Source organism: Callionymus lyra, chromosome 2 (genome assembly GCF_982586985.1).
Source record: "Callionymus lyra chromosome 2, fCalLyr1.hap1.1, whole genome shotgun sequence".
NCBI classification, from domain to species: Eukaryota; Metazoa; Chordata; class Actinopteri; order Syngnathiformes; family Callionymidae; genus Callionymus; species Callionymus lyra.
The window spans coordinates 8449799-8582117 of record NC_141819.1 but is presented as its reverse complement, the minus strand read 5'-3'; the positions used below and the strand labels follow the sequence as shown (position 1 = coordinate 8582117).

At 37.9% G+C, this 132319-nt stretch overlaps 3 protein-coding genes across 11 annotated transcripts; 1 reads left to right on the top strand and 2 right to left on the bottom strand.

The window, feature by feature from the left end:
- Window positions 1–12431: 12431 nt before the first annotated feature.
- LOC148085245 (vesicular glutamate transporter 1-like) lies at window positions 12432–31028 on the bottom strand. The gene is made up of 13 exons (XM_087783399.1): window positions 30816–31028; window positions 20109–20361; window positions 17863–17981; window positions 17670–17784; window positions 17506–17593; window positions 17352–17438; window positions 17142–17278; window positions 15642–15791; window positions 15435–15567; window positions 15002–15112; window positions 14061–14188; window positions 12790–12859; window positions 12432–12715 (listed from the first exon to the last, which is right to left on the bottom strand). The coding sequence occupies exons 1-13, from the start codon at window positions 30875–30877 to the stop codon at window positions 12432–12434; spliced, it is 1737 nt and encodes a 578-aa protein (XP_087639525.1). The 5' UTR covers window positions 30878–31028.
- An 8042-nt stretch (window positions 31029–39070) lies between these two features.
- On the bottom strand, window positions 39071–49927 carry LOC148085244 (sodium-dependent neutral amino acid transporter B(0)AT2-like). Its single transcript, XM_087783398.1, has 12 exons — window positions 49260–49927; window positions 47761–47971; window positions 46226–46383; window positions 46031–46151; window positions 45788–45963; window positions 44424–44534; window positions 44119–44360; window positions 43858–44041; window positions 43572–43773; window positions 42665–42824; window positions 42433–42595; window positions 39071–40894 (listed from the first exon to the last, which is right to left on the bottom strand). The coding sequence occupies exons 1-12, from the start codon at window positions 49293–49295 to the stop codon at window positions 40697–40699; spliced, it is 1962 nt and encodes a 653-aa protein (XP_087639524.1). The 5' UTR covers window positions 49296–49927; the 3' UTR covers window positions 39071–40696.
- An 8038-nt stretch (window positions 49928–57965) lies between these two features.
- LOC148085243 (protein NLRC3-like) lies at window positions 57966–130538 on the top strand. 9 transcript variants are annotated; one of them, XR_015710493.1, is made up of 21 exons: window positions 57966–58072; window positions 59815–59905; window positions 59974–60108; window positions 60797–60931; window positions 61400–61469; window positions 61619–61811; window positions 61929–63732; window positions 65695–65868; window positions 66480–66653; window positions 69251–69424; window positions 72197–72370; window positions 81434–81607; window positions 99837–100010; window positions 100622–100795; window positions 103609–103782; window positions 103845–104018; window positions 104316–104361; window positions 104964–105095; window positions 108156–108191; window positions 108264–108302; window positions 108836–109559. XR_015710493.1 is itself a non-coding variant. In XM_087783379.1 (21 exons), exons 1-20 carry the CDS (start codon window positions 58033–58035, stop codon window positions 129174–129176), a joined length of 4266 nt encoding a protein of 1421 aa, XP_087639505.1. In that variant the 5' UTR covers window positions 57966–58032; the 3' UTR covers window positions 129177–129179; window positions 129782–130538. The 9 variants fall into 9 exon arrangements, 5 of the variants coding, with proteins under 5 accessions (XP_087639505.1, XP_087639506.1, XP_087639508.1 ...); XR_015710492.1 differs by having other exon boundaries at window positions 108264–108696; XM_087783379.1 differs by lacking the exons at window positions 61929–63732; window positions 65695–65868; window positions 66480–66653; ... (10 more) ...; window positions 108264–108302; window positions 108836–109559 and adding exons at window positions 93945–94035; window positions 94104–94238; window positions 94935–95069; ... (10 more) ...; window positions 129134–129179; window positions 129782–130538.
- Window positions 130539–132319: the final 1781 nt, after the last annotated feature.

Here is a 132319-nt window from a genome sequence, read left to right as displayed (position 1 = left end):
TGACCTGCAAAAGACCTTTTAGCGCATAAAAATACATGTCAACATAACACTGAGTCAGCGCGAGCCCCCGGCCGGGTTACTCTACAATAAAATACTATGAAGAGTTTGTGTTTTTTTTTGAGTAGAAGTGACTGAAATATTATCTTGACATGTCAAGAGTCACATGTTAATATGACTTTGAAGTAATGCTTGTTTACCAAATTGAAGAATAATAATGTTTAAAAAGATTAATCCATACTAAATAAATGTAATAATTTGAGTACTTTTGTTGGGAGTAAATCAGTGCTTTGTTCGCACCACCAAAGGGAGTTGATGAATCTCCCCCCCCCCCCCCCACCCACCACCAATAATTCAACATACATAATCAAACCAGAATGATGTCATGACGACCATGTTAGTCTGTGTTTAATGTGTATAAATAAACATTTTAATTATCAGTGAAAAGATCAAAAGTTCTGCTCATTGTTTGGCCTCGAGGACGTTGTGTGTATCTGTATTCAAAGTGATGCAGAATCATTTGAGCGTCTGATTCATTTCTCTTACACACTGGAAAGACTTTCTTTTTTTTTTCCCGCAGCCACCGGGACGCCTTAAAGACATTTCCCTTGCATGTCCTTCAACGTTAAAATGATAATTTCTCTGAATATACATAATTATGAAGAAGTATGCAAAACAAGAAGCATGAGTCACAGAAATAAAGGAGGGAAAGTCACTTTAATGAAACTTTTAGCAGCGACATTAGCATAAGCAGCAATAACTCGTGAGGATGTTTGATAGAGAATATGAATGTGTGACACACTTTGCAAACGACTCAAACTGAAATGAAATGTTGAAGTCTTCAAGACACAGTAAGTTCCTCATCATGACCATGTTTTCAACTTATTACTTTATAAAGTTGCTCTGAAATCTGGGCGAACGAGAGGTTACGAGAGTCCATTATGACGTAATAATGTCTTCACTCCTCCTCCAGCCAGCTGTAATCACGCCCTGCTTTGTTTATACAACGAGTCCCTTGGAGGTGGAGACTTCCGGGATTGATGATGAGCGGTGACACACCTCCATGTTTGACAAATAACAGCAGAGTGGGTGTGGCTTAGTCTTGTCTTTTAGACTATTTTTGATATGGTTTCTTAACAAGAAGCATCTGCAGTTCATACAAAACTCTGCAGCCAGAATTCTGAGCCGCTCTAGTAGAAGAACTCACATTTCTACGATCCTTAAAACTCTTCACTGGCAGCCAGTTTCTTTCAGGATCAACTTTAAAATTCTGGTTCTTACTTTCAGATCTATTCATGGTCAGACCTTCCATCAGTGATCTGATCCAGCCTTACACCCCAGCTCGGGCTCTGAGGTCTGTGGATCAGAATCTACTGATGGTTCCTGAACACGCTTCAGGACCAGAGGAGAGAAATCCTTCGAGGCAGAAATCATGTTATTGATCCAAACTAACCTGAAAGAGAAAACGTGTTTATAATTTTTTCACTTCATTATCTTTTCATACTGAACTGTTCGCATAAATTACCATTTTTAAAATCTAATGTTAAGGATGTATTATTGTGTTACGTCTGTCAATATTTGAACAATGTCATAATTGACCTTTATTTTATTCAACACTTGTTAAATTAACAACATATTTTATCACGCTTTACTTCTGTCCGATCGGTTAAATTATTGTTAGCAGTATAAGTGACAACGACAAGAGTTGGGCAAAAGTTAGTTTTTCTTACACACAAGACACACTTAGAAACCTGTGATGGCTGTTTGTAATAACCTCTGATCTCTATCTGTTAACACATTTTAAAAAGGAGCAGGTTTTATTTTTTATGTGTTTTGTGTCTAGGAAGGATTTAAAGGATTGATTTATAGTAAAAGTATTTGTTTTCTGGGTACTTGGCGGACAAGTACAAGTTAAAAGTGATTAATTGAGGATTAACAGTTAATATATATACCAAAAAAATGGTAGTTTAAGTTAATTTAAACATGTTAAAATGTCAGTGTGTGATTTCAGGTACATGTGAAAGTTATTAGGCTTTCCACGTTGTAAAAGTACATTACTAGATTACTAAATATTTTTACATTTTAAGATCAGCTAAAGTAGATGTAACTTGTGATGTGTCGATGAAGCTTCATGAAACAGTGTCATTATCTCCTGAGTCCACTAGATGTCACTCTTTGTTCTATAATCTATTGCTTTGTAAATCTATTCTATTGTAACCTCACATCATTTTTAAGCTGAGGGCGCCCCCTACTGTCCTCTGAAAAATATGACACTGCTTCATGCAGCTTCGTCGACATATCACTAGCAAAAAGTATAAAATCAATCTAAATATGATGAAGATATGATTTAATTTTTTTTTTTTTATCTGGAAAAAAAAACCTTTTCACCCAAATATTGTTTAATTTTATCTTAAATATTTAACTTGAACAATAAATACTCAATAATGACAAAAACCTCATATTTAGAGACTAGTAATTAATAATTAAAATAATAATAAAATACAAAATAAAATAGTTTTTTATTTAAACATGACCTTTGATGAGGGCTATATATGTAATAAAAAAAAATGATTTTAATGACAAGTAGAGTCAAATAAGAACACCGTAAAAAGTGTGTTAATTCTTAAATGCTAAACCTGTGTTGTGTCGATGAAGCTTCATGAAAAAGTGTTATTATTTCCTGAGTCCACTAGATGTCACTCTTTGCTCTATAATCTATTGCTTTGAAAAGTTATCCTATTAAAACCTAACATAATTTTTAAGATGAGGGAGCCCCCTACTGTCCTCTGAAAATATGACTCTGCTTCATGAAGCTTCATCGACACATCAATACTATAAGATCTTGGCCTTCTTTCAAACAGTCTTTTGTTTCTCTGCTGAAATGTCCTATGAAAGTAGAAAACACTATTTTCCAAAAGCCAATTTCTTCTCCATTATTTCCTTGTGCTTCCTGCTGTAGCGTCTCGGCTCTCGCTCGCCTTCCCTGGAAAACACATTTGTGTTTCTGTCTCCGCCGTTCATTTGATCGCCTCCGTGTCCCGCTGATTGTTCGCTTATTTTCCTGATCAGTCCCTCGCTCGGTGCTCGCCGAGCATTTAGGGAAGGAAGTGAGGAAACCAAAACATAAATCATTAAGAGACACCGCGAGGAATAATGGATCACTGTCAGAGCTGCTGTGAAAAGAACAACATGCAGGAGGAAGAAGACGGGTCCAGAGAAGAAGAAGAAGAATAACAGGAGGTTCTTTAAGTGTCTGCGGATCAGACTGGATTCAGACCAAGTGTGTAAACAAGTGATAAATTATTTGGGCTGGATATGATGAATCTATGGAGGAGAGAGAGTTTGGAATAGTTTATTAATGAAGAAACAATAAACTGAAGTTTATCCATTTTTATCATCCTTTACACTAGTGATGTGTCGATGACGCTTCATGAAACAGTGTCCTTATTTCCTGAGTCCACTAGATGTCACTCTTTGCTCTATAATCTATTGCTTTGAAAAGCTATTCTATTGAAATATCACATCATGTTTAAGCTGAAGGCGCCCCCTAATGTCCTCTGAAGAACATGACACTGTTTCATGAAGCGTCATCGACACATCACTAGTTTTTCGACAACATATGTTTATGTTGCTGCATGTTCTTGTATGCCGATACATCATCTAAAAAGTGCTTGAATACCATTTTAATATATGTTGTTTCGAGGATTCCAAAATAAAATGTTACTTTTGTTTAATTATCTAGAGTTGTTGTTAAAGTGATCAGTTCCAGCTACAGTTCCATCCTCTTTCAATCACATTGCAAGTATCCGAGCTCAAGGTTTACACTGATAGCCTGGGAACCTCTGCTAAAAATATATACTTTTAACTAAAAGTAGTATTGAGGTATTTGAATGTTTTTAAGTGTCTTTTTGGGCGAAGATGAAGACGAAGACAACTGAGCTCCAGTCGCTACATTAAAATGAACAAACATTTTGTCTATAACTCTAAAAAGAAGACTCTGAAAATAATCACATTAGTTGACGTGAGGTTGAGTAGAACATGAGCTCCGATTTAGACAATAACTTATTTTATAAAATAATTACGTTTTGTTAGAATTTCTAGAATTGTACCTTTATTTTTTCCGAAATCCTCCGACATTTTCTTTCTACTATGTACTTTGACATTTTTCCTATATAATGAGGATTAGAATTTAGAGTTTTGAGCGAGAATTTTGTTTTATTTATTATTACCCTTATTTATCAACACCGAACGCTTCCAACCTTCGATTTATTGTCGATGTTTTGCTACCATCTAGTGGTGAACTGCAACAGATGCGGATTTCTATTCCTTTATATATTATTTATTTATTTATTTCCCAGCACAGTCGTTCACTGCTTTAGCTAAATCAGCGTCCTTAGTCAAATTTATTATCATTATCATTATATTATCATTATATTATCATCATAATCATCATTATATTATCATTATATTATCATTATATTATCATTATATCATCATCATCATCATCATCATTATTACTATTATTATCATCATCCTCATCATTATTACTATTATTATAATCATCATCATAATTATTACTATTATTATCATCATCATCATCATCATAATTATTACTATTATCATCATCATCATCATCATAATTATTACTATTATTATCATTATAATCATCATCATCATCCTAATTATTACTATTATTATCATTATAATCATCATCATCATCATAATTATTACTATTATTATCATTATAATCATCATCATAATTATTACTATTATTATCATTATAATCATCATCATCCTAATTATTACTATTATTATCATTATATCATCATCATAATCATCATTATTACTATTATTATCATCATCATCATAATTATTACTATTATTGTCATTATAATCATCATCATCATCCTCATTAGTACTATTATTATCAACATCACCATCATCATAATTATTACTATTATTATCATCATCTACATCATTATTACTATTATTATAGATATCATCATCATCATCATCATCATCATCATCATCATCATCATCATCATCATCATCATTATTACAATTATTATCATCATCATCATAATTATTAATATTATTATCATTAAAATCATGATCATCATCATTATTACGATCATTATTGTTATTATCATCATCATAATCATCATCATAATTATAACTATTATTATAGTTATAATCGTCATCATCATCATAATTATTAGTATTATTATCACCATCATTTTCATTATAACTCTCATTATTGTTATCATCATCATCATCATCATAATTATTATTATCACCATCATTATCATAATACTCTCATTATTGTTATCATCATCATCATCATCATCATCATAATTATTAGTATTATTATCACCATCATTATCATTATTACTCTCATTATTGTTATCATCATCATCATAATTATTAGTATTATTATCACCATCATTATCATTATTACTCTCATTATTGTTATCATCATCATCATCATCATCATCATCATCATCGTCATCATCATCATCATCATCATCATCGTCATCATCATCATCATCATAATTATTAGTTTTATTATCACCATCATTATCATTATTACTCTCATTATTGTTATCATCATCATCATCATCGTCATCATCATCATCATCGTCATCATCATCATCATCATAATTATTAGTATTATTATCACCATCATTATCATTATTACTCTCATTATTGTTATCATCATCATCATAATCAACATCATTATCATTTTTTTTTATTCACTCACTTTTCACCTGTTTTATTTTTCCATAATTTAATTTCATAAACTATATATACAATGTATTCCTTTGTTTCTGGTAATAGACGTTCCTGAAAAATAAACATGCATTTAAACAGTGTTTGTCACAATAATAACATTTTTTAACAGAAAACAAAAACTCATGTTCGTTACACTTTAGAACAAAGACTTAGTTTCACAGATATAATTGTGCATCTCTTGACATTCTTTATCCATCCAGCTCTTGTACCCCTTCTCCTGCGGAACCACCGCCACACAGTCCCGGGTGTTGGTTATGTTCTCCTCCTCCGGGTATCCGTCCCAGAACCTGTACCTGGACATGACCCTGGTGTTGACGTTCATGAACATGTTCTCCGACACCATGTCGTTCACGCCGATCCAGACCACGGCGGTGTCCAGCGAGTGCTTCTTCCCGTACGCGCGAACCAAATCCGTGATGAAAACGTGGTCGGACTGAGCGTTGTCCTTGATGCTGGCCAGGTGACCTCCGGCGACGTGGCAGCGGCCGTTGGCCGACGTCCAGTTGGCCTTGGTGTTGAAGGTCCTGAAACAACGGAGCTTGTACTCGTTCCAGAAGCGAGGGCAGCTCTTGAACTCCAGCGTCTTCTCGTCCCAGTAGGCCTTCAGGTAGGACAGCGAGTCCGACAGGAAGATGCCCTTGATCTCCCCGGACGAGCTGTCCAGGTTGGACACCTGGTGGTTGAGTCTCCGGTTCTCGGTCAACAGCAGCGTGATGTGTCGGTTCACGAAGAAGAGCAGGACTAACAGGAAGACCAGCTTCGAGAATTGGAAGGCAAAGTAAAATTTGCAGTTTTCATCGTCATCTTCATTCGCATGTCGATGTGAACATGGCGACATCCTGATGTAGCCTGGATGGAGAAGAGAGACAATGAATCGACTCGCTCGTGAGAGTAGAATACTGTCTTCACAAGACACAACACATGCATTGTGTCATTATTGTTATTATCAAGTATTCAAAGTAAAGCAGTATTTGTTTCACCGCTGAGTAGTGATGGGTTGATGAGGCCTCATGAAACACCTTTGTAGTGATGATACAGTACCACATGATGATACAGTATCATGATAAAGTATCATGTGGTACTGTATCATGAAACAGTACCACATGATGATACAGTATCATGATAAAGTATCATGTGGTACTGTATCATGAAAAAAATACCACATGATGATACAGTATCATGATAAAGTATCATGTGGTACTGTATCATGAAACAGTACCACATGATGATAAAGTATCATGTGATACTGTATCATGAAACAGTACCACATGATGATACAGTATCATGAAGCAGTACTACATGATGATAAAGTATCATGATGGTACTGTATCATGATACTGTATCATCATGATACAGTATCATGATACAGTACCACATGGTGATAAAGTATAATGATACAGTACCAAATGATGATACATTATCATGATACAGTACCATCATGATACTGTATAATGATACTTGATCATCATGTGGTACTTTTTCATGATACAGTATCATGATGATACAGTATCATGATACAGTACCATCATGATACTTTATCATCATGTAGTACTGTTTCATGATACAGTATCATGATGCTGTATCTGTAAAATATTGAGCTAGGCAAAACGATTGTATCATGATACAGTGTCTTAATTTTAAAATGTTACTAGATAAGTTAGTGAGTAAGCTTTATACTCTTAAGGGTGATAATGATGCCAGGTTTCATTGAATTAGTACATTAGAGAAAAATATTAAAAAGCAGAGAGCGCCATCTAGAGGTCTTTCAAACGGAAGACACTGTATCACGATACAGTGTCTTCATTTTAAAATGTTACTAGATAAGTTAGTGAGAAAGCTTTATACTCTTAAGGGTGATAATGATGCCAGGTTTCATTGAATTAGTACATTAGAGAAAAATATTAAAAGGAGAGAGCGCCATCTAGAGGTCGGAAGACACTGTATGATACAGTGTCTTCCGTTTTAAAGGCCATCTGATGGCAGTCTAAGTTTGAAAATGATGTCCGATTGCATTGATTTAGTATATTACAGTAGATCAAAAGTTTATGACGCAGAGATTGACATCTAGTGGCCTCTCAAAATGAAGACACTGTATCACGATACAGTGTCTTCATTTTATATTTTAGTGTGTTGAAAATTATTCTAGGTTTTATTGAATGAAATAGATTCAAGATATAGACTATAGAATAGATTCAGAATGAAGACACTGTATGAAGACTATTAATGTGTCGATGAAGCTCCATGAAACAGCGTCTTAGTTTTCAGAGGACAGTAGGGGGCGCCCTCAGCTTAAAAATGATGTGAGGTTAAAATTGAATAGCTATTCAAACAATAGATTATAGAGCAAAGTAAAACAGCTAGTGGACTCAGGAGATAAAAACACTGTTTCATGAAGCTTCATCGATACATCACTACTCATCAATCCATCCCTAACCATAAGTATTAAAGCACAAATGATCTCTAAGTTGACCACAAGTCTGCTGATATACCTAATCAAAGTCGTGTGCATCTTTTCAGCCTTTTCTTTTTTATCTTGCCTTCATAGGTAAGTAAATAAGTATTTTTTATTTATATAGCGCTTTTCCAGACCAGGGTCACAAAGCGCTTAAACAATCAAAACAAAATTCAATAAAGTATATACAGTACTCTTTGTCTGTACACATTAAATGCTATTTTTATATTTTGTTTGAAAAAAATAACTCTTCTTGATGATACTGATGAAGCTTCATGGAGCAGTGTTCTATTTTTTCAGAGGTCAGTAGGTGGCGCCCTTATTTGAAAGATAATTCAAGGCTTCCATAGATTAGCAGTTAAAAGCAAACCCTTGTAGAGAAGAGAGTGTTCTATCAAGCGCTCAATAAGGCTTCATGATGCTTCATCAGTGTGTCTTTACTTAGCAAAGGTTCAATATTCTCATCACTTTCCTTTTATCTGCTGCACTTCCTGGCCTGTGTTTCCGTTTATGTGTCATTCTTTTGGTGAACAGCAGAGACTGCATTAATCCTCACAAGTTTTCTGTAACTTCAATCTTTTTGTCGGCCTTTAATTTCTTCGGGGATTCTTGAATGGATTTTTATTCCTTCCACGGACGCGGCGTTGTTTATTGTGTTAGCCGACAACAGCTGTCGGTCTTTGTTACCTTTCATGCGTCGTCGCTTTGATTTGCACTTTAATCATAAGTAGGAAACAACAGAAAAGGACGAGGTGTTTGTGAAGACGTCTGTATTTGAGGAAGAAGTTATTTAATGGACCGACAGGCTCAGGATACGAGGATTCCTGAGTAAGAAGGTGGATTTTTTTATTTGCTGTGTGGAGTCATTTGGATCAACACAGCATAAGACGTACTGTTACTGTAGTTAATATGATCAGTGAAGATATTTAAATGGTTGTAAAAAACACGAAAACTTTAAAGTCACTAATGCTGGAGCCTCAACTGACTTATATTAACTTTATGTGTGTTTTAGATCACTAGATCTTTAGATCATTCATTTTGCGTATTTTAATATATATATATATATATATATTAAAAATTGCTTCTGATATTGTACACATTAAACATATAAATTGCCTTTAACTTTAATTTTCCACACCGTGAACATCGTAATCGCACAAAGTATTATTGACAAATAGTGTAATGACTTGATAATATTCGAAATTCCACTGCCATATTTTCAGCTGGTCATTTTCTTCATTTTTTCTAATTTTATTTTTTGCTTCTTTATTTGATTGTATGCACAAGAATCAAACCATAATTGTCTGATATTTGTATTTCATCATATTCTGTGAGGTTTCCTTCATATTTCAGTGTCTCGTTTTTCTTGAAATTAAATCTTCTTTATCATAACCACACCTATGATTGGTGTGATTGGTCAAACATGGAGGTTTGTCACCGTGTGTCATCAATCCAAGAAGTCTCCACCTCCAAGGGACTCGTTGTATAAACAAAGCAAGCATGATTACAGCTGGCTGGAGGAGTGAAGCCATTATTACATCATTATAGACTCTTGTAACCTCTCGTTCGCCCAGATTTCAGACGATTTCCGTAATACATTCAAAACATGGTCATGATGAGGAACTTACTGCATCTTGGAGAGGAAGACTTTGACACTTACAACATGTCAGGAGTGGGTTCTGGGTCAAGGTGACCCTGAGGTAACACAAGGGGTAAGTGGTAAACAAGTGAAAAAAAAATTGAACTGAAATGAGTTTCTACATTGACAAGTAACATGGCATTAACTATGGTTTAGCACAAAGTAGTGATTTTTGATGAGTTCATGTTACTCAATACCGACATCTGCTGGATAACTACTGCTGTTGCATGCAATGACACAAACACACGTAAATATAAAGTATACGTTTTACTCCAAGTTCAAAAAAAAAAAATGTTATCATTGAAATAAAAGGGTGATTGCGAATTGCTTGAGACATGGAACTGAGTTTATCATTTGCGATCAGTTCCCAGAAGCCTTCGCTCTCGGTTTGTCACTTCTTGGTCCAGTATTTCCTTCAATTGTTTAAAGTGACACAACAACATATTTAAATATAACATACTTAACCTTAAACTGACCCATACACGCCTTCCTCTCTCTTTGCGCTTGATGTATCTACTGACTCCTTCAAGAAACATCTAAAGACATTTTTATTTGTTCAGGCTTTTCCTTTATTTTCTGAGACTCCTGTGTTGTTCTCAGTGTTAATTTTGACTTTTAAGTATATATTTTATTGAGTATTGTTTTGATTGTTTAAGCGCTTTGTGACCCTGGTCTGGAAAAGCGCCTATATAAATATAGTGACTATTTTAAAGTATTTGCAACACTTCAGGTCGGTACGGGAGTCGGGGTCCGATCCTGGATGGGTTCTTCTTGGCAGACAGATGGACTCAGAAGAAGCTTGTTTATTCAAAAAGACAAGCCAGGACAGGAGTATAAATGTCTAAACCATTTTCTTTTACACTATTTAAATAATTTTACCCAGTCATTTAATTGTACTTTCTCATTAATTCATTATTAATCCATCTCTAGCAACACCACAAAGAACAACACACGCCAGAGTTAAAAAAAAGAATAAAGAGTCGGGCCTCTAAATTGTATGTACAATATTATTTATAGTTGCATTTTTGCAGTTTCAAACAAAATAAACAGACGAGGAAACAAAAGTCAAGGGGAAAATAAACATAAAAACCGTTACACTTGAACGTATGGTGCACTTTCATCCTTTGTTCCTTGATTTTAATCGTCTCTTGGCGTTAAATACAAACTACAGTATCTTCTACTAACAACAACTAGTTCACAGTCAAAAAGTCGGATATTTTATTTCTTACCCACCTTTTTTTTTTTTTTTCAGGTTATGTCGCCAAGGATCACAATGTCATCTTCGAACATCATGGTTCCTCTAGAGAGTCGTATTCAAACACGACTCGTGAGCGTTCAACAAAGGCAAAGATACTATTGACGAGCAGCTAATGTAAAAAGATGTGACTTGAGTTCAACAGAAGTGCACATATTTATGGTTTTATTATCAGAGAAATAGGAGGTTGATGATTGAGTCTATTGGTGACTAGTGATGTGTCGATGAAACTTCATGAAACAGTGTCATTATCTCCACTAGATGTCACTCTTTGTTCTACAATCTATTGCTTTGAAAGGTTCTTCTATTGAATCCTCACATAATTTTTAAGCTGAGGGCGCCCCCTACTATCCTCTGAAGAATATGACACTGTTTCATGAAGCGTCATCGACACATCACTATCATATTCTCTTGTTTGAATGTTTGTGGAAACGGAAAAGTGAGTTGGCAAAAAAAATTGCTTTCAGTTTTGTGCGCTGTTCGAAGTTCTCCATGTATTGTGAGTCTGTGTATTTGTGACCCTAGAACTCGATTAAAGGTGTGAAAAAATACATTTTAAGATACAGAAAAATGATGAATGAAAATTATATATTTGTTATCTTGAAATTTGAAGTCACTGAAATAAGTTCAAACAAAACAAAGTTCAATTGAGTTGATCAACTTTAATTGTATAGAAGATCAAACTCATTATATTTTTTAATCTTAAGATAAAGTAGCTAAATGGCCACAAAGTAGTCCGACCACCGGAATGTTTTTGGTACTGATGTGTCGATGAAGCTTCATGAAACAGTGTCATTATCTCCACTAGATGTCACTCTTTTCTCTATAATCTATTTCTTTGAAAAGCTTTTCTATTGAAACCTCACATCATTTTTAAGCTGAGGGCGCCCCCTACTGTCCTCTGAAGAATATGACACTGTTTCATGAAGCTTCATCGACACATCACTAGTATTTGGTGCAACTGTGGCGTGAACAAACACGTCGTTCACATTTCAAATACAAATCATATAAAATCAAACGTGTTCTCTACGGGAGTCTACAACGATCAACACCAGTTTCCAGACGCACGAGATCCAAGGAAGGCCATCGAGTCCCTAAAAACACTCACACAAGTCGTCATCAAACACACAAACACACGTGAACATCGACTAAACTCTTCGCCGCCGCCTTGAAGTCTCTCTGTGCAGTTTCAGTTAACACAACGTGATTGAAAATGAAGGGGAAACAACTTCCTGTCCATGTGCGCTCACATGTCCTCAGGAGAAGGCATCGTGCAGACGGTCTGCAGGTGGTCTTCAGTCTTCTCCTCGGTACATGTTGGACCCGGCGGGCTGGACGTACTCTTCCCGTTTGTCCCAGTCTGAGACCCAGCCTCCTCCTCCACCTCCACCTCCACCTCCACCCATGCTGCCGTTAGGATCCGCTCCCTGGCTGGTGGCGCCGTAGCCTCCGCCGCCGCTGGTGCGATACAGCTCCTCCGTCTCGTTGGCCAGCTCGTCCTCGTCCAGGATGCCACACTTCTCGTCGCTCAGCTGCTCCGGCTCGGCCCAGACTTGTTTCTCCCCGGAGGCGAAAAGACCTGCAGCAGCAACACATTGATTTTTTTGACATGTGAAATAATGGTTTTAAATGGAAGTCGGAATAAATGCTCACCGTAGAAGATGACGCCGCCATAATGAACGAGTGAGGCGATGAGGAACACACCCTGCCACTCCTCTCTCGTCTGTCGAAAGAACAGGTGATGATCAGAATCACTTGGAGGACAAAAAAGGGATGAAATAACTGAATCATGAAGCTTCATGAAGCAGCGTCTTCTATTCTTCTATAGTTCACCCGAAATTAAAACTTCTTCACTGAGTTTCTACTCACGACTAAGAGTTGGGATTATTTTCAGAGTAATCTGTTCTTTTTTTAGAGTTAAAGAGAAAAATGTTTGTTCATTTTAATGTAGCGACTGGAGCTCAGCTGTCTTCGTCTTCATCTTCGTCCAAAAATACACTTAGAAACATCCAAATACCTTCATACTGCTCGTCTGTAACTCTTGGATTGAAGCCTCGACATGAGGTGTCGTTTGGAAAAAACTTAATCAAGTTTGTATTTTTAAATAGTTTGTAGCAGAAGCTAAAAGGCTAACATGCTAGACAGACAGGAAACACTCCAGGTTAATATCGCGACAGGTTCCAGAGACTACTTGCTGTGTCTTAAATCGTGCACTTCTCTAAGTGCACTGCTTTACTGTACACTGTAAGATAGTGCACTTACATGCGCAGTGTAAAAATTTCCACAGATAGTATGTCTCAAATCAAACTCCGCTGCTACACACTTACAGGAAATGAGTCGACAGCTTCTTCTTCTACTACTATTTAACACTGATCAACCAGTCGTTGAAACACTATCACTGACACTTGACAACACTTTTCTACAATTGAAACAAGTTATTAAGTTGTGTTTCATTGTGTTATTATTGTTGTTGTGTTGTTTTGTGGTATGGTATGGTTTTATTGGGATCATCTTCCAGAGTTTTAAAGCCCCAATAGTAAAGCTACCGGCTTGAAATACAAAGTTTAAATAGCCAATAATGATACGTCACTATAGTCAAGAAAAGGTATTTAGTTGAATAGAATTTATTCTTCTAGATCATTGGAATTTACAGCCTCTTTATCATCGGCTTCCCAACAACGCTCTGAACAAGCTGATGATTCTGTTAGTCTCTAGCTTACACTAAATAAATTAAAATATATACTTCTTTATTTTTTTAAGAACAATTCTTCTCATGTCGAGGCTTCAATCCAAGATGGACGTTACAGACGAGCAGTATGGAGGTATTTGGATGTTTTTAAGTGTCTTTCTGGACGAAGATGAAGAAGAAGACAACTGAGCTCCAGTCGCTATATTAAAATAAAACAAATAGACAAGACTCTCACCTTGTGCTTAGTCATAGCGCCGACTATAAGTGGGCACACCATTCCAGACAGAGTGCCCACACCGTTGGAGATGCCCATGAGGATACTGGCGTAGCGAGGAGCGATGTCGAGGTGGTTGACATTGAATCCTGTGTGGGAAGAACTGCAGCGTTAACAGTTTGATAAACTGCACTGTTGCTTAGACTTGTTCTTTTCACATTTATTATTTTAATAAGGCAACTGATGTGTAGATTTAAGTGTGTGTTAAATAGATGTGTGACTCTATTGTATCATCAGTGTGTGTTTGTACAAAACTCTCTTTTCATTGAAATATTGACATTAGAAAAACACTTTTTCTAGAGATTAATTCTTGATGACCGTAACCACACCCACTCTGCTGTGATTGGTCAAATATGGAGGTTTGTCACTGCGCATCATCAATCCCAGAAGTCTCCACCTCCAAGGGACTCGTTGTATAAACAAAGCGGGCATGATTACAGCTGGCTGGAGGAGGAGTGAAGACATGATCACGTCACAATGGACTCTCGTAACCTCTTGTTCGCCCAGATTTCAGAGCAACTTTATAAAGTAATAAGTTGAAAACATGGTCATGATGAGGAACTTACTGAATCTTGGTGAGGAAGACCATTTACTACATGTCAGGAGCGTTGGAGTCTGACATTAGTTGACCTTTAAATTTGGCCAAAACTGTTTCCTCAATAGACATTTGAGACATGGTCAATGATGAAGAGATATTGCAAGAGATATTGCAAGCGATATTGCATTTCCATGCATTTACAGACAATATGTACAGTGTATCCAATCATAACAGAGTTGGTAAATATATACAATATATACTGTATATGTATGTTTAGTTGTGTATCTTGTCTAGAACCACCTAAAAGAAACAAAGCAATTTATCTCTATCCTCAACTGACAGGATACCTGAGATATAAGATTACCTGAAATTGCGAATCCAGAAAACCCAACAGCCAGAACCAGAAATGATATGGCGACACCCTTCGTGTGTGAGAAGCCCACCACCAGCAGTAAAGTGGCTTCCATTCCAAATCCTGGCAGAAAGAGAAAAATGCATTAAGAACTTTCAGACAATTGGATACAAATAAAAAAGCATCCTTTTTTCGTCTTATTGTCTATGGAATATTACCGGAGCAGGGCGATGACCTTATTGAAAGTGACAGTAACATTGTGCCGTTCTCTATTTCAGCGCTATTGATTTCTGTCTGCAGTTCAAAAATAGTACTGAGAGCAGCAGCACTTCTTCTTCCATACCGTGACTCATCAATGTTTTAGTGCGGAGACGGCTGACGGGAGTGCAATTATGCTGTTAAATAATAGAAAGTGTAGCACAAGCCTCACGGTTGTTTATCTCACCTCCACAGTTCATTAGTTTCCTGACATTTGTCGTGGTCATGATTTGGTTGGAGCGCAGGTAGTCGGCGAGTTGGCCTCCGATCGGAACAATGATGGTCATGACCAGGTGAGGGAGGGCGGAAACGATGCCGACCTAAACCAAGAGAAGGATAGAAAGGTGGGACTGATGGCTTTTTGTTGTCGTGATATTTTAGTGTTTGTCTTTACCTTGCTGATCTCGAAGCCAAAGACTTCTTCAAAGTACGCTGGCTGGCTGATGAGAAGCAGGTAGAAGGTCCAGCTCCTGCAGAAGTTGGCCACGATGATGGCGTAGACCGGCATGGATGTGAAGAAGGCCCGCCATGGTGTGTTGAATTTCTGGAAGAAACCAATACACAATTGTAATTCACAATATTCTGATATTTAGTCTTCTTTTCAATTTAACAACGTTTTTTGGTGATTCTTTGGTAAAGTTTGGTAGCCATGGTGGTCTTTTGAGCATGTCTTGGCTCTTGCTTTAAACATCTAGACCAGGGGTGGGCTATTAAATTCTTCAAGGGCCACATTCAATTCCGTGAATGTCGCTAGGGGCCGTAGAGCAAAAAGGAAGACGAGAAAATCCCCCCAAAAAAAGGACATTCGTCATCAGGCCGTGACATTTATTAAACTACATGAGCTGTGATTTTATTCTTGTATATATGCGCATATAAACATTTCGTCAACTAACTTTAAAAATATGTTTTGAGGGACTAAAATATTACACACAAAAAGGAGGGGAAAAGAAAATAAGTGTTATTTGAAAATGTAAATGAATAATAAATACAAAATACATTTTTTAATGCATTAATGCCGCACTTTGCCCAGGTCTGATCTAGACCAAGAAGGCGTTCAAGCTTTCTCAACCGTCTCAATGCGATGGGACCTCTCACATCTGGTACTACTTCTTGCCCTCTCTAAGGGAGAAAACTCATTATGACGAATTGTGCCAGTGATCTTGTTCTTAAGGTCACTACCAACAGTTTGTGACCATAGGTGAGGGAAACGGTGTAGTATAAAGAAGGCTTTGACCTTTGGCTTAGCTCTTTTTTTTGGTCACCAAACCAGTGAGGTTTGGACCATTGGACAGACGGATGGATGGATGGACGGATGGACACGTGGCTGATTAGATGGATGGATGGATGTATGGATGGATGGATGGATGGATGGATGGATGGATGGACGGACGGATGGATGGACTGATGGACTGATGGACTTATGGACTGATGGACAGACTGAGGGATGTATGGATGGATGGATGGATGGATGGATGGATGGACGGACGGACGGATAGACTGATGGACTGATGGACTTATGGACTGATGGACAGACTGAGGGATGGATGGATGGACGGATGGATGGTTGGATGGATGGATTAACATAGAATATCATCTTTTAATTCTATTCCTGGCCCCAAACTCAGAATTAAACAATCTGATAGCACGAGGAATGAATGACTTCCTGAGTCTATTGGTGTTGCATCATGGGAAGGAGCATCAGTGCTTCATCTGCGTTACTGCTCACTGATGACAGTGTTTCTTTAATTTTCATTGTAATTAAAGTTAGATTTAAGGTCTAGCCCTAGTTTCAATTATATCTTTTTAAAAAAGAAAGGAATTATTTGAGTCGTCACAAAGTAACCGTCAAATTAAAAGGAACATTAACTATTATCATCGCACACTCGATACCGACCGTGACGGTGTGCTGAGCCGTCTCGCCGATGCTTTGCTCAATGTACGTCCTCTCCTCCTCAGTGATGGTAGGATGAGCCGCCGGACTTTCGTAGGAAACCAAGATCCAGAAGCAGTACCACATGATTCCAAAAGTCCCTGATGCGTAAAAAAGGACAAAGTGTTACATCAAAAAAAACTGCCTGACATCTGTCAATCATTCTGATCTCACCGTAGACGTAGAAGACTGACGACCAGCCAGAATACTGGACCAATATTCCCGCTAAAGGCATCGCGATGACAGCGCCAGCGTAGGAACCTTTCGAAGTCATAGCGAGGCCATTAAGTACAACCTTTATCGTCCATTTTTAGAAATCAAACCTCACCGCAAAAGGCTGTCGTAGCGAGACGACTTCTTTCCAAAGGCGGGGCCCACTTCGCCCAAATACCGTGGCAGGCTGGATATGAAACGCCCTTCAAGAGAAATTGTGCAAAAGTCACCTCGATAAACGTCAAACAAACGTGTTTCATTGAGAAGGTGTTTAATCACCTCCACCAGCCCCTGACAGATCCTCACGAGGATGACACAACCAAAGTGCATCCGAGCAGCTGCAGGGATGAGCATGTTCAGGAACGACGTGGCCACGATGGCGAAGCCGAACACTCTGGAAGGATTAAGAAAAAAAACAGACATCAGCAGAAACAATGGAAACCGTTACTTGTCGAAGAGCTGATCTACAAACCTGTTCGCTGCAAACTTTTGACAGATGAACCCTCCGGGAATTTGAGTGACTATGTATCCCCAGAAGAAAGATCCGTGGATCATTCCCACCGTCTCAGGGTCCCAGTCAAATTGAGCTTTCTATGAGAAAAATAAATCAATAAAAATTAAAAATAAAGTCTCTAGTGTGTACTTCTGAACAACAAGAGCAGGATTGACCTCCTGACCCAGGATCAAGAGAAAATTCTTAACTGTGTAACTTCCATAAATCTGTCCATCAACACTTGTATATATGCTGCAAATGTGACGTCAAAATAGATATAAGAAAAGAAATGGACGACACGATCATTTACAACATGACTCTGTAGCCATGGTGAGGACTTCAGGGTTCCCTGAGGCAGGACAGTTATACTGTTACGACACTGCGATTGTTTAAATGGGTACGCATTTATATTTATATATTTTTCTTCTCTCCAACTCTACAGTGTAGTACTGTCTCAAATCAAACTCTGCTGCTACACACTAACAGGAAATGACTCGACAGCTTCTTCTTCTACTACTTTTTAACACTGATCAGGATTAGGATCAGGACTGATCCCAGACCCTTTAGACCTTTTGGGACGTAACAGATGCCATTTTTTTTAACGTGTCATTTCCTGGAGTGAATTTTCTCAAAGTGAATTTTAAAATTTCACTCATTTTCTACTCACCCTCATGTCGACTAAGAGTTGGGATTATTTTCAGAGTAATCTATACTTTTTAAAGTTATAGACGACAATGTCTACATGATAGTCGCGATTTGTGCTCAGTTTTCTTCCTCTTCCTCTTCCCATAAAAAACGTTTTCTGTGTCTCAAATCACACACTTCTCTTAGTGCACTGGTTAGTATGCATCAGGATAGTGTACGTACTAACTAGTAACTAATTCTCCACAGATAGTATGTCTCAAATCAAACACTGCTGCTAAAAATGCACCTGTAAGTATATCCATATATATATATATATATATATATATATATATGACTTAACTTCCACTAACAACGTCAACGTCACTATAAAGTATAAAGTGTCCATCGATCCATACTCAGTTTTGTGGAAGTTTTAGTGACAATTTAGTGTGTATGGAGCACTACATTTCACATACTAAGAATTGAGACGCACTTATGCACTAAAAATACTAAGTTCAAGTACGCAAGTATGTGATTTGAGACACAGCTACTGTCTCGGAGAGTTGAGCCAAGTTACTGTGGCTGTGTCCCAAATCACGCACTTCTGCGAGTGCACTGGTTTATAGTACACATAGATCTTTAGACATTTACGTTGCTATCTGCTCCGAAGACGTGTCGTCAGTGACGTAGCTTCAGTTTAGCTTCAGTTTAGCTTCATCTTCGTCACTAAAATGGAGGTCGTTGAGGGTGGAAAGTGTTCATCGATCCACACTCAACTTTCTAGTGCGCCGATTGAGTGCCCATTGCACACTACGTTTTCACACACTGCTAATTGGGAAGCACTTGTGTACTCAAAAATACTAAGTGTAAATGCAGAATTGCGCGATTTGGTACACAGCCTTTGTTGCTGTGTTTGCTATCTTAGTTTTTGACGATTTGGGTTTGTTTAAACGTATCTTCTTTTTTTTAAACCTTTCTGAGAAATCTGCCTTGTTTTGAAGCATTTAAAAATAAACTCTTAATCCTTCTGGGTGGTGAGAGAGCTGCCACTGTTCCAAACCCTTGAGACCTTTCGGGACATAACAGATGCCATTTGTTTTAACGTGTCATTTCTAAGAGAAAATTAACTGTTTTTTCCTGTCTGTGTAGCATATTAGCCTTTTAGCTTCTGCTACAAACTATTTTAAAATACAGACTCGATTAAGTTTTTCCAAACAATTCCTCATGTTGAGGCTTCAATCCAAGATGGACGTTACAGACGAGCAGTATGGAGGTATTTGGATGTTTTTAAGTGTCTTTTTGGACGAAGATGAAGACGAAGACAACTGAGCTCCAGTCGCTACATTAAAATAAACAAACATTTTTGTCTAGAACTCTAAAAAGAACAGATTACTCTGAAAATAATCCCAATTCTTAGTCGACTTTGTGGTGAGTAGAAAATGAGTAAAGTTTGACTTAAAGCCTTCAAAACATCATTTAAAGAGACGGAGAAAGTAAGTGTTAGTTTCCATAAAAGTAAGTTTAAAAATTCTTGTTCAGTTCAAGCCACAAAACTCACCAATACCAGCAACTTTCACTGGTTGAACGGGTTAGAAACTCACCACAATAACTGCCTTGTTGTCCTTGTAGACCGTGTGGCTGTTGACCATGCTGACGATGGCCACGCCCAGGTTACACCGGATGCCGAAGGAGATGCAGAAGCCGATCCCCGACAGGATCGCGATGATGTATCGACGGGGCAACCCGAAGCATGTGCAGTCGACGACGGGCATTTCCTTCTCCTGCACCATCTCTGGCCGTCCCTCTGCAGACAGCTCGATGGTCTCTCCATTCTCCTGCTTCTTCTCAAGAGCTCTGTGGAGACACAGACCAACATACTTTACCGATGCATCGAGCTTCTACATGTATCTCTGATATTTACATGAGATATAGTGAGAAAATAATTATTGTTTTTTGGCAACTTCATCCATCTTTCCTCTTTACATGTGAACATGTGTCGATGAAGCTTCATGAAACAGCGTCATATTCTTCAGTAGGGGGCGCCCTCAGCTTAAAAATGATGCAAGGTTTCAATAGAATAGATTTTCAAAGCAATAGATTATAGAGCAAAGAGTGACATCTAGTGGACTCAGGAGATAATGTCACTGTTTCATGAAGCTTCATCGACACATCACTACTGTACATATAAGTATGACAAAAATAAACAAGGTTGCAATAACGTAAACCAAAATAGGACAGCGAGAAACAGGAGAAAAAGTACAGAAAACATGTAAAAAATATATAATAAATGTACTTCTTTTTAACTATATGTGATGGGAACTGGACACGATCTTAGTAGAGAACCACATAAAGAAAACATTTATTGTTCACACAAATTAAGGATGAAAGGTTGTTCCATTTTTACTTCATGAAAACAGACCATGAATCCACTTTTGTTTTGCTTCTTTTACAACATACAAAGTTAAATCGTTCTTATTAAATCCATCGTGATTGTTTCTAATTGTGATACTACAAACTAAAACATGTATAACTCCCATCACCAGGCGAGTTCTGTTTGTGTTCCGAGCTATTTCGAGGCGTTCCTAGTGGACAGATCTTCATTATTCATGATCGAGAACCGAAGTAATAAATAAACACCTGAGACTAACTTCGGTCAAGATGACAATGAACAACATATTTTCTTCACTCCTGGACCAAATATATTTGCTGCTTTTTCTTCATTTCAACAGCTTTTTTCTTTATTTCACCAGCATTAATGCATCTGTGTGGACGGAAGAGAGATTTTTCTCTGTCAGCATCCAGTCCTGAAGGCATGAAATATGCATTCAAATCCCTCCGGGTCATCTATAAATGATGGCTGGTGAAGTGGTCGGCACGAGGATCTGCAGTTTACTGATGGTGGTTTGAGGCTCCGGGAGGTACAGCCTTGAGGAACGAGTTCATATATAGCTCGGAGATGATGGTGTTAATGCTCATATTCACGTTGTAACGTTCATTTTAGACTGATTGGAAATGAGCTGAGCCAGAAGCTACTTCTCTAATTCATTTTAATGATGGATTCAACTCTAGGTCACCAAAGGAATATGTTTAATCAGCACGTTTGAAGAAGAACATGATCCACATCAGTCAAATCACATGACAGGATGTTAAGGTTAGTGATGTGTCGATGAAGCTTCATGAAACAGTGTCATATTCTTCGACGGAGGGTTCATCTGTCAAAAGTTTGCAGCGAACAGGTTTGTACGAGCAAAGAGTGACATCTAGTGGACTATGAAAATAATGACACTGTTTCATGATGCTTCATTGACACATCACTAGTAACTGTGGTATAAATGATCATATACTTAGAAGTAACATTTCCAACTACACACCAGATGAATACAAAGTCAGAATATCTTTAATTAAAGCCACTACAGGTCCCGAAATGTACTGCAACACACCATCTATTCAATATCAATGGACTGATGAAGCTTCATGAAGCAGTGTGCAATTTTTAGCTCAGTAGGGGACGCCACTAGTTTAAAAATTATGAAAGGTTTCATTAAGTGGACTTAATAAATACATTGTTTAGTGAAACTTTATCAGTATTTTCAACTAATTCATATATAATTGAACATGTTGGTTTCAGGAAATTCAGAAAAATGATGAATATTAAGAAAATCTTTACTTGTACAATTATTCATGGAACATTAAATCAAAAAAAATAAAACTGAGCTGCAACAATATCTTAACCCTTCTGTTGTGTCAGGGTCAAGGTGACCCGAAGGCCTGAATAATAACGACCTCCACTAGTGCATGTATTTATGGAGGACCTTTACCCAGAAGCTACACAAGGGATACTACAAACACATTTGTTTTCGGCTGATTTCAAGATAAATATTTAAATTCTAGGAAAGGTAAAGATAAGGGGGATTCGGTGAGTTGTTTGTGATGTTCTTACAGTAAATATTGAAGGTAAAATAGGTGTAGTGGATTGAAGAAGTACAAATATATTTGTGGAAAAACCAGAATGGAGCAACAATCTGCTCATTAGATTTAAATAAATGTTCTTGCAAAATGAACTTTTTTCTAAGTAGGAACCTGGATGTGGTTGAGTTTACAGAAGTGAAACATGTCTTTCCTGGTATAGTTTATAGTTTAAATAAAGAAGAAGAAGAAGAAAGAAGAAGTGGTTGGTCTGGTTGTGTTGTGGCATTGCCAGGATTGAGTCATTTAACAAAAAAACTATAAACTATAAAAACGTATTTAACCGACGACTCGTTGAACCTGGAACTAAGACATTAGCAACGTCACATCAAAATGATCTGATCAAGCGCACGGGGGCGCAGTGGTTCCTCACAGCAAAGAGGTTGCTGGTTCGCTTCCACTTCTGTGTGGAGTTTGTATGTTCTCCCCCTGTTGCGATGGTTTACTCCGGGCACTCAGGTTTCCTCCCACAGTCCAAAAACATACAGAGGTCGATTGAGAACTTGGGGAAATTGTCAGTAGATACGAATGTGTGTGTATTGTGTGTGTCTTTGTGTGCCCCGTGACAGACTGGCGACCCTTCCAGAGTGTCCCCCGCCTCTGGCCTGAAGACACTGGGATAGACTCCGGCCCCCTCACAGCCCCCCCAGCTAAGGGATTAAGCGGCAAATGAACTACCTGAATTTATTTGACAAGCTTTAAAACTTCTTTGCTTCTATTTATGTCGATACATATGTTTAATTTAAAATAAAAGTTAAAAAGTACATTTATTTTAAACATTTGTGATTTCAAAGGGTCAATGTGACCCGAAACCCCAAAACAAACATGTTTGTGGTATCCCTTGTGTCATTTGACCTTGACCCTGAGACAACACAAGGGATACCACAAACATGTTTGTTTTAGGCCTTCCGGTCACCTTGACCCTGAGATAACACAAGAAAAATGTGAAAGTTTTTCAGATATTTTGTGGAGCATCACCTTATATATCTCAGTGTAGTAAGTCAAATTATTTAATTGTAATACTCAAATACACTTGGAGTGTAACCATTAAAAATACTTTAATACATGAATTACCCAAAAAGTGTTTGTTTTTTTTAATGTAAAAACGTTTTAGATTCCGCAATGCATGCTGGGAGGCTCAGTTTTCCAAAACGGATAAATAAAACAATTTAATAAATCTACAATATTGTTTATATATCAAATATAATCATGAACATTTTCAAAATAATGTGTAAAATGCTGCAATTCAAAAACTATTATCTTTCATGGTTATTGATGAATTATTGTGTATATCTGTAACTGACTTTTAAAATAAAGATCTAAAAATACATTTAAACTCAGAAGCACAATAGCTACACAAGGGGTATCTAAGTGTTAGCATTAATGAAGATATGTGTTGACATCCATGTGTTCCTCTTGCTTCTCCTGCCTGTCAACGTCTGCCTCCACTGATCCTTCCTGACACATTTCTGAGACGTGTTTTGCTGCTTTTATCGCGTTAGACGTTGACTTGCCTCGGAAAAGTGCTTTCACATCGATTTTCCTTCTGTTTGTTGCACTTTCTTCAAAGTAATTTTTCTCGTTTGAATCTCTCGTTTTATCAATTTAATCTTTGTCTATTTTGCATCAGAATGTTTTTCAATGAGCAGACTTTGGTTTGACCTGAGAAAGAAGACTCAAGAAACTTCTTTCGTACACAACAAGTCAATAGACTACTACTGAATAGTGATTAGTAGTGATGTGTCGATGAAGCTTCATGAAACAGTGTCATTATCTCCTGAGTCTTAATAAAAAATATAATATATTTGATCTATGTTCTTCATATTTGCACTTTGTCATCTCTTGAACTTTGTTCTTTTTATTTGCACTTTGTTCTTTTTATTGGCAATTGGTCGTCGGCTGTGAAATGGAAAACCAATTTCCTAAAGAATATCTCCAGAGGGATTACTAAAGTCCTTCTAAACTAATCTATATTATTGTTATAATTAATAGTGATGTGTCGATGAAGCTTCATGAAACAGTGACATTATCTCCTGAGTCCACTAGATGTCACTCTTTGCTCTATAATATATTGCTTTGAAAAGCTATTCTATTGAAACCTCACATCATTTTTAAACTGAGGGCGCCCCCTACTGTCCTCTGAAGAATATGACACTGCTTCATGAAGCTTCATCGACACATTGCTACTATTTATAACTTTTTTATCATTTTGGTTATTAAAATGGAGGTAGATTTTAAAAATATACAACCTTTAAAAAATATAATATATTTGATCTATGTTCTTCATATTTGCAGTTTGTCATCCCTTGCCCTTTGTTCTTGTTTTTATGAAACTGTCGTCGGCTGTGAACTGGAAACCCACTTTCCTAAAGGAGATCTCCAGAGGGATTAATAAAGTCCTTCTAATCTAATCTATATTATTGATATAAATAATATTGAAGTGTCGATGAAGCTTTATGAAACAGTGTCATTATCTCCTAAGTCCACTAGATGTCAATCTTAGTTCTGTGATCTATTGCTTTGAAAAGTTATTCTATTGAAACCTCACATCATTTTTAATCCGAGGGCGCCCCCTACTGTCCTACAAAAACATGACACTGTTTTATGAAGTTTCGTCGACACATCACTAATAAATTACGCTTAGAAATCGTCCATATTCTACTGTCAGGTCGGACATTGAATGCAACACTCAATTCTTTATCGCAACCATTTCCGATTAAGTGGAAGTTGAAACACGTCTATTGTAAAAATCCATCAGATTAAATATTGAATCTTCAACATCAGCAGCACAATCTAGAAACATCAACATCTACGTTAATCAAGAGGAAATGTTTTGTTTTTTAATTAACCTCTATTTTGTGACCAGTACAATAAATGTTAAAGGTTTATTTTACTCAACAACACGTAATACAATAAATACAATTCTAAATCCCTGTGATGGAAAAGTCGTTTTTTTCTTATTTTTAAAATTTTATTTAATATTTTTTTATGAAGAAAATGTGCAGATTGACAATGAAAATATGTAGAATACAAACCAACGGAAAAGTCATTTCATTCTTTTTTATTTATAGTCCTTTCTTAACTAAATCGTTAAATCACTGTCGATGCGTTTCTAAAACCTTTGTCCACAATCCTGGTCTTAAGGTTTTGTTACTTACAGTAAGAATGTATTGAAGCTCCTGACACTAATAAAGTATTAATGAATCTCGGTCTTGAATTATTGATTCCTCTCTGGCTCCCGTGAACTATTTTCATCTGGCTCAGACTCTCCATCCTTCCATCTCTCTCTCTCTCTCTCTCTCTCTCTCTTTCTATCCTTCATCAACATCTGATCGTCCTGTCGTTGCTACGAGGTGTTTAAACTCTCAAACATGATTGACATTTGAGTGCTCCGGGTTAATCTGTTAATTCAGCAAACACTGACTCCTGGTCAGTTCAGTCGTTGCAGACGAGTCTCCATGAGATTACGCTGGAACCTGCGGTGACACCTGGAACTTGTTTAAACTCATTTGTATTTTTTTACAATAACTTCCTGTGTTTCTCTAAATTATGTTCTATCTACTATTTGACATGATAAAACTAAGCAATATAAAAGTATAAAAAGTCATGTTTAAGGCTATACAGTTTTATACTGTCCAGAATAAAGAATAATTTTCTGATCTATCTACAGGAAACTGAAAAATAAATAACAGTAAAATGTGTCCATTTGAAATTGAGTTGTTTTTAAACGTAGGAAGAGCAACTTACACATTTAAAACGGATCATTTTGTAATATAGTCATTAGCGAGGCTTTTTTTGTCAGTATCTCATGAAGAACAAAAGGAACTTCACGAGTGCATCAGTTTTAAATATAACTCGGGTTACACAATGTAACATCGGTTCTACGACTGAATACGAGGCTCTCCTGCACGGGCTTCGCTTAATTGCTTAGAAACAAATTAAAAAAGCTTGATCCAAAATTGTTTTTTTTTAAGTAAAATAAAAATTTGATTGGACAAATTACATAAAATGGAACTTGTGTATCTGAGAGAAATGTTACATAAAAATCAAAACAGATCAAGAAATACAAACAAAACAACATATTTTATAGTAACATTAACTACATTAACGTTCAACTACTTATTTCAAGCAAAAGATAATAATTAAACAGTTCAATTACAATCACTATCACTGAGGTGACATTTTAACACTAAAGTAGGAAAAGGTCATTAACATTTTCAATGGAAATACTTTTATTATCAATAACTTGTCAGAAAATATATATATATAAATACATATTGGTCGTCATCCCAACTATTGAATTTAACTTTATTATTTATTGTCTTAATCAATACCAACAAGCGAAAATAAAGTTTTGTTTAGCAATCTTTAAAAAAAATGCAAAATCACAATACAGAGATAATGATACGATATATTGCAATGTATATCGATACTATAGTAACAAGTATATATGAGAAGTATTGTCCAGTACTTGACTCTGGTGTTGTAGTATTTACAGACCACATGACTCTTGACAAAGTCGTAACTGCTTTCATTTGTTTTCAAACCAAAATATGTCCAAACATCAGCTTTAAAAGCTGCTGGAGTCACTGTTAGTAAGTAAGTAAGTAATTTGTATTTATATAGCGCTTTTCCAGACCAGGGTCACAAAGCGCTTAAACAATCAAAACAATACTCAATAAAATATATACTTTAAAGGTCAAGATAACACTGAGAACAACAAAGTTTCAGAAAATAAAGGAAAAGCCTGCACGAATAAAAACTGTATCCTCTCGTCCTCAGTCATCACCGGGATCTCACGGGATTTCATTGTTCGTTTAAGTGTAATTGCAACACATGAATGAACAAACGGCGTGAATATTTGCATATTAATTGTCAAAGAATCAGAATTTTAAAAAAAATGTTATTGCCAGTGTTGTAACTACACAACTTTATAAAGTTGCTCTGAAATCTGGACGAACGAGAGGTTACGAGAGTCCATTATGAAATAACAATTGCTTCACTCCTCCTACCAGCCAGCTGTAATCACGCCCCGCTTTGTTTATACAACGAGTCCCTTGGAGGTGGAGACTTCCGGGATTGCAGTGACAAAAACCTACACGGTTGACCAATCACAGCAGAGTGGGTGTGGCTACGGTCAACAAGATTTCCTCTCCAGAAAGTGTTTTCAGTGGGCGGGGCTTAAGATCATTTTTCTAATGTCAATATTTCAACGAGAAGAGAGTTGTGTACAAACACACACTGATGATACAATAGAGTATACTTAACGCACCCTTAAATCAACACTTTGACCTTCAAATGACCTCCACGATCCATGAAGAGGAAGCGAAGGTGTCGGTCGGTAAGAGCCGATCACTGTTGCGTGAGGGCAGGACGGAGGGAGTCGCACGCATGATAGCGTCTGTCACAGGTGCGACTCCTGGGGAAACGTAAGCCTATAGATCTCCGTCGTAGGTCGAGTGGCCTAATCCTGCGGTGAGATACCCCGGCGGGGGGGAGGACCAGGAGGGGAGTGGGGTAAGTGGGGGGGTGAGATCCAGAGATCCAGAGCTACTTAGGGCGGAAGAGGGAGGTGGCCAAGGTGTGCTGCCGCAGGGATTTACGCAGCTCGACAGCTTGGAGGAGCAGCGGCTATTTCTGGAGAGGATTTAAGTGTTTAGTTGCAGCATCAAATCCTGAAGAGACCGGTTGCCACCGTCGGTGCCGGTCGATCTCCAGACGTCAGAGCCCAGAACAAGTTTGAGAAAATGATGGTAGTTTCAATAGAACTTTTTTTTTTTTCGGCCATAGAAAGAGAAAGAACTCAAAACTTCCCTAAGACCAAAGATTTGTAAAGCGGTTTTCTAAGACCAGGGTCACAAAGCACTTGAACAATCGAAAACCTAGAGACAATCTCAGCAAGAAAGTTAATTAAAAGTGTCTTCAGATGTTTCTTGAAGGAGTCAGTAGATCATCAAACAGAGATGGTTCCAAAGCTTAGGAGCAACAGTCTGGAAGGATTTCTCTCCTCTGGTCCTGAAGCGTGTTCAGGAACCATCAGTAGATTCTGATCCACAGACCTCAGAGCCCGAGCTGGGGTGTAAGTCTGGATCAGATCACTGATGGAAGGAGGAGCCTGACAATGAATAGATCTTAAAGTAAGAACCAGAATTTTAAAGTTGATCCTGAAAGAAACTGGAAGCCAGTGAAGAGTTTGAAGGAGAAATGTGAGTTCTTCTACTAGAGCGGCTCAGAATTCTGGCTGCACAGTTTTGTATGAACTGCAGGCGAGACAGATCCTTCCTGTTTAGACATGAAAATAAACTGTTAAAATAGTGTAAACGACACAAACACATGGATTATAAGATCCAGATCTTGTCGTGACATAATTTTCCTAAATCTAGAGATTTTCCTCAGTTGAAGGAAACAGTTTTTGGTCAGAAGTTAGCTAGGCTTCAGCACCAACCGCTTTCCGCTCTGGAGCTCAACCCAATCAGCTGAGGTGATTTTGGAACTGCGTGATTGACATCGATATCATCCGTTATTGGTCAAAAACCGAGGCACGATATAAAGAACAGAAACAAACAAAGTGTTTTCCAGGACCAAAAATCTAGAATTTGAAGTCCTCTCCGTCAGGTATCAGGTTCCTGGAGCCGCATCGGTGGGTGACGAGACCTCCTGTAACACGATATTGTGACGACACAGCAGAGATGCAGCATCTCATCGATCCACGGCCTCGTCTTACTCTGCTACAACCGTTTCGGCACCTGATAGCATCTAAATCAGGAGCGAGCTCTTGTTCTCCGTTGGATTCTGGCGACGTCTTGGAACAATCTGAGCTTTTTTGTTAATCCTAAAATAAACTGAAATTAACTGGATCTTTACTTGTAAGAACCTTTAAATTGGCTCCTGTTTTATCCACAAAATAATAATCATTTACTAGAACCGCTTTTATTAAACTTGTTTATGTGTTTGATACATAAGAAATGGTTTCTTATGTCAAGTTATTATCATTATTTAATTAAAAATTCTGAGTCCATTGTTCTCTTTCTGTGAATGTTGCAAACTATGTTTCTTCTGTCACTTGCTCTGTGATTAAAAATAGTGATGTGTCGATGAAGCTTCATGAAGCAGTGTCATATTCTTCAGAGGACAGTAGGGGGCGCCCTCATCTTAAAAATGATGTGAGGATTCAATAGAATAACTTTTTTCAAAGCAATAGATTATAGAGCAGTGACATCTAGTGGACTCAGGAAATAATGACACTGTTTCATGAAGCTTCATCGACACATAACTAGTTTAAAGATCAATATCGCAGTTAGAATCAGCAGCTCAGGTAGTCATCCAGGAGAGACTCAAAGTACAACCATAAATCTCTCAAGTCAGTTTTGGTGTTTGACATTAGAAAATGATCTTAAGCTCCGCCCACTGAAAAAAGGTTTTTCTTGAGATGAAATCTTGTTGACCATAACCACGCCCACTATGCTGTGATTGGTCAAACACGGAGTTTGTCACCGCACGCCGTTATTCCCGGAGGGCTCCACCTCATTGTATAAACAAAGCAGGGTGTGATTACAGCTGGTTGGAGAAGGAGTGAAGCCATTATTACGTCATAATGGACTCTCGTAACCTCTCGTTCGCCCAGATTTCAGAGCAACTTTATAAAGTAATAAGTTGAAAACATGGTCATGATGACGGAGTTACTGCATCTTGGAGAGAAAGACTTCAACATTGTTTATTTAATAATACATAGATATATTTTAAATGTTACTAAATTAAACTTTATTTTTCGCTATAGTTGTCATGGATCAACACAATAACTAATAACGTTTAATTCAATAATTGGGATAAAGACTTTATATTCGACCTTTATTTGGAAGTCTAAAGACGAACTTTCTTGCTAATGCATTTAATGTTTAATTGATAACATGTAATTACAAACGAGGAACCAGCTTTTTAAAACGTTAATTCGATTTTTTAAATGATTTTTATGCCTCCAAAAAAAACCCACTCAGATTTATTCGTTCATATTTTCTGAAGCCTGGCTTCTCTTTCAGTGGGTTTTTTTTATTTTACATTTTGATCGTCTTAAAACGAATTTTAAATAACATTTCATAGCTTTAGTGTCGCTGTCTTCAATCTTTTCTTATATCGATCAATTATTAATGGAAACTTCCGTAGCTCTGCCCAGCAACAGATCTACACCGGACACGTTAAAACTCCCAGAAGCATCTGAGATTGTGTCAGGACAGAAGGTCAAACGGATCGAGTCTCGGACTCTATGGTTCTGGACTGATAAATGTTCGGTTCGGAGACACAGAAAGAAGAAGAAGAATAAGAAGTCCCTGCAGGATTTTACGTACCCGTAGATTTTGCCCAAAGTCTTGGCTGCCACGGCCTTGAACCTGTCCGGCCGGACCTCCATCCTCACCAGTCCAGGGTTCGAGTCCCTTCTGGGTCACACTTCTGGAACCACACACAAAAAAAAAAAAAAAACTCGGTTCGAATCCAAAAAGTTTAAACCTTTTTCTCGTCCCTTAAAGTCCGCAAAAAAAATAAAAAAATAAAAGTCTCCTGGTCCTCGGGTCTCAGGGACACAAAGAATCAGAGTCCAGTCCAGGTGGTTCCGATGGCTCTGGTGGGTCTCTGGACGCGAGTCATGGCCGAGGTTCTGGTGTCTCTGGCCGCGGTCCTGAACCAGATTAGGAGAGAACCTGCGATAATCTGAGCAGTAGTGAGTGAAGGAGTCACTTCCTCTCTTCTCAGCTATTCTGGGCGCGACATGAATGAAGGAACGATCGAAGCACATTAGCAGAGATCCCGGATTATTGTGGTCCCGGGACGCGGGGGGGGGAAGAGGTCTCAGGTTTCTGATGTGGATCAACATGAAGAGGCAGGATGGCGGAGGGAGCGACTTATTTTAAATAAAACATTTCTTTACGTTTGAGTTTATTTATTTGTGTGTAGAAAATATTGACATAGAGATTTATTCCATGATATGTTTCGACATTTGACAACTTTTACATCATATTATATTTTTAAAACATAGTTTTGTTTACGGTTTAATAAAGTGTGTTTAAAATATTTTATTATTATTAAAATTCAAATAATGTGTAGATTTAAGTTTGTGTTGTGTGACTCTATTGTATCATCAGTGTGTGTGCGTGTTGTTGTGATGTATGACTCTATTGAATCATCAGTGTGTGTGTTTGTTGTTGTGATGTGTGACTCTATTGTATCATCAGTGTGTGTGTTTGTTGTTGTGATGTGTGACTCTATTGTATCATCAGTGTGTGTGTTTGTTGTTGTGATGTGTGACTCTATTCTATCATCAGTGTGTGTGTTTGTTGTTGTGATGTGTGACTCTATTGTATCATCAGTGTGTGTGTGTTATTGTGATGTGTGACTCTATTGTATCATCAGTGTGTGTTTGTTGTTGTGTTATGTGACTCTATTGTATCATCAGTGTGTGTGTGTGTTGTTGTGATGTGTGACTCTATTGTATCATCAGTGTGTGTGTGTGTTGTTGTGATGTGTGACTCTATTGTATCATCAGTGTGTGTGTGTGTTGTTGTGATGTATGACTCTATTGTATCATCAGTGTGTGTGTGTGTTGTTGTGATGTGTGACTCTATTGTATCATCAGTGTGTGTGTGCGTTGTTGTGATGTGTGACTCTATTGTATCATCAGTGTGTGTGTGTTGTTGTGATGTGTGACTCTATTGTATCATCAGTGTGTGTGTGTTGTTGTGATGTGTGACTCTATTGTATCATCAGTGTGTGTGTGTGTTGTTGTGTTATGTGACTCTATTGTATCATCCGTGTGTGTGTGTTGTGTGACTCTATTGTATCATCAGTGTGTATGTGTTGTTGTGTTGTGTGACTCTATTGTATCATCAGTATGTTTGTTGTTGTGATGTGTGACTCTATTGTATCATCAGTGTGTATGTGTTGTTGTGATGTGTGACTCTATTGTATCATCAGTGTGTGTGTGTGTTGTGATGTGTGACTCTATTGTATCATCAGTGTGTGTGTGTTGTGTGACTCTATTGTATCATCAGTGTGTATGTGTTGTTGTGTTGTGTGACTCTATTGTATCATCAGTGTGTGTTTGTTGTTGTGATGTGTGACTCTATTGTATCATCAGTGTGTATGTGTTGTTGTGATGTGTGACTCTATTGTATCATCAGTGTGTGTGTGTGTTGTGATGTGTGACTCTATTGTATCATCAGTATGTTTGTTGTTGTGATGTGTGACTCTATTGTATCATCAGTGTGTATGTGTTGTTGTGTTGTGTGACTCTATTGTATCATCAGTGTGTATGTGTTGTTGTGTTGTGTGACTCTATTGTATCATCAGTGTGTATGTGTTGTTGTGTTGTGTGACTCTATTGTATCATCAGTGTGTGTGTGTTGTTGTGTTGTGTGATTCTATTGTATCATCAGTGTGTGTTTGTACAAAACTCTCTTTTCATGGAAATATTGACATTAGAAAATGATCTTAAGCTCCGCCCACTGAAACCGCCTTGTTTAGCATAACCACACCCACTCTGCTGTGATTGGTCAAACATGGAGGTGTGTCCACGCGCGCGTCGTCGATCCCGGAAGTCTCCGCCTCCAAGGGGGTGCTCATTGTATAAACAAAGCGGGGCTTGATAACAGCTGGCTGGAAAAGGAGTGAAGCCATTATTACGTCATAATGGACTCTCGTAACCTCTCGTTCGCCCAGATTTCAACACTGGCAATAACATTATTTTTATTCAGATTCTTCAACAATCAATATGCATATATTCTCAGCGTTTGTTCATTTATGTGTTGCAATTAAACTTAAACAATGAAATCCTGTGAGATCCCAGTGATGACTGGGGACGAGAGGATACAGTGACTCCAGCAGCTTTTAAGGCTGATGTTTGGACATATTTTGGTTTGAAAACAAATGAAATCAGTTACGACTTCGTCAAGAGTCATGTGGTCTGTAAATACACACCAGAGTCAATTACTCGACAATACTACACATATATACTTGTTACTACAGTATCAATATATATCGTGATACATATCGTTTCATTATCTATCATTAGATTCTTGCCCTGAATTAAACACCAATATATCAAAATTAAACATCAAAAATATTCTTAATAAACCACAACTATTAGATGTATAATTATTACTAATGTAAATATAATTGCATGTATTTATGTTTTTTAGATTCAAAACAGTAACAACATGAAACAGACGTCGTCACAAAAAATGCAGAGAAATATTTGTCATTTACAGTCAAAGTGTGTTTTATTATTATTGACTCTTATATTTGATATACATTGAACCATATTTATTCAAATAATAAGAACAAAATATTGTCAATTTTATTGATTTACATTCAAAATATGAAACTAAAATACATTTAATTTGTTCAAGATAAATCAATATTTTGTTGATTTTTGCTAAGATTTGTTTGTGTTGTACTTTTTACTATTTTGCATCATATGTTTTGATTTATTTTGATACACAATGTAACACAAAATGTAACAATAGAAAAAGAAATCTGGATTTTAAGATCGTATTTTATGAAGTTTACGATTAAAAAGTTTACATTTTGACCGCAAAACGTTAAAGATTGTCGGCATAAAAACATTTCAGGTGAATATTAACTTAAAAAATAACGTATATTTTTGTATTTGTTTAGAAATGAATGCAGTTGTGAATCAATAAAAAGGGACAACATTGTGTCTCAGATACAACTCCGCTCCAGGTCTCTGGCTGAGATGGTCCTGAGGGAGCGGCTGGAAAGCAGGCGAGGATGGAAGGGCAGCGAGGACAGAGGGGGGGACAGGCTGGGAGGGAAGGAGATGACGGACGGAGCGACGGAGACGTCGTCACCGGGATCCGGACTCTGGCGGAAGATCTCAGGACGATCCAGGGTCAGATCTGTGGAGCACGAGGATGATGAAGAATACGTTTGTCCTTGACACTCCAGATCCGTCTCACCCTCATCCTGGTCCAGGTCCGTGTGCAGGTACTGCTGCCGCGAGTAGGACTTGGTGTAGATGCAGTAGACGGACGCCATGAGGAAGAGGATTCCTGCGGCGGCGGCGACGAAGAGACCGACTTTGACGCCGCTCTGGTCGACGTAGACAACTGGCGAAAGTCGGAGACAATTAAATCAACTTTTCTTTTTTTTTAAAACTAATAACGTTTTCAACAAAAAAAACTAAATAATACATAATATTTAACCTTATTTTTCATTTGCATTGCAGCTAAATGTGGTCAAAACTGAAACAGTATTTCTCCTGATGATAAGGTTCCAGGGTTGAGTCAATACTTGGGTGACTTTAGGTCAGTCTGTCAAACTGAGCCTGAGAAACCTGGGTGTTGTATTTGATAAAGACATGTCTCTAGTTCAATACTGCAGAAAACTGACCAGAAACTGTTTCCTTCAACTGAGAAAAATCTCTAAAGTTAGGAAAATGATGTCACAACATGATCTGGATCTTATAATCCATGTGTTTGTGTCATTTAGACTATTGTAACAGTTTGTTTTCATGTCTAAACAAGAAGGATGTGTCGCCTGCAGTTCATACAAAACTCTGCAGCGAGAATTCTGAGCCGCTCTAGTAGAAGAACTCACATTTCTCTGATCCTTAAAACTCTTCACTGGCTGCCAGTTTCTTTCAGGATCATTTTAAAATTCTGGTTCTTACTTTCAGATCTATTCATGGTCACACCTTCCATCAGTGATCTGATCCAGACTTACACCCCAGCTCTGGCTCTGAGGTCTGTGGATCAGAATCTACTGATGGTTCCTGAACACGCTTCAGGACTAGAGGAGAGAAATCCTTCCAGACTGTTGCTCCTAAGCTTTGGAACCATCTCTGTGTTTGATGATCTACTGACTCCTTCAAGAAACATCTGAAGACTTTTTTATTTGTTCAGGCTTTTCCTTGATTTTCTGAGACTCCTGTGTTTGTCTCAGTGTTGCCTTGCCGTTTAAAGTATATACTTTATTGAGTATTGTTTTGATTGTTTAAGCGCTTTGTGACCCTGGTCTGGAAAAGCGCTCAACAAATATAATTTACTTACTTACTTCTTTTGTCTTCAGCATAATTATTTTTCTATAACATTTTAAAAAAACAACAAAACAAACATAATATTTTACCTTTTTTTTTATTTGTCAAGTCATTATTTTTCATCATTTTTATTCTTCTTTATCTTTCTTTGGTATTGATGGACCTTCACAACATTCGCTATATATAATAAACGAATAAACTATTTTTCTGAATAACTTTTTCAACAACAAAAAAACGTTTTTAATACATAATATTAAACTTTGCTTGATTTGTCAAGTAAGTATTTTTCACTTCCATCATATTGATAAAGCCTCACAACACTATATAAACAAATAAATTATTTTTCTAAATACAAATGCAAGAGAAAAAAATTACATTTATTTTTATTATTTATTATTATTTTCTGAATAATATCTGCAACACATAATTTTTAATATGTAATAATGCATAATATTTAACATTTTTTTCCTTTTGTAAGTATTTTTCACTTCCATCAAAATTATTTTTCTGAATAACGTTTTCAACAACAAACAAGCAAAAATAAATAAATAATATTTAACTTTATTTATCTTATTTTTATAAGTATTTTTCACCCTCACGTTCACACACTCGCTGTAAATACACAAATCAATTATTTGCCTGAATATAAACGCACGAGAAAAAATACATTAAAAAAAAGTTTTTATTTAATACTATACTTATTTTTTTATGAATAATTTTTTCAACAACAAAAATGTTTAATACGTAGTAATACATAATGAATAACGTTTTCAATAACGTTTTCAATAAAACAACTTCCATTTAAATCCATAATGTTTCAACTCAAATGTTTTTATAATGATTTTAAAATATAGATTTATTTTTTCCTGAAATGACCTTTTGTTTAATTAAATGTATTTGTGTAGTTATTTATTTGTGTGTGTTAATAGAAACTAAACTGTTCGGTAACAATGAATGAAAAATGGAGAATAGTAGTTGCAGGATGTACCGATAGGGGGCAGCAACGTAGCTATAAAAGCTGTTTAAAACTCATTTATCTTCACACATTTATCTTGATTTACTTTGAATGATTTTAGTTTCTTTGTAATAAAACGACATATATTCCTAAAGGAGTTATTAAAGGATCAACTCACACGTCTTCATGTTCTGATCCTGATTCGTTTGTGGAGGAAAGTTCTGGGTCGAAACCAGCGGAACCAGCACAGAGACCAGAGTGAGAACAAAACCCAGAACCATGTTCGGAACCATGTTCGGATCCTCACTTTTGTCCTGAGGATTTCATTTGGATTCTCACTGGAACAAGAACAGAACCAGCAGAACATTCAAGAAAAAACGTTAAAGCGGCTCTAGTATGAAAGAATAATAATCACGTGATCAAGTCTCTATCGTTTAACTAGTCGTTTATTTATAACTAGTTATTTGGACATTTTACTGATGGATATTTAAAAAATCCAATAAATATGTATTACTGTTATTTTATAAACATCTTATTACTTGAGTTATTTTAAATTTAGATTTAATGGGGATTTATTTACTGTTTCAAAACATGTTTACAGATTAAACATCAAACTAGTTTATAGATTTATTATGATGTGCAACGAGACATTATTGTTTTTCTAATAAATATATATATATATATATATATATATATATATAAATATGTAAAATAAGTGTTTTTATGATAATTAATTGATATTTTAAACATGTTATCTCAGTTTTATGTTTCAAAATGTCAACGTTGAATAATTTTTCTGAAGAATGTGTTAAGATAAACTAATATTTATTAAATAAATACGTGTACAATACGTATTTTTATGATAATTTATTGATATATGAAACATGTTATATCAGTTTTATGATTCAAAATGTCAACGTTGAATAATTTATCTGAAGAATGTGTTAAGATAAACTAATATTTATGAAATAAATAAGTGTAAAATACGTGTTTTTATGATAATTTATTGATATTTGAAACATGTTATCGTAGTTTTATGATTCAAAATGTCATCATTGAATAATTGATCTGAAGAATGTGTTAAGATAAACTAATATTTATGAAATAAATACGTGTAAAATACGTGTTTTATGTTAATTTATTGATATTTGAAACATGTTATCTCAGTTTTATGATTCAAAATGTCATCAAAGAAAATTTTTCTTGAAGAACGTGTTAAGATAAACTAATATTTATTAAATAAATACGTGTAAAATACTTGTTTTTATGATAATTTATTGATATTTGAAATGTTATCGTAGTTTTATGATTCAAAATGTCATCGTTGATTTTTTTTTTAAAGACAATTGTGTTCTTTACATTTTAATGTGTTGTATTGAACATTTATTATGAATACAAATGTGACAATAAAATAATGATTTACGTTTGGTTTAATGAAGCCACTTGTGTTGCAGCATAAAAACTCAAGTTACTCTTGTTAATCCTCCATCAAATCAAAATTTTTGTTGCGTCCATACAGTCGCTCTCCATCGATCAGAAGCATCAAAACAATCTTCTCTCAGTTAACGATAAACGATGAGTTTACCTGGAGATGAAATCTGGGCGTCGCTCGTCTCTGCCTCGACAGACTGAAGCTTCTGCACCAAGACGACGAGTCTCCAGGTGAGTCTCGACGTCAGGGGAGGATGATCAGGTGTTTAAACATGAGTTCACTGGGATTAAATCAACTGAAATACAACGTGGGGACTTTATTTTTATTTTTTTTAATTAGTCCATTTTAATGTTTTGTGATTTCATCTCTATGAAACTTGTATAAAATCAAATGATATACGCCTCAAAAAACACTAAACTTTTTGTCTTAGTTCTGCTTCCATTACCGGCTGAATTTATTTTTAAAACATACACAATTTAGTGTGTAAGTATTAGTAAAGTAAGAGTATTCAAAATATACTGAGCAAAGTTTTTTGATGATGTGAGAAAGAAGTAGTTTAAAGGCAACTAGGCCAGACTTACAAGATTGATGACATGCAGTGACAAACCCTAAGAGGTTACGAGAGTCCATTATGGCATAATAACGGCTTCACTCCTCCTCCAGCCAGCTGTAATCACGCCCCGCTTTGTTTATACAACGAGTCCCTCGGAGGTGGAGATTGCACGGTGACAAACCTCCATGCTTGACCAATCCCAGCGGAGTAGGCGTAGTTATTGTAAACAAGATTTCATCACCAGAAAAGTGATTTGAACTTATTACTTTATAAAGTTGCTCTGAAATCTGGGCGAACGAGAGGTTACGAGAGTCCATTATGACGTAAGAATGGCTTCACTCCTCCAGCCAGCTGTAATCAAGCACCACCTTGTTTATACAACAAGTCCCTTGGAGGTGGAGACTTCCAGGGATTGATGATGCGCTGTGACAAACCTCCATGTTTGACCAATCACAGCAGAGTGGGCGTGGTTATGGTCAACAAGATTTAATCTCCAGAAAAAGTGTTTTTCGGGGCTTAAGATAATTTTCTAATGTAAATATTTCAATGAAAAGGGAGTTTTGTACAAACAGAAAGTTCTTCTTCTTCATCAAACATTGACAAACAATCACATGCTGGTGAACATTTTATTCAAAAGTTACAAAAGGCAGAAAAAACAGGAAAATATTTAGAAAAATCTTTTGTCAAAAGTCCCGCAACAAACAAGTGACATCATCAAGATCTGAATCAATAACAAAATGTACATTTGATCCGTTTGCATTGAAATCTCTTGACCTTGAATCTGTCGAGCAGCAAATAAAATGTACATCAATAGAAAAGGTTCTTGAAGCGACATTAGAAAAAGAAAACTCACGGAAATACATAAATATAAATGGACTTTAAATTAGGTTTTTTATAAAATACGTTGGGCTCAGTATGAAATATTAAAGATGATTCTTGGCAGCGGTCAGTACCTGAATCAAGTGGTCACGGCTAGAAAAACATGGCACAGGTTGAGCTGTTGGTCCCGAAGACAAATAAGTCTTTTTTTTGTTTGCACACGTCTCATTGTGTGTCTCTGTCAGTGCGACAAACACACAAGACGAAGCATCGCACTTGAATAAATAGAACCGAGAGAAGAAAAAACATTGTTCAAAACAGAGACGGACGTCAAACACATGAATGAGAAAAATATACTGCATTGATAAGACTGTTTACACTCATGTTTGGCACAAACTGACTTTAAATATTTACTTTGGGGAATTTAAATGTGACAGTTTATGACGACTTTAAGAGCTTAAACACTTTATAACGTTATTTAATAACTAGTTCAGTCACGATTGAACATGTTTTTTAAATAAAATCTAATTTTATCACTGAAAATTCACTCAATTTTAAAATTATTTTCAGAGTAATCGGTTCTTTTTTTTTTTAGAGTTATAGACGAAAATGTTTGTTCATTTTAATGTAGCAACTGGAGCTCAGTTGTCTTCGTCTTCATCTTCTGGTTCCAGTCCGTGGTGTCAGATTGTAGTCATTCCTATACTGGCAAAGTTGATAGTTCACTGGTGAAAGTTCACCCAAAATTCAAATTAAATTCATTTTCTACTCATCCTAATGTAGACTAAGAGTTGGGATTATTTTCAGAGTAATCTGTTCTTTTTAGAGTTATAGACAAAAATGTTTGTTCATTTTAATGTAGCGAATGGAGCTCAGTTGTCTTTGTCCAAAAAGACACTTCAAATACCTTCATACTGCTCGTTACGTCCTTCTTGGATTCTTAAAACTTTAATTAATCTATATTTTAAGATTGTTTTTAGCGTACATTTTTGAAACTTGCATTGTTTTCCAATGAGGAACTGATAGACTCAAAACTTCTGCTACAAAATATCTAATAAAAATATAGCCAAATCTTTCCATTTAATCTAAAAAAAAACAGATTACCCAGAAAATAATCCCAATTTTTAAGAACACAAGGGCGAGTAGAAACTGAGTGAAGTTTGAATTTAAGGAACACTTTAAGTGTTAAGCTCTTCACATAAACTTAATTTCATTATGTTGTTAAAAATAGAGATACACGATCATTAAACCATCACAGCGTCTTCTATTATCACATTATTGCGTCTTGAGAACGAGCCTGTGAAGCTGTCAATCATCTTGATTGGCACTCGTACAGCAACAACTGACGACATGAAGCTCAACGTGTGGACGACAAAGTTCATTCTGTTCACTCTTTCAACTTCCCTTCAAACGAGGCGTTCAGGGTCCGGAGGCTGCCGTCGGGACGTTCCTGTGGTTCATGTCGGTGAGCGGGGTCTCCTCCCTGGACCTCAGGGCGGCTCGGTCCCGCAGCAGCGAGTGGACCAGACACACCGGGACCGGCATCATGGCGAACACGATCAGCAGAGACAACACGGCCAGAGCCCAGTCGGGATACTGCAGCGCCTTCTCCTCGGCCTGAGAGGAAACCAACAAGAAACCATTCAAGTCTTTGTGTGATGTTGTGTAATGTTGTGTGATGTTGTGTAATGTTGTGTGATGTGTGTCGAAGGAGGCGAGTCTGAGCCGGTCGTGTTCAGATCAAACACGTCAAGAGCCTGAAGCTGAAACCAGACGCTGGAGATACATTTGTTATCAGTTACATCGACACCACAGAACTACACTGTTGGTTAACGTTAGAGAACGATCTTAAGCTCCGCCCACTGAAAACACTTTCTGTAGATGAAATCTTGTTGACCATAACCACATCCACTCTGCTGTGATTGGTCAAACATTGAGGTTCGTCATCAATCCCTGAAGTCTCCATCTCCAAGGGACTCGTTGTATAAACAAAGCAGGGCGTGATTACAGCTGGCTGGAGGAGGAGTGAAGCCATTATTACGTCATAATGGACTCTCGTAACCTCTCGTTCGCCCAGACTTCGGAGCAACTTTATAAAGTTGTGTAGTTACAACACTGGCAATAACATTTTTTAAATTCTGATTCTTTGACAATTAATATGCAAATTTTTACGGCATTTGTTCATTTATGTGTTGCAAATAAACTTAAACAAACAATTTAATCCCGCGAGATCCAGGTGATGACTGAGGACGAGAGGATACAGTGAGTCCAGCAGCTTTTAAAGCTGATGTTTGGGCATATTTTGGTTTGAAAACAAATGAAAGCAGTTACGACTTCGTCATGTGGTCTGAAAATACTACAACACCAGAGTCAAGTACTGGACAATAGTACACATATATCCTTGTTACTACAGTATCGATATACATTGCAATATATCGTATAATTTTCTTAGTATCATGATTTTGCATTTAAGATTACTAAACAAAAATTTATTTGCGCTTGTTGGTATTGATTAAGACAATAAATAATAAAGTTTAATTAAATAATTGGGATGACGACCAATATGTATTTATATATATATATATATTTTATGACAAGTTATTGATAATAAAAGTATATTCATTTAAAATTATAATGATCTTTTCCTACTTTAGTGTTAAAATGTCCCCTCAGTGATGTTAATTGTAATTTAACTGTTTAATTATTATCTTTCGCTTGAAATTAGTAGTTGAACCTTTAGTTAATGTTATTATAAAATATGTTGTTTTGTTTGTATTTGTTTGATCTGTTTTTAATTTAATGTAACATTTCTCTCATGTAAATACAAAAGTTCCATTTTGAGTTATTTGTCCAATCAATTTGAGTTTTTGAGGTTTGTCACCGCGTGTTATCACTCTCGGAAGTCTCCACCTCCAAGGGACTCGTTGTATAAACAAAGCGGGGCGTAATTACAGCTGGCTGGAGGAGGAGTGAAGCCATTATTACGTCATAATGGACTCTCGTAACCTCTCGTTCGTCCAGATTTCAGAGCAACTTTATAAAGTAATAAGTTGAAAACATGGTCATGATGAGGAACTTACTGTGTCTTGGAGAGAAAGAACATTTACTACATGAGAGTTTGACTTTAAAGGGTTTTCAAAATACTTTCATCTCACCAGTGAACTACTCCACGACAGGTACGTTGGCTTCTGGATGATGGTGCGGATGGTGGTGGCTCCCAGGAGAACCAGCATGGCTATCAGACAGATGTACTTCCACAGATACTTGTAGATCACGTGCGGACGCCAGCCCAGCATCCCCTCGATGTCGTCCAGGAACCTAAAGGTCGAGAGGAAGTCACGCGTTTGGTGTTCCGTCTTCAGACGTGAGCCGTGGGGAGGATCTTACCGGTCGGCTCCGTACAGCCAGGCCACGCTGAAGGTCTCGAAGACCACCACGATGATGAGCGGCAGCGTGGCGGAGTAGTCGTCGAACATCATCACAAAGTAGTTCCCGCAGCGCTGGGTGAAGAGCAGGCCGATCAGGAACCCGATGACGCAGCTGAAAACTGGAATCACACGTCAGGAGAAGAGCTCGAGGGACCAGAAGGTAATACATGTTCAAATAATTCAGATCAAATCATGAAGCCTTGAAATAGACTTCAACACCACAGTTGTCAGCACTGGTTATGAGCAAAGAATCTTATTTTAAAAAAAAAGGACTAAAGTAGTTTATATTACTGTAAAATAGTAACTTTTGTCATTGAAGCTTCATGAAACAGTGTCATTATCACCTGAGTCCACTAGATGTCACTCTTTGCTCTATAATCTATTGCCATGAAAAGTTATTCTATTGAAACCTCACATCATTTTTAAGGTGAGGGCGCCCCCTACTGTCCTCTGAAGAATATCACACTGTTTCATGAAGCTTCATCGACACATCTCTAGTGTTGTGGTGGCTTTACAAAATATAACTTAGTATCATTTCTAGTTCAATTATAAATATACAATAGAAAACAAGACAGATCACTTAATAACAACCAATTTGTGGCCTTCTTATTAATATAGAGCAAAGAGTGACATATAGTGGACTCAGGAGATAATGACACTGTTTCATGAAGCTTCATCGACACATCACTACATTTAATTAAACGAGGCTTCAAGGCGGAGGAAATTCCTCGATCATTTTTTGTAATCGTGTTCCTCGACGAGTCATTAGTATAAAGTTATTATGGGGTAAAATAGTAAGATGATAATATGAGTCGAGTCAGGGTCTTGATCATCTACACACATGAAGTAGTGCTGAAGATTCTCACCCGTGAGTTTGGTCTTGTTGTTCCTCAAAACCTTGAAGCTGTCCGTGAGCGGCGCCAGAATCCCCTCCATGGTCCCGAACATGGTGCTGAGTCCCAGGTTGAGCAGCATCAGGAAGAAGAGTGCGGACCAGAACTGGCTTCCGGGCAGCAGAGATATGGCCTCGGTGAAGGCGATGAAGGCCAGTCCTGTTCCCTGCTGACCCTGATGCACACGCATGGTGTCAAGACGACACGTGTGAAGAACTACATCTCAACATGACATCAGCGTTCCTCTGATCTTCAGCACCTTCTTCATCTCGATCTCCAGGTTACAGTCGGTCAAGTTTCCCGGCGCCGAGTGTCCACGTGCTGTGAACCAAGCCGAGTAGTCCAGCGGGACCACGGATCCGGGATCGGAATAGTTGAAGGTCGGGATCAGGTCCCGAGGCACCAAACCGCTGCCGATCTGCTTCGACAGAAGCTGAACGTTACTGAAAAACCAAGAAGTTGACAAAAAAAAAAAATCAGGTTCTGTTTCACGGACGTGTTGCGATCGTCGAACTCTCACCTCCGGACGCACCCGGCCACTTTGTTCTTGGCGCGGAAGCCCAGCACGGCGAACACGACCAGCGTGGCCAGAACCGACGTCATGAAGTTGATGGCGGAGACGGTGAAGGCGTCGCGGTGGCAGTTGTTGTTCTTGGGGTTGTACGAGGAGTAGGCGATGATGGAGCCGAAGCCCAGGCCCAGGGCGAAGAACACCTGCGTGGCCGCCTGGCGCCACACCTGGATGTCCCCCCAGATCTCCAGCTGTGGAGGATTTCAGCCAGAGGTCAACAAAAGAGCTTCAAACTAGGACAAGCGGGTCGTTACCTTTGGATAGAACATGTAGGCGAGTCCCTCTCGCGCTCCATCGAGGAGCAGACCTTGCACCAGGAAGCAGAACAGAACCACGTAAGGGAAGATCGAAGAAAAGTACATCACCTGTCAATCACAAGAGACATTAGAAAAACAAATACTTCATCAGCTTCCCTTATTTCTAAGGCGAACTTGTTAAAAGCTTAAACTTTTTTCTTTTGATTCAATATTTGAATAAATGTGAGGAAGTTGTTTTTAATTGTACTTTCACTGATTAAATGTAAACATTTATGAAGTCAAAAAATTGAACACTATTGTCATGATGTGGTTCTAGAGTAGGGCTTAAGAAATAATCAGTATGATTAATAATAATAAGACTTTCTCTTCATTTTCTGATTTTAAAAATATCTTCATTAACATATAAACTTTTAGTCTGAATGTGTTCCTGTGGTAGAGATTAGTGATGTGTCGATGAAGCTTCATGAAACAGTGTCATATTCTTCAGAGGACAGTAGGGGGCGCTCTCGGCCTACAAATGATGTGAGGTTTCAATAGAATAGCTTCACAAATCAATAGATTATAGAGCAAAGAGTGACATCTAGTGGACTCAGGAGATAATGACACTGTTTCATGAAGCTTCATCAACACATCACTAGTAGAAATAACCTAAATCCAAGAGTCAGCTCCATGTATTAAATTATTAGAACAAATGTTAATGATTGAATTTAATTTTATGTTCATTTGACTTTCGTTCCGACATCAAGTCACGTGACATACGAGCGGCGCCGAGCGCAGCGATATGTGCCGAAAGGGCGTGTTTGAGTGTGTGTGTGCGCATGCGTATGTACTGCAAAGTGCATTCTTTTGTTCAAGCACACAATTCAAATTGTAAAGATTATAATCTATTCTTATAAGAGTTGAACTTAAACATGAGCAACTAAGCATGTTTTTTGGGGGATTTGAAGTAGTGATGTGTCGATGAAGCTTCATGAAACAGTGTCATTATCTCCTGAGTCCACTAGATGTCACTCTTTTCTCTATAATCTATTGCTTTGAAAAGTTATTCTATTGAAACCTCACATAATCAGCACATCACTAATTTAAAGTATTTGCAGTGAACAAAACTGTAATTCAAAGTAACAAAATAAAGGCATAAATCGAAATAAAAAAGGGTTTTATTTAAAGTTACAGTGCCATTTTCACTTTATCTTAACCATCACGAATAAATACATTTTACTGTTATAAAAAATATATATTCTATTACACATAAACCTAATAAAAAAAGACATAGAATAATCGCATATCCAATCACGCTTAAATATTGAGGAAAATAATAGCTTTTTTATTTTCCATAATAGTTCAGCAAAATAAAGTCATACCTTCACTGACGACTTGATTCCCCGGAACATTCCCAGGCAAACGATGGTCCAGGCGGCGAATAAACATCCCACCATGTATGGGTTGAAGCTCCCGGTCTCGTCGATGGAGTCGGTGATATCCAGGGCTTTGCGGTACCAGAAGTAGGAGGTGGGGGAGCTCAGTTCACACTCGGGTACTGCGGCGGAGGCGACAGTTTAGGGATCAGTTCACGCCACAGTTCTCCGGTGCCGACGATCATTTACCCGACACGTTCCCGGTCTTCGGACACTCGGTCCACGGCAACGTGGACTGAAAGGAGCTGCCCAAGTAGAAGAGACTCCAGGCCAGGATCACGTTGTAGTAAAGGGCGACGAAGAAGCAGACCTGTGTGCGGGAGGAACAGATCCAGATCACCCATCAAAAGGTGGAGATCAGGTTCCATCAGGACGAGGATTTACCACGCAGCTGGAGTAGCCGATGCCTGCCAGCTTGGGGGAGATGAACTTCCACACGCCGATGCTTCCTTGTCGTATGGCCTGACCGGCCGCCAGCTCCAGGAAGAACAAGGGGATGCCGACCAGAAGCATCAGCAGCACGTACAGCAGAAGAAACGCTCCTGGAGAAATCAAAGAGGATCGACGGGTGAGTGTCTTTAACTACAAAATACCAGTTAACTGACATGAGTAAAAGACTCCAAAATAATCTGTTAACACCACTTCTTTATTCTAACGCTGTGACAAATCAATTCATATTAAACAAAAATAACTAGTTCATCCAACGATATCCAACAAAAGAAATGCTCAACAGTTTACTGGCCGTGATGACAAGAGTATCTGCAAACTTTTCAGGAACAGATGACATTTGACGTTGTGATTATTTGGAGTAGATACTGTGTATTTATATTGTTCTTGGGAATAATACTTTCAGAGGAATAGTAAATACATGATCCAACACAACTAACAGAATAAAAATAAATATACATGATTAACTTCACGACTAACAGAATAAAATAAAATATATAGTTTTAACTTCACGACTAACAGAAGAAAATAAAATATATATTTTTAACTTCACGACTAACAGAATACAATATATATTTTTAACTTCACGACTAATAGAAGAAAATAAAAAAAATATTTTTAACTTCACGACTAACGGAAGAAAATAAAATATATAGTTTTAACTTCACGACTAACAGAATAAAATATATATTTTTAACTTCACGACTAATAGAAGAAAATAAAATATATAGTTTTAACTTCACGACTAACAGAATAAAATATATAGTTTTAACTTCACGACTAACAGAATAAAATATATATTTTTAACTTCACAACTAATAGAAGAAAATAAAATAAATATTTTTAACTTCATAACTAACAGAATAAAATAAAATATATATTTTTAACTTCACGACTAATAGAAGAAAATAAAAAAAATATTTTAACTTCATAACTAACAGAATAAAATAAAATATATATTTTTAACTTCACGACTAATAGAAGAAAATAAAATAAATATTTTTAACTTCATAACTAACAGAAGAAAATAAAATATATATTTTTAACTTCACGACTAATAGAAGAAAATAAAATAAATATTTTTAACTTCCGAACTAACAGGAGAAAATAAAATATATATTTTTAACTTCACAACTAACAGAAGAAAATAAAATATATATTTTTAACTTCACAACTGAAAGAAGAAAATCAAATATAAAGTTAAAAAGTTACATTTAAACATTTAAGTTTATGTTTAAAGTGGAGTTGTGACGGGAAATGGCAGTTCTACGTCATTTGGTGCTCCGCCCTCTAACCAGGCTTCGCACCAAGGGTTTAAAAGGTTTGTCCTTGAAATGCATTTAAAATGTTTACATTTTATCTTAGAATATCTAATACGTTATACAAACAATAAACAATACAAACATGTTAACTATGAACCAGCTTAACTCATTCCTGCAAGTCGTGTCCTTAAAAATAAAGTCATTTCTCACCGCCTCCATTTTGATGGCACAAGTACGGGAACCTCCAGACATTCCCGAGCCCGACGCTGAATCCCACCTGGGCCAGGAAGTACTCCACCTTACTGTTCCACCCGGCTCGTGCCGCCGGCTCGGCCGGACCCGACTCTTCCTCGACAGCGACGCCGCCGTTGGCCTCGGCCTCCGCAGCTTTAGAGTCGGCAGTGAACGGTTGCGTCTCCATCTATCCGGAGACAAAACAAGAAGATTCAAGTCGTAACCTTGGCTCGTTCTCATGCTCCCCGGTGACAACATAGTATTTAAGGGAGTATAAAGTCAAGTTGATCAGCTCGAGCACATCATGATACAAGGACTGAAATAGAAATATAGTTAAGAGTTATGTCCACAAAAGTCACGAATAAAATAGCTCTCAGTTGACCAAGTTCTGAAGAAGGTTCCTCTCTTTTTGCGCTTGATGGATCTACTGACTCCTTTAAGAAACATCTTAAGACGTTTCTATTTGTTCAGGCTTTTCCTTGATTTTCTGGAACTCCTGTGTTGTTCTCGGTATTATCTTGATCTTTAAAGTATATACTTTTTTGAGTATTGTTTTGATTGTTAAAGCGCTTTGTGACCCTGGTCTGGAAAAGCGCTATACAAATAAATATTACTTACTTACTTACTTAGCACTTGAGACTCCTTCAAGAAACATCTTAAGACATTTATATTTTTTCAGGCTTTTCCTTTGATAATCTGGAACTCCTGTGTTGTTCTCAGTATTATCTTGACTTTTAAAGTATATATTTTATTGAATATTGTTTTGATTGTTTAAGCGCTTTGAGACCCTGGTTTGAAAAGCACTATATAAATTACTTACTAACTTGCAGCAATACATTTCTTCAACATATGTACATCTTTATTGGAACATTGTTGTGCTTTATTTCCGTTCAAGTATTTTATCTACACTTGAAGATAAAAGTAATTACTAGGTAACTATGTGACGTCAAACAACAGTCACACCTTTCATGTCCGGAAGCTCTAAAATGAAGTCACACATAAAACATAAATCATTCACCTGGTTGTTTATCACATGGATTTGGGAAAATATAAATTAAAATGTGTTTTACATGTTGAAATATATTTACAAAATACTATCTAGGGTTATCCGGGTTTTAGATTATGTCATGGAAACTCAGATGAGTTTTTTTCAGTTTATTTACTTGATAAAAGTCACGTTTAAATATATATTATTATTATTATTCCACCGTTCATCGCTACCGGAAATAGCTTTTTATTTTTTCAAAACAAACGTGTCGTTTTATTGACACATACCCGAAACAAACTGACAGACGATAAGGATCGGGAGGGAATTGTTAATAACATTGAAAAAACAATAGAAAGTAACAACAGCTTTTAAATACGAGTAATAACAGGACGAGTTTTAATTTGTTAAACAAACACATAGACTCGATAACATGAGTTTATCGGATAAAAAAAAAACGTAAATGTAACCGTTTTTAAAGCAAACTCACCGGATCGAGCGCCAGTTTTGCAAGTTTCTCCTTCATGGCGACAGAATAACGAACGATACGACGATATATATCGAGATATAACAAGAGAAACACGTGTCGCTGCTGCAACAATAGCCAACGACACGAAGATAAGTCCTTTAAAACATCGACTTCAGTTGCACTGTATCGTTCGAGCAGCTTAAAATCAGATAAAATAAGTATTAAAAGGGAATTAGACTCGTTTTTCTTCCGTAAATAATGTAGTTTATATTCTCATCGTATTTCCACCCGCGTGCTCAACGAGCCACGCCCAGATGATGCGTTCAAAGTCACTGAAGGTATTGGGAAAAAGTAGTGATGAGGCTTCTAGCGCATACGACACGCTACAGCTTTGGCTTAAATCATTCGATTTGAAACTATGACGAAGAAATGTAAACTTTAAACTACGTCGACGTGTCAATGTATGTGTTTTTGTAAATTAATTTTTAAAGTCTTTGATGCGTTGTGTGTGTGTGTGTGTGTGTGTGAGACCACCTGGTTATCGCTGAAGGCATCACCGCTACGTCACAATACGGTTTGTGTTTGTAGTCTTTTTTATTTTTATTTAATCAGTTTTATTTATTTTTTATTATTATAGCAAACAATCGTTCATGTTATTTTAGTTTGTAATGGAAAATGAAGCAAAGTTTCTGATTAATGTTGTTGTTTTTTAACTTCGCAACTAACAGAATCAAATAAAATGCATATTTTTAACTTCACGACTAATAGAAGAAAATAAAATGTATATTTTTAACTTCACGACTAACAGAAGAAAATGTATATTTTTAACTTCACGACTAACAGAAGAAAATAAAATGTATATTTTTAACTTCACGACTAACAGAAGAAAATAAAATATATATTTTTAACATCACGACTAATGGAAGAAAATAAAATGTATATTTTTAACTTCACGACTAACAGAAGAAAATCTATATTTTTTAACTTCACGACCAATGGAAGAAAATAAAATGTATATTTTTAACTTCACGACCAATGGAAGAAAATAAAATGTATGTTTTTAACTTCACGACCAATGGAAGAAAATAAAATATATATTTTTAACATCACGACTAATGGAAGAAAATAAAATGTATATTTTTAACTTCACGACTAACAGAAGAAAATCTATATTTTTTAACTTCACGACCAATGGAAGAAAATAAAATGTATATATTTAACTTCACGACCAATGGAAGAAAATAAAATGTATATTTTTAACTTCACGACCAATGGAAGAAAATAAAATGTATATTTTTAACTTCACGACCAATGGAAGAAAATAAAATGTATATTTTTAACTTCACGACTAACAGAAGAAAATAAAATGTATGTTTTTAACTTCACGACTAATGGAAGAAAATAAAATTGTTATTAATGTTGGGGTTTTTTTTTTATTAAAGTTCCTGAGTTCACTATATTTGTTGTATTGATCATTTTAGGAGAGGATAATCGAACAGAAATATAAGGGGAAAGATGCATGCAGATAATGCAAAAATTTTAAAGCTAACCAAAAAAAGAGTTCACTGACAAAAGTGTGACTTTCACTTGTTTTACTGTAGTTGAATCAACACATTTGTCCATTTAAACTGTGAAATAGTCCATTCAAAGTTTGTTGTGGCCCCAAATCATCACAAATTATTGTCTATGACTCGTTTTAGAACAATTTTTCACAAGTGACACAGTTTCCCAAGGTCATGTTTGTAGTAGGTGAACTTGTTTCTTCATAAAATACACCTGGAAATTGACTGTATGTTTCAGAAAGACATCTTAGACAATTTAGTGTATTCTGCAAGTTCATTTCTATAAACTACACCAAAGTCACTCTGATCTGTTTTTTCTCTCTGTTTGACTCGCATCAGTCAAATTCATCTCTCTAAATGTATATTTAACTTTTGTTTCATTGACCAACTCTGTGCCTCAAAAAACCTTCTTCCTCTATAGAAAAGGCACCAGCTATTCTTGTCATAAACTATCGGGAAAAGTTAGTTTTCATAAGATCCGAGAAGAATGACTCAAGAGGAAGAATCTCTAAAAAAAGAAAGTTAAATATTTGTAGGGATCTCAACAGAGTTCCTGCTTTGTACAAACCTGTATTTGGTTTAAACTTTGATTTAAGTTAAGTTTTTTTTCAGTCCTTTGGGGACATTTTTTAACTTTCAAACAGCTTTTTAACTGCAGAATTTCACGACATTTCTGGTTATATAACACATATGATAATGCCATTGCTACCATCACTAGAATTGTTATGATAACATGGTAGTCCATAATTTCAACAACAAATTACATTAAATGCACATTTAAATGTAAATCAATGATTTTACAAACATTAAGAGAGCAATTGTGATAATGCATAGTTTTTGTCTTTGAATTTATTATTATTATTATTATTATTATTATTATTATTATTATTATTATTATTATTATTATTATTATTATTATTATTATTATTATTATTAATAATAATAATAATAATAAATCTATATTATATCCCTCTTCGACAACCGCGTGCTCAACGATGCCTTCAACGTCCATTCTGTCGAGTGTTCTTTTCAGGTTCAAGTTCAAGTTCAGGTTCTTTTATTGTCAAGTATGCATGTATCGAGACATACAACATAAATGAAATTCTGTTCCTCTCTGACCCACGCTGCAAAACATGAATTCGGTTGAAAGGACATTAATTAAGACATTCAAGAAAATTAATAAAAAATAAATTATCAACAATACTTAAATGATTAATTAAAACTAAACAGAATATAAACAAAAAAAATATTTTGTCGAAAGTGTCTCTCCTTCTTAGATCAATTTGTGTTTCAGAACCTTCTTCTTCTATATAGAAGTCACAAGATATGTTGGGCTATTCTTGTCATAGCTCTTTCTTTTTTTTAATCTGGAATGGTAGTTTTCATAAAATACTCAATAATGGCTCAAGAAGAATCATCTGTTAAAAAAGAAAGATTTTTGGAAAGATCTCAACAGAGTTCCTGCTTTGTACAAACGTTTATTTTGTTTACACTTGTTAACAGTCATCCTCTGAACACTGCCATCAGTGAGCAGAGAAGCAGATGGAGCACAAATGCACCTCCCATGATGCAACATTAATAGACTCAGGGACTCATTAATTCCTTGTGATATTAGGCTGTTTAATTCTGAGTTTGGGGGCAGGAGTGAAAATATGATTCTATTCCATTTTAATATTTGTATCCTTTGTCTTTGTTATTTTTTTCTTTATCTTGTTACGAACATGTTTATTTATTGTTCTTTCAAGGGGGTACGCACTGCCCACGAGCGCCAACACAGGGCGTAACAATCTTTAGTCTTAGATTGTGTCATCTTGCACTTTCTTTTTATAGAAACTTTGTTCTTGTTCTTGTTTTTTTTATTAATCTATAGTCTGTGTTGCTCTTATCTGGGAAAACAATTTCCCTAAGGAGTCCTCCAGAGGGATCGCTAGAGTTTTATCTATCTATTTTAGTCCTTTAGGGACATTTTCCAACACAAAAACAAATTTTAAAACCGCATAATTTCACGACATCTCTGTTTATATAGCACCTATGGCATTACTTTCATCGCTGGAATTATTAAGCTAACATGTTGTGTACCAAGTTTTCAATCATTTCAACAACAATAAAAAGTTTAGAGGCACATTAAAAGGACCTAACCAAGTTTTTTTTTAATGTTTTTTTAAATACAATAAAATAAGCTTTTATTTATAATGTATTTTCTGTCTTTAAATTTAATAATAAGGTAAGGTAAAACTTTATATATATATATATAATAAGACATTTTATTTCCGGACATTTAGAACAGTACATTAAACGTTAAAACTAATTATATTATTAACACATTTGGCTCAGATTGGGGTCAAATAATGGAGTAAATATGATGTGAGTTATTTTACAATATATTATTTATAATTTCATTTTTTTTTAACGTTTTTCAAATTCTTTATTTAAAGCTCCCGGAAATGTTGTCGCATTTTTATGACGACCACAGATTTAGTGATTGAAGACGATAATGATGCAACATTTTTTTTTTTTTTCTAAAAAACAGCGAACCCGATTTAGTGGCTTCAAGCCAGATAATAATCTCTAAAATTTAAAATTTAAAAAAGCGACTTTATACAGATTAATAACTTTTTCTTATTTTCACGGTCTCGTGCACTGTTATTGCAACGTCCCCCGCGCACGGGCGCGCACGTGAACACACGCGGACTGCCACGTATGACTCCCGCGTGGAGACAGAATCACTCAACACGCTTTTAAAAAAAAACCTTTTTCTCTTTTCATTTTCGATGTATGATTAGATTCCAAATACCTGAGTTGCGTGAGTGTCTGGAGCAGAAGCCAGTCCTGATGTCCAGAGAGAGTGAAGTGAAAGTTTCTCTGGACTCTTAAAGCAACTGCGCCTGTTCCCTCAGCTTCACCAGGAGGATCTGCTGCACTTTGTTGTGAAACTCGACACCTGGGAGTCATTTCACAAATATTGACGCAGTTCAAAATAGCGTGTATTTAAACACGCTCTTAATACTTCACAAGTAGGTCATACATCGGGCATAAGTAAGAAACATGTACTAAATAAATAACTATATTGAGAGTATGTATGGATCATTATATTGAATTAATAACAGTCTCATACAGTGATTCAATAATAGCCTTAAATCATAATAAAAATCTGTTGCTTCATGAAACAGTGTCATATTCTTCAGAGGACAGTAGGGGGCGCCCTCAGCTTAAAAATGATGTGAGGTTTCAATAGAATAGCTTTTCAAAAGTAAGTAAGTAAGTAATTTGTATTTATACAGCGCTTTTCCAGACCAGGGTCACAAAGCGCTTAAACAATCAAAACAATATTCAATAAAATATATACTTTAAAAGTAAAGATAATACTCAGAACAACACAGGAGTCTCAGAGAATCAAGGAAAAGCCTGAACAAATAAAAATGTCTTAAAATGTTTCTTGAAGGAGTCAAAGCAATAGATTCTAGAGCAAAGAATGACATCTAGTGGACTCAGGAGATAATGACACTGTTTCATGAAGCTTCGTCGACACATCACTACAGTAAACCCAACACAGGAATTTGTTGTGTTACATAAAAAAATAGATTGATAAAATAAAATAAAATACAATACATTAAAATGAAATGAGAGAAATTACCATCAAATGGCATAAAAATAAATAATGAATAAAAAAATTCAGCCTTAATGTGTGATGTGTCGCCTGTAATAATGTGTCGATGAAGCTTCATGAAACAGTGTCTTTATCTTCCGAGTACACTAGATGTCACTCTTTACTCTATCAATTCAAGATTCCTAAATACTACCTCAGTTTTAAGTATTTTCGTATTCTTCTCAGTATGTCCAGACTCTAACTAGATAAGAAATAATGCAAAGAAAAAAAAAAACAGTCGAAATATTTATTTTTTAATCGAAAAAAAATGCAGTACTAAAGAAAAAAATACATTAATGTTGTATCAGATCATTATGGACAAATAAAATGTGTAATTAAGGGGATAATATACATTTAAAAAATCATCAAGGTTTAAATGACAAGGTGTGAAAATGTGCAGGATAAAAAACATATTTATTAGATCGTATGGAAAAGGTATTTTTCAAAGAATCATATTGATAAAATACATATTGATTTAACTAATGATGTGTCGATGAAGCTTCATGAAACAGTGTCATATTTCTCAGAGGACAGTAGGGCGCCCTCAGCTTAAAAATGATGTGAGGTTTCAATAGAATAACTTTACTCAGGAAATTTCATGAAGCTTCATTAACACATCACTAGCTTTATTTTTAAAGCTGATGAAAACATATTTATAATTACAAATAATATTTTTGATATAGTCTCAAAGAAAAGGTGTGAGTTACTACTTTATAACGTTAATAAGTGGCCAATTTGTGACTAAATCATACATGAAAAAAATCCTATTAATAGTCAATAGTAGTGATGTGTCGACGAAGCTTCATGAAACAGTGTCATTATTTCCTAATAAGTCCGAGTCCACTAGATGTCGCTCTTTGCTCTATAATCTACTGTTTTAAAAAGCTATTCTATTGAAACCTCACATCATTTTTAAGCTGAGGTAGCCCCCTACGGTCCTCTGAAGAATATGACACTGTTTCATGAAGCTTCATCGACACATCATTGTTTTTTCAAATTAAACTTTCAACTGCAGGCGTTTATCAAAGCGACAGTATGTCTGTTTCAAAATATTGTTTCTGGTGACCCCTTGTGTCACAAACGTGTTACTGCAATGCCATAAAAACCTCCATTGCCAGACAATCGCTTTCACATTTGTTTATAAAAGCAGGATAAATGTTCATTTTCTGGTTCATTTATTCGGGTAAATGGAAAAAAGTCTCTCAGTGCTTAATGGAAAAACTCAGTGTGTTAGAAATAGAATAGAATAGAAAACGTTCATTCATCCCCAGAGGGGAAACACACTTTTACAACAGCAGCAGCAGGACAATGAAAATAAAGTGCATGGAAAAAAAGAAATAATAAAACAGATAATAAAATAAAATAAAATAAAACGATCTTAAAAATATACAAATTATTTACAGTATTAGAAAATTAGCACTATTAACAGAATAAAATAAAGTAAAATAAAATAAAATAAAATTAAATAAAATAAAATTAAATTAAATTAAATTAAATTAAATTAAATTAAATTAAATTAAATTAAAATAAGATAAAAACAAAAAATAAAAACACGAGAAGAAAAACACACTAGGGATTAGCATCAGGATATTTAAAGTAAAGAGTTAAACATCCTGACACCAGTAGGGATGAAGGACCTTCTATAACGCTCCGTCCTACACTGGGGGTGCCTGAGCCTGCCACTGAAGGAGCTGTCCAGCTCCTCCACGGTCAGGTGCAGTGGGTGGAGAGTGTTGTCCCTGATGGAGGATAGTCCGGAAAGTGTCCTCCTCTCTCCCACCTCCTCCACCGAGTCCAGCGAGCGGCCCAGGACAGAGCCGGCCCTCGTGACCAGCCTGTTCAGTCTCTTCCTGTCCCGGTCCGTGCTGCCTGCTCCCCAGCAGACCACAGCGTAGTGGATAGCAGAGGCTACCACGGAGTCATAGAAGGTCCTTAGTAGTGGTCTACACACTCCGAAGGACCTCAGTCTCCCCAGGAGGTGGAGGCGACTTCGGCCCTTCTTATACACGGTGTTGATATGTGTGGACCAGTTCAGTTTATTGTTGAGGTGAACACCCAGGTATTTGAAGCTGTCCACCAGCTCAATGTCCGAGCCCTGGATGCTCACCGGTTGATGTGGTGGGGACTTTTTCCTGAAGTCAATCACCATCTCCCTTGTCTTACCGGTGTTTAAGCAAAGGTAGTTGCTCTCACACCAGTCAACAAAGTCCTTGATGACTGACCTGTACTCCAGCTCGCCCTCCCAAGACACGCAGCCCACAATGGCCGAGTCGTCAGAAAACTTCTGGAGGTGACAGCTGCTGGAGTCATAAGTAAAGTCCGCCGTGTAGAGGGAAAAAAGGAAAGGTGACAGCACTGTCCCTTGAGGCACCCCGGTGCTGCAGATGGTCACCTCAGACCTGCAGTCCTGCAGCCTCACATACTGAGGCCTGTTGGTGAGGTAGTCCATCGTCCATGCTGTCAGCTGTGTCCCAACTCCTGTGCCTCCATCTTCTTCCTTAGCAGCGCCGGCTGGATGGTGTTGAAAGCACTTGAGAAGTCAGAAAACATGACTCTCACAGTGTTGATTGAACAGTCGATTCTACTCCATGAGTCATGAAAGAAACGTTATATAATGTTGCCTCGATAAGACGATAAGTAGAAAGGGAGAAAAACAAGATTAAAATCAAGCTGAGTAAACAGCAGACACTAGTTTAAAAGTCATATTTACTTATTGGAATTGGTGAAAAGTGTGATGTTATTGTTTTCTTGAGGACACATAAACCAGAGCTAAAGAAGATCTTTATGTGACAGTAGTAAAAGTAGAAAGAAGACATTTTAACAAGGTGTTACTATGGCAACTTAAAGGCAAATATTGTCCAAAAAATAAACAGTTTAATATTCACTAACCAAAGAAAATCATGTTCATATCAATCCAAGATTCCTGAATTCCAACTAAGTACGAATATATGCAAGTATTTCTCCAATCCAATATAGTTGTGTTCATCTGGGCTGGAGTTTTGCTCCTCGAGTATCAGGTTTTTATAATTGTTGATGACTTTTGATTTTAGTGTTTATGCAATACAAAAAACTGTAACATAGTTACTATGGGTGCAACTCCCTTTACAAGTGGCCCAGCAGACTTCAGCTTTCCTGACTCCAAAAACTTGCCTTGTTGGAGGAAAGTGAGGCCTTTTACAGACAAGGCCTACTGCCCCCTGCTGTGTGGAGAGCACATATTTTTTTTCTCGTTGTACTAGTTGCAATGACAATAAATCACTAAACGGAAAGAATCATTTGTAGAACAATGGTTATGAAGATAAAGGGGTTCATGTTGTTTTTGGACAAAGAAACTAGAGATGCTCAGAAATTATGTATTTTTTTACTTTTAAATCCCTGCAGGAGAGAAATGAAAGCACGTACAGTCAATAACATCTTAAATGAAATGAACCAGAACACAAGGCTTGGTAACAGTCTAACAAGAAAGACCGGTTTCATGAGTCACAAGCTTTCATTCCAGTCTAACCCTTGATACCAGCGTCAGAAGGAGTTGATCAGTGTCTTGTTCCATCAGTTCTGGTCAGAAGAAGCTGAATTCTGCTCCAACATGGACCAGAGACCACAGAGAAGAGGAAAGCTGCAGACAGGTCAGTGACTCTCTGACTCTCACACAAGTCAGCAGTTGATGAAATGAAATGAATCACAACGAGACGATCCATGTTGATGTTTTCACAAACAACTGCAGCTAAATCTACAAATGATGACGCAGAAAATCTGAATCTGAAGACATTCAAACATCTGACATCTGTGTTTGTGTGTCATCATGTGTCCTGTGTGTGTTTGTATACTGTACCTGTGAGTATTGTTTTGTGTCTACATTTGTGTCTGTGCTTTACTGTGTGTGTGTGTGTGTGCGTGTGTGTGGGTTTGTTTGGGTGTGTTTGTGTATCTGTGTGCTTGGGTGTTTTTGTCCGGTCGAGCCGTGACATAATAATTATGAAATAAGAAAAAAGAAGAGAATCATTTGGTGCAATAACCATTCATGTGACATGAACAGCAGCCAATCAGAGCTCTCTTCTCTTTCAGTGTGTGCGCAGCAAATTTATATTCATCAAGAATAATAATGGCGTGAAACTTGACTTCCTGACAGGTTTGAAGGTGTCTTATGTACATATTTACTGCTCAGATCCACGTTTATCAGAGACACATTAATATCAATATTGATTGAAACTAAACACATGTTTGTAGATACAAGAGTGGATAATAAATTATTTTCAAACTTAAAAATATGTTTCTCATTCACTAAACTAATAACCTTTATTTATTAAGACAACATGATGTATATGGAGTTGTTTTCCAGGCATTTCACACAATTAGGAAAAAACGATTAGGAATTATAAGATTGTTTTTATAATGCAACAAACACAGTGGGATCCTTCAAGTCTTCTCTACGAGAGTCACAGACGTTCTTGTGAAACAACATCACGTCAGTTATATCAAAGTGAAGCTGCAGAATGAAAGCAGCTAAAGCCGGTTTCCTTCATGTGATCACGTGATCAGAGCTATATCCTTAAAAACACACTTAAATAAATACACCATCACATAATAACTTCATGCAAAGAAAAAACGTTCATTTTAAAAACATAGTAAGAATAAGTACATGTGTTGAGCAGGTGAGCCACAAATTCTAATGAAGCTCAGAGACGATCTGACTATCATCATCATCATCATCATCATCATCATCATCATCATCATCATCATCATCATCATCATCATTATCATCATCATCATCATCATCACTACAGTGCTTTAAGTTACTGATTTACAACAAGCAAGCAGTTTAATAGCCTGTAATGACACGTCTGTAGGGGGCGCACTGAAAAAAAACACCAAGAAAGGAGAAGACTGGAGCTCCAAGCAGCCTATTGTTCTCCTTCAATAACTGCAGGCAGGTGGAGCTGATGAGATGGTCTGGTCCTTCAGGTGAGTGCCGACAGGAGGGGTTGAAGAAAAGGGCTGGACTTTCTTTAGGAAGATTTGTTCTAATGGCTCAAAAACAAGGACCAGAAAGCCTGAGATCTCAGTGTGGACAGAGATTTTACCGAGCAGAGAAGCTGCTAATGCTGGATAGTGGACGCCTCGTTTCATAGATCCATCTGTGTCTGTGGATAGAAGATTCCTCTGCTGAGGAACAGATCTGTCTGACCTGACACTCGTTTAAAAAACATGCTCCATCTAACCCTGCCTGTAGAGGGCGGAGTGAGAAGTAAAATCTGTTTTCCTCTAATGAAAACAGGACATTATGAAAGGATTGATTATAGTTTTTACACTATGAGTCGAGAACAACTTTTGATGTTGACAAGAATGTCATGAGTGTGTTTGTGTGAAGGTGAAGACTCTGCTGAGACTCATGGTGAGGACAGAGACTCCTTTAAATACCCTCAGTGTGAGGAGCACGATGAACAGACCAGCACTCAGAGGTGAGACAAGGACCTCCAAGATTGTCCTCCATGTCTTCATTCTCACTCATTCTACTTCTGTGTTCAAGATCAAAGCAGCAGCAAGAACCTGCTGGACCTGGACCAAGATCTGGACCAGAACCCTGCTGTGTGTCTCTGAAAAGTGATGCATCGATGGGGATACCCATCGACTTCAGAGGAAGTGAAGAGTCTCCAGGTGTGAGGTGAGAGTGAACACGTGTGAGTCTACCAAGGTTGCCGACTGAGCCCCGTCATTAAAGTGTTTGTAAACAAGTCACCCAACAGGTAATGTTCATATATAAGGCGCACTGTTGTTTTTAAATAAGTGAATGGATGGCAAGTTTGCTGCTGTAGCAACAGCACAATAAATAAATAACGGTTATTAACATCAACACCGAGGCTCAATCCCTGAACTCCTGCTTTAAAGCTGTTGGTTCTAGTCATGATCCATTCAGGCTAGTGACGCCACTGGAGCATGAACTTGAAAAAATATCCGGGGCTTCTTAAACACAGACATTTCTTTCACGCTTCGTCATTGCTACCGCAATGTTCTGTCATTACGCGCACTACAAATCTAGCGTCTGATGGTTTGACTCGGATAGTTTTTTTTTTTTTAAGATTTCTTTATTGAATTTTCAAAGTAAGAAAAAACACACCACAAATAAAGAAGGAAAAGAAAAACAAAAGATACAGATAAAACAATAAAAGCTCAGACTAAAGTTCAGTTGACATTTCTCTTCTTTCAAGGAAGTCAAATGAACTCAAAATTTAATAAATATGTCCAGCTTGTTCTTTCTAAAAAAACATGTTCTTTCGTAAAAAGTCAATCCCTTGATCCATTTTGAGCACCTCAGTGTCTTCATTCTCACTCATTCTACTTCTGTGTTCAAGATCAAAGCAGCAGCAAGAACCTGCTGGACCGGGACCAAGATCTGGACCAGAACCCTGCTGTGTGTCTCTGAAGAGTGATGGTTCAATGGGGAGATGGATCAGGTTCAGAGGAAGTGAAGAGTCTCCAGGTGTGAGGTGAGAGTGAACAAGTGTGAGTCTACCAGGTTCAAACTGACACATTAAACCAAATAACTTCACTTCACTCTTAACACCAGCAGGGGGAGATAAAGACACAATTAAAAACCTCAAACGTTGCTTTCACAGTTGTAGTGCAGAGGTGGACATGTGCAGCAGTGTGAGGACATCTAGTGGTTCAGCTGGTGAATACCAGGATAGAAACAGATGAGAGTTGATCAGAGTTGTGTTTTCATCAAGATCCAGCAGGAGGAACCAGAATATGCTGGACTGTCTTTCAATAAAAAGACCAAGAATACTCATTTTTATAAAATAAAACAATTTAAAATAAACATCTTAGCTTGACAAAATTTAAGTTCTAATGGAGATGTATGTGGGTTTTAAAAGGAACTTTCTAGTTTACTTATGATAAGAACCTTCAGCACGACAAGAGTTTATTTACAGTTTGATTTCATCTCTTCTTCTCAGAGTGGACCATCAGAACTCAGAGCTTCTCATTGGTCAGCAACATCCCTCACAACTGGAAATCAAACGGCTGGTATGTTCATGAACTAGAGGAGGTCTTAATCCTAGAGGTTCCTTCTGTTCATCATCATTCAGTTGAATCCAAGTTAAAGCTAATGGTCTTTTTGGTTCTTGAGATGATCTACTATCACTCTGAGTTTCTTCTCTGTGATTCTGTTCCAGTCACTGGAGAGAAACTTCTACAACTATATGCAGAAGGAGCTGAAGAGAGTCTGGAGGTTTGTGAGTCCAGAGACTCCACAGACTGAGGAGGAAGATGAGAAGTGGAGAAGCATCAGAGAAGAATTCCTGAAGATCACAGTTCATCTCCTGAAGGACATGGAGGAGGAGGATCTGGCCGAGTGTCTGTGGAGCAGTAAGAACATGTGAACAAACATGATGAAGATGAAGAACACTTGCATCAGATCTGAAGATTTGACTCCATTTTCGCCTTCTACAATCTTCTGACTCGTGTGACTTATGTCTCATTCAGGAAGTCTTGCTTCGGAGTGTGGAGGACGACTGAAGAGGAGCCTGCAGAAGAAGTTCCACAGTGTGTCTGAGGGGGTCGCTAAAGCAGGAAACTCTGCTCCTCTGAATGAGATCTTCACTGAGCTCTACATCACTGAGGGGGGCACAGACCAGGTCAACCAGGAGCACGAGGTCCGACAGATCGAAGCAGCCACCAGGAACCAGACCAGACCAGAAACCACCATCAGACAAGAAGACCTCTTTAAAGCCTCACCTGACAGAGAACGACCAATCAGAACACTGCTGACGAAGGGCGTGGCTGGCATTGGGAAGACCCTCCTGACACAGAAGGTCACTCTAGACTGGGCTACAGACGAAGCCCACCAGAACTTCCACTTCATATTTCCTTTCACCTTCAGAGAGCTGAACCTGCTGAAACAGAAGAAGTTGAGTTTGATGGAACTTGTTCATCTTTTCTTTCCTGAAACCAGAGAATCCAGACTCAGCAGCTTTGAAGGACTCCAGGTTCTGTTCATCTTTGATGGTCTGGACGAGTGTCGACTCCCTCTGGACTTCCTCAACAGTCGGCGCCTGATAGAAGCTACAGAGTCCACCTCAGTAGATGTCCTGCTGACAAACCTCATCAGGGGGGATCTTCTTCCCTCAGCTCGTCTCTGGATCACCACACGACCTGCAGCAGCCAATCAGATCCCTCCTGAGTGTGTGGACATGGTGACAGAGGTCAGAGGGTTCAATGACCTCCAGAAGGAGGAGTACTTCAGGAAGAGGTTCAGAGATGAGGAGCAGACCAGCAGCATCATGTCTCACATCAAGAGGTCACGAAGCATCTACATCATGTGTCACATCCCAATCTTCTGCTGGATCACTGCCACAGTTCTGGACATGTTGAAGAGCACAGAGACAGGACAGCTGCCCAACACCCTGACTGAGATGTACATCTACTTCCTGGTGGTTCAGCTCAAAGTCAAGAAGCTGAAGTATGGTGGAGGATCTGGGACTGACACAGTTTGGGATCATAAGAGCAGGAAGATGATGAAGTCTCTGGCAAAACTGGCTTTTGAGCATCTGCAGAGAGGAAACTTGATCTTCTATAAGTCAGACCTCACAGAGTGTGACATCAACATCTCAGCAGCTTCAGTTTACTCAGGAGTGTTCACTCAGATCTTCAGAGAGGAGAGAGGACTGTACCAGGTCAAGGTGTTCTGCTTCATCCACCTGAGTGTTCAGGAGTTTCTGGCTGCTCTTCACGTCCACCAGACCTTCATCAACTCTGGAGTCAACCTGATGGAATCAAAACTAACATTTAAACGTCCAAGTTTGTTGAAAAACAAAAGTCAAACAGAATGGTTCTACCAGACAGCAATAGATGAAACTCTGAAAAGTCCAAATGGACATCTGGACTTGTTCCTGCGCTTCCTTCTGGGTCTTTCTCTGCAGACCAGCCAGAGTCTCCTTCCAGGTTTGTTGACACAGACAGGAAGGAGCTCCTGGACCAATCACAACACAGCAGAGCTCATCAAGAAGAAGATCAGTGAGGATGTGTCTCCAGAGAGAATCATCAACCTGTTCCACTGTCTGAATGAAGTGAAGGACACTTCTCTGGTGGAGGAGGTCGAACAGCAGCTGAGATCAGGAGGTCTCTCCACTAAACAAATGTCTTCCTCTCAATGGTCGACCCTGGCCTTCATCTTACTATCCTCAGAGGAACATCTGGACGAGTTTGACCTGAAGAAATACTCAAGAAATGCTTCAGAAGAGGTTCTTGAGAGGCTTCTGCCGGTGGCTCAAGCTGCAAACAAAGTTCTGTAAGTTGTTCAAACATTTCTGATGATATGAACTAAACATGAATGTTTGATTTACTCTTTGATGATTGTTGTGTTTGTCATCGTGTTTAACAAACTGATCCTAATTTAGACAAACCTTCCTCAAATATTCATACAAAATCTGATGGTGATTTTATGATGTATTTAGTTCATTCTTGTCAAATAGACAATTGAAAAGTAAAGATGTTACGTAGTTTATAAAAATATCATCTTAATAAATCATTGTAATGATAAACAAACAAGCGTCAACTTTAAATGAAAATGAATAATAATCAAAAGAACATATTTCAAAGTTGAATGTGGTCAGAATGTGGGACTATCACAGCACTAACAACTGCTTTTGTCTCAATGTTTTCTTGGCTTGTTCCCTGAATGAACTTTTGTGTTTGTTCATCTTCAACTGAAGGACATGAAACACACAAACATTGCTGAGTTCATCATTCTGCAGCTGTTGACCAATGAAATACTTGAAGACAGAAAGTCAACCACTGACTTATTCTGTAACATTTGCTATTGGTTCATCCTTCTTGGTCAGGGCCCTCTCATCCCTGATGCATTCAATTGATGTGAGACAGAGGATCAGTGATGAAAACATAAATTCTGAAAGACTCAGAGAAACACAACACAAATACATGTAAACATGTTTAAAGACTAAGAAGAGTTTTGATTCATGTTTTATGATCAGGAAAAAGGATGTCAGGTCAGCCTGGAATTGAACCCTCAACCTGTTGCCCACTGACATTAGTAGAAACATGTGGCCTCATTAATTATACTGCGTATACACAAATGAATGTGTACACAACATTTATTTATAGTAAATAAACTTGAAGTTAGCATGTATGACCTTCACAGCAGCTCTGAGCCTGATTTCTACAAAATCTTCATCTTAAAATGACATGAAGTTTCTTGAATGAAACAAAACCACGAAGGTTACATCAATTAAAATGCAGCTTTATTTAACTTTACTGTTTCATACAAAAGGTCAACTCTTGCCTTTTTCCCAGGAAAAGTTTTCTATAAAAATAAACAATAAAATCAAAGGGGTTTGTTTTCATAGTCCTCTTTGTCCGACTGCATGTATTTAATTTAAAATATTCATGTCAGGTATTACTTTAAGCTTCTTTTAAAGCTAAATATGTTCATAATTGTCATTTCCTGTTGGAGCAGTTGAACCTATTTTCAGCTCATGAACTGAATATTGAAAAACATTTGCTTTGTTTTTTATGCAAGTAGATCAGTGTCATCAGAGAATTGAAGGATTGAATTTAACATTTAATTTTTATTAAAATGTTGTATTTTTAACCATAGAAATATTTTCTGAATCATTTAATTAAATCATTTGAATATATATTTTATATTGGATTTTAAACACTTTCACATTTGTATATTAAATAAAAAAAGCCACTTGTCAAAAATATTGAATCTTGAATTTTTTTCATTTTATGTATTACTAAAATAACAATATTAAACTATATGTGTGTAAAAAGTTTCACTCCATTAAAAAATATATTATTATTTTTCAATGAAAATAAATTCAACCTTTAATATACAAATTATTTAATTATTTAATAATCAATTATTCAAAAAAGTAATTCAACATTTGAAAGGTTGAAACCATTCAATATTGTGATGACACTGATATACTTCCATGGTTTCTCTTCATCTGGTCCATCAACATCAAATCAACCATAACATGAACACATTCAATCAAACACTTGTTGATGTTCAAAAGTCCAGCATGAATCAATGACGTGTCAATAGTTGGTATCAAAGGTTTGAAAGAAACTTTGAATGAACTATATTAGAGAGGAAGCAGACAACAAACCACAATTGAAGATCTTATCAATGTAAATAGTTGAGTTTGTCTTTAAATAAACTCTTTAAATTCTTGTCAAATAGAAAATTGAAAAATTCACTTGTTGATGAAACTCGTCTCTTTCACAGGCTGGACTTGTGTCTACTGTCAGGGAGAAGTTGTTCACTTCTGTCCTCAGTCCTCAGCTCTCCGTCCTCTAGTCTGACTGAACTGGACCTGAGTGTCAACAACCTGTATGATACAGGAGTGGAGCTGCTGTCTGCTGGACTGAAGAGTCCACACTGTCACCTGGAGACTCTCAGGTCAGAACATCATCTTCTCTCGTCATGTCTGGTCCACAGTTCATCTGGTTTCTTGTCTCTCAGGAGAAATGAAGATATAAATAAATGTCATGATTCTAATATCTGGAGAGAAACTAGACGAGTGTCGTCTCAGCTCTTGTTTCCTGGTTGATGAAGCAACTGAGCCAGATTTCCTTGTTCGCAGACGATGTGTTGATAAATGTCACTTCCTGTTTATTATTTATTTTCAGCTCATGAACTGAATGTTGAAAAACACTTTATTTTATTTTATTTGATTAATCAAGATCAAGTTGATCACATGAAAACATTCACTGAAATACGTGTTCATGTTCCAACAATTCAGCATAAATCAATGATGTCTCACTAGTTTGTAGGAAAGTCTGTTTTTCTAAAGTAAATATTTAACAACAAACCACAACCTCAACATTGTTGTTACTCCTTCTTCATGTTTGTGTTTCTGTCGTCATGTTCAACATTTCACCCTCATTTATACCAACCTGATAAATATTCAAACAAACATGTGACCATGATCTTGTGAAAGTAAATAGTTGATTGTTTTTAAATAAAGAATAGAAAAAGTCACTTGTTGATGAAACTCGTCTCTTTCACAGGCTGAGCAACTGTCTACTGTCAGAGAGAAGTTGTTCACTTCTGTCCTCAGTCCTCAGCTCTCCATCCTCTAGTCTGACTCTACTGGACCTGAGTGACAACAACCTGCAGGATCCAGGAGTGGAGCTGCTGTCTGCTGGACTGAAGAGTCCACACTGTCACCTGGAGACTCTCAGGTCAGAACATCATCTTTTCTACATCATCAAAGCTCAAATGTAAAGTCAGAGGTGGAAACACGAGTCAAAGTCTGTCATCACTTTGTTCTTCAGTGAAGCAGCTCATAGATACATTTGTATGTTTGTGTAGCAGGTAATGATGTTACGTAGTTTATAAAAATATCATCTTAATAAATCATTGTAATGATAAACAAACAAGCGTCAACTTTAAATGAAAATGAATAATAATCAAAACAACAGTCGTTGCATATTCTTTATCCAGTGTTCTCGCGTCATCTGTCTCGTAGAAGACAAAACACTTTAGAGTGGAATCTTGAGGTTTGTCTTTCATTTGTTTTCATCGTTTGTTTTTTCCACCGTTGTTGTCTCTGTTCTTCTCTTATAGTTCATCTGTTGTTCATGAGGTCTACGACTATTTTAACAGTCGACTGGTCACCAAATATTGAAACCATTAAGTCGACTAATTGCATCATTCTTACATTTTTCTTCAATTTTTCATGAAGTTTCTTTTTATGAAACAAAACTACTTTACTATTATTTGTCTTGTGACAGAGAAAACACTCAGAGTGGTGACTTTGACTAACTGAACCACATTAACGAGTCATTTCAAATTCAATTGTTTACATAAATGACTGTTTTTATTTTAATTTAATGTTACAACTGTGTGAATAAAATCATTATAAAATAAAGATCAATAATACAATTATAAATAACTTAATTTCACTGACACCTACGTATAGAAAGTATAGTTTTGTAAAAGCATCAGTTAACAGTCAAATCATATATTGATGATCATTTTAAAGACGTGGTTAAAGTCATCATGTGTGGTGGATGTTAAGAGATCAATGAAAGTTGATGTCATTTGCTGTAAGATTAACTTCAAATGTGAAGAAGATATTTCTGTTTGATTATTGACTCTTTCAGGTAGTAGATCCAGAAATGAACATTTTATTTTGTAACATTTAGGAAATCCATGTGTGGTGAGTTGTTTGTTTTTGTACAGTGTAGGCTGCCCACATCGTGTACTGACACTATTGTTAACTCGTCATCTTCATCAGCCGCTGGTTACAGAATCAGAATCAGAAAACCTTTATTAGTCCCGCGAGGGGAAATTCGGTTACGACTTCTTCACCCTCATTTAGAGGATTAGCGCCCCCACAAACAGGACAGGAGAGATGAAGTATTGACGTGACAACCAAGTGTGTTGTAAGAAAATATCAATATTTGTGCTCAGGTTATATACGGGTGTGAAAACTAACATGTTGGTAAGAAATGTCTTTCTCCAATGATTTGTGAGGCTCATCTACAACTACTTCACTTCACACTGAACACATGTGTCTCCATTTCTTGTTGAGTCCATTGTGCTGATGGTATCTGTGATCATTCTCCTGACATGTGACTGTTGCAACAATCAGTCTCATCAAGTTGATCATGGTTTTCAACATTTTCAAGGTCAAACATTAAGAGAGAAAAGTGTAGATTTCCTACTTTGAATATGACATGTTGATAAATGTCACTTCCTGTTGGAGCAGTTGAATCTATTTTCAGCTCATGAACTGAATATTGAAAAACATTTGCTTTGTTTCTTATGCAAGTAGATCAGTGTCATCAGAGAATTGAAGGATTGAATTTAACAGTTAATTTTATTGAAATGTTGTATTTTTTTAACCATAGAATTATTTTCTGAATAATTGTATCCAATAATTAAAATATTGAAAGGTTGGTTTTGTTTTCATTGAATAATAGAATCATTTTTTACACTTAGAGTTAAATATTCTAATTTATAATAATTCAAAAATAAATAATCTTGATTCAATTATTTTTCTTACACAGACTGATACGTCTATTACAGGCAGAAACCACAGATTGATCTTGAGATGTAGTGAAATACTTTTTAAACTCCAGACCTTAAAAAAAAGTTTACACGTTGTCAGGAAAATATCTAAATAGATGTTTTGATGTCACATGATCGTCTATGTGACACATGATTGGCTGAAAGTACGATCAAGTAGCTCTTTTGGTTTTGTCTGGTGACACTGTTATACCAGCATTTATATTGGATTTTAAACACTTTGACATTTTTATATTTCATTTAAAAGGATACTTGTTAATTACAATATTAAACTCTATTTGTGAACAACTTTGACTAATTTAAAATATCATTATTATTTTTCAATAAAAATAAATTCAACCTTTAATATACAAATGTATTAATTATCTAATATTCAATTATTCAACAAAGTAATTCAACATTTGAAAGGTTGAAACCATTCAATATTGTGATGACACTGATATACTTCCATAGTTTCTCTTCATCTGGTCCATCAACATCAAATCAACCATAACATGAACACATTCAATCAAACACTTGTTGATGTTCAAAAGTCCAGCATGAATCAATGACGTGTCAATAGTTGGTATCAAAGGTTTGAAAGAATTTTTGACTGAACTATATTAGAGAGGAAGCAGACAACAAACCACAATTGAAGATCTTATCAATGTAAATAGTTGAGTTTGTCTTTAAATAAACTCTTTCAATTCTTGTCAAATAGAAAATTGAAAAAGTCACTTGTTGATGAAACTCGTCTCTTTCACAGGCTGGACTTGTGTGAACTGTCAGAGAGAAGTTGTTCACTTCTGTCCTCAGTCCTCAGCTCTCCGTCCTCTAGTCTGACTCTACTGGACCTGAGTGACAACAAGCTGCAGGATCCAGGAGTGGAGCTGCTGTCTGCTGGACTGAAGAGTCCACACTGTCACCTGGAGACTCTCAGGTCAGAACATCCTCTTTTCTACATCATCAAAGCTCAAATGTAAAGTCAGAGGTGGAAACACGAGTCAAAGTCTGTCATCACTTTGTTCTTCAGTGAAGCAGCTCATAGATACATTTGTATGTTTGTGTAGCAGGTAAAGATGTTACGTAGTTTATAAAAATATCATCTTAATAAATCATTGTAATGATAAACAAACAAGCGTCAACTTTAAATGAAAATGAATAATAATCAAAACAACAGTCGTTGCATATTCTTTATCCAGTGTTCTCGCGTCATCTGTCTCGTAGAAGACAAAACACTTTAGAGTGGAATCTTGAGGTTTGTCTTTGATTTGTTTTCATCGTTTGTTTTTTCCACCGTTGTTGTCTCTGTTCTTCTCTTATGGTTCATCTGTTGTTCATGAGGTCTACGACTATTTTAACAGTCGACTGGTCACCAAATATTCAACCATTAAGTCGACTAATCGCATCATTCTTACATTTTTCTTCAATTTATCATGAAGTTTCTTTAATGAAACAAAACTACTTTACTTACTTTAAGCTTCTTTTGAAGCTAAATATGTTCATAAATGTACATTGAAGCCAATAAGTTTTGTTTGTCATGTCTTTTACTGAGACTCCAATTCATTCAGCAACAGTCCAAACCAACAGAGTCAAAACAACCATCAACAGTGACTTAAAACATAAAACAAAAAAACAGCAGATCTTTGTTCACTTGATAAGTATTTTGCACACGTCAGTATTATTAAAGGAATCATAAATACACTTGTCTTGTGACAGAGAAAACACTCAGAGTGGTGACTTTGACTAACTGAACCACATTAACAAGTCATTTCAAAGTCAATTGTTTACAATAAATGACTGTTTTTACTTGAATTTAATGTTACAACTGTGTGAATAAAATCATTATAAAATAAAGATCAATAATACAATTACAAAAAACTTAATTTCACTGACACTCACGTATAGAAAGTATAGTTTTGTAAAAGCATCAGTTAACAGTCAAATCATATATTGATGATAATTTTAAAGACGTGGTTAAAGTCATCATGTGTGGTGGATGTTAAGAGATCAATGAAAGTTGATGTCATTTGCTGTAAGATTAACTTCAAATGTGAGGAAGATATTTCTGTTTGATTATTGATTCTTTCAGGTAGTAGATCCATAAATTAACATTTTATTTTGAAACATTTAGGAAATCCATGTGTGGGGAGTTGTTTGTTTTTGTACAGTGTAGGCTGCCCTCATCGTGTACTGACACTATTGTTAACTCGTCATCTTCATCAGCCGCTGGTTACGACTTCTTCACCCTCATTTAGAGGATTAGCGCCCCCACAAACAGGACAGGAGAGATGAAGTATTGACGTGACAACCAAGTGTGTTGTAAGAAAATATCAATATTTGTGCTCAGGTTATATACGGGTGTGAAAACTAACATGTTGGTAAGAAATGTCTTTCTCCAATGATTTGTGAGGCTCATCTACAACTACTTCACTTCACACTGAACACATGTGTCTCCATTTCTTGTTGAGTCCATTGTGCTGATGGTATCTGTGATCATTCTCCTGACATGTGACTGCTGCAACAATCAGTCTCATCAAGCTGATCATGGTTTTCAACATTTTCAAGGTCAAACATTAAGAGAGAAAAGTGTAGATTTCCTACTTTGAATATGACGTGTTGATAAATGTCACTTCCTGTTGGAGCAGTTAAATCTATTTTCAGCTCATGAACTGAATATTGAAAAACATTTCCTTTGTTTCTTATGCAAGTAGATCAGTGTCATCAGAGAATTGAAGGATTGAATTTAACATTTCATTTTATTGAAATGTTGTATTTTTTTAACCATAGAATTATTTTCTGAATAATTGTATCCAATAATTAAAATATTGAAAGGTTGGTTTTGTTTTCATTGAATAATAGAATCATTTTTTACACATAGAGTTAAATATTCTTATTTATAATAATTCAAAAATAAATAATCTTGATTCAATTATTTTTCTTATACAGACTGATACGTCTATTACAGGCAGAAACCACAGATTGATCTTGAGATGTAGTGAAATACTTTTTAAACTCCAGACCTTAAAACAAAGTTGACACGTTGTCAGGAAAATATCTAAATAGATGTTTTGATGTCACATGATCGTCTATGTGTCACATGATTGGCTGAAAGTACGATCAAGTAGCTCTTTTGGTTTTGTCTGGTGACTCTGTTATACCAGCATTCATATTGGATTTTAAACACTTTGACATTTGTATATTTCATTTAAAAGGATACTTGTTAATTACAATATTAAACTCTATTTGTGAACAACTTTGACTCATTTAAAATATATTATTATTTTTCAATAAAAATAAATTCAACCTTTAATATACAAATGTATTAATTATCTAATATTCAATTATTCAAAAAACTAATTCAACATTTGAAAGGTTGAAACCATTCAATATTGTGATGACACTGATATACTTCCATAGTTTCTCTTCATCTGGTCCATCAACATCAAATCAACCATAACATGAACACATTCAATCAAACACTTGTTGATGTTCAAAAGTCCAGCATGAATCAATGACGTGTCAATAGTTGGTATAAAAGGTTTGAAAGAAACTTTGACTGAACTATATTAGAGAGGAAGCAGACAACAAACCACAACTGAAGATCTTATCAATGTAAATAGTTGAGTTTGTCTTTAAATAAACTCTTTCAATTCTTGTCAAATAGAAAATTGAAAAAGTCACTTGTTGATGAAACTCGTCTCTTTCACAGGCTGGACTTGTGTGAACTGTCAGAGAGAAGTTGTTCACTTCTGTCCTCAGTCCTTAGCTCTCCGTCCTCTAGTCTGACTCTACTGGACCTGAGTGACAACAAGCTGCAGGATCCAGGAGTGGAGCTGCTGTCTGCTGGACTGAAGAGTCCACACTGTCACCTGGAGACTCTCAGGTCAGAACATCATCTTTTCTACATCATCAAAGCTCAAATGTAAAGTCAGAGGTGGAAACACGAGTCAAAGTCTGTCATCACTTTGTTCTTCAGTGAAGCAGCTCATAGATACATTTGTATGTTTGTGTAGCAGGTAAAGATGTTACGTAGTTTATAAAAATATCATCTTAATAAATCATTGTAATGATAAACAAACAAGCGTCAACTTTAAATGAAAATGAATAATAATCAAAACAACAGTCGTTGCATATTCTTTATCCAGTGTTCTCACGTCATCTGTCTCGTAGAAGACAAAACACTTTAGAGTGGAATCTTGAGTTTTGTCTTTGATTTGTTTTCATCGTTTGTTTTTTCCACCGTTGTTGTCTCTGTTCTTCTCTTATGGTTCATCTGTTGTTCATGAGGTCTACGACTATTTTAACAGTCGACTGGTCACCAAATATTCAACCATTAAGTCGACTAATAGCATCATTCTTACATTTTTCTTCAATTTATCATGAAGTTTCTTTAATGAAACAAAACTACTTTACTTACTTTAAGCTTCTTTTGAAGCTAAATATGTTCATAAATGTACATTGAAGCCAATAAGTTTTGTTTGTCACTGAGACTCCAATTCATTCAGCAACAGTCCAAACCAACAGAGTCAAAACAACCATCAACGGTGACTTAAAACATAAACAAAAAAACAGCAGATCTTTGTTCACTTGATAAGTATTTTGTACACGTCAGTATTATTAAAGGAATCATAAATACATTTGTCTTGTGACAGAGAAAACACTCAGAGTGGTGACTTTGACTAACTGAACCACATTAACAAGTAATTTCAAAGTCAATTGTTTACAATAAATGACTGTTTTTACTTGAATTTAATGTTACAACTGTGTGAATAAAATCATTATAAAATAAAGATCAATAATACAATTACAAAAAACTTAATTTCACTGACACTCACGTATAGAAAGTATAGTTTTGTAAAAGCATCAGTTAACAGTCAAATCATATATTGATGATAATTTTAAAGACGTGGTTAAAGTCATCATGTGTGGTGGATGTAAAGAGATTCAATTCAATTCAATTCAATTCAATTCAATTTTATTTAAAGTGTCTTATCATAACAAAGTTATCTCAAGACACTATACAGTTGAAATAAGACTACAGTTGATTAAGGAAAAATAGATCCCAGCAATTCAACAAAGAGCAAGAAACAAAACACTGTATAGTGAGCTGTACAGTGAGCAATGGCGAGGAAAAACTTCCTTTTAGAAGGCAGAAACCTCGAGCGGAACCAGACTCATTGTTGACGGCCTGCCGCTTTGACCGGCTGGGAGGAAGGATGGGGGGGTAGACAGATGGATAAGGAGAGGAGTGAGAGAGGATATAGTGAGAGAAAAGAGGAGAGTGTAGGAGGGTCCATGGAGGTGCTGGAGAGAACTCGGGATCTGATGACGTGGTGAAGATCCTGGATCAGCAGCAGCTCTGGAGGTGGATCCCTGGATCAGCAGCAGCTCTGGAGGTGGATCCCTGGGGCTCCGGGTGAGAAATAAAAAGGTGTGGGTTTGGGACAAATGTATACAATACACAGGTATACAGACTCCGGTGACGGGTGAAGATATATAGAGGGGAGAGGGGGGGGGAGGTTGAAATAGCCAGGCCAGAGGGCACATACCTAGCACAGCAGGATCCAGACACAGGGGCCCAAGCCGCGGCAGGAACCCGCGGGAGACCAGGACCCGGCAGGCGAGATAACCACCAGAGCCGACCCCAAACACCAGCGAGAAGGCGGACCACCACCGGGGGCGCGAGAGGGAAAGCACAGGCGAGGACGACCGAGGAAGCAGAGAGGGGGAGGCACCAGGCGCAGGCACCGAGGCAGAGGGGCAGCCGGAAGAACCAGTCAGGGGATAGAGCCCCGGGGCCAGGCTGGGCCACGGAAGACCCCCAGACCATCAGGCTGCCACCAAGTCCATAGCAGGGGGCCGAGTCAAGGAGATAGGGATCCACCACAGCAGCGGCGGCGGAGCCCCCCCCAATACCCTGCGGACACGGCCAGTAGCCGGGTCGAGTGCCACCGCATGAGCCCGGGGGAGCAATGGCCAGGTCCCCCGGGTCACAGGGGGGCCACGGTTGTGCGGGCAGGGCGGGGGCAATGGGGCTGCAGCCGTCCGGGAACGGCTCCCAATCTTTGAACTGTAGACCGTCCCCAACAGCCGCAGCCCACTTCCCCCATGTCATGAGGGAAGTTTGGGGGGCCAGCAGTATTTCATGGGCGGTCCACGGTCTCTAAGGTGCAGAGGCCCCGCCCATCACACGTACTGACCCCCAGCCCCCGCCCCCATCCACCATGCAGCACCCAGGGGGACAGCAGCACTTGCATGGGCGGTACATGGTCTCTACGGTATCATGGGTCCGCCCAATGCCTCCGCCGTCCCCCCAATGTGGCCCCGCCCAGTGTGGCCCCCCCCCCCCACCCGGGAAGCCCCCGAAAGACCGACCAACCCGGCCACGAACCCTCAGGACCAAGGGCGACAAACTCCCCGACCACAGCACATGCCACACAGGGCGGGTTGAGGACCACAGCCACCGCTGCAGCAGACACCCACCCCAAGACAGGCCCCCCACCACAGACCAGGCGAAGCCATCAGGGCCGGAAGGTCATCCAGAACACCCGGCCAGCCCCAGCCCCACCCCTAGCGGTTCACCCGCCAACCCCGTCAGTGGGACCAGCAACCCCCCAGCCCTAGCACCGCCCCCAGCGCAACCCCCCATCCACCACCCCAACCACCCCTGCCAGCACCAGCCCCCACACACCACCAAAGACCCCCGGAAGCGGGCCACCCCCCCCGCCGGCACACGGGGCCATCGCGGCACCAGCGGTCACCACCACCAGGCCCAAGGCACCCACAGGCCCCACCCGCCGGGCCCCTCACACCCGAATCGGCCAAGCCAGAACGGCCCCGGCGAGAAAAGAAGGATATACAGAGCTCGGTGTCTAAAACTAAAACTCCTCCAGCATTCTCAGCCTATAGCAGCTAAGATAAACAGTTTTGTTAGTTATGACAGCTAGAGATAAACAGTCAAGTTAATTATAGGCTTTATCGAAAAGTAAGGTTTTAAGATTATTTTTAAACATAGAAAGGGTGTCTGCCCTCCGTACTGAAGCCGGTAGTTTGTTCCACAGCAGAGGGGCTTGAAAACTGAAGGCCCTGGCTCCGAATCTACATTTAGAGATTTGTGGTATAACTAGTAGATCAGAGTTTAGGAATCGTAAGGTCCTTGAGGGTTGGTAAGTTTGGATTAAATCTTTAATGTATGTTGGTGCTAGACCATGTAAGGCTTTATTGGTTAGGAGAAGGATTTAAAATTGTATTCTAAATTCTACAGGAAGCCAATGTAGGGAAGACAGTACAGGGGAAATGTGTTCGCGCCTCTTAGTCTTAGTCAGGACACGAGCTGCAGAGTTCTGAATGAGCTGAAGAGTTCTGAGAGACTTTTTAGAACAGCCTGAGAGAAGAGAGTTACAATAGTCCAGCCTGGAGATAACAAAAGCATGGATGAGCTTCTCAGCAGCATCTAAAGGAAGGAAGTGCCTAATTTTTTGAAATGTTACGAAGGTGGAAGTAAGCAATCAGAGATTTGTTTTATGTGTGAGTTAAATGATAAGTCCTCGTCAAAGCATACATCCAGATTCTTTGGTGCTAGTAGCAGGAGCAAGTCCATTATGTAAAGCTAGATCATTAGTTAATGATTGTCTGAGATGTTGCGGACCAACTAGTAAAACCTCAGTCTTTTCCGAGTTCAGTAGGAGGAAGTTTTTGGTCATCCATGACTTGATATCTGTGATACAGGACTGTAATTGTGTTAGCTGATTTCTTTCATCTGGCTTCATGGACAAGTAAAGTTGGGTGTCATCAGCATAACAGTGAAAATGTATAGAGTGTCTTCTAATCAAGTCCCCTAGTGGGAGCATATAGATTGTGAATAGTATTGGACCAAGAACAGAACCTTGTGGGACACCATAGCTGACCTTAGTGTGTGTCAATGAGAGGTGGTTGACATGTACATAGTGCGTTCTATCCGACAGGTAGGATTTAAACCAGTTAAGAGCAGTTCCACGAATGCCTAAATGGTTTTCTAGCCTCTGTAGAAGGATTTGGTGGTCGACAGTGTCAAATGCAGCACTGAGATCTAGAAGAACAAGAACTGAAACATGGCCCTGATCAGAGGCCATCAGTAGGTCGTTACTTACTTTTACCAGGGCGGTCTCTGTGCTGTTGTGTTCCCTAAAACCAGACTGAAACACCTCAAATTGATCATTGTCCTGGAGATAATCACAGAGCTGACTCGTTACCACTTTCTCCAGAAGTTTTGAAATGAATACTAGATTAGAAATAGGCCTATACTTAGTGAGGACCTCTGGATCAAGAGTGGGTTTTTTAAGCAGAGGTTTAATTACTGCAACTTTAAAAATCTGAGGCACGTAGCCGGATGTTATTGACAAGTTAATAATGTCAAGTATGAAAGTGCTAATTAAGGGGAACAGTTCTTTAAGTAGCCATGTGGGAATAGGATCGAGAAGACATGTTGTGGACTTTGAGGAGGAAACAACCTGGGACAGCTGTCGAGGACTCACTGGTAGAAAGGAGTCAAAGTATGTATCAGTCATAGTGTCTGTGACCGGTGAGGCTGCACTGGTTGTATTAGAAGAATCTAGGAGGTCTTGAATCTTTCCTCTAATAGTTACAATTTTTTCATTAAAAAAGTTCATAAAGTCATTGCTACTAAGATGAGAAGGGATGGACTGCTCAATGGACTGATGGCTCCGTGTCAGCCTGGCAACAGTACTGAATAAGAACTTGGGGTTATTCTTATTTGCTTCTATAAGTGATGAGTAGTAGCTGGCTCTGGCTTTCCGAAGAGATGCCTTGTATATTTTTAACCTATCCTGCCAGTCCTGGTAGAATTCATTATGTTTCGATGAACGCCATTTCTTCTCTAGTCGTCTAGAAACCTGTTTTAATTAACGTGTTTCCTGAGTATACCAGGGAGCAAGATTACTTCTGTTAACAGTCTTTTTAGTTAGTGGTGCGATTAAGTCAAGCGTATTGTGCAACGAGTCTGTAAAACTGCCCACAAAGTTATCAATGTCTGGGTGACTATGGGTAGAGTTTCTTGACACACTGAGGCTAGGCGTTTTACTGAGCACAGAGGGAATTATTTCCATAAACTTGGTAACGACACTTTCAGACAGACATCTTTTGAGAGTGCTCCTACTCTGTAGACTTGGCTCATTTAAAATGAAGTCAAAGGTTATTAATTGATGGTCGGAAAGAACTGAATTCTGAGGAGAGACAATAACATTTTTAATTTCAAGTCCGTATGCTAGGACAAGGTTTAATGTGTGCTTAAAGCAGTGAGTCGGTTCATGTACATACTGAGAGAAACCAAATGACTCCAGGATAGAGTTAAACCTGTTAGCTAAGCTATCATGGACCATATCAACATGGATGTTAAAGTCACCAACAATAATCACTTTATCTGATTTAAGCACCAGGCTGGTCAAGAATTCAGGGAACTCAGACAAGAATTCAGAATAAGGTCCAGGGGGACGATAGACTCCAACAAAGAGAAGTGACTGACCTGATCTCAAGGTTGTATTAGATACGCTAAGTATAATACTTTCAAAAGAGTTGAAATCATAATGTGGTCTAGTAAAGGTTGACAGACATGAGTTGATGATGGCTGCGACTCCACCTCCTCGACCAGAGCGTCGAGGGGCGTTAAAGTTAGTGTGGCTGGGTGGTGTTGATTCATTTAAAGATACGTAATCATCTATAGACAGCCAAGTTTCGGTTAAGAATAATAAGTCAATGGTTTAATCTGATATAAGTTCATTAATTAGTGCAGCTTTTGAGGACAGGGATCGGATATTCAACAATCCACACTACAATGGTAGTATTTATTTGATTTAGATTTATTTGAATTCGATTTTCTTTAATAGCTCTTCTACTGACATTTTTACTTGGTTTTATTAAGCGGGTCAGATTGACCCTCTCTATGTGGTTAAAGGTGGGTGGCTGTTGTGGGAGAAGGGCAGAAGAGTGTGGAAGACTGCAGTTCTGCCTTCTGATCTGTGCTCTGAGTCACGTTACACTAAAACTCTCAACACTGCTAGACAAGAGAGATGCTCCTTCCAACGTGGGATGGATGCAGTCTCTCCTAAGCAGACCAGGTTTTCCCCAGAAGGTTTTCCAGTTGTTAACAAAGCCAACCCCGTTTGCGGGGCACCACTCCGACAACCAGCGATTAAATGATGAATAGCGAGTAAACATATCATCATTGGCCATATTGGGAAGGGGTCCAGAGAACACTACGGAGTCCGACATTGTTCGTGCAAATGCACACACCGACTGAACGTTTACCTTGGTGACCTCCGAGCGACGTAATCGGATGTCGTTGCTGCCGACATGAATAATTATCTTACTGTATTTACATTTAGCTTTAGCCAGCAGCTTTAAATTTGATTCAATGTCGCCCGCTCTGGCCCCAGGAATGCAGACTACTCTCGCTGGCTTCGCTAGTTTAATGTTCCGAAGAATGGAATCGCCTATGAACAGAGCAGGTTCCTCGACCGGTGACTTGTCGAGTGGAGAAAATCTGTTCGAAACGCTAAGGGGTTGGTGGTGCTCCGTTGACTTTGGCCGGGAACTATTCCTCCCACGAACAGTCACCCACCGACCCTGGTTTCCCGGCTGCTCGGGAATTGCTGGAGGACTACCTGCTAGGCTATGTGGCTGCGCACTGTCTACCTGACACTGGCTAGCTAGCGGTTTAGCTTCGACAGCGCACAACCGGCTCTCTAGTTCAAGAGATCAATGAAAGTTGATGTCATTTGTTGTAAGATTAACTTCAAATGTGAAGAAGATATTTCTGTTTGATTATTGATTCTTTCAGGTAGTAGATCCAGAAATGAACATTTTATTTTGAAACATTTAGGAAATCCATGTGTGGGGAGTTGTTTGTTTTTGTACAGTGTAGGCTGCCCTCATCGTGTACTGACACTATTGTTAACTCGTCATCTTCATCAGCCGCTGGTTACGACTTCTTCACCCTCATTTAGAGGATTAGCGCCCCCACAAACAGGACAGGAGAGATGAAGTATTGACGTGACAACCAAGTGTGTTGTAAGAAAATATCAATATTTGTGCTCAGGTTATATACGGGTGTGAAAACTAACATGTTGGTAAGAAATGTCTTTCTCCAATGATTTGTGAGGCGCATCTACAACTACTTCACTTCACACTGAACACATGTGTCTCCATTTCTTGTTGAGTCCATTGTGCTGATGGTATCTGTGATCATTCTCCTGAAATGTGACTGTTGCAACAATCAGTCTCATCAAGTTGATCCTGGTTTTCAACATTTTCAAGGTCAAACATTAAGAGAGAAAAGCTTAGATTTCCTACTTTGAATATGACGTGTTGATAAATGTCACTTCCTGTTGGAGCAGTTGAATCTATTTTCAGCTCATGAACTGAATATTGAAAAACATTTTTTTAACCATAGAATTATTTTTTGAATCATTTAATTCAATAATTTAAATATTGAAAGGTTGGTTTTGTTTTCATTGAATAATGGAAACATTTTTTAGACAGAGTTTAATATATATATATTATATGTTCGATTTTAAACACGTTTAAAAAATAAATTTAAAAGGATACTTGTTAAAAATATTGAATTGAAAGCATTTTTATAATGTCTGTGTTTTGAAGAGGTAAAAAATATTTATATTTTAACGTTGTAGATTTGAAGAGGTAAAAAAAATATATATATATATTTTAATGTTGTAGTTTTGAAGAGGAAAAAATAAATAAATAAATAAAAATACAACTTTAAAATATTATTTTATTTTTATTTTCTTTTACCTCTTCAAAACTCCAACATTAAGAAGAGGTAAAAATATTTATATTTTAATGTTGTTGTTTTGAAGAGGTACAAAATATTTATATTTTACAACTTTTTCGAGCCTTCAAAAAACAACATTTTACACATTTGGGCAACATTTTTTTAATGTTATAGTTTTGAAGAGGTACAAAAAAACTACAACATTAAAATATAAATATTTTTTACCTCTTCAAAACTACAACATTAAAATATAAATATTTTGTACCTCTTCAAAACTATAACATTAAAATATAAATATTTTTTACCTCTTCAAAACTACAACATTAAAATATAAATATTTTTTACCTCTTCAAAACTATAACATTAAAATATAAATATTTTGTACCTCTTCAAAACTATAACATTAAAATATAAATATTTTTTACCTCTTCAAAACTACAACATTAAAATATAAATATTTTTTACCTCTTCAAAACTACAACATTAAAATATAAATATGTTTTACCTCTTCAAAACTACAACATTAAAATATAAATATGTTTTACCTCTTCAAAACACAGACGTTATTTTTTTTAATTTTTTTTACCTCTTCAAAACTCCAGGGTTAAAATTTATATTGGATTTTAAACACTTTGACATTTTTATAATGAATTTAAAAGGGTACTTGTTAGTAACAATATTAAACTATATGTGTGGAAAAAAACCTTTACTCAATTAAAAAATATTGTTTTTATTATTCAATTAAATTAATAAAACCTTTAATATACAAATCATTTAATTAATTAAAATTCAATTATTCAAAAAAGTAATTCAACATTTGAAAGGTTGAAACCATTCAATATTGTGATGACACTGATATACTTCCATAGTTTCTCTTCATCTGGTCCATCAACATCAAATCAACCATAACATGAACACATTCAATCAAACACTTGTTGATGTTCAAAAGTCCAGCATGATTCAATGACGTGTCAATAGTTGGTATCAAAGGTTTGAAAGAAACTTTGACTGAACTATATTAGAGAGGAAGCAGACAACAAACCACAACTGAAGATCTTATCAATGGAAATAGTTGAGTTTGTCTTTAAATAAACTCTTTCAATTATTGTCAAATAGAAAATTGAAAAAGTCACTTGTTGATGAAACTCGTCTCTTTCACAGGCTGAGCTTCTGTCGACTGTCAGAGAGAAGTTGTTCACTTCTGTCCTCAGTCCTCAGCTCTCCGTCCTCTAGTCTGACTCTACTGGACCTGAGTATCAACAAGCTGCAGGATCCAGGAGTGGAGCTGCTGTCTGCTGGACTGAAGAGTCCACACTGTCACCTGGAGACTCTCAGGTCAGAACATCATCTTCTCTTGGTTCTGATAAGTTTCTAAAAGTGTTTCTCCTTCATTTCAGACTGTTTGGGTGTCAGATCTCAGAGAGAGGTTGTTCTTCTCTGGCCTCAGCTCTGACATTGAACCCATCCCACCTGAGAGAACTGGACCTGAGCAAGAATCATCCAGGAGGACCAGGACTGGAGCTGCTGTCTGCTGGACTGAAGAGTCCAGACTGGAGACTGGAGACTCTCAGGTATGAACAGAGCAGCAGAACTCACTGACTGAACTCCAAAGATCTTCAGACTGAACATTTGATGCTCAGACTCTTCATCTGAACCGAGCACATGAATCCAAACTCTGAGTTCCTCCATGTTCTCCTGCTGGACACCAGTGGAAGCATGAAGGAGACAGTTGAGACTGAGCAGCCTGTTTATAGATCCATCTTTGTTGTCATCAACAGTCTTGACTGAGTCATCCACTGAGAATGAAACAATATTCATGAAACATCTGAATCAAATGAATCTGATCTTCTGACTCTTTCTTCATCCAGACTGGATGACTGTGGACCACATATGTTAGACCTTCATCGATGAATGGTAAGTTTGATTCCATTGATTGACTTCAACATCAAAGCTCTTCTGCTGACACAGCAGTTGAAGGTCTTTGTGGACATGGACTTGATGAAGAAGATTCCAGAACAAACGTGCAGATGTTAAAGACTCACAGTTACAGTATCAAGTGAAGCTCTGATTCCAAATCTTCAAGTTCTTCAGCTCAAAGCTCTTCAGGAGCTTCAACATCAACATTGTTTGAAAGAAATATTTCTGTCAAATATTTGAAATCAGACGTGAGTTTGATCATCAACTCACAATGTTGAGTCACTTTAAACATCATTTCACACATGAATCACTTCATATTGAATCATGTGTTCACTTGAACATCTTCATCACAACTAGACTAGACTCATGTTAGCTACATGCTAGTTTAGCTGCTGACTTCATCTTCAAATCTGACATCCAAGATTATTCTGGGATGTTTCAGTCACATGGGTCTTCTCTCAAGTTCTCAGAAGAATGTTGACAGAACATTGACTCGTCTCAGTTTGGATCAGTATATGATCGTCAAGACAACGTTCTTCCACCATCATCACCTCATGTCTCTTCTTCTCTCAGTCTTCACTCTCACTGGACTCACACACAGCAGCGCCTCCTACTGTCCAACGACAACAGGAACTTGATGGAGGATCAGGATTATCTGGATCATCCTGACAGATTTGAAAAGCTGCGTCTGGAGGTGGAGAGGAAGTGAGACTATCAGAGTGACCTGGTCTGGAAAAGCGCTATACAAATAAAAATTACTTACTTACTTACTTAATCTCAGAAGAAAATGAAGAAAATATGTTGTTAAGTAAAATGTTGCCTAACATACCTGCTGGATTTGTTTCACGTTTGTTTCTATGTTTGTGACTTTTATGATCGTTCTCTAGTTAAACCCCTTTTACTCTGAAAGTAAGTGGTTTAATGGTTATTTTTTCAAACTGTACTTCTCAACAGTAGCTAAACACGATCGTGACAGATTGGCTTCATCTCATCTGTCGCCTAGAAATGATGTCATCAGAGGAACAGAGCGAGAGAAACATGAATTAAAAACAACAAATTCAATCCTCTAGTCAAACAGCTTCAAAACATACAGTTCTTTGCACAAGCTTCTCAAAATCACACTATATTATATTTTATAAACGGGTCATTATTGTTATAAGTGAATCTACACTTTGACAAATGTATCGTGAAATAATCTTGATCCAATTTAGAGAGTTTTTCTTTTATTAACTGCAAATGAAAGTGTGTTGTTAAAGTAACAGTTGAATGTATTCAACATTATTTAATCATGTCATTTTAGGTAAAATAAAACTATTACAACAGTTCTGGAATCATGTGATGTTTTAAGTCTTTTGTTGTCTTTTTATGTCACACGTCTGAAGTAATAATTCACGCAAAATTCTAACTAATGTTCTACTCGCCCTCATGTCGCCTGTCGGGATTATTTTGAGAGTGATCTGTTCTTTTTAGAGTCATAGACAAAAATGTTTGTTCATTTTAATGTAGCGACTGGAGCTCAGTTGTCTTCGTCTTCATCTTCTTCCAAAAAGACACTTGAAAACTTCCAAATACCTGCATACTGCTTGTCTGTAACTCTTGGATTGAAGACTCCACATGAGAAGAATTATTCATAAAAACGCTTAAATGAATCTATATTTTAAATCTGTTTGTAGTGGAAGATCTCAGTCTCTCAGTGTAAATCTTGCACTTGTTCACTGACTCTTTCAATGTGTTTGATGAGGAAACAGTAGCTGGAGCTGAGCCTGAGAACATCAATAAATATATTTAATATTTAAACATTTAATAATAAACACTTGGATTAAACCTCATTTAATTTTTAAACGGGGGCGCCACCTACTGAGCATTAAAAATGATGACACTGTTAGTGAAGCTTCATCTAACCATCACTAGTTTTGGATGACCAGCATGTCAGAGTAGGAAGAACACGCCGTACAACAGTGGTGCTTATTGAAGCCTCTAATATATAACAGGATTGAAAATAATTTGTTTTCCGTTTTTACGGATCCATTATTACAAACAACAGGTATTTACTTCCTGTGATGTGTTCAAGAGTTGGATTGTAAAACATTGTAATGACTGTAATCTACAGTTGCACCACTAGATAGAGCCATTGTTAATAAATAAACACACGAGTCACTATCATCACCTGTCGTGGTTCACTCCATCCCTGCAGCGAGGAAAACTTATCTTAGTCCTTGCAGAATTATTGACAGGGCAGTGAATTATCTTAAATCACCACTAGAGGGAGCAATGTTCTCTCAGATTACAATTAGCAGCATTTTAGTCTTTCTTTATCCTTTAACAGACACATCGTCCTTTGTTTGACATCAGGGGTGTCACACCCTGAAGATGACATGTGTTGGTGAATCATATAATACTTATATAATACTTTATTATGTGTTTACTTTGAGCACTTTATATAGCCCTGATGTTTTATTTTTTTTCATTATTTAGAAGAAACAACAGAAACGTTCTTTCCTGCTGGAGGAAACTGAAGGCAACACTTGGGACTCAAATACAGCAGAATGTGGTTATTAAAGTGATTCACACGACACAACAATAATCTCTAAATGTTTTTGTTTTTTTATCAAAGTCGCTTGATAATCTTGACAAAATTGCAATTGCAGAGGTGTGTGTGTAAGTAACATAGTGGGGGGGCAGCACAGAACATATACAATGGACAGGCCAAGCACACAACATGATTCCTTCCTGAGACATTGGTGTGTGTACAGTAACGATGGTCAAGATGATGTGAAGGTGTTTTGGCATTAAGTGTATCACAGGGTGTGAGGTTGCTCTGGATCCTGCATGTTTCTAACACAGGGGACGATGCGTGAGGACAAATATCACATATGGGACCTTCACGATCCCCCGTCCAGAGGGACCACTGCAATCTAGTTTCCCCACCACGACATGACACGGACCCACATAGAGGCTTTTGAGAATCACTTGTATTAAATACAGTGTGTATGTACACCACTCTTCACATGGATCAATCTCACGAAGCTGCTACAAGAACGTCCGAGCCCGAGATGTGATCCACCTCAACACTTCCAGACTCCGTCTCTGTCTGCTACATGGCCAGAAAGCTATGCCCCGACTGGAGTGCTACTTGTTCATACCTACTGTACGTCAAAACAAAAGGGCGGGAACTGAAAAAAAGGGGGGGAACCGTGAACGCCACATTCTGAACAGCCAGTGATTAGTTTAAGTGTCCAGTATTTAGTCGGACACAAAAACTTCCTTCAGTAAAATGTATTTCCTGGAATCACAAACCTATGGACAAAACACATAAAAGGTTTTTTCTTTTCAAAATCAAGTGAAGCCTAAAAATTTTCATAGTTTTGAAGAAATTAATACAGCTTATATACACAAAGCAAAGGCTACTTAAAAACACTTTAATAATGAATCTTCATGAACTGGATTTCTTGAAAAGACCTGTGACCATATCATACAATCATTTGTTTTCCATTCGTCTGGAAGCACAAAACAATACGTGGACAAAAACCTGGAATAGACGGTGACACTCGTAGCGACTTTCTTTTTGTTAAGATAAATGTGAGGACTGGAAATAACTTCTGTTTGCTCTTTGTGTTCATCAGAATAATGTACATGTGAGATTTAAGTCAAACATCTTCCTCATAACCCTCGGTGGGTACGAAACAATCCAAACAGTGAAGGGATACAACGGTTTCTCATCTCAGAAAAGGCAATTTAAGAGCCTCTTACTCAGTAAAGGACAATAATCAGGACAACTAGAAGTGACTTTAGTAAATGAGATTGATTCAAAGTAGTGTTTCATAGTTAATTAATAAGTCCATCCTTCCTCTCAGCCGGTCAAAGCGGCAGGCCGTCAACAATGAGTCTGGTTCCGCTCGAGGTTTCTGCTTCTAAAAGGAAGTTTTTCCTCGCCATAGCTCACTGTACAGTGTTTCGCTTCTTGCTCTTTGTTGAATTGCTGGGATCTTTTTTTCCTTAATCAACTAAAGTCTTATTTCAACTGTATAGTGTCTTGAGATAACTTTTTTATGATAAGACACTTTAAATAAAATTGAATTGAATTGAATTAAATTAATTATTATCCACATAACTGTAATAGTTTCCTTTGGACTAAGACTCAAAGGTGGTGCTCCTTTTCTTCAGGTAATTTTACCTAGAGGCAATTTTAAAGTTAAATCTACCAGAAATGTGTTTTTCTGAAAATAAAAGTTTGTATAAGGGTTATAAACCATTTAATTTTAAACAATTTCCCAAAGGAGACCTACTGAGGGATCAATAAAGTTCTACCTAACCTATAATCTACTACAGAAGATTGGACAGAGATGTTTGGCCATGATTTCACTGTATGTATATATCTGTTCAACATCAATCCGTAGTATGCCTTCTGCATCTCTACCAAGAGTGAATTTCTTTTCAATGGAGTAAGTTATCTATACTGAAGTTACACCTAACTCAACTAATGTCACGACCAGGCATTTGCAGTGGTTTGCATTTTGGACAAAGGAGGCAGAAGAATTGTTGTCTGGACTGTGCAACCACTCTTGAGGCTTCCCCGTTACTGCAGTCAAAGTCAAAAAGTACATAATACCAAGTATCAAATGACTTTGGCTATTTTTATTTTAAATAAAACCTTCTTTCCATTTTTTTTTCCAGACAAAGCAGCCGGAATTGAACACACCAACCGTTGCTGTAAGTCAAATAATAATGTGACTCTCTGCTCATAAACTAGTCAGATTTCTGAACATGATGTGTTCTTTGTAGATCCCCTGGAAAAGAGACAGCAGTTGCTCAATACTGGAGGTATAATTTTTTGGGCGTTGACTTGATACAATGCTATATTGTGTGGTTCAATAAAATGAAATATGTTTAAGTACTGTATATTAAACAGCTGCTCAGCAGGATCCTTGCAGATATTTGGAGAGAGGTGGTTCTGCTTGAAGGAGACATCGCATTCATGACATTGTTGCTGTGCCTTTAGAGACATCATACAAAGAGATGTGTTCAGAAGACATATTTTCAGTGGCTAGACAGTATTTAATAACAACTGTGCTTGCCCTCTCACGCCCCCGGTGGTGGTCCGCCTTCTCGCTGGTGTTTGGGGTCGGCTCTGGTGGTTATCTCGCCTGCCGGGTCCTGGTCTCACGCGGGTTCCTGCCGCGGCTTGGGCCCCTGTGTCTGGATCCTGCTGTGCTAGGTATGTGCCCTCTGGCCTGGCTATTTCAACCTCCCCCCCCCCTCTCCCCTCTATATATCTTCACCCGTCACCGGAGTCTGTATACCTGTGTATTGTATACATTTGTCCCAAACCCACACCTTTTTATTTCTCACCCAGAGCCCCAGGGATCCACCTCCAGAGCTGCTGCTGATCCAGGATCTTCACCACGTCATCAGATCCCGAGTTCTCTCCAGCACCCCCATGGACCCTCCTACACTCTCCTCTTTTCTCTCACTATATCCTCCCTCACTCCTCTTCTTATCCATCTGTCTACCCCCCCCATCCTTCCTCCCAGCCGGTCAAAGCGGCAGGCCGTCAACAATGAGTCTGGTTCCGCTCGAGGTTTCTGCTTCTAAAAGGATGTTTTTCCTCGCCATTGCTCACTGTACAGTGTTTCGCTTCTTGCTCTTTGTTGAATTGCTGGGATCTTTTTTTCCCTAATCAACTGTAGTCTTATTTCAACTGTATAGTGTCTTGAGATAACTTTGTTATGATAAGACACTTTAAATAAAATTGAATTGAATTGAATTGAACAAGAGGAATACAATAATGTAAATGATCACTAGAATGATGAATTGTAGAGAAAAAGGAGCATAAAAACAAGCCAAACCCATGTGTTTCCCATGCATTAATCATAGGAAGATGCAAAATTAATTTTAATGCATTGATTTGAACATGGAAAGACTTCTCGGTCAACTACAGAAAGAAATTATTTTCCATGTATACAATTGACTACTGAAGTGGATGTGGGAGACAATTCAAAAACCCTCTTCCAGGTATGTAAATGTGTACTTTAATAGAAACTACAGACTGAATAAAAAACATTTAATTATTTAAACTATTTTTAAGTGGATCAGACTTGTCTTGGCTGAATTTTTTACTTTTTTGTTTTATTTCTCAAAGGATATGCTGGGACAGGGAAACGTGGGTACAAGAATCAAAACCTACAAACGTGACAAAAAATAAGTACATGGCTAAAATTCAAATTATATGAAATTGATTCTGTCCCATGTTCCTATCCCACCAGGAATGAAGGTTTTTCCTCTTACTTTAATCTTACAGATTAAATAAAAATGTTCTTTGTTCCACAAATGTTGTCTCATGTATTACAAAATGAAAACAACTATCAAGGCCTACATGGAGAGCGACATGATCAGGTAACAGGGATTGTGTACAGTAGTATATAATGATATATAAGTATATAGGATACAATAAACGATTTATTTAGACTTTGTGACGATACGTTTTGTTTTCACTGTGTCGAGGTACAAGGTCTCCTGAGATTAATGAATTCACATACTTTTACGCTTGTTTAATTCAACTCTTAGAAAAAGTATTCTCTGAGGCTATAATCTCAGTGATCCAAAAAGAAGGAAAAGACAAATAAATTTGTGGAAATGATAGACCGATATCTGCACTAAATGTAGATTAATAAATATATACATCCATTATCAACACTGGTGAGTACTTTCGGCATTTTACACACCACTACTCCGCCTCGACAGTAACTTCACGTGTAGCCCGAGATAATATTAGACGAACACTCCAAATAGTCAACTCTACACAAAACAATAAAAAGTTCATTTGGAAGGGAAAAAAGCCGAGAATAAAATACACAACAATCCAATTACCCGAATAAATAGGTGTGATGGGGCTTGTAATCCATGTGTTTGTTTCTTCTCGTCTGGACTATTGTAACAGTTTGTTTTCATGTCTTAACAAGAAGGATCTGTCTCGCCTGCAGTTGATTCAGAACTCTGCAGCGAGAATTCTAACCTGCTCAAGTAGAAGAACTCACATTTCTCCGATCCTTAAAACTCTTCACTGGCTTCCAGTTTCTTTCAGGATCAACTTTAAAATTCTGGTTCTTACTTTCAGATCTATTCATGGTCAGGCTCCTCCTTACATCACTGATCTGATCCAGCCTTACACCCCAGCTCGGGCTCTGAGGTCTGTGGATCAGAATCTACTTATGGTTCCACGCACACGGTTCAGGACCAGATGAGAGAAATCTTTTCAGGCTGTTGCTCCTAAGCTTTGGAACGATCTTCCTCTCTCTTTGCGCTTGATGGATCTACTGACTCCTTTAAGAAACATCTTAAGACGTTTCTATTTGTTCAGGCTTTTCCTTGATTTTCTGGAACTCCTTTGTTGTTCTCAGTATTATCTTGTTCTTTAAAGTGTATATACTTGTTTGAGTATTGTTTTGTTTGTTTAAGTGCTTTGTGACCCTGGTCTGGAAAAGCGCTATATAAATAAATATTACTTACTTACTTACTTACTTCCCAATCTCAAGGACTAACAAATAACTATATTCTGGGAGAATGTAAATAAAACAATTGGAACCATTCTTGGCAATTCTGTGCCAAACACTTAAAAAAACAATGTACCTGGGAAATATAAACGATTGTGTTATGTCATGTAATGTGTATCTAATGCGAATAATGTTGGTTGCATGTAAAAAAGCCATAACGAGAAACTGGTGCAAAGCATAAGCTCCTGATTTGCAGCAATGGATGAACATTATGAGGGAAATACGACTCATGGAGCATTTGACCTTGAAACTCGGCTATTGAAAAAATTGGACTTCATTTGACACTATCACTCCTAAATGACTTTTGGACTTTGAAGGATGGACATTTGAAACCTGTATGTTTTATTTTGTCTAGTTTATTTATTTGTCTGTTTGTTTGTTTTATCTCCCTCCTTTCAGTGGTGTTTGGAGATTTAAAATCTGTAAAGTGTGGAGAAACTTAATAAAAAGGAAAATATAAAAAAAAATAAAAGTAAGAAAACTGACCCTTGCGGTACACCACAGGAGACACTGGCTGTAGAACTTGAGGTGTATCCCATGGCGACCGCAAAGGTTCTGTTTAATAGGGAGGAAGAAAACCACCTCAGTGCAGTTTCTCTGATGCCAACCCAAGAGTTAAGACGATCTATTAAAATATTGTGGTCAACAGTGTCGAAGTTTGCAGTAAAATCTAAAATAATTGAAATCACGCTTTCTCCTTCATCAGCAGCTAAAAACAAGTCATTAGTGACTTTTAAAAGTGCAGTCTCTGTACTGTGACCGGATCTTAAACCTGATCGAAATCTTTCAAATAAATTACATGAAGACATATAATGACAATAGAGATTTATCTAAAATTAGTAAAAAGTGATGGGTCCAGGCTGGGTTTCTTCAAAAGTGCTTGGACCACAGCATGTTTAAAAGAACTGGGGAAAACGCCTTCTACAAGAGAGCTGATAGAAATGTGTAAAAATGTGTTAAAAACATCCTTTGAAAATTTTGTGGGAATGACATCAAGAGCACATGAGGTGGTTTTCATCTTGGATAAAGTCTTTGCCAAAACCGGGAGGTTCAGGATTAAAGCTGTTAAAAAGCAGAAGTAAAATGCTCTGTGAAGGAGGATGTTGAGTGAGGGTTAAAAACATGTGAGCGAGTGAGTCGGAGGAGTTCGGGGGATGGAGTAACCAGGTCCATTGTTAATAGAACAGCTTTATGGTCCGACACTCAGATATCCTTCAGTGAAACTTTGGATGGGTTGAGGCCAGTGTGTATAAAACCATGTTTGTTGGTTTATCGATAATCTGTGATAAATTAAAAGAGTCGATTGTGTCAATAAAATGGATGAGTCCTGAGTCTTGAGCAGGGTCTGACTCTGACCTTGAAGCGCCGAAGAGACGACGGTGTTTGACGTGTCCATGACTAGCATGTAGCCGGGAGTCGTGATGTCCAAATAAAACCGTTTCAAGTAAGAACCAATTAAAACTGCAATAAGAACAGTCAAAAGTGACGAGAAAGGTGGATATAAAACCAGTAAAATCGGTGTTGACACGCTGACATGCTGCTGACACGACGACGTGCTGATATGCATATGTGTGTAATGGATACAAGAGTGTTTGTTCTGTGTGCAGTCATTTGCAAAAAGTGTGAAGCTGACATTGTGCTTATAGTTGTGTTCATCTGGGCTGGAGTTTTGCTCCTCGAGTATCAGGTTTTTATAATTGTTGATGACTTTTGATTTTAGTGTTTATGCAATACAAAAAACTGTAACATAGTTACTATGGGTGCAACTCCCTTTACAAGTGGCCCAGCAGACTTCAGCTTTCCTGACTCCAAAAACTTGCCTTGTTGGAGGAAAGTGAGGCCTTTTACAGACGAGGCCTACTGCCCCCTGCTGTGTGGAGAGTACATATTTTTTTTCTCGTTGTACTAGTTGCAATGACAATAAATGACTAAACGGAAAGAATCATTTGTAGAACAATGGTTATGAAGATAAAGGGGTTCATGTTGTTTTTGGACAAAGAAACTAGAGATGCTCAGAAATTATATATTTTTTTACTTTTAAATCCCTGCAGGAGAGGAATTAAAGCACGTACAGTCAATAACATCTTAAATGAAATGAACCAGAACACAAGGCTTGGTAACAGTCTAACAAGAAAGACCGGTTTCATGAGTCACAAGCTTTTATTCCAGTCCAACCCTTGATACCAGCGTCAGAAGGAGTTGATCAGTGTCTTGTTCCATCAGTTCTGGTTAGAAGAAGCTGAATTCTGCTCCAACATGGACCGGAGACCACAGAGAAGAGGAAAGCTGCAGACAGGTCAGTGACTCTCTGACTCTCACACAAGTCAGCAGTTGATGAAATGAAATGAATCACAACGAGACGATCCATGTTGATGTTTTCACAAACAACTGCAGCTAAATCTACAAATGATGACACAGAAAATCTGAATCTGAAGACATTCAAACATCTGACATCTGTGTTTGTGTGTCATCATGTGTCCTGTGTGTGTTTGTATACTGTACCTGTGAGTATTGTTTTGTGTCTACATTTGTGTCTGTGCTTTACTGTGTGTGTGTGTGCGTGTGTGTGTGTGGGTTTGTTTGGGTGTGTTTGTGTATGTGTGTGCTTGGGTGTGTTTGTGTGCGTGCATATTTGTTTAACTTCCTGATGAGGCAGTTGTGAAGAATCTAGTCTTTTTAACAACTGTGACTAACTTGTCTATAAATATTCTTTATCAGCAAATAATATACTATTACTGTGTGTCTGTGCTGTTGTAGTGACTGTGAGTGTGATCATGTGAGTGTGTATTGTTAATATAGACCAGAAGTACCTTATAGTCGGTCACAAGCTACCGGTCGAGCCGTGACATAATAATTATGAAATAAGAAAAAAGAAGAGAATCATTTGGTGCAATAACCATTCATGTGACATGAACAGCAGCCAATCAGAGCTCTCTTCTCTTTCAGTGTGTGCGCAGCAAATTTTATATTCATCAAGAATAATAATGGCGTGAAACTTGACTTCCTGACAGGTTTGAAGGTGTCTTATGTACATATTTACTGCTCAGATCCACGTTTATCAGAGACACATTAATATCAATATTGATTGAAACTAAACACATGTTTGTAGATACATGAGTGGATAATAAATTATTTTCAAACTTAAAAATATGTTTCTCATTCACTAAACTAATAACCTTTATTTATTAAGACAACATGATGTATATGGAGTTGTTTTCCAGGCATTTGACACATTAGGAAAAAACGATTAGGAATTATAAGATTGTTTTTATAATGCAACAAACACAGTGGGATCCTTTAAGTCTTCTCTACGAGAGTCACAGACGTTCTTGTGAAACAACATCACGTCAGTTATATCAAAGTGAAGCTGCAGAATGAAAGCAGCTAAAGCCGGTTTCCTTCATGTGATCACGTGATCAGAGCTATATCCTTAAAAACACACTTAAATAAATACACCATCACATAAAAACTTCATGCAAAGAAAAAACGTTCATTTTAAAAACATAGTAAGAATAAGTGCATGTGTTGAGCACGTGAGCCACAAATTCTAATGAAGCTCAGAGACGATCTGACTATCATCATCATCATCATCATCATCATCATCATCATCACTACAGTGCTTTAAGTTACTGATTTACAACAAGCGAGCAGTTTAATAGCCTGTAATGACACGTCTGTAGGGGGCGCACTGAAAAAAAACACCAAGAAAGGAGAAGACTGGAGCTCCAAGCAGCCTATTGTTCTCCTTCAATAACTGCAGGCAGGTGGAGCTGATGAGATGGTCTGGTCCTTCAGGTGAGTGCCGACAGGAGGGGTTGAAGAAAAGGGCTGGACTTTCTTTAGGAAGATTTGTTCTAATGGCTCAAAAACAAGGACCACAAAGCCTGAGATCTCAGTGTGGACAGAGATTTTACCGAGCAGAGAAGCTGCTAATGCTGGATAGTGGACGCCTCGTTTCATAGTTCCATCTGTGTCTGTGGATAGAAGATTCCTCTGCTGAGGAGCAGATCTGTCTGACCTGACACTCGTTTAAAAAACATGCTCCATCTAACCCTGCCTGTAGAGGGCGCAGAAAGTGTGAAGTAAAATCTGTTTTCCTCTAATGAAAACAGGACATTATGAAACTATTGATTATAGTTTTTACACTATGAGTCGAGAACAACTTTTGATGTTGACAAGAATCTCATGAGTGTGTTTGTGTGAAGGTGAAGACTCTGCTGAGACTCATGGTGAGGACAGAGACTCCTTTAAATACCTTCAGTGTGAGGAGCACGATGAACAGACCAGCACTCAGAGGTGAGACAAGGACCTCCAAGATTGTCCTCCATGTCTTCATTCTCACTCGATCTACTTCTGTGTTCAAGATCAAAGCAGCAGCAAGAACCTGCTGGACCTGGACCAAGATCTGGACCAGAACCCTGCTGTGTGTCTCTGAAGAGTGATGCTTCAATGTGGAGATGGATCAACTTCAGAGGAAGTGAAGAGTCTCCAGGTGTGAGGTGAGAGTGAACACGTGTGAGTCTACCAAGGTTGCCGACTGAGCCCCGTCATTAAAGTGTTTGTAAACAAGTCACCCAACAGGTAATGTTCATATATAAGGCGCACTGTCGTTTTTAAAAAAGTGAATGGATGGCAAGTTTGCTGCTGTAGCAACAGCACAATAAATAAATAACAGTTATAAACATCAACACCGAGGCTCAATCCCTGAACTCCTGCTTTAAAGCTGTTGGTTCTAGTCATGATCCATTCAGGCTAGTGACGCCACTGGAGCATGAACTTGAAAAAATATCAGGGGCTTCTTAAACACAGACATTTCTTTCACGCTTCGTCACTGCTACCGCAATGGTCTGTCATTACGCGCACTACAAATCTAGCGTCTGATGGTTTGACTCGGATAGTTTTTTTTTTTGTTTTTTTTTAAGATTTCTTTATTGAATTTTCAAAGTAAAGAAAAACACACCACAAATAAAGAAGGAAAAGAAAAACAAAAGATACAGATAAAACAACAAAAGCTCAGACTAAAGTTCAGTTGACATTTCTCTTCTTTCAAGGAAGTCAAATCAACTCAAAATTTAATAAATATGTCCAGCTTGTTCTTTCTAAAAAAACATGTTCTTTCGTAAAAAGTCAATCCCTTGATCCATTTGTAGCACCTCAGTGTCTTCATTCTCACTCATTCTACTTCTGTGTTCAAGATCAAAGCAGCAACAAGAACCTGCTGGACCTGGACCAAGATCTGGACCAGAACCCTGCTGTGTGTCTCTGAAGAGTGATCATTCAATGGGGAGAGTAACTGACTTCAGAGGAAGTGAAGAGTCTCCAGGTGTGAGGTGAGAGTGAAGTGTGAGTCTACCAGGTTCATACTGACACACTAAACCAGAGAACTTCACTTCACTCACGACACCAGCAGGGGGAGATAAAGACACAATTAAAAACCTCAAACGTTGCTTTCACAGTTGTAGTGCAGAGGTGGACATGTGCAACAGTGTGAGGACATCTAGTGGTTCAGCTGGTGAATACCAGGATAGAAACAGATGAGAGTTGATCAGAGTTGTTTTTTCATCAAGATCCAGCAGGAGGAACCAGAATATTCTGGACTGTCTTTCAATAATAAGACCAAGAATACTCATTTTTATAAAATAAAACAATTTAAAATAAACATCTTAGCTTGACAAAATTTAAGTTCTAATGGAGATGTATGTGGGTTTTAAAAGGAACCTTCTAGTTTACTTATGATCAGAACCTTCAGCACGACAAGAGTTTATTTACAGTTTGATTTCATCTCTTCTTCTCAGAGTGGACCATCAGAACTCAGAGCTTCTCATTGGTCAGCAACATCCCTCACAACTGGAAATCAAACGGCTGGTATGTTCATAAACTAGAGGAGGTCCTCATCCTAGAGGTTCCTTCTGTTCATCATCATTCAGCTGAATCCAAGTTAAAGTTTATGGTCTTTCTGGTCTTTTTGGTTCTTGAGATGATCTACTATCACTCTGACTTTCTTCTCTGTGATTCTGTTCCAGTCACTGGAGAGAAACTTCTACAACTATATGCAGAAGGAGCTGAAGAGAGTCTGGAGGTTTGTGAGTCCAGAGACTCCACAGACTGAGGAGGAAGATGAGAAGTGGAGAAGCATCAGAGAAGAATTCCTGAAGATCACAGTTCATCTCCTGAAGGACATGGAGGAGGAGGATCTGGCCGAGCGTCTGTGGAACAGTAAGAACATGTGAACAAACATGATGAAGATGAATAACACTTGCATCAGATCTGAAGATTTGACTCCATTTTCGCCTTCTACAATCTTCTGACTCGTGTGACTTATGTCTCATTCAGGAAGTCTTGCTTCAGAGTGTGGAGGACAACTGAAGAGGAGCCTACAGAAGAAGTTCCACAGTGTGTCTGAGGGGGTCGCTAAAGCAGGAAACTCTGCTCCTCTGAATGAGATCTTCACTGAGCTCTACATCACTGAGGGGGACACAGACCAGGTCAACCAGGAGCACGAGGTCCGACAGATCGAAGCAGCCACCAGGAACCAGACCAGACCAGAAACCACCATCAGACAAGAAGACCTCTTTAAAGCCTCACCTGAGAGAGAACGGCCAATCAGAACACTGCTGACGAAGGGCGTGGCTGGCATTGGGAAGACCCTCCTGACACAGAAGGTCACTCTAGACTGGGCTACAGACGAAGCCCACCAGAACTTCCACTTCATATTTCCTTTCACCTTCAGAGAGCTGAACCTGCTGAAACAGAAGAAGTTGAGTTTGATGGAACTTGTTCATCTTTTCTTTCCTGAAACCAGAGAATCCAGACTCAGCAGCTTTGAAGGACTCCAGGTTCTGTTCATCTTTGATGGTCTGGACGAGTGTCGACTCCCTCTGGACTTCCTCAACAGTCGGCGCCTGATAGAAGCTACAGAGTCCACCTCAGTAGACGTCCTGCTGACAAACCTCATCAGGGGGGATCTTCTTCCCTCAGCTCGTCTCTGGATCACCACACGACCTGCAGCAGCCAATCAGATCCCTCCTGAGTGTGTGGACATGGTGACAGAGGTCAGAGGGTTCAATGACCTCCAGAAGGAGGAGTACTTCAGGAAGAGGTTCAGAGATGAGGAGCAGACCAGCACCATCATGTCTCACATCAGGAGGTCACGAAGCATCTACATCATGTGTCACATCCCGATCTTCTGCTGGATCACTGCCACAGTTCTGGACATGTTGAAGAGCACAGAGACAGGACAGCTGCCCAACACCCTGACTGAGATGTACATCTACTTCCTGGTGGTTCAGCTCAAAGTCAAGAAGCTGAAGTATGGTGGAGGATCTGGGACTGACACAGTTTGGGATCCTGAGAGCAGGAAGATGGTGGAGTCTCTGGGAAAACTGGCTTTTGAGCATCTGCAGAGAGGAAACTTGATCTTCTATAAGTCAGACCTCACAGAGTGTGACATCAACATCTCAGCAGCTTCAGTTTACTCAGGAGTGTTCACTCAGATCTTCAGAGAGGAGAGAGGACTGTACCAGGACAAGGTGTTCTGCTACATTCACCTGAGTGTCCAGGAGTTTCTGGCTGCTCTTCACGTCCACCAGACATTCATCAACTCTGGAGTCAACCTGCTGGAATCAAAACTAACATTCAAACTTCCAAGTTTGTTGAAAAACAAAAGTCAAACAGAAAGGTTCTACCAGACAGCAATAGGTGAAACTCTGAAAAGTCCAAATGGACATCTGGACTTGTTCCTGCGCTTCCTTCTGGGTCTTTCTCTGCAGACCAGCCAGAGTCTCCTTCCAGGTTTGTTGACACAGACAGGAAGTAGCTCCTGGACCAATCACAACACAGCAGAGCTCATCAAGAAGAAGATCAGTGAGGATGTGTCTCCAGAGAGAATCATCAACCTGTTCCACTGTCTGAATGAAGTGAAGGACACTTCTCTGGTGGAGGAGGTCGAACAGCAGCTGAGATCAGGAGGTCTCTCCACTAAACAAATGTCTTCTTCTCAATGGTCGGCCCTGGCCTTCATCTTACTGTCCTCAGAGGAACATCTGGACGAGTTTGACCTGAAGAAATACTCAAGAAATGCTTCAGAAGAGGTTCTTGAGAGGCTTCTGCCGGTGGTTCAAGCTGCAAACAAAGTTCTGTAAGTTGTTCAAACATTTCTGATGATATGAACTAAACATGAATGTTTGATTTACTCTTTGATGATTGTTGTGTTTGTCATCGTGTTTAACAAATAGATCCTAATTTAGACAAACCTTCCTCAAATATTCATACAAAATCTGATGGTGATTTTATGATGTATTTAGTTTATTCTTGTCAAATAGAGAATTGAAAAGTAAAGATGTTACGTAGTTTATAAAAATATAATCTTAATAAATCATTGTTATGATAAACAAACAAGCGTCAACTTTAAATGAAAATGAATAATAATCAAAAGAACATATTTCAAAGTTGAATGTGGTCAGAATGTGGGACTATCACAGCACTAACAACTGCTTCTGTCTCAATGTTTTCTTGGCTTGTTCCCTGAATGAACTTTTGTGTTTGTTCATCTTCAACTGAAGGACATGAAACACACAAACTTTGCTGAGTTCATCATTCTGCAGCTGTTGACCAATGAAATACTTGAAGACAGAAAGTCAACCACTGACTTATTCTGTAACATTTGCTATTGGTTCATCCTTCTTGGTCAGGGCCCTCTCATCCCTGATGCATTCAATTGATGTGAGACAGAGGATCAGTGATGGAAACATAGATTCTGAAAGACTCAGAGAAACACAACACAAATACATGTAGACATGTTTAAAGACTAAGAAGAGTTTTGATTCATGTTTTATGATCAGGAAAAAGGATGTCAGGTCAGCCTGGAATTGAACCTTCAACCTGTTGCCCACTGGTTCAGAAGACATTAGTAGAAACATGTGGCCTCATTAATTATACTGCGTATACACAAATGAATGTGTACAAAACATTTATTTATAGTAAATAAACTTGAAGTTAGCATGTGTGACCTTCACAGCAGCTCTGAGCCTGATTTCTACAAAATCTTCATCTTAAATTGACATGAAGTTTCTTGAATGAAACAAAACCACGAAGGTTACATTAATAAAAATGCAGCTTTATTTAACTTTACTGTTTCATACAAAAGGTCAACTCTTGCCTTTTTCCCAGGAAATGTTTCTATAAAAATAAACAATAAAATGAAAGGGGTTTGTTTTCATAGTCCGACTGCATGTATTTAATTTAAAATATTCATGTCAGGTATTACTTTAAGCTTCTTTTGAAGCTAAATATGTTCATAAATGTCACTTCCTGTTGGCGCAGTTGAATCTATTTTCAGCTCATGAACTGAATATTGAAAAACATTTGCTTTGTTTTTTATGCAAGTAGATCAGTGTCATCAGAGAATTGAAGGATTGAATTTAACATTTAATTTTATTAAAATGTTGTATTTTTAACCATAGAAATATTTTCTGAATCATTTAATTAAATCATTTGAATATATATTATATATTGGATTTTAAACACTTTCACATTTGTATATTAAATTAAAAAAGCCACTTGTCAAAAATATTGAATCTTGAATTTTTTTCATTTTATGTATTACTAAAATAACAATATTAAACTATATGTGTGTAAAAAGTTTTACTCCATTAAAAAATATATTATTATTTTTCAATAAAAATAAATTCAACCTTTAATATACAAATTATTTAATTATTTAATAATCAATTATTCAAAAAAGTAATTCAACATTTGAAAGGTTGAAACCATTCAATATTGTGATGACACTGATATACTTCCATAGTTTCTCTTCATCTGGTCCATCAACATCAAATCAACCATAACATGAACACATTCAATCAAACACTTGTTGATGTTCAAAAGTCCAGCATGAATCAATGACGTGTCAATAGTTGGTATCAAAGGTTTGAAAGAAACTTTGACTGAACTATATTAGAGAGGAAGCAGACAACAAACCACAACTGAAGATCTTATCAATGGAAATAGTTGAGTTTGTCTTTAAATAAACTCTTTCAATTCTTGTCAAATAGAAAAATGAAAAAGTCACTTGTTGATGAAACTCGTCTCTTTCACAGGCTGAGCAGTTGTGGACTGTCAGAGAGAAGTTGTTCACTTCTGTCCTCAGTCCTCAGCTCTCCGTCCTCTAGTCTGACTCTACTGGACCTGAGTGTCAACAAGCTGCAGGATCCAGGAGTGGAGCTGCTGTCTGCTGGACTGAAGAGTCCACACTGTCACCTGGAGACTCTCAGGTCAGAACATCATCTTCACTCTTCATGTCTGGTCCACAGTTCATCTGGTTTCTTGTCTCTCAGGAGAAATGAAGATATAAATAAATGTCATGATTCTAATATCTGGAGAGAAACTAGACGAGTGTCGTCTCAGCTCTTGTTTCCTGGTTGATGAAGCAACTGAGCCAGATTTCCTTGTTCGCAGACGATGTGTTGATAAATGTCACTTCCTGTTTATTATTTATTTTCAGCTCATGAACTGAATGTTGAAAAACACTTTATTTTATTTTATCTGATCAATCAAGATCAAGTTGATCACATGAAAACATTCACTGAAATACTTGTTCATGTTCCAACAATTCAGCATAAATCAATGATGTCTCACTAGTTTGTAGGAAAGTCTGTTTTTCTAAAGTAAATATTTAACAACAAACCACAACCTCAACATTGTTGTTACTCCTTCTTCATGTTTGTGTTTCTGTCATCATGTTCAACTTTTCACCCTCATTTATACCAACCTGATAAATATTCAAACAAACATGTGACCATGATCTTATGAAAGTAAATAGTTGATTGTTTTTAAATAAAGAATTAAAAAAGTCACTTGTTGATGAAACTCGTCTCTTTCACAGGCTGAGCAACTGTCGACTGTCAGAGAGAAGTTGTTCACTTCTGTCCTCAGTCCTCATCTCTCCATCCTCTAGTCTGACTCTACTGGACCTGAGTATCAACAAGCTGCAGGATCCAGGAGTGGAGCTGCTGTCTGCTGGACTGAAGAGTCCACACTGTCACCTGGAGACTCTCAGGTCAGAACATCATCTTTTCTACATCATCAAAGCTCAAATGTAAAGTCAGAGGTGGAAACACGAGTCAAAGTCTTTTTTTTCCCACCGTTGTTGTCTCTGTTCTTCTCTTATGGTTCATCTGTTGTTCATGAGGTCTACGACTATTTTAACAGTCGACTGGTCACCAAAAATTCAACCATTAAGTCGACTAATAGCATCATTCTTACATTTTTCTTCAATTTATCATGAAGTTTCTTTAATGAAACAAAACTACTTTACTTACATTAAGCTTCTTTTGAATCTAAATATGTTGATTGATAAGTTTTGTTTGTCATGTCTTTTACTGAGACTCCAATTCATTCAGCAACAGTCCAAACCAACAGAGTCAAAACAACCATCAACGGAGACTTAAAACATAAACAAAAAAACAGCAGATCTTTGTTCACTTGATAAGTATTTTGTACACATCAGTATTATTAAAGGAATCATAAATACTTTTGTCTTGTGACAGAGAAAACACTCAGAGTGGTGACTTTGACTAACTGAACCACATTAACAAGTCTTTTCAAAGTCAAATGTTTACAATAAATGACTGTTTTTACTCGAATTTAATGTTGCAACTGTGTGAATAAAATCGTTATAAAATAAAGATAAATAATACAATTACAAAAAACGTAATTTCACTGACACTCACGTATAGAAAGTATAGTTTTGTAAAAGCATCAGTTAACAGTCAAATCATATATTGATGATCATTTTAAAGACGTGGTTAAAGTCATCATGTGTGGTGGATGTAAAGAGATCAATGAAAGTTGATGTCATTTGCTGTAAGATCAACTTCAAATGTGAAGAAGATATTTCTGTTTGATTATTGATTCTTTCAGGTAGTAGATCCAGAAATGAACATTTTATTTTGTAACATTTAGGAAATCCATGTGTGGTGAGTTGTTTGTTTTTGTACAGTGTAGGCTGCCCTCATCGTGTACTGACACTATTGTTAACTCGTCATCTTCATCAGCCGCTGGTTACGACTTCTTCACCCTCATTTAGAGGATTAGCGCCCCCACAAACAGGACAGGAGAGATGAAGTATTGACGTGACAACCAAGTGTGTTGTACGAAAATATCAATATTTGTGCTCAGGTTATATACGGGTGTGAAAACTAACATGTTGGTAAGAAATGTCTTTCTCCAATGATTTGTGAGGCTCATCTACAACTACTTCACTTCACACGGAACACATGTGTCTCCATTTCTTGTTGAGTCCATTGTGCTGATGGTATCTGTGATCATTCTCCTGACATGTGACTGTTGCAACAATCAGTCTCATCAAGTTGATCATGGTTTTCAACATTTTCAAGGTCAAACATTAAGAGAGAAAAGTGTAGATTTCCTACTTTGAATATGACGTGTTGATAAATGTCACTTCCTGTTGGAGCAGTTGAATCTATTTTCAGCTCATGAACTGAATATTGAAAAACATTTTTTTAACCATAGAATTATTTTTTGAATAATTTAATTCAATAATTTAAATATTGAAAGGTTGGTTTTGTTTTCATTGAATAATGGAAACATTTTTTAGACATAATTTAATATATATATATATTATATATTCGATTTTAAACACGTTTAAAAAATGAATTTAAAAGGATAATTGTTAAAAATATTGAATCTCGATTTTTTTTAATTTATAATTCCATACCAGCATTTTTATAATGTCTGTGTTTTGAAGAGGTAAAAAATATTTATATTTTAACGTTGTAGATTTGAAGAGGTAAAAAATATATATACATATTTTTTTTAATTTTGTAGTTTTGAAGAGGAAAAAAAAAATAATAATAAATAAAAATACAACTTTAAAATATTTTTATTTTTTTATTTTCTTTTACCTCTTCAAAACTCCAACATTAAGAAGAGGTAAAAGTATTTATAGTTTAATGTTGTTGTTTTGAAGAGGTACAAAATATTTATATTTTACAACTTTTTCGAGCCTTCAAAAAACAACATTTTACACATTTGGGCAACAATTTTTTTATGTTATAGTTTTGAAGAGGTACAAAAAAACTACAGCATTAAAGTATAAATGTTTTTTACCTCTTCAAAACTCAAACGTTAAAATATTATTTTTTTTCTTCAAAACTCCAACATTAAAATATTATTTTTTTTTTTTTTTTTTTTTACCTCTTCAAAACTACAACATTAAAATATAAATATGTTTTACCTCTTCAAAACACAGACGTTATTTATTTTATTTTTTTACCTCTTCAAAACTCCAGGGTTAAAATTTATATTGGATTTTAAACACTTTGACATTTTTATAATGAATTTAAAAGGATACTTGTTAGTAACAATATTAAACTATATGTGTGGAAGAAAACCTTTACTCAATTAAAAAATATTGTTTTTATTATTCAATTAAGTTAATAAAACCTTTAATATACAAATCATTTCATTAATTAAAATTAAATTATTCAAAAAAGTAATTCAACATTTGAAAGGTTGAAACCATTCAATATTGTGATGACACTGATATACTTCCATAGTTTCTCTTCATCTGGTCCATCAACATCAAATCAACCATAACATGAACACATTCAATCAAACACTTGTTGATGTTCAAAAGTCCAGCATGAATCAATGACGTGTCAATAGTTGGTATCAAAGGTTCGAAATAAACTTTGACTGAACTATATTAGAGAGGAAGCAGACAACAAACCACAACTGAAGATCTTATCAATGGAAATAGTTGAGTTTGTCTTTAAATAAACTCTTTAAATTCTTGTCAAATAGAAAATTGAAAAAGTCACTTGTTGATGAAACTCGTCTCTTTCACAGCCTGAGCTGGTGTGGACTGTCAGAGAGAAGTTGTTCACTTCTGTCCTCAGTCCTCAGCTCTCCATCCTCTAGTCTGACTCTACTGGACCTGAGTGACAACAAGCTGTATGATCCAGGAGTGGAGCTGCTGTCTGCTGGACTGAAGAGTCCACACTGTCACCTGGAGACTCTCAGGTCAGAATATCATCTTCTCTTGGTTCTGATAAGTTTCTCAAAGTGTTTCTCCTTCATTTCAGTCTGTCATGGTGTCAGATCTCAGCGAGAGGTTGTTCTTCTCTGGCCTCAGCTCTGACATTGAACCCATCCCACCTGAGAGAACTGGACCTGAGAGGGAATCATCCAGGAGGACCAGGACTGGAGCTGCTGTCTGCTGGACTGAAGAGTCCAGACTGGAGACTGGAGACTCTCAGGTATGAACAGAGCAGCAGAACTCACTGACTGAACTCCAAAGATCTTCAGACTGAACATTTGATGCTCAGACTCTTCATCTGAACTGAGCACATGAATCCAAACTCTGAGTTCCTCCATGTTCTCCTGCTGGACACCAGTGGAAGCATGAAGGAGACAGTTGAGACTGAGCAGCCTGTTTATAGATCCGTCTTTGTTGTCATCAACAGTCATGACTGAGTCGTCCACTGAGAATGAAACAATATTCATGAAACATCTGAATCAAATGAATCTGATCTTCTGACTCTTTCTTCCTCCAGGCTGGATGACTGTGGACCACATAGGTTTTACCTTCATCCATGGATGGTAAGTTTGATTCCATTGATTGACTTCAACATCAAAGCTCACATGCTGACACAGCAGTTGAAGGTCTTTGTGGACATGGACTTGATGAAGAAGATTCCAGAACAAACGTGCAGATGTTAAAGACTCACAGTTACAGTATCAAGTGAAGCTCTGATTCCAAATCTTCAAGACCTTCAGCTCAAAGCTCTTCAGGAGCTTCAACATCAACATTGTTTCAGTTTGACTGTCAGTGGAGAACAAAGAAATATTTCTGTCAAATATTTGAAATCAGACGTGAGTTTGATCATCAACTCACAATGTTGAGTCACTTTAAACATCATTTCACACATGAATCACTTCATATTGAATCATGTGTTCACTTGAACATCTTCATCAGAACTAGACTAGACTCATGTTAGCTACATGCTAGTTTAGCTGCTGACTTCATCTTCAAATCTGACATCCAAGATGATTCTGGGGTGTTTCAGTCACATGGTTCTTCTCTCAAGTTCTCAGAAGAATGTTGACAGAACATTGACTCGTCTCAGTTTGGATCAGTATATGATCGTCAAGACAACGTCTGTTCTTCCACCATCATCACCTCATGTCTCTTCTTCTCTCAGTCTTCACTCTCACTGGACTCACACACAGCAGCGCCTCCTACTGTCCAACGACAACAGGAACTTGATGGAGGATCAGGATTATCTGGATCATCCTGACAGATTTGAAAAGCTGCGTCTGGAGGTGGAGAGGAGGTGAGACTATCAGAGTGACCTGGTCTGGAAAAGCGCTATACAAATAAAAATTACTTACTTACTTACTTAATCTCAGAAGAAAATGAAGAAAATATGTTGTTAAGTAAAATGTTGCCTAACATACCTGCTGGATTTGTTTCACGTTTGTTTCTATGTTTGTGACTTTTATGATCGTTCTCTAGTTAAACCTCTTTAACACTGAAAGTAAGTGGTTTAATGGTTATTTTTTCAAACTATACTTCTCAACAGTAGCTAAACATGATCGTGACAGATTGACTTCATCTCATCTGTCGCCTGGAAATGATGTCATCAGAGGAACAGAGCGAGAGAAACATGAATTAAAAACAACAAATTCAATCCTCTAGTCAAACAGCTTCAAAACATACAGTTCTTTGCACAATATTCTCAAAATCACACTATATTGTATTTTATAAACGGGTCATTATTGTTATAATCGACAAGTGAATCTACACTTTGACAAATGCATCGTGAGATAATCTTGATCCAGTTTAGAGAGTTTTTCTTTTAACTGCAAATGAAAGTGTGTTGTTAAAGTAACAGTTGAATGTATTCAACATTATTTAATCATGTAATTTTAGGTAAAATAAAACTATTACAACAGTTCTGGAATCATGTGATGTTTTAAGTCTTTTGTTGTCTTTTTATGTCACACGTCTGAAGTAATAATTCACGCAAAATTCAAACTAATGTTCTACTCGCCCTCATGTCGCCTGTCGGGATTATTTTGAGAGTGATCTGTTCTTTTTAGAGTCATAGACAAAAATGTTTGTTCATTTTAATGTAGCGACTGGAGCTCAGTTGTCTTCGTCTTCATCTTCGTCCAAAAAGACACTTGAAAACATCCAAATACCTGTAACTCGTCTGTAACTCTTGGATTGAAGTCCACATGAGAAGAATTATTCATAAAAATGCTTAAATGAATCTATATTTTAAATCTGTTTGTACTGAAAGATCTCAGTCTCTCAGTGTAAATCTTGTTCACTGACACTTTCAATGTGTTTGATGAGGAAACACTAGCTGGAGCTGAGCCTGAGAACTTCAATAAATATATTTAATATTTAAACATTTAATAATAAACACTTGGATTAAACCTCATTTAATTTTTAAATGCGGGCGCCACCTACTGAGCATTAAAAATGATGACACTGTTAGTGAAGCTTCATCTAACCATCACTAGTTTTGGATGACCAGCATGTCAGAGTAGGAAGAACACGCCGTACAACAGTGGTGCTTATTGAAGCCTCTAATATATAACAGGATTGAAAATAATTTGTTTGCCGTTTTTACGGATCCATTATTACAAACAACAGGTATTTACTTCCTGTGATGTGTTCAAGAGTTGGATTGTAAAACATTGACTGTAATCTACAGTTGCACCACTAGATGAAGCCATTGTTAATAAATAAACACACGAGTCACTCTATCATCACCTGTCGTGGTTCACTCCATCCCTGCAGCGAGGAAAACTTATCTTAGTCCTTGCAGAATTATTGACAGGACAGTGAATTATCTTAAATCACCACTAGAGGGAGCAATGTTCTCTCAGATTACAATTAGCAGCATTTTAGTCTTTCTTTATCCTTTAACAGACACATCGTCCTTTGTTTGACATCAGGGGTGTCACACCCTGAAGATGACATGTGTTGGTGAATCATATAATACTTATATAATACTTTATTATGTGTTTACTTTGAGCACTTTATATAGCCCTGATGTTTTATTTTTTTTCATTATTTAGAAGAAACAACAGCAACATTCTTTCCTGCAGGAGGAAACTGAAGGCAACACTTGGGACTCAAATACAGCAGAATGTGGTTATTAAAGTGATTCACACGACACAACAATAATCATTAAATGTTTTTGTTTTTTTATTAAAGTCGCTTGATAATCTTGACAAAATTGCAATTGCAGAGGTGTGTGTGTAAGTAACATAGTGGGGGGGCAGCACAGAACATATACAATGGACAGGCCAAGCACACAACATGATTCCTTCCTGAGACATTGGTGTGTGTACAGTAACGATGGTCAAGATGATGTGAAGGCGTTTTGGCATTAAGTGTATCACAGGGTGTGAGGTTGCTCTGGATCCTGCATGTTTCTAACACAGGGGACGATGCGTGAGGACAAATTTCAGAACGACCTTCACGATCCCCCGTCCAGAGGGACCACTACAATCTAGTTTTCCCCACCACGACATGACACGGACCCACATAGAGGCTTTTAGCGGCAGGCCGTCAACAATGAGTCTGGTTCCGCTTGAGGTTTCTGCTTCTAAAAGGAAGTTTTTCCTCGCCATAGCTCACTGTACAGTGTTTCGCTTCTTGCTCTTTGTTGAATTGCTGGGATCTATTTTTCCTTAATCAACTAAAGTCTTATTTCAACTGTATAGTGTCTTGAGATAACTTTGTTATGATAAGACACTTTAAATAAAATTGAATTGAATTGAATTGAATTGAATTAATTATTATCCACATAAATGTAATAGTGTCCTTTGGACTAAGACTCAAAGGTGGTGCTCCTTTTCTTCAGGTAATTTTACCTAGAGGCAATTTTAAAGTTAAATCTACCAGAAATGTGTTGTTCTGAAAATAAAAGTTTGTATAAGGGTTATAAACCATTTAATTTTAAACAATTTCCCAAAGGAGACCTACTGAGGGATCAATAAAGTTCTACCTAACCTATAATCTACTACAGAAGATTGGACAGAGATGTTTGGCCATGATTTCACTGTATGTATATATCTGTTCAACATCAATCCGTAGTATGCCTTCTGCATCTCTACCAAGAGTGAATTTCTTTTCAATGGAGTAAGTTATCTATACTGAAGTTACACCTAACTCAACTAATGTCACGACCAGGCATGGGCAGTGGTTTGCATTTTGGACAAAGGAGGCAGAAGAATTGTTGTCTGGAACTGTGCAACCACTCTTGAGGCTTCCCCGTTACTGCAGTCAAAGTCAAAAAGTACATAATACCAAGTATCAAATGACTTTGGCTATTTTTATTTTAAATAAACCCTTCTTTCAATTTTTTTTCCAGACAAAGCAGCCGGAATTGAACACACCAACCGTTGCTGTAAGTCAAATAATAATGTGACTCTCTGCTCATAAACTAGTCAGATTTCTGAACATGATGTGTTCTTTGTAGATCCCCTGGAAAAGAGACAGCAGTTGCTTAATACTGGAGGTATAATTTTGTGGGCGTTGACTTGATACAATGCTATATTGTGTGTTTCAATAAAATGAAATATGGTTAAGTACTGTATATTATACAGCTGCTCAGCAGGATCCTTGCAGATATTTGGAGAGAGGTGGTTCTGCTTGAAGGAGACATCGCATTCATGACATTGTTGCTGTGCCTTTAGAGACATCATACAAAGAGATGTGTTCAGAAGACATATTTTCAGTGGCTAGACAGTATTTAATAACAACTGTGCTTGCCCTCTCACGCCCCCGGTGGTGGTCCGCCTTCTCGCTGGTGTTTGGGGTCGGCTCTGGTGGTTATCTCGCCTGCCGGGTCCTGGTCTCCCGCGGGTTCCTGCCGCGGCTTGGGCCCCTGTGTCTGGATCCTGCTGTGCTAGGTATGTGCCCTCTGGCCTGGCTATTTCAACCTCCCCCCCCCTCTCCCCTCTATATATCTTCACCCGTCACCGGAGTCTGTATACCTGTGTATTGTATACATTTGTCCCAAACCCACACCTTTTTATTTCTCACCCGGAGCCCCAGGGATCCACCTCCAGAGCTGCTGCTGATCCAGGATCTTCACCACGTCATCAGATCCCGAGTTCTCTCCAGCACCCCCATGGACCCTCCTACACTCCCCTCTTTTCTCTCACTATATCCTCCCTCACTCCTCTTCTTATCCATCTGTCTACCCCCCCCATCCTTCCTCCCAGCCGGTCAAAGCGGCAGGCCGTCAACAATGAGTCTGGTTCCGCTCGAGGTTTCTGCTTCTAAAAGGATGTTTTTCCTCGCCATAGCTCACTGTACAGTGTTTCGCTTCTTGCTCTTTGTTGAATTGCTGGGATCTATTTTTCCTTAATCAACTGTAGTCTTATTTCAACTGTATAGTGTCTTGAGATAACTTTGTTATGATAAGACACTTTAAATAAAATTGAATTGAATTGAATTGAACAAGAGGAATACAATAATGTAAATGATCACTAGAATGATGAATTGTAGAGAAAAAGGAGCATAAAAACAAGCCAAACCCATGTGTTTCCCATGCATTAATCATAGGAAGATGCAAAATTAATTTTAATGCATTGATTTGAACATGGAAAGACTTCTCGGTCAACTACAGAAAGAAATTATTTTCCATGTATACAATTGACTACTGAAGTGGATGTGGGAGACAATTCAAAAACCCTCTTCCAGGTATGTAATTGTGTACTGTAATAGAAACTACAGACTGAATAAAAAACATTTAATTATTTAAACTATTTTTAAGTGGATCAGACTTGTCTTGGCTGAATTTTTTATTTTTGTGTTTTATTTCTCAAAGGATATGTTGGGACAGGGAAACGTTGGTACAAGAATCAAAACCCACAAACGTGACAAAAAATAAGTACATGGCTAAAATTCAAATTATATGAAATTGATTCTGTCCTATGTTCCTATCCCACCAGGAATGAAGGTTTTTCCTCTTACTTTAATCTTACAGATTAAATAAAAATGTTCTTTGTTCCACAAATGTTGTCTCATGTATTACAAAATGAAAACAACTATCAAGGCCTACATGGAGAGCGACATGATCAGGTAACAGGGATTGTGTACAGTAGTATATAATGATATATAAGTATATAGGATACAATAAACGATTTATTAAGACTTTGTGACGATACATTTTGTTTTCACTGTGTCGGGGTACAAGGTCTCCTGAGATTAATGAATTCACATACTTTTACGCTTGTTCAATTCAACTCTTAGGAAAAGTATTCTCTTAGGCTATAATCTTAGTGATACAAAAAGAAGGAAAAGACAAAGTAATTTGTGGAAATGATAGACCGATATCTGCACTAAATGTAGTACTACTCCGCCTCGACAGTAACTTTATTACACCACGTGTAGCCCGAGATAATATTAGACGAACACTCCAAATAGTCAACTCTACACAAAACAATAAAAAGTTCATTTGGAAGGGAAAAAAGCCGAGAATAAAATACACAACAATCCAATTACCCGAATAAATAGGTGTGATGGGGCTTGTAATCCATGTGTTTGTTTCTTCTCGTCTGGACTATTGTAACAGTTTGTTTTCATGTCTTAACAAGAAGGATCTGTCTCGCCTGCAGTTGATTCAGAACTCTGCAGCGAGAATTCTAACCTGCTCAAGTAGAAGAACTCACATTTCTCCGATCCTTAAAACTCTTCACTGGCTTCCAGTTTCTTTCAGGATCAACTTTAAAATTCTGGTTCTTACTTTCAGAGCTATTCATTGTCAGGCTCCTCCTTACATCACTGATCTGATCCAGCCTTACACCCCAGCTCGGGCTCTGAGGTCTGTGGATCAGAATCTACTTATGGTTCCACGCACACGACTCAGGACCAGAGGAGAGAAATCTTTTCAGGCTGTTGCTCCTAAGCTTTGGAACGATCTTCCTCTCTCTTTGCGCTTGATGGATCTACTGACTCCTTTAAGAAACATCTTAAGACGTTTCTATTTGTTCAGGCTTTTCCTTGATTTTCTGGAACTCCTGTGTTGTTCTCAGTATTACAGTATCTTGTTCTTTAAAGTGTATATACTTTTTTGAGTATTGTTTTGTTTGTTTAAGCGCTTTGTGACCCTGGTCTGGAAAAGCGCTATACAAATAAATATTACTTACTTACTTACTTACTTACTTCCCAATCTCAAGGACTAACAAATAACTATATTCTGGGAGAATGTAAATAAAACAATTGGAACCATTCTTGGCTATTCTGTGCCAAACACTTAAAAAAACAATGTACCTGGGAAATATAAACGATTGTGTTATGTCATGTAATGTGTATCTAATGCGAATAATGTTGGTTGTATGTAAAAAAGCCATAACGAGAAACTGGTGCAAAGCATAAGCTCCTGATTTGCAGCAATGGATGAACATTATGAGGGAAATACGACTCATGGAGCATTTGACCTTGAAACTCGGCAATTGAAAAAATTGGACTTCATTTGACACTATCACTCCTAAATGACTTTTGGACTTTGAAGGATGGACATTTGAAACCTGTATGTTTTATTTTGTCTAGTTTATTTATTTGTCTGTTTGTTTGTTTTATCTCCCTCCTTTCAGTGGTGTTTGGAGATTTAAAATCTGTAAAGTGTGGAGAAACTTAATAAAAAGGAAAATATAAAAAAAAATAAAAGTAAGAAAACTGACCCTTGCGGTACACCACAGGAGACACTGGCTGTAGAACTTGAGGTGTATCCCATGGCGACCGCAAAGGTTCTGTTTAATAGGGAGGAAGAAAACCACCTCAGTGCAGTTTCTCTGATGCCAACCCAAGAGTTAAGACAATATTATCTATTAAAATATTGTGGTCGACAGTGTCGAAGTTTGCAGTAAAATCTAAAATAATGAAAATCACGCTTTCCCCTTCATCAGCAGCTAAAAACAAGTCATTATTGACTTTTAAAAGTGCAGTCTCTGTACTGTGACCGGATCTTAAACCTGATTGAAATCTTTCAAATAAATTACATGAAGACATATAATAACAATAGAGATTTATCTAAAATTAGTAAAAAGTGATGGGTCCAGGCTGGGTTTCTTCAAAAGTGCTTGGACCACAGCATGTTTAAAAGAACTGGGGAAAACGCCTTCTACAAGAGAGCTGATAGAAATGTGTAAAAATGTGTTAAAAACATCCTTTGAAAATTTCGTGGGAATGACATCAAGAGCACATGAGGTGGTTTTCATCTTGGATAAAGTCTTTGCCAAAACCGGGAGGTTCAGGATTAAAGCTGTTAAAAAGCAGAAGTAATATGCTCTGTGAAGGAGGATGTTGAGTGAGGGTTAAAAACATGTGAGCGAGTGAGTCGGAGGAGTTCGGGGGATGGAGTAACCAGGTCCATTGTAAATAGAACAGCTTTATGGTCCGACACTCCTTCAGTGAAACTTTGGATGGGTTGAGGCCAGTGTGTATAAAACCATGTTTGTTGGTTTATCGATAATCTGTGATAAATTAAAAGAGTCGATTGTGTCAATAAAATGGATGAGTCCTGAGTCTTGAGCAGGGTCTGACTCTGACCTTGAAGCGCCGAAGAGACGACGGTGTTTGACGTGTCCATGACTAGCATGTAGCCGGGAGTCGTGATGTCCAAATAAAACAGTTTTAAGTAAGAACCAATTAAAACTGCAATAAGAACAGTCAAAAGTGACGAGAAAGGTGGATATAAAACCAGTAATATCGGTGTTGACACGCTGACATGCTGCTGACACGACGACTCGCTGATATGCATATGTGTGTAATGGATACAAGAGTGTTTGTTCTGTGTGCAGTCATTTGCAAAAAGTGTGAAGCTGACATTGTGCTTATAGTTGTGTTTATCTGGGCTGGAGTTTTGCTCCTCGAGTATCAGGTTTTTATAATTGTTGATGACTTTTGATTTTAGTGTTTATGCAATACAAAAAACTGTAACATAGTTACTATGGGTGCAACTCCCTTTACAAGTGGCCCAGCAGACTTCAGCTTTCCTGACTCCAAAAACTTGCCTTGTTGGAGGAAAGTGAGGCCTTTTACAGACGAGGCCTACTGCCCCCTACTGTGTGGAGACCACATATTTTTTTTCTCGTTGTACTAGTTGCAATGACAATAAATGACTAAACGGAAAGAATCATTTGTAGAACAATGGTTATGAAGATAAAGGGGTTCATGTTGTTTTTGGACAAAGAAACTAGAGATGCTCAGAAATTATATATTTTTTTACTTTTAAATCCCTGCAGGAGAGAAATGAAAGCACACAGTCAATAACATCTGAAATGAAATGAACCAGAACACAAGGCTTGGTAACAATCTAACAATAAAGACCGGTTTCATGAGTCACAAGCTTTCATTCCAGTCTAACCCTTGATACCAGCGTCAGAAGGAGTTGATCAGTGTCTTGTTCCATCAGTTCTGGTCAGAAGAAGCTGAATTCTGATCCAACATGGACCTGAGACAACAGAGGAGGAGGAGGAGGAGGAGAAAGCTGCAGACAGGTCAGTGATTCTCTGACTCTCATACAAGTCAGCAGTTGATGAAATGAAATGAATCACAACAAGACGATCCATGTTGATGTTTTCACAAACAACTGCAGCTAAATCTACAAATGATGATGCAGAAAATCTGAATCTGAAGACATTCAAACATCTGACATCTGTGTTTGTGTGTCATCATGTGTCCTGTGTGTGTTTGTATACTGTACCTGTGAGTATTGTTTTGTGTCTACATTTGTGTCTGGGCTTTACTGTGTGTGTGTGTGTGCGTGTGTGTGGGTTTGTTTGGGTGTGTTTGTGTATGTGTGTGCTTGGGTGTTTTTGTGCGTGTGCATATTTGTTTAACTTCCTGATGAGGCAGTTGTGAAGAATCTAGTCTTTTTAACAATTGTGACTAACTTGTCTATAAATATTCTTTATCAGCAAATAATATACTATTACTGTGTGTCTGTGCTGTTGTAGTGACTGTGAGTGTGATCATGTGAGTGTGTATTGTTAATATAGACCAGAAGTACCTTATAGTCGGTCACAAGCTACCGGTCGAGCCGTGACATAATAATTATGAAATAAGAAAAAAGAAGAGAATCATTTGGTGCAATAACCATTCATGTGACATGAAAAGCAGCCAATCAGAGCTCTCTTCTCTTTCAGTGTGTGCGCAGCAAATTTTATATTCATCAAGAATAATAATGGCGTGAAACTTGACTTCCTGACAGGTTTGAAGGTGTCTTATGTACATATTTACTGCTCAGATCCACGTTTATCAGAGACACATTAATATCAATATTGATTGAAACTAAACACATGTTTGTAGATACAAGAGTGGATAATAAATTATTTTCAAACTTAAAAATATGTTTCTCATTCACTAAACTAATAACCTTTATTTATTAAGACAACATGATGTATATGGAGTTGTTTTCCAGGCATTTCACACAATTAGGAAAAAACGATTAGGAATTATAAGTTTGTTTTTATAATGTAACAAACACAGTGGGATCCTTCAAGTCTTCTCTACGAGAGTCACAGACGTTCTTGTGTAACAACATCACGTCAGTTATATCAAAGTGAAGCTGCAGAATGAAAGCAGTTAAAGCCGGTTTCCCTCATGTGATCACGTGATCTGAGCTATATCCTTAAAAACACGCTTAAATAAATACACCATCACATAATAACTTCATGCAAAGAAAAAACGTTCATTTTAAAAACATAGTAAGAATAAGTGCATGTGTTGAGCAGGTGAGCCACAAATTCTAATGAAGCTCAGAGACGATCTGACTATCATCATCATCATCATCATCATCACTACAGTGCTTTAAGTTACTGATTTACAACAAGCAAGCAGTTTAATAGCCTGTAATGACACGTCTGTAGGGGGCGCACTGAAAAAAAACACCAAGAAAGGAGAAGACTGGAGCTCCAAGCAGCCTGTTGTTCTCCTTCAATAACTGCAGGCAGGTGGAGCTGATGAGATGGTCTGGTCCTTCAGGTGAGTGCCGACAGGAGGGGTTGAAGAAAAGGGCTGGACTTTCTTTAGGAAGATTTGTTCTAATGGCTCAAAAACGAGGACCAGAAAGCCTGAGATCTCAGTGTGGACAGAGATTTTACCGAGCAGAGAAGCTGCTAATGCTGGATAGTGGACGCCTCGTTTCATAGATCCATCTGTGTCTGTGGATAGAAGATACCTCTGCTGAGGAACAGATCTGTCTGACCTGACACTCGTTTAAAAAACATGCTCCATCTAACCCTGCCTGTAGAGGGCGCAGAAAATGTGAAGTAAAATCTGTTTTCCTCTAATGAAAACAGGACATTATGAAAGGATTGATTATAGTTTTTACACTATGAGGTGAGAACAACTTTTGATGTTGACAAGAATCTCATGAGTGTGTTTGTGTGAAGGTGAAGACTCTGCTGAGACTCATGGTGAGGACAGAGACTCCTTTAAATACCCTCAGTGTGAGGAGCACGATGAACAGACCAGCACTCAGAGGTGAGACAAGGACCTGCACGATTGTCCTCCATGTCTTCATTCTCACTCATTCTACTTCTGTGTTCAAGATCAAAGCAGCAGCAAGAACCTGCTGGACCTGGACCAAGATCTGGACCAGAACCCTGCTGCGTGTCTCTGAAGAGTGATGCTTCAATGGGGAGATATATTGGCTCCAGAGGAAGTGAAGAGTCTCCAGGTGTGAGGTGAGAGTGAACACGTGTGAGTCTACCAAGGTTGCCGACTGAGCCCCGTCATTAAAGTGTTTGTAAACAAGTCACCCAACAGGTAATGTTCATATATAAGGCGCACTGTCGTTTTTAAAAAAGTGAATGGATGGCAAGTTTGCTGCTGTAGCAACAACACAATAAATAAATAAAAGTTATAAACATCAACACCGAGGCTCAATCCCTGAACTCCTGCTTTAAAGCTGTTGGTTCTAGTCATGATCCATTCAGGCTAGTGACGCCACTGGAGCATGAACTTGAAAAAATATCCGGGGCTTCTTAAACACAGACATTTCTTTCACGCTTCGTCACTGCTACCGTAATGTTCTGTCATTACGCGCACTACAAATCTAACGTCTGATGGTTTGACTCGGATAGTTTTTTGTTTTTTTTTAAGATTTCTTTATTGAATTTTCAAAGTAAAGAAAAACACACCACAAATAAAGAAGGAAAAGAAAAACAAAAGATACAAATAAAACAACAAAAGCTCAGACTAAAGTTCAGTTGACATTTCTCTTCTTTCAAGGAAGTCAAATAAACTCAAAATTTAATAAATATGTCCAGCTTGTTCTTTCTAAAAAAACATGTTCTTTCGTAAAAAGTCAATCCCTTGATCCATTTTTAGCACCTCCGTGTCTTCATTCTCACTCATTCTACTTCTGTGTTCAAGATCAAAGCAGCAGCAAGAACCTGCTGGACCTGGACCAAGATCTGGACCAGAACCCTGCTGTGTGTCTCTGAAGAGTGATCGTTCAATGGGGAGATATATTGGCTTCAGAGGAAGTGAAGAGTCTCCAGGTGTGAGGTGAGAGTGAACAAGTGTGAGTCTACCAGGTTCATACTGACACATTAAACCAGAGAACTTTACTTCACTCTTAACACCAGCAGGGGGAGATAAAGACACAATTAAAAACCTCAAACGTTGCTTTCACAGTTGTAGTGCAGAGGTGGACATGTGCAACAGTGTGAGGACATCTAGTGGTTCAGCTGGTGAATACCAGGATAGAAACAGATGAGAGTTGATCAGAGTTGTGTTTTCATCAAGATCCAGCAGGAGGAACCAGAATATTCTGGACTGTCTTTCAATAATAAGACCAAGAATACTCATTTTTATAAAATTATATTTAAAATAAACATCTTAGCTTGACAAAATTTAAGTTCTAATGGAGATGTATGTGGGTTTTATAAGGAACTTTCTAGTTTACTTATGATCAGAACCTTCAGCACGACAAGAGTTTATTTACAGTTTAATTTCATCTCTTCTTCTCAGAGTGGACCATCAGAACTCAGAGCTTCTCATTGGTCAGCAACATCCCTCACAACTGGAAATCAAACGACTGGTATGTTCATGAGTCAGAGGAGGTCCTCATCCTAGAGGTTCCTTCTGTTCATCATCATTCAGCTGAATCCAAGTTAAAGCTTATGGTCTTTTTGGTTCTTGAGATGATCCACTATCACTCTGACTTTCTTCTCTGTGATTCTGTTCCAGTCACTGGAGAGAAACTTCTACAACTATATGCAGAAGGAGCTGAAGAGAGTCTGGAGGTTTGTGAGTCCAGAGACTCCACAGACTGAGGAGGAAGATGAGAAGTGGAGAAGCATCAGAGAAGAATTCCTGAAGATCACAGTTCATCTCCTGAAGGACATGGAGGAGGAGGATCTGGCAGAGCGTCTGTGGAGCAGTAAGAACATGTGAACACACATGATGAAGATGAAGAACACTTGCATCAGATCTGAAGATTTTACTCCAATTTCACCTTCTACAATCTTCTGACTCGTGTGACTTATGTCTCATTCAGGAAGTCTTGCTTCAGAGTGTGGAGGACGACTGAAGAGGAGCCTGCAGAAGAAGTTCCACAGTGTGTCTGAGGGGGTCGCTAAAGCAGGAAACTCTGCTCCTCTGAATGAGATCTTCACTGAGCTCTACATCACTGAGGGGGGCACAGACCAGGTCAACCAGGAGCACGAGGTCCGACAGATCGAAGCAGCCACCAGGAACCAGACCAGACCAGAAACCACCATCAGACAAGAAGACCTCTTTAAAGCCTCACCTGAACGACCAATCAGAACACTGCTGACGAAGGGCGTGGCTGGCATTGGGAAGACCCTCCTGACACAGAAGGTCACTCTAGACTGGGCTGAAGACAAAGCCCACCAGAACTTCCACTTCATATTTCCTTTCACCTTCAGAGAGCTGAACCTGCTGAAAGAGAAGAAGTTGAGTTTGATGGAACTTGTTCATCTTTTCTTTCCTGAAACCAGAGAATCCAGACTCAGCAGCTTTGAAGGACTCCAGGTTCTGTTCATCTTTGATGGTCTGGACGAGTGTCGACTCCCTCTGGACTTCCTCAACAGTCGGCGCCTGATAGAAGCTACAGAGTCCACCTCAGTAGACGTCCTGCTGACAAACCTCATCAGGGGGGATCTTCTTCCCTCAGCTCGTCTCTGGATCACCACACGACCTGCAGCAGCCAATCAGATCCCTCCTGAGTGTGTGGACATGGTGACAGAGGTCAGAGGGTTCAATGACCTCCAGAAGGAGGAGTACTTCAGGAAGAGGTTCAGAGATGAGGAGCAGACCAGCAGCATCATGTCTCACATCAGGAGGTCACGAAGCATCTACATCATGTGTCACATCCCGATCTTCTGCTGGATCACTGCCACAGTTCTGGACATGTTGAAGAGCACAGAGACAGGACAGCTGCCCAACACCCTGACTGAGATGTTCATCTACTTCCTGGTGGTTCAGCTCAAAGTCAAGATGCTGAAGTATGGTGGAGGATCTGGGACTGACACAGTTTGGGATCATAAGAGCAGGGAGATGATGAAGTCTCTGGGAAAACTTGCTTTTGAGCATCTGCAGAGAGGAAACTTGATCTTCTATAAGTCAGACCTCACAGAGTGTGACATCGACATCTCAGCAGCTTCAGTTTACTCAGGAGTGTTCACTCAGATCTTCAGAGAGGAGAGAGGTCTGTACCAGGTCAAGGTGTTCTGCTTCATCCACCTGAGTGTTCAGGAGTTTCTGGCTGCTCTTCACGTCCACCAGACCTTCATCAACTCTGGAGTCAACCTGATGGAATCAAAACCAACATCTTTCCGAAGATTCCTTAGTAACAAAAGTCAAACAGAAAGGTTCTACCAGACAGCAATAGATGAAACTCTGAAAAGTCCAAATGGACATCTGGACTTGTTCCTGCGCTTCCTTCTGGGTCTTTCTCTGCAGACCAGCCAGAGACTCCTTCCAGGTTTGTTGACACAGACAGGAAGTAGCTCCTGGACCAATCACAACACAACAAAGCTCATCAAGAAGAAGATAAGTGAGGATGTGTCTCCAGAGAGAATCATCAACCTGTTCCACTGTCTGAATGAAGTGAAGGACACTTCTCTGGTGGAGGAGGTCGAACAGCAGCTGAGATCAGGAGGTCTCTCCACTAAACAAATGTCTTCCTCTCAATGGTCGGCCCTGGCCTTCATCTTACTGTCCTCAGAGGAACATCTGGACGAGTTTGACCTGAAGAAATACTCAAGAAATGCTTCAGAAGAGGTTCTTGAGAGGCTTCTGCCGGTGGTTCAAGCTGCAAACAAAGTTCTGTAAGTTGTTCAAACATTTCTGATGATATGAACTAAACATGAATGTTTGATTTACTCTTTGATGATTGTTGTGTTTGTCATCGTGTTTAACAAATAGATCCTAATTTAGACAAACCTTCCTCAAATATTCATACAAAATCTGATGGTGATTTTATGATGTATTTAGTTCATTCTTGTCAAATAGAGAATTGAAAAGTAAAGATGTTACGTAGTTTATAAAAATATCATCTTAATAAATCATTGTTATGATAAACAAACAAGTGTCAACTTTAAATGAAAATGAATAATAATCAAAAGAACATATTTCAAAGTTGAATGTGGTCAGAATGTGGGACTATCACAGCACTAACAACTGCTTCTGTCTCAATGTTTTCTTCGCTTGTTCCCTGAATGAACTTTTGTGTTTGTTTATCTTCAACTGAAGGACATGAAACACACAAACTTTGCTGAGTTCATCATTCTGCAGCTGTTGACCAATGAAATACTTGAAGACAGAAAGTCAACCACTGACTTATTCTGTAACATTTGCTATTGGTTCATCCTTCTTGGTCAGGGCCCTCTCATCCCTGATGCATTCAATTGATGTGAGACAGAGGATCAGTGATGAAAACATAGATTCTGAAAGACTCAGAGAAACACAACACAAATACATGTAAACATGTTTAAAGACTAAGAAGAGTTTTGATTCATGTTTTATGATCAGGAAAAAGGATGTCAGGTCAGCCTGGAATTGAACCCTCAACCTGTTGCCCACTGGTTCAGAAGACATTAGTAGAAACATGTGGCCTCATTAATTATACTGCGTATACACAAATGAATGTGTACAAAACATTTATTTATAGTAAATAAACTTAAGTTAGCATGTATGACCTTCACAGCAGCTCTGAGCCTGATTTCTACAAAATCTTCATCTTAAATTGACATGAATTTTTTGAATGAAACAAAACGACGAAGGTTACATCAATAAAAATGCAGCTTTATTTAACTTTACTGTTTCATACAAAAAATCAACTCTTGCCTTTTTCCCAGGAAATGTTTTCTATAAAAATAAACAATAAAATCAAAGGGGTTTGTTTTCATAGTCCTCTTTGTCCGACTGCATGTATTTAATTTAAAATATTCATGTCAGGTATTACTTTAAGCTTCTTTTGAAGCTAAATATGTTGATAAATGTCACTTCCTGTTGGAGCAGTTGAATCTATTTTCAGCTCATGAACTGAATATTGAAAAACATTTGCTTTGTTTTTTATGCAAGTAGATCAGTGTCATCAGAGAATTGAAGGATTGAATTTAACATTTAATTTTATTAAAATGTTGTATTTTTAACCATAGAAATATTTTCTGAATCATTTAATTAAATAATTTGAATATATATTGGATTTTAAACACTTTCACATTTGTATATTAAATTAAAAAAGCCACTTGTCAAAAATATTGAATCTTGCATTTTTTTCATTTTATTTATTACTAAAATAACAATATTAAACTATATGTGTGTAAAAAGTTTTACTCCATTAAAAAATATATTATTATTTTTCAATGAAAATAAATTCAACCTTTAATATACAAATTATTTAATTATTTAATAATCAATTATTCAAAAAAGTAATTCAACATTTGAAAGGTTGAAACCATTCAATATTGTGATGACACTGATATACTTCCATAGTTTCTCTTCATCTGGTCCATCAACATCAAATCAACCATAACATGAACACATTCAATCAAACACTTGTTGATGTTCAAAAGTCCAGCATGAATCAATGACGTGTCAATAGTTGGAATCAAAGGTTTGAAAGAAACTTTGACTGAACTATATTAGAGAGGAAGCAGACAACAAACCACAACTGAAGATCTTATCAATGAAAATAGTTGAGTTTGTCTTTAAATAAACTCTTTCAATTCTTGTCAAATAGAAAATTGAAAAAGTCACTTGTTGATGAAACTCGTCTCTTTCACAGGCTGAGCAGTTGTGGACTGTCAGAAAGAAGTTGTTCACTTCTGTCCTCAGTCCTCAGCTCTCCGTCCTCTAGTCTGACTCTACTGGACCTGAGTAGAAACAATCTGCAGGATCCAGGAGTGGAGCTGCTGTCTGCTGGACTGAAGAGTCCACACTGTCACCTGGAGACTCTCAGGTCAGAACATCATCTTTTCTACATCATCAAAGCTCAAATGTAAAGTCAGAGGTGGAAACACGAGTCAAAGTCTGTCATCACTTTGTTCTTCAGTGAAGCAGCTCATATATACATTTGTATGTTTGTGTAGCAGGTAAAGATGTTACGTAGTTTATAAAAATATCATCTTAATAAATCATTGTAATGATAAACAAACAAACGTCAACATTAAATGATAATGAATAATAATCAAAACAACAGTCGTTGCTTATTCTTTATCCAGTGTTCTCGCGTCATCTGTCTCGTAGAAGACAAAACACTTTAGAGTGGAATCTTGAGGTTTGTCTTTGATTTGTTTTCATCGTTTGTTTTTTCCACCGTTGTTGTCCCTGTTCTTCTCTTATGGTTCATCTGTTGTTCATGAGGTCTACGACTATTTTAACAGTCGACTGGTCACCAAATATTGAAACCATTAAGTCGACTAATTGCATCATTCTTACATTTTTCTTCAATTTTTCATGAAGTTTCTTTTTATGAAACAAAACTACTTTACTATTATTTGTCTTGTGACAGAGAAAACACTCAGAGTGGTGACTTTGACTAACTGAACTACATTAACAAGTCATTTCAAATTCAATTGTTTACATAAATGACTGTTTTTATTTTAATTTAATTTACAACTGTGTGAATAAAATCATTATAAAATAAAGATCAATAATACAATTATAAATAACTTAATTTCACTGACACGTATAGAAAGTATAGTTTTGTAAAAGCATCAGTTAACAGTCAAATCATATATTGATGATCATTTTAAAGACGTGGTTAAAGTCATCATGTGTGGTGGATGTAAAGAGATCAATGAAAGTTGATGTCATTTGCTGTAAGATTAACTTCAAATGTGAAGAAGATATTTCTGTTTGATTATTGATTCTTTCAGGTAGTAGATCCAGATATGAACATTTTATTTTGTAACATTTAGGAAATCCATGTGTGGTGAGTTGTTTGTTTTTGTACAGTGTAGGCTGCCCTCATCGTGTACTGACACTATTGTTAACTCGTCATCTTCATCAGCCGCTGGTTACGACTTCTTCACCCTCATTTAGAGGATTAGCGCCCCCACAAACAGGACAGGAGAGATGAAGTATTGACGTGACAACCAAGTGTGTTGTAAGAAAATATCAATATTTGTGCTCAGGTTATATATGGGTGTGAAAACTAACATGTTGGTAAGAAATGTCTTTCTCCAATGATTTGTGAGGCTCATCTACAACTACTTCACTTCACACTGAACACATGTGTCTCCATTTCTTGTTGAGTCCATTGTGCTGATGGTATCTGTGATCATTCTCCTGACATGTGACTGTTGCAACAATCAGTCTCATCAAGTTGATCATGGTTTTCAACATTTTCAAGATCAAACATTAAGAGAGAAAAGTGTAGATTTCCTACTTTGAATATGACGTGTTGATAAATGTCACTTCCTGTTGGAGCAGTTGAATCTATTTTCAGCTCATGAACTGAATATTGAAAAACATTTGCTTTGTTTCTTATGCAAGTAGATCAGTGTCATCAGAGAATTGAAGGATAGAATTTAACATTTCATTTTATTGAAATGTTGTATTTTTTTAACCATAGAATTATTTTCTGAATAATTTTATCCAATAATTAAAATATTGAAAGGTTGGTTTTGTTTTCATTGAATAATAGAATCATTTTTTACACTTAGAGTTAAATATTCTAATTTATAATAATTCAAAAATAAATAATCTTGATTCAATTATTTTTCTTACACAGACTGATACGTCTATTACAGGCAGAAACCACAGATTGATCTTGAGATGTAGTGAAAGACTTTTTAAACTCCAGACCTTAAAAAAAAGTTGACACGTTGTCAGGAAAATATCTAAATAGATGTTTTGATGTCACATGATCGTCTATGTGTCACATGATTGGCTGAAAGTACGATCAAGTAGCTCTTTTGGTTTTGTCTGGTGACTCTGTTATACCAGCATTTATATTGGATTTTAAACACTTTGACATTTTTATATTTCATTTAAAAGGATACTTGTTAATTACAATATTAAACTCTATTTGTGAAAAACTTTGACTCATTTAAAATATCATTATTATTTTTCAATAAAAATAAATTCAACCTTTAATATACAAATGTATTAATTATCTAATATTCAATTATTCAAAAAAGTAATTCAACATTTGAAAGGTTGAAACCATTCAATATTGTGATGACACTGATATACTTCCATAGTTTCTCTTCATCTGGTCCATCAACATCAAATCAACCATAACATGAACACATTCAATCAAACACTTGTTGATGTTCAAAAGTCCAGCATGAATCAATGACGTGTCAATAGTTGGTATCAAAGGTTTGAAAGAATCTTTGACTGAACTATTTTAGAGAGGAAGCAGACAACAAACCACAACTGAAGATCTTAGAATAGAAATAGAATAGAAAAGCTTTATTCATCCCCAGAGGGGAAACACACTTTTACAACAGCGCAGTTTAAAAAAATAAAGTGCAAGGAAAAAAATAAAAATAAAAGAGATAATACAAAATAAAATAAAAAAGATCTTAAAAATATACAATTATTTACAAAATTAGAAATTTAACACTATTAACAAAATACAATAGAATAAAATAAAATAAAAATAAAAACAAAAAAAGTAAAAAATAAAATAAAACACACAAGAGGAAAAACACACTACGGATTAGCATCAGGATATTTAAAGTAGAGAGTTAAATATCCTGACACCATTTGGGATGAAGGACCTTCTATAACGCTCCGTCCTACACTGGGGGTGCCTGAGCCTGCCACTGAAGGAGCTGGCCCTGATGGAGGATAGTCTGGAGAGTGTCCTCCTCTCTCCCACCTCCTCCACCGAGTCCAGCGAGCGGCCCAGGACAGAGCCGGCCCTCGTGACCAGCCTGTTCAGTCTCTTCCTGTCCCGGTCCGTGCTGCCTACTCCCCAGCAGACCACAGCGTAGTGGATAGCAGAGGCTACCACGGAGTCATAAAAGGTCCTTAAAAGTGGTCTGCACACTCCGAAGGACCTCAGTCTCCCCAGGAGGTGGAGGCGACTTTGGCCCTTCTTGTACACGGCGTTGATGTGTGTGGACCAGTTCAGTTTATTGTTGAGGTGAACACCGAGGTATTTGAAGCTGTCCACTAGCTCAATGTCCGAGCCCTGGATGCTCACCGGTTGATGTGGTGGGGACTTTTTCCTGAAGTCAATCACCATCTCCCTTGTCTTACCGGTGTTTAAGCAAAGGTAGTTGCTCTCACACCAGTCAACAAAGTCCTTGATGACTGACCTGTACTCCAGCTCGCCCCCCCCCAGACACGCAGCCCACAATGGCCGAGTCGTCAGAAAACTTCTGGAGGTGACAGCTGCTGGAGTCATAGGTAAAGTCCGCCGTGTAGAGGGAAAAAAGGAAAGGTCACAGCACTGTCCCTTGAGGCACCCCGGTGCTGCAGATGGTCACCTCAGACCTGCAGTCCTGCAGCCTCACATACTGCGGCCTGTTGGTGAGGTAGTCCATCGTCCATGCTGCCAGCTGTGTCCCAACTCCTGCGTCCTCCATCTTCTTCCTTAGCAGCGTCGACTGGATGGTGTTGAAAGCACTTGAGAAGTCAAAAAACATGACTCTCACAGTGCTACCGGCGGCTTCCAGATGAGTCAGTGCCCGGTGCTGCAGTTAGATGACGGCGTCGTCCACCCCCATCTTTGGCCTGTAGGCGAACTGCAGCGGATCCAACGCAGAGCTCACCGTCGTGCGTAGCTCGCGGAGTACCAGCCTCTCCAAGGTCTTCATCAGATGGGAGGTCAGGGCGACTGGTCTGAAGTGGCTTGGTTCCTTCGCGTGCACCGCCTTGGGAACCGGAACCACACAGGAGGTCTTCCACTGGACCGGGACCTTCTCCAGTTTGAGGCTCAGGTTGAAGATGTGTGTGACCAACTCACAAAGTTGATCAGCACAGTCCCTGAGAAGTCTGGGGCTGAGTCCATCTGGTCCAGCAGCTTTCCTGATCTTCAGTCGCCTTAATTCTCTCCTCATCTGTTCAGATGTAACAGAGAGAGGTGGCTGTGGGGGGTTGGGCAGCTGAAGTAGGGCGTGTTGGGGGGGAGAAAGGTGGCTTGGAGGTGAGAAAAGTTGGGGGGAGGGGGCTGAAGCAGGGGAAAAACAGCTTTGTGAAGAGTGGGGGGCAGAGATGGAGGGGGGAGGGGGGCCCTGATCAAACCGGTTGAAATACTGGTTAAGTTCAGTGGCCCATCTTTGGTCTCCCCCTGCTGTGGCTCTGGCTCCACTCTGGCCATGACCTGAGATGTTCTTCAGGCCTTTCCACACATCCCTTGTGTTGCCCTGCGCCAGTTGCTCCTCCAGTTTCCTCTTGTATTCCTCCTTGGCCATCCTGATCGCCTTCTTGAGCTCTTGCTGGACCTCTTTAAGCTCCTCTCTGCTCCCTGAAGCAAACACCCTCTTCTTCTTGTTCAGCAGAACTTGAAGTTGAGGGGTCACCCATGGCTTGGTGTTGGCAAAGCACCGCACCTTGCGAGTCGGTGTGACGTTGTCCTCACAGAACTTTATGTAATCCGTGGAATGGTCATTGAAGGTGTATCAGGTTGTGATCAGAGCGGCCGAGGGGGGGCAGGGCGGTGGAGGTGTAGGCACCTTTTACATTTGCATACAAAAGGTCCAGAGTCTTGTCCTCCCGGGTGTGGCACTTCACGTATTGTGTGAAGGTGGGAAGAATGGAGGAGAGTGAGGCATGGTTGAAATCCCCGTTAATGAGCAGGAGAGAGTTCGGGTGTTTGAGCTGCAGGTCCGACACTGAGGCGCTCAGCCTTTCGCTCGCTGCGGCTGCGTCCGCAGAGGGAGGAATGTAAACAGTGAACACAATCACATGTGAGAACTCCCTCGGGATGTAATACGGGCGGATGCCCACCGCAACAAACTCTATGTCCTTAGTGCACACTTGTTCTTTAATGGAGACATGCGCGGGATCGCTCCATCTCTCATTAATAAACACCGCCACTCCTCCTCCTCTCCTCTTTCCATCCATGTCCCGGTCCGCACGAACCATCTTGAACCCCACCAGGGAAACAACAGAGTCTGGGATCTTCTCCGTCAGCCAGGTCTCCGTGAAACATAGAAGGCTGCTCTCACGGAAGTCTCTCTGATGCCGGGTCAGCGCAGCAAGCTCGTCCGTTTTATTCACGATCGAACGTACATTTCCCATGATGATCGATGGAATAAAGGGACGGAACCTACGTTTCTTCTCTTGTTTCATCCGACCTGCTCTGCATCCGAGTCTTTTTCTCTTGATTTCCACGGGAATCGTCCATTCCGCGAGAGAGAGAGAGCGGTGTTGCGCAACCCCAACAGCTGATCCCTTGTGTAAACAATAGACCTGCTGAGCGTGTCTGCCGACGGAGTTCCCAAAAGTGACGAAAATAGCAGAAAACCGTATGCAAAAGTTGTAAAAGTGGTCTCGTTTTGTGCACAACGGCAACAAGATCCGACCACTCTAAAGAAAAAATTAAAAAGACGCCAAAAAAATGGAAAAAGTGTAATAAAAAGTAAGAAGAAAGAGGGAGCTGTTGTAACCAGCTGCTGCTCGTGCGGCGCCATCTTGGTTAAGATGTAAATAGTTGAGTTTGTCTTTAAATAAACTCTTTCAATTCTTGTCAAATAGAAAATTGAAAAAGTCACTTGTTGATGAAACTCGTCTCCTTCACAGGCTGGACTTGTGTGAACTGTCAGAGAGAAGTTGTTCACTTCTGTCCTCAGTCCTCAGCTCTCCGTCCTCTAGTCTGACTCTACTGGACCTGAGTCACAACAAGCTGCAGGATCCAGGAGTGGAGCTGCTGTCTGCTGGACTGAAGAGTCCACACTGTCACCTGGAGACTCTCAGGTCAGAACATCATCTTCTCTCGTCATGTCTGGTCCACAGTTCATCTGGTTTCTTGTCTCTCAGGAGAAATGAAGATAGAAATAAATGTCATGTTTCTAATATCTGGAGAGAAACTAGACGAGTGTCGTCTCATCTCTTGTTTCCTGGTTGATGAAGCAACTGAGCCAGATTTCCTTGTTCGCAGACGATGTGTTGATAAATGTCACTTCCTGTTTATTATTTATTTTCAGCTCATGAACTGAATGTTGAAAAACACTTTATTTTATTTTATTTGATTAATCAAGATCAAGTTGATTACATGAAAACATTCAGTGAAATTCTTGTTCATGTTCCAACAATTCAGCATAAATCAATGATGTCTCACTAGTTTGTAGGAAAGTCTGTTTTTCTAAAGTAAATATTTAACAACAAACCACAACCTCAACATTGTTGTTACTCCTTCTTCATGTTTGTGTTTCTGTCATCATGTTCAACTTTTCACCCTCATTTATACCAACCTGATAAATATTCAAACAAACATTTGAACATGATCTTATGAAAGTAAATAGTTGATTGTTTTTAAATAAAGAAATAAAAAAGTCACTTGTTGATGAAACTCGTCTCTTTCACAGGCTGAACTACTGTCGACTGTCAGAGAGAAGTTGTTCACTTCTGTCCTCAGTCCTCAGCTCTCCGTCCTCTAGTCTGACTCTACTGGACCTGAGTGTCAACAAACTGAAGGATCCAGGAGTGGAGCTGCTGTCTGCTGGACTGAAGAGTCCACACTGTCACCTGGAGACTCTCAGGTCAGAACTTCATCTTTTCTACATCATCAAAGCTCAAATGTAAAGTCAGAGGTGGAAACACGAGTCAAAGTCTGTCATCACTTTGTTCTTCAGTGAAGCAGCTCATAGATACATTTGTATGTTTGTGTAGCAGGGAAAGATGTTACGTAGTTTATTAAAATATCATCTTAATAAATCATTGTAATGATAAACAAACAAGCGTCAACTTTAAATGAAAATGAATAATAATCAAAACAACAGTCGTTGCATATTCTTTATCCAGTGTTCTCACGTCATCTGTCTCGTAGAAGACAAAACACTTTAGAGTGGAATCTTGAGGTTTGTCTTTGATTTGTTTTCATCGTTTGTTTTTTCCACCGTTGTTGTCTCTGTTCTTCTCTAATGGTTCATCTGTTGTTCATGAGGTCTACGACTATTTTAACAGTCGACTGGTCACCAAATATTCAACCATTAAGTCGACTAATCATTGATGAAACTCGTCTCTTTCACAGGCTGAGCTGGTGTGGACTGTCAGAGAGAAGTTGTTCACTTCTGTCCTCAGTCCTCAGCTCTCCGTCCTCTAGTCTGACTCTACTGGACCTGAGTAACAACTACCTGTATGATCCAGGAGTGGAGCTGCTGTCTGCTGGACTGAAGAGTCCACACTGTCACCTGGAGACTCTCAGGTCAGAACATCATCTTCTCTTGGTTCTGATAAGTTTCTCAAAGTGTTTCTCCTTCATTTCAGTCTGTCAGAGTGTCAGATCTCAGAGAGAGGTTGTTCTTCTCTGGCCTCAGCTCTGACATTGAACCCATCCCACCTGAGAGAACTGGACCTGAGCAAGAATCATCCAGGTGGACCAGGACTGGAGCTGCTGTCTGCTGGACTGAAGAGTCCAGACTGGAGACTTGAGACTCTCAGGTATGAACAGAGCAGCAGAACTCACTGACTGAACTCCAAAGATCTTCAGACTGAACATTTGATGCTCAGACTCTTCATCTGAACCTAGCACATGAATCCAAACTCTGAGTTCCTCCATGTTCTCCTGCTGGACACCAGTGGAAGCATGAAGGAGACAGTTGAGACTGAGCAGCCTGTTTATAGATCCATCTTTGTTGTCATCAACAGTCATGACTGAGTCGTCCACTGAGAATGAAACAATATTCATGAAACATCTGAATCAAATGAATCTGATCTTCTGACTCTTTCTTCCTCCAGGCTGGACAACTGTGGACCACATATGTTAGACCTTCATCGATGAATGGTAAGTTTGATTCCATTGATAGACTTCAACATCAAAGCTCTTCTGCTGACACAGCAGTTGAAGGTCTTTGTGGACATGGACTTGATGAAGAAGATTCCAGAACAAACGTGCAGATGTTAAAGACTCACAGTTACAGTATCAAGTGAAGCTCTGATTCCAAATCTTCAAGTTCTTCAGCTCAAAGCTCTTCAGGAGCTTCAACATCAACATTGTTTCAGTTTGACTGTCAGTGGAGAACAAAGAAATATTTCTGTCAAATATTTGAAATCAGACGTGAGTTTGATCATCAACTCACAATGTTGAGTCACTTTAAACATCATTTCACACATGAATCACTTCATATTGAATCATGTGTTCACTTGAACATCTTCATCACAACTAGACTAGACTCATGTTAGCTACATGCTAGTTTAGCTGCTGACTTCATCTTCAAATCTGACATCCAAGATTATTCTGGGATGTTTCAGTCACATGGTTCTTCTCTCAAGTTCTCAGAAGAATTTTGACAGAACATTGACTCGTCTCAGTTTGGATCAGTATATGATCGTCAAGACAACGTCTGTTCTTCCACCATCATCACCTCATGTCTCTTCTTCTCTCAGTCTTCACTCTCACTGGACTCACACACAGCAGCGCCTCCTACTGTCCAACGACAACAGGAACTTGATGGAGGATCAGGATTATCTGGATCATCCTGACAGGTTTGAAAAGCTGCGACTGGAGGTGGAGAGGAAGTGAGACTATCAGAGTGACCTGGTCTGGAAAAGCGCTATACAAATAAAAATTACTTACTTACTTACTTAATCTCAGAAGAAAATGAAGAAAATATGTTGTTAAGTAAAATGTTGCCTAACATACCTGCTGGATTTGTTTCACGTTTGTTTCTATGTTTGTGACTTTTATGATCGTTCTCTAGTTAAACCTCTTTAACACTGAAAGTAAGTGGTTTAATGGTTATTTTTTCAAACTGTACTTCTCAACAGTAGCTAAACATGATCGTGACAGATTGACTTCATCTCATCTGTCGCCTGGAAATGATGTCATCAGAGGAACAGAGCGAGAGAAACATGAATTAAAAACAACAAATTCAATCCTCTAGGCAAACAGCTTCAAAACATACAGTTCTTTGCACAATCTTCTCAAAATCACACTATATTATATTTTATAAACGGGTCATTATTGTTATAATCGACAAGTGAATCTACACTTTGACAAATGCATCGTGAGATAATCTTGATCCAGTTTAGAGAGTTTTTCTTTTATTAACTGCAAATGAAAGTGTGTTGTTAAAGTAACAGTTCAATGTATTCAACATTATTTAATCATGTAATTTTAGGTAAAATAAAACTATTACAACAGTTCTGGAATCATGTGATGTTTTAAGTCTTTTGTTGTCTTTTTATGTCACACGTCTGAAGTAATAATTCACGCAAAATTCAAACTAATGTTCTACTCGCCCTCATGTCGCCTGTCGGGATTATTTTGAGAGTGATCTGTTCTTTTTAGAGTCATAGACAAAAATGTTTGTTCATTTTAATGTAGCGACTGGAGCTCAGTTGTCTTCGTCTTCATCTTCGTCCAAAAAGACACTTGAAAACATCCAAATACCTGCATACTGCTCGTCTGTAACTCTTGGATTGAAGTCCACATGAGAAGAATTATTCATATAAACGCTTAAATGAATCTATATTTTAAATCTGTTTGTAGTGAAAGATCTCAGTCTCTCAGTGTAAATCTTGCACTTGTTCACTGACACTTTCAATGTCTTTGATGTGGAAACAGTAGCTGGAGCTGAGCCTGAGAACTTCAATAAATATATTTAATATTTAAACATTTAATAATAAACACTTGGATTAAACCTCATTTAATTTTTAAACGGGGGCGCCACCTACTGAGCATTAAAAATGATGACACTGTTAGTGAAGCTTCATCTAACCATCACTAGTTTTGGATGACCAGCATGTCAGAGTAGGAAGAACACGCCGTACAACAGTGGTGCTTATTGAAGCCTCTAATATATAACAGGATTGAAAATAATTTGTTTTCCGTTTTTACGGATCCATTATTACAAACAACAAGTATTTACTTCCTGTGATGTGTTCAAGAGTTGGATTGTAAAACATTGACTGTAATCTACAGTTGTACCACTAGATGGAGCCATTGTTAATAAATAAACACACGAGTCACTCTATCATCACCTGTCGTGGTTCACTCCATCCCTGCAGCGAGGAAAACTTATCTTAGTCCTTGCAGAATTATTGACAGGGCAGTGAATTATCTTAAATCACCACTAGAGGGAGCAATGTTCTCTCAGATTACAGTTAGCAGCATTTTAGTCTTTCTTTATCCTTTAACAGACACATCGTCCTTTGTGTTGACATCAGGGGTGTCACACCCTGAAGATGACATGTGTTGGTGAATCATATAATTCTTATATAATACTTTATTATTTGTTTACTTTGAGCACTTTATATAGACCTGATGTTTTATTTTTTATCATTATTTAGAAGAAACAACAGCAACATTCTTTCCTGCTGGAGGAAACTGAAGGCAACACTTGGGACTCAAATACAGCAGAATGTGGTTATTAAAGTGATTCACACGACACAACAATAATCATTAAATGTTTTTGTTTTTTTATCAAAGTCGCTTGATAATCTTGACAAAATTGCAATTGCAGAGATGTGTGTGTAAGTAACATAGTGGGGGGGCAGCACAGAACATATACAATGGACAGGCCAAGCACACAACAAGATTCCTTCCTGAGACATTGGTGTGTGTACAGTAACGATGGTCAAGATGATGTGAAGGCGTTTTGGCATTAAGTGTATCACAGGGTGTGAGGTTGCTCTGGATCCTGCATGTTTCTAACACAGGGGACGATGCGTGACGACAAATATCACATATGGGACCTTCACGATCCCCCGTCCAGAGGGACCACTACAATCTAGTTTCCCCACCACGACATGACACGGACCCACATAGAGGCTTTTGAGAATCACTTGTATTAAATACAGTGTGTATGTACACCACTCTTCACATGGATCAATCTCACGAAGCTGCTACAGGAACGTCCGAGCCATGAACGCCACATTCTGAACAGCCAGTGATTAGTTTAGTATTTAGTCGGACACAAAAAC

Excerpts from the sequence above, each read along its gene's own strand:
- LOC148085245 (XM_087783399.1), bottom strand. The coding sequence starts at position 30,877 with ATGGAGGTCCGGCCGGACAGGTTCAAGGCCGTGGCAGCCAAGACTTTG. Across the intron at positions 17,279-17,351 it reads GTCAGTCTTCTACGTCTACG|GGACTTTTGGAATCATGTGG; the intron begins GTGAGATCAGAA and ends TTTACGCATCAG. Across the intron at positions 12,716-12,789 it reads TGGCGGCGTCATCTTCTACG|GTCTTTTCGCCTCCGGGGAG; the intron begins GTGAGCATTTAT and ends TTGCTGCTGCAG.
- LOC148085244 (XM_087783398.1), bottom strand. The coding sequence starts at position 49,295 with ATGAAGGAGAAACTTGCAAAACTGGCGCTCGATCCG. Across the intron at positions 44,535-45,787 it reads GAATCAAGTCGTCAGTGAAG|GTGATGTACTTTTCTTCGAT; the intron begins GTATGACTTTAT and ends TGTGATTGACAG. Across the intron at positions 42,596-42,664 it reads TGGCTGTACGGAGCCGACCG|GTTCCTGGACGACATCGAGG; the intron begins GTAAGATCCTCC and ends CTCGACCTTTAG.
- LOC148085243 (XM_087783379.1), top strand. The coding sequence starts at position 58,033 with ATGGACCAGAGACCACAGAGAAGAGGAAAGCTGCAGACAG. Across the intron at positions 60,109-60,796 it reads GAAGAGTCTCCAGGTGTGAG|ATCAAAGCAGCAGCAAGAAC; the intron begins GTGAGAGTGAAC and ends TCTGTGTTCAAG. Across the intron at positions 95,070-115,347 it reads GAAGAGTCTCCAGGTGTGAG|ATCAAAGCAGCAGCAAGAAC; the intron begins GTGAGAGTGAAG and ends TCTGTGTTCAAG.